The following is a 135,891-nucleotide window of genomic DNA, read 5'->3' on the forward strand; positions in this document are numbered from 1 at the left end:
TTTCCCATAGGCAAGGACAGATAACAAGGCCTACCCGGCGGTAGGCCCAGGAGAAGGAGTCAACATAAAATAATACAGATGGAAGCAAATAGCATGATGTCTAGCAGGAAGTAGGCCCCCCCTCCTGTATACTTAGAGCTTCAGGGTTCTTGCAATCCATGGAAACACATTTATTTTATATCCTTATACAGTATTTATAACTTAAAAGTTTCATGAAAAACTATTTTGCCTTGCCACACGTGACATACTCTGATTTTCTTTTGTTTCATTTTAATGCCAGTCGGGACCCACTAAATGGATTTTATAACCCGCTGCAACCATTATACCCATCATTGGAACCAGCCTGTTTGATACCATGTGTAGGTCTCATTTATCCCCATTGTATGTACGTTCTTCCTTTCCTTCCAGTCCTTCCTTCCTGCCCTTGCTGTCTGTAACTGGCACGGGGGCCAGAACTAGCTGGGGACAGCATGGCAGGGCCCCAGGCTTGGTGCAGAGGGGAAGAGCCCTGCTGAACAGGTGCCGCTCCCGGCCCTCTGTGGTGCCTCAGTGGGACTGAGAGGACCCATAACGCCCTCCGCCTGCCAGAGTTCTGCCTCCCGCCGGCCTGCTGGAGAACTTCGCTACTCTCCCAGCCCAGCATAGCCCACCTGAAGTTTCTGCCGAGGCCACTGCAGCCCAGCAGGGAGGGTAGGCCTCAGGCATCCTCTCCCATTGAATAATTTCTTCTTTTGGAATCGCTGCTCTTCCATCTTTAAGCCCCAAGAGCCAGATGTCTGGGGATAGTATTTCAGCTGCCAGGTGGGGGAGATGAGAATGGAAAGAAGAGGGCCCATGGCCATCCTTGCTGCCCCTCCCCCTGTATGCAAGGGGGATCTTTCTGTGAACACCCAGCTGTGGGGGTGAATACCCAGGGAGCAGGCAGGGGCCCAAGCTGCCAGGGAAGACATGAACTGCAGCCTCCAGATGCTGAGAGTCTAAGTGGGAGAAGCCAAATTTAGGCAGATACTACTTTAAAGTCCCAGGGAGATTCTCTAGGGAGGACAGGGTTGTTTTACGCCCCAAAGAGTTGATTTCCTAAGCGTTTTCCCAGTCCTTTGGGGGTCTGGCCCTCTTCTGCGGAGGCTGATGCCTGGCTGAGCAGGAGCCTTGGGCAATGCCCACTGGAGTGTGACTTGGGGCCTGGGACCTGCACTCGGCACGGCCAGCTCAGCTGGGACCCTAAGCACTTCCTCTTTGAGGTCTATCCTTTGGTTTTTCCCGTTTCGCTGACTAAGAGGGGAGGGTATTCTGTGACCTTGGCAGTGACTCACGGCCATCAGACAGGCGATCAGCTTCTCCCCAGCGCAGGTGAGCGCAGGAGTAGCCCTTGCCCTGGCCGGGCCCGTGGAGGGATCTTGGCCCCTCCACCGGCATCCGCTCAGCCATCTGCAGGAGCCAGGGCTCGGCCCCTGTTCGTGCAGCCCGGGGCAGAGCAAGCAGAAGACTGGCGGTGCCCACTGCCGAGGCATCTGCCAGCTGAGGCGCGGTGGGCAGGTGCAGATCGGGAGACAAGACGAGCCCAGAGCTGTGGCTCTGCTCTGGGGTCCCAGGCAGCGCCACACTCCTTAGCACCTCACACCCACTGTCTGCCTTCCGCCTAGCCAGGTATACCCCATCATCTCAGCCCACCCCCCCACCAGGGGGCCCAGCCTTTCTCAGTAGCCACATGGGCACCCTCTCCTCCCAGCCTCTCATCAAGTAGGTTCAGGACGGAGATAGCATCAGGCTGAGAGGAATGAGATAGGGAGGACTGGCCCAGACTCTGCCCCTAGCTCCAGGGCCTCTGGTCAGCCTTGGGGCCGGCCTGCCTGCCTGCCTTCCTTTTTCCTTCCTTCCTGCACCAAGTTGGCATTCGTTTACCATGAGGCCCAAAGGAAGGTGAGCCCCACTGGGCACTAAGGATGAACCATCCCCAAATTCTGCCCTTGATTTGCAGAGACGATCTATGCTAACAGCTGTAATTATCTATCGTATGCTGTGTTAGAAAAACCACTAACTTCTCTGGCCCTCAGTTTTCCCTTGCCTGTAATGACTGAACTATATGACCTCTGAGATTTCCTTTTGTTCCAAAATTTTATAATTCTAAAGTACATCTTTGAGCCAAATGTCTACATCCGTTTGAGAAATATCTATCGAGTCGCTGTGTGTTGAGCCCTAGACGCAAAGCTGGGACGCAAAGATGGATGAGTGTGACCATGGGTCTGCCGTCAGGGAGTGTGTGGTGGCTGTGATTGGGATATGACAGAGATGGAGCCCGGTGGAAGGCGGGGGCCCTGCAGCTGGGGGAGGCTCAGGAGCCCGTAAGGACTCCCCGTCCCTCCCTGTCACTTGGCCAGCTGACCTCTCCTGTTCTCCCCTGCCTTCTCATTACACTGCCCCCGGGGATGCCAAGGGGGCAGAGACACCTGCAGCCCCTGGGAGCAAGGCCTCGCCCCTGCAGTTGCAGAAGCTGGCTGCAAGCTGCCGTAGCCCAAAGGAACTGGCCAGGCTCCAGAGGGCCTCCTTGGAGAGCCCAGGAGAGAGAACCACTAGGTAATTTTGATCATTTTAGTAAGCATTTCAAAATACCCTATGATTTAGAAGGAGCCAGATTTCATCCCAATACTTTGATGTCTAGAAATGGTTCCCGGTTGGTTGCTTGTTGAAGTCCTTCTAAAACAGCATTTGATTTAATTCAACACATACTAGGACGACGGTCCCAGCCATTGGCGGTCTTACAGGCAAGGAGCCCGAGCTGTACAAGACAGTGTCTAGACACCAATCTAAACATTCCAGACTCAAGGCAGACCGTGGCTGGGCCTGAGGTCGGAGGCCTGGTGTGCCCCGGAATCCAGCAGAGGGGCGATTGATTCCAGCTGAGGGTGAGGGCCGCTGCTTGAGGCTGTGAGCATGTGAGGCAACGTGCCCGGTCAGCTATCGGGCTTTTGCATCTCAGGCGTGCTGATTTTCTTGTTTGGCAAGTTAGGACCCCCTAAAAATGAACCAGGCATGCTCAGGGGTTGGCACATTTAGGGCAGACTACGGGAACCAGTTACAGCCACTTATTTGTTCCTGAAGCCCACACCAGGAGCCAGGCTGACGTCGCCTGGGGCCCAGCCACAAAATTAACCTCCATTGTGCCAGTCACTTGCACACCAAGGCACCCAGAGTGGGATGGGCAGTCTTCACAGGGGCCTTTGCAGGGTTTGGGGTGAAGGGCATTGGAGTAGAACCAGGTCTCTTGGTAGAGAAGAGGGGTGACTAAAATAGGGATGACCCCTGTGACATGAGTAACCCCAAATGAGTCTGTATTGACAGCGGCCGCCCGGGACAACGAGGACAAGGCAAGACCCAGAGAAATGATTAGCAGGACTTGTCTCACACTATTTACAGGACGGCTTTGATTTTCAGACCACAGTCGGTTTTCTTATGACTGATTAAAAGCATGTGCCAATGGAAGGCACAGCTGCAGAAGAAAAGGGGAAAAAGAAATGAGCCTTAGATGTTTTGGAACTTGCCTCTATTTGCAAAAATGAATTCTGACTTGATTTATATTTCCTTGATTTACTGACAATGAGGGTCGTGGCCCTGAACTGCTTCTCCCGCCCCACCCCCACTCCACCACCGCTTTGGCCTGACCCCGGCAAACAGCACAGAGCCCATCTCATGATTGCCCAGAGAAAAGGATGTTTGAATTCCAGAAAGACTACTGCGTTCTGTTTCAGAAGAAGTTGATTGTTTAGGCTTTTGTAAAATAAAAAGTCCCAAGTGAGAGAGGCTAAAGGCAGCTAGGCCACAGGGGCTCCCTCCTCTGTGGCCGTGGGGGGAAGACGCACTGCAGGGGCACTGAGATCAGGGTACCACTGGGCGGGTGCCTTCCCTGAATTCACAAAGCTTCTGCTTTCTTGCCTGCGAATGGAGAGCCTGGCTTCCTGCCACACCCGACGTGCTGGGAGTGCCAGCCATGCTTAACCAGCTTCGCGTCGCTCCTTCCCTTTCTCCAGAGTCCCCAGCCTCTTTGGGCTTTATTTTCTGTTTTTGCTTTTATTTTCTTAAAGTTGTACCCATTCAGATGTTCAGATGTTGATCTCGTGGATTTCTCTTCTTCTGTAAAGATCCATTGAATAAATCCGGAACTACAGTTCCAGGGGGGAAAGCCCCTGTGGATGAGCCTTTTTGGGCAAAGTTCCTAACTGCCTCCCCCTGAAGTCCTCTGAGGATTTCCCTGATGGTCCCTGTCTTAACTCTTCAGGGTCTCCAAGCCCCTTCTGCAGAACACACTGATTGTTAACAACGTGTGATCGCGCCTCCCCGCGGTGGCAGGACAGAGGGACGGCTGAGGAGCCAACCTTCCGTCCCTGTCGTGAGCGGCCCGAGGTGCCACTAAACATCTTCTCAGAGCCCTGCAGGGTTCGTCGCTGACCCCGTCTTGCTGCTGAAAGAGCATCGAGGATGGTCAGAGCCGCCACCACCGCCTTCCCACGCTGCCGCCGCCTGGGCTTGCCCTCACTTAATACAGGAAGAGCCGAGACACAGAGAAGTTAAGTGGCTTGCTCAAGGTCACATGGATATCTTGGAAGCATAAGAGATTGTCGGTATAAATCTTCCTGTTACAGGTGAGGAAACTGAGTCCCAGTTCCAGAGGCCACAACAAGCCAAAGCCTGGACTAGAGCCCATGTCTTCTGTTCATGCTTCAGGACTCTTTCCACTTGACCCACTGACTCCCCCTTACGGTACATACTGCCCTGAACAGAAGATCTCTTGGGGGACCCAGCCCACTTTGATACCCCCACCCTGGGCACCCGGAGCCCCGGGATTCTTACACGTCCCTCTAGTTCCCAGCCGCCGCCCCCTCCCCGACCAAGCCTTTGACTGGAGCCTGGCCCAGGGGCACGGCTTGGGCAGAAGACAGCAGAGGCTGCAGGTGCCCTTCAGCACACGGTGCAGCCCTCGATGACCCAGCCGTGCGACTAGCAGCTCTGGCCCGGATTTCAGGAGACGCACGGCCTCCTGACAAGTTACCCAAGAAGCCACGGCGGAAAGGATGAGCTGAGGGCGGGACCCAAGGCCCGCTTCTTCCACACAGGGGCTCCCTCTTCTGCAGCCACACATGCTGTAGCTGTTCCCACAGACTCACAGCCTCTGCCCTCGGACCCAGCTTGGTCTCCATGGGAACAGTTGACCTCTATTGATCATCTCTTAAGCCAGGCACCAGGCCAAGGCTGACTTGGACCATCTCATTTAATCCTCGTGAGGATTACCCTTTGAGGCAATTTAAGGTTATTTTTCCCCTTTGATAGTTGAAGAAATTAAAGCTAAAGGGGTGAGTCACTTGCCCAAGTGATACAACCAATAAGGAGCAGGGCCGGGCCCGGAGCCCAGGTGTGGCAGGCTCCGGCGAGCACACCACACTCACCACCTTGTCCTTCACGGCCCACAGCCGACAGGGCCTGCAAGGTCACCAGGCTCAGCTCCCTGCTTGGTACATGAGGAATCTGATGCCTGGAGAGAGGAGAGATTTCCTGCTGAGCACCCCGTTCCCTGACTCCTGGTCGGAGGGGTCTGTCTACCTCGCTCCCTGCCGTGCCTGGGAGCCAACGCCTGGCCGAGAGCCACTCCGGCTCTGAATTCGTGGAAAACCTACCCAGCTTCGCTTTCGGCCTGGGGTCAGTTCTTGAAGTTTCATTCTTCTCACCTGAGACTCTGGGATTGGCCTGAGCTCTGATTTTATAACACCCAGAGCAGAGGGACTACAACCAGTGAAGACGGTCAGAACCTTATTTTGTCCTGAGGCATATTTAGCTCGAATTTGGTCTAAAAATAAATTCCCTTCCAGCGTGAGTAGATAGAATGATGAGTTTGACTGACTCAGGGCCTCTCTCCCCTTGGCTCGTCTTGGCCGTGGGCGGGAGGTGAGGAGACCGGCCCTCCCCGACCTGCCGCCCACCACACTTTAAAGCTCGCCATACGTTCTGTCTTTGGGTCAAAGTTTTTTAAAAGGTGACCGATAACTAGTGCCTTTGGCAAGCTATACCCTGGGCAGGTCTCCGTTTTCTCTGATAAAGAGTGAAATAAATGACAACAGTACATAAAGAAAAAATTAAAAAATCTGTAAATGGGTGGGAGCCCAGTGTCATTTTCCCCTTCGCCCTCCTCCCTCTCCCTGAAGTGACTTCGTGAGGAGCCCAGGGGAGAGCACTCCCGGACAACAGCTGGGAGCCTCATGCCTCTCAGCAGCCCTTCTCCGCGCTGCTTCCCCTTGGCGGCACGCGGCTCGCCGTGGCAGGGAAAGCCCAGGGCAGAACGGGAAACTTCAGAACTTTCTGAAGAAGGAGAGCGCTTACTCTAAAGCAGGTTCCCTCTTGCCAAGACCTTGTGGTCTGAGGAGCTGGTACTGTTGCAGCCCCCACCCCAGAACTTTGTAAGGAAAAACCGAGCTGATCAGAGATTTGCTTCAGGAGCCGCGCAACCCTGGGCCTGAGCGCGGAGAGCGCGGAGGTGGGGCGGGTGCTCCCCGCCCTGGTGCGCACCTGCTCAGGTGCATGTTTCGGGCCAACTCGTACCTTGGGGGGGGACACCGCCCTGCCCAGGGGTGCCGGGGTCGGCCACACTGCACAGGATACTTAAAGCAGCAGAGCAAATGCAGTGGACGTTGGCAGCCGCCTGTCCGTCACTGACCCTCGAGGACGGGCCACCAGGCTCCCCTCCGGCGAACGCGTGCGTGTCACTGGGCGAACAGCCGCAGATGGAACATGGGGGAGGAATGAGTGGCCCACACTTGTGGGCGGTGGCATGCAGCTGGCAGGGTCCCTTCCCACACGGTCCCGTGCAGGCGTCCCGTCCGGGTGGGCTCATCACCCCTGCTCACGGGGGAAACACAGCTCGGGGCTTCCCTTGCCCGGCCAGCCTCGCTCCAGGGCTGTGGCGCTTCCAGCCTCGTCGAGGTCCCTCCGGGCCGTAAGGACCGGCAGAAAAGGGCTTTGAGCTCAGAGACGGCCACGGTTCGGCTGGCTCAGGACCACGTCAAACAGGATGTAGATGGGAGAGGGTGCTTTATCTTCCTTTCTCACTGTTGGCATAATTTGAAGTTTGAGACTAGACTGTTTCTTCTTTTTCAGTACCTAAATACCACATTTGTTCACTCTCTGAGGCCACTCTCTCTCACTTTAAGCAGCATGTCATGAACATGCCTTAACTCTTCTTGCAAACCGGCAGCCATCAGTAGGTACGTTAATGATAGCCACTTAGGTCTCGCTGAGTGCTGTCCGTGGGCTGGCCCGTGGGGTCCCTGCTTCCTAGGGCCCACCGTGCAGCCTGGCAAGTACCACATACATGCATGTGACAGACGCTCCGGGAGAAGCACAGAGATTGTCTGTAGGCAGGGAGAGAACCTCTTGGTCACCAGGGAAGACTTGATAGGAGCCAGAGCATTTGGCCTGAGCATGAGATGGAAAACGGCATGTGTGAAGAAGAGTGGGTGGCCAGATTGGAGTGGGGAGCTTGCATCCTGGACCATGCATGGGCATCGGGGGTTCTGTGACATCCCCTCATTGCTGTGGGGGGAACTTACCTGCAGTTTTTCTGGGAGAGGATCCTTAGCTCTCTTAGCTTTTCAAGGGAGGGGTGCATGAGCCTAAAAATGTAATGGAAGGGCAAAAACAATTTTTTTGACATGTTGGAACCAGACACTGAAAATCATTGAGTGCCAGGCTGCACGTCTCGGGAGCATGCAGGGTCTTGGTCGGGGTAGTGACAGAGGCCCACGCGTGAAGAAAATGTATTTAGTTGCAACAGACAGGCGAAGTCGGCCTGCGTCCAGAGGAGAACCAGCATTCTGCAGCAGTTCTGTTGAAGGGTAATAAGGCCAGGAGCCAGGGGGTGTCACAAAGGGTAGAGGGACATTGTGGGGGAAGAGAAAGAACCTTCAGGATGAATTCGCCACAGGGCTTTAGGGAGAGGTGGAAACAGGGTTCTGGTACAGAAACACAAACGGGCCGAAGCACATTCAAAGACAGTATTGAGGAGCCCTTCATTTGGACTACACTGGTTTAAACTACAGAGACATCCAGGTCACAGAGTCCCACAGGTGACTGGAATGTGGGACGGAAGTTCAGGGGAGAAATGAGGGCCAGAGGCCCAGATGGGGCGGTTCTGTGCTGAGGGGGCTGAGCCTGAGAACAGCGCCACGCATGAGGGGCATGGAGGGCAAGACAGGAGGGTTCCAGAGAGAGAGTTCATCGGGGGCACAGCAAGGAGAAGGGAGGTAGACCCAGGATGTGGAATGTCACCCGGGGAGGACGGCTCCCTGAGAGAGGAGTCAGCATGTAAATGTTGCCCAGAGCCCGTGGAGGCCAGGGCTGTGAAAGCCAGAAGAAGGGGTGACATGTGGAAGAGGTTTCGGTTGACTTGGTGTTGGGGCAGCGGGCAGGCAGTCAGGTACCATGTAACTGCACAGTGGGACCCCAGGGCCTATGGGGTACTCACCCCGGCACTGAAGGAGCCCTGTTTGGGGCCTTTGTGGTACTGGTGGTGACCGGGCCTCTTGGTGGCCCTTCCTGGTTCATGTCACAGTCCTGAGTGAGCCACTCTAGATAAGTGAGGTGTGACTACTCTGGCCTCGTGTGAGTCCAGTGCAGGGGAGAGAGAAGTAAGTGACAAGCCGGGGTGACCAGGGGCAAGGGGTGCCCACCCTGCCCCTCCACTTTCTACCTCACCTGCTGTCTTCCCGCAGAGCTTCGAGTTCCCAGCTCACGACAAGCCGCCCGCTGCCCCCAGTCCCCCCTGCCGTGTTTTTTTGCCTAGAACACCTATAATGTCTACTCCTCCTCCACCTTCCTTGGTCTCGCCAGCCCAGCACCTCGAGGTTCCTCCATACGTGTCCTTACCGCCTCGATTGGTGTTACTGATGTGTTTGCCTCCTCCTCTGAACTGGGATCTCCCGCCTGGCAGGGGCCCCATCCAGGTCCCCTGGCAGCCCCTGGCACCTCATACCATGCCTGGCAGAGCAGGCCCGTGTAGAATGTGGAGCCCATCTCCACAGAATCAAATCTGGGTGCCAGAAAGGCCCGATGGTCTGCCCCAGATCACGTCACCCATCCGTGACTGGCCAAGGAAGCTTCTCTTGATACCCAGCCTGGCTTTCTATCCAGTAGCCCAAGCTACACGTATGTTTGGAAATAAATGGAGACCGTGGAACACTTAGAAATACTTTTTATTAGACCCTCTTTGTCTGTATGAAGTCGAGGATCCAACTGAGTGGAGAGTACAACTCTCTTTATATTTCAGGTCAAGAAACGACGAGGTGGCTGGCTTGGCCACTCTCTGGCTTGTCTTGGGGGTCAGGCCCTTGTCTTTGGCCTGGGAGAGGCAGAGGGAGCCCGAGTACTGACATCTAAGAGGACCTGGCAGCCTGGAAGGTCTACATACAGGCCCCTGAAAGATCCGTGCACAATAGCACAGAAGTGAACTGCTTGTACCTCCCTTGGAAAAATCCAGAGGGTTTTGCATCAGCAGGGAAGGGGAATCCAACCCAAGATGCATGAACAATAAATAACAACTGTTCTGAGTTAGGTTGAAAGCTCTGAGTTGCACTTTTTTTCAAGTTGTTTGTGCTAACCGCAATTTTTTTCTCCCCCTCTTTCCCACCAGGGCTTATTTCAAAACCTTTGTCCCTCAGTTCCAGGAGGCAGCGTTTGCCAATGGAAAGCTCTAGGAAACACCAGTCTTGAGAGGTGGCCAGCCAGACTGCTGTGTCCACATGCGGGTCAGCACATATGGCCGCTTCCTGGAAGCCGCTTGGAACGCCTTCATGGTAGCATTCTGCACACACAGCAGCTTTGCACGCCCCGCCTGGAGCCTAGACTGAAGCGGGCTGGCGCTAACCTGGATCCTCGAGCCCCCACGGCTGGTCGCTCCCTCTTTGTTTCCTTCGGTATACTTCTTAGTTGGAAGAAATAAAATCAAATTCTGACACAGTATTTTTCCAGGGAAAGTAAGACATCACAGATGCACACACCCTTATTCCAGGAAAGCCTTTGTCTCTGAGACCGGGTTTAAGTCTTAAGATGAAACCACGCTTTGCTTTTATTTTTCCCTGAAACTCGTGTCGTGTGTGTGTGTGTGTGTGTGTGTGTTTTACTCCCCAGCATTTCCCACTTGGGGCGGCTCTCCATTGGAAAAGGCGCTGCCTGAACAAACCTGACCATCCTGCATGGTTTCAGCCACCCAGCCTGCCGGCCCCCGGCCAGTGCTCAGGAGCACGTGGGATCCAGCACCCCCCGCAGCTCCCCGTGTGTGTGCCGTATGCACGGAGGCAGTCATTAAGTTTGCTGAATGGGCCAGTGAATCCGTCCTTCCCTCCCTCACGTCACTCAGCCCTCGCTAGGCTGGTGGGAGCGCTCTTTGGGCTTCTGCAGCCCTGAGCGCATCATACCTGGAAGACAGAGGTTGGGTCTTGTGGGCCGTCACTGGCGTATCTGTGACATCTGGGCTCAGGCCTCTCTGCCACCATCCAGGAACAGAGCAGGGGCAGATACCCTGAGGAAGTTCCGCTTGTCCTGTATTTACGGATTGTCAGAGCCAGACGGAGTCTGAGAACTCCCCTCATTTTCACCCCCGGCCCTCTCCCCTGCTGCTCCCTTACGTGTATAGAGAGAAGTAAGGCCCCAGAGCTACAGAAACCCTCCAGGCAAATTGGGAGCAGACCTGGAGGTGGTGGCCAGGCCTCTCCTTACCATCACACGACTTCCCTTAGCTTACAAGCTGAGGATAACCAAGCTGACCCCTTGACAAGACTTACGGTTTTGCTTAGCGCTGTTGCATCCTGATGGCTTTCCACGTAGGGAAGTGGGACGTGCGCGCAGAGGGGAGAGAAGCGATCAGCTGGCCTGCCTGGCCTGTGCGCTTCCCTAGCCCTCCTGCCTTCCCAGGCAGAGGTGAAGCCCCAGTGCACCTGTCGGGTTTACCAGGCCTCTCACCTTTCTCTTGGTTCCCCTTGTGGTTCGTGGCACCCGGTTTTACCGTGTGAGCCTGAAAGGGAGCCAGCTCAGGGCCCTTGGCGGGACCACGGAGGGCTCTCTCTCCTTCCTGTGTCCTCCAGCACCCAGGAATATTCCCGGGAGGCAGAAGAGCTTGGACAGACCACCCCTGCTGGCTACCAGCTGGACGACTGCCCAGCTCTGGGTTCTTACTCGGTGTGGGTACTTTGCCCCCTGCCCCGGAACCCTGGGAACTCTCATGACAGAGGAAAGTCCAGTGCCCTGGGTCCACACCCCAGCTGTGCCCTTAGCCAGCTGTGTGACCTAGAGGGAGCCCCTTCTCTGTGTCGTACAAGGACTCAGCTCCTCGGGAGCCCCCCGGGGAGCTGTCTCGAGCACTGCTGCTCAGGCCGCCCCTGCAGTTCTGCTGAACCAGTTCTTCACCAGTTGGGGCTGGGACATCGGGACTTTGATAACCCTCCCCAGGTGATTCCTCTGAGCCCTAAGCCAGCTGACCACCCTGGAGCCTCTGCTGCCCCTGGCTAGCCGACCGCCCACTCAACCTCAGCGCAGCTGTGTGCCAAGCGTCCCTCCCTCCGCCCCATGACACTGTCACTTAGGACTGCTGTGGCCATCTGCCCCCATGGAGGGGCACGGATGGGGCTCGCGGCCCCCAGAGCCAAGAGTTGCCTGCATCAGGGTGTGGTTCAGACCCAGCAGGGGAGTCCAGCACCAGTTCCAGCCGAGGGCGGTTGGCAGATGTGGGGACGGGGTGAGGTAGCGTGGCTGGCCTGGACCCTTGGCATTTCAGATAGCCCGGCAGACGTGATGGCCACCAGTAGTGGGTAGTGTGACCCGGGGCGGGGGGCGCACACACACTCAGGCCGGCCGGCCCGTCGGAGACACACCCACACATCTGCCAAGCAGGCACACTGACCGGGAAGGGCTGTCACCCGCCTGACCTCAGAGCACCTCACAGCCGACCTGTGAAGTAAGCAAGCGGGCGTGCGGCCCCCGTCCCACCCATGAGGAGACGCGATCAGAGAGGTGAAGCGAGTCACCCACGGCCACCAGCCAGTCAGCGCCAGAGCTGGGACTCAGCCCAGGCTCCTGGCTCTGGACCCGGCGCTACTGCTCAGTACGTCCACGTCCTGGCCGTAAAACACACTGACGCTTCGGTGTTCTTTCCCAGCGCAGGATGACCTGCTCTGTATAGGTTTGTGAGCGTGAGGATTCTCTGCCTTTTAAACGGACTTTCATCCCCCTTACCGCAGGACGAGGGTTGGGGCTGATTTTCTTAGGAGGCAACCAAACAACAGAAGGTGACAATGGCCGCCTCGTGTGTCCAGTGTCATGGATTCAAAACCCGCACCTGTGAGCTTTAGCGCCACCCCCACCAGCCACAGAAGCCAGGGGTGCTTGTAAAGGGTGACAGTCCCCTGTGTGGTTTTAAACACTTCTCGCTAGTTCAGCCCATCGTCGAGCATCGTACCCGCATAGAGTGCAGCACAGGACTAATTAGTAAATGAGTATAAAATGCTTTGAAGAAGAAAAGTGCCATATAGGAGAGCACATTATTATTACCTCGTAAATCCTGTCGCCAGCTTAGCCAGCCCGTGTAATTTCAGCTGAATCTTTGGCTCAGCACAGACGAGGAGAAGGACTCCGATGTGTTGACTAATAATACCTGGGCACCTCCTGGGGGGACCTGGGCAGCCAGCGCTGAGCCCTCTCCCAGCCGCTCGGTTGCCTGAGGACCCAGCTCCACGCGCGAGAGCCGCTTTGCTCCTGGGAATGAACTGGAAAGAGCATGAACTTGAGGACAGAGACTTATATTTGAATCCGAGCTCTGCCCACTTAGTGGCTGGCGAATATTTAACAAACAGTTCTTCAGCGGTTTAAAAAAGGACAAGAAAAACAGGAGGGCCCAATTCATACTGTTGGCCGGTTTCCACGGTACCGTGGAAAATATTCCCACTGTGACCGATTTCCAGCTACCAGCGTGAGATCACTGGGTGCAGACCTGGAAAGAGCAGGGAGGGTGGTTGTGGGAGCCCCCGCTGGGGTGAGTAGACCCCAGGGCGGGTCTTCACTCAATGTCTGTCAGTTTTATTTTCCTCATCTGTAAAATGGCAGTAAATACCTGCCTCCTAGGGTTGTTGAGAATAAAATCAAAATTGTACGTAAAGCCCCAAGTAGGGTGCTTGGCACACGGGAAAGTTTGACCAATAGTGGCTATTATTACTGCGGACCAGAAAAATGATTTTCCGATGTTGACTTTGGCCTTTTTCTGAAAAGTCGGAATGCCCCTGTTAAGAAGTCTTGCCAATGAATGTGGCCTTTGGAAGAGTGACCCTTTCTGGATGACTAGGAAGACAAGCGACGAGTCACCTGGATTTTAGTGAATGAGAGATGAGAAATCTCTGTGGGAGTTCCCACCCCGCACCCCTCCCCACCCCCCCAGGCTGGGGCGGTGGGACTTCAGGCTCCGCGGAGCGCTGGAGAGCAAACGCCGCAGTGACCTGCTTGTTCACCCCGCACCTACTCTCTCAGGGAAAACTGAGCGGCACAGGTGACTTGTGCTTCTGACTCAGTTTTGGTTCCTGACGACCACAGGCTCTTGTTTTGGAGGCCCAGCCTTGGTAGAGAAATAACCACACTCGGTTTGCCTCTTGTCTGGGCCTATAAATAGCGCAGTCCCAGAACCTGCCCTAGTTCCTGGGGACTGGCCCGTCCCACGGTTCTCCTTAGCGCCAATGTTAGAAACATCACCTCGTGGTCAGATGACGTCTAGTGCTGTTCACGGCATCATCAATGCATCGGTGCTTTTTAAAATGAAAGTGGAAAGAGACCTCAGCTTTTTGTTTATGTGTCTATAGTGCTTACGTGCAGCGTCAGTAGAGTAAACGTTAGGGGGTAGACCAGATGCCAAAGAGAAACAGGTGCTGGGTGGCTGGTCAAGACAGTAGCCACCCTTATCAAGCTATAAATGACATTCCATGCTGGCTATTTTTTATACACTGTCTTTTTCAATCCTCAAAACGACTAAATGAGGTAGCTTATTATCCCCATTTTATAGATAAAGAAACTGAGCCTCAAAGAGGTTAAATAACTTACATAAGGCCCTGCTACTTTCTCTCCTTCCTTCCCTCCCTTCCTCCTCTTCTCCCTGTCTGTCCCCCTTCCTTAGGACATAAAGGCAATGAGCCCGGGACGCTCCGTTTCTTTCCACTTCCCTTATCCAGCTTCTCCAAATGGAGGGAGATTTACTGAGCATCTACTGTGTATAAGACATTCATATCCTGGTTTTTGCCATTTTCCACAGGAGAGGGGCTTGGGGTGGTTGGGTGGGGCCGAGATCAGGTGGAAGTAGGAGTCAGGCCTAGGTCTGCTGGTTCCAAGACTAGACTTCAGCACAGAGGGTTCTGCATGTCTGTGTGTGCTCAACTAAAGGATGCTCTGAAGCAGTCTGTATAGGCAGGCCTGTGTGGCTACATAAATATACATAAATACCCACTGATTTTCAGATGAGTGAGCCAGGGCCAGCCCCACAGTTGGAAAAACTCTGACTTTGTGCCATATTCTCAGGTTAAAGTCCAAAACACACTTGGTTGGAATAATGGCCTAGTATCTGGGGGAAATGAGATGAACACAGTTGTGGCAATTATTAAGGAAGATCACCAGGGTACTTCCAAAGGCACAGGATCCATGAACTGATTCCAGAGCAAATACAAAAGCACTCCAAGGGTTATTTCATAACATAAATCATGCTCTCCTTCTTCAGGGCTCCACATTTCTCCTCCATTCATCTCTGACCCCTTTGGAAGAGCCACACTTTACATGCTTGGGGTCATGATGAGTTCTGACTAATAGGAGCAATAAAAGTAACCCCACAGGCAACCCAGAAATGGACCAGAATGAGCCTCCCGGTTCTGGGCCAGCTGCCTTTGCGCCACTTTGGGAGGAGCCGCACGGCGTGTGGAAGGTGTGACAGATTCGCATTCCTCCAGAACAGAGCCCACCACCCGCGTCTTCCACGACACCAAGGAGCAGTCCCTCTACAGAAAGTCTCTTCGTTCCAGAGATTCTCTTTGGAACGTGCACTTTGAGCCCGTTTAGGGGCCAGCCAAGAAAATCCATCCCTTTCACTCCGTGATCACGCTTTGGCCGGGACTCCCCAGCTCCCGATGACCTTTGGCTGTCTGGGCAGGTGCTGATAGAGTAAGAAGCTAGGAAGGCAGCAGGCTCCCTCTAGAAATCAGGTGGTGGTGTGGGTGTTAATAGTGACGGAAGCCCTCTTGGGCACCACCTGAGATCCCAGGCCCTGTTCTGGGTCCTGTGCATCCATCGCCTTCTTGGTCCTCTGGCCCTTTCAGAGAGCTGACGGGCCACCACTGCAGAGAGCCAAAGGCAGGCGGCAGGGCTCGGAGGGCAATTCCTGGGTAGGCCAAAACTCATTTGAGCATAACAATGCCCTCAGAACAAGAGGACCACCTCCCCAGGGTACATAAGTGCAAGTAGGTTTATGGAGGGACTTTACCGTGGGCTCACTTTATAGCCCAGCTGGGGGCTGGTGTTGTGCCTGGGGACACGAGGTCTGGGGCAAGGGTGGGCCTCCCGTGGCCAGATGGCCCCGGGGGAAGGCTCCTCGGGGGCTTCTACCTTCACTCACACACACAGCCCGGCTTCAGATGACTGCGACACCCCTTATCCCCGCTCAGTGCCCACTCCTGACTGTCAAGCACAGGCCCAGGTGGGGTGAGGAGTCCCCTCCGCAGCCGGAACGTCGGCCTGCGTGGGCTGGCGGCTTGCACAACCCAGACGGCCACCTCCACTTGTCTCCCCCACCTTCCTGCGCGCACTGCACGGGCCGGCACCGCGGGCTGCCCCCTGGGGCACCTCCTCTGCTTTGCCTATTGTCACCCCAGCCCCCCAGAACCAGCAGCCCCCCGACCTTGCCCGCTCCAAGTGCCGGCAATGGCAGAACTCTCCAGACTGGAGCCCGCTTCAGGGAAACCAAGCCCTTGGCTAATTGGCTTGTTGTGGGAGATGAGGCCCGTGGGCCCTGGAGGCAGCTGGCCTGAGTCAAACGCTGCCCCCACCACTTACTAGAGGCGTGAACCTGAGCAAGCCACATGACCTCAGTTTCTTTCGCTGCAAAATGGGGCTCCTGCCTACGTCACGGGCCTGGCAGAAGGGCTTCGTGCTTTGGGACACATGAGATGCTTGGACCAGCACCGGCATGCAGTGAGTGCCCAGAAAAGTCTGCCTTAAGTCTGTCTGTCTTGCTGTTTAGATTTTGCCCACGTTAAGCCTGGCCTCTTCTTTTTTTTTTTTTTTTTTAAGATTTTATTTATTTATTTGAGACAGAGAGAATGAGAGACAGAGAGCAGGAGAGGGGGGAGGGTCAGAGGGAGAAGCAGGCTCCCTGCCGAGCAGGGAGCCCGACGCGGGACTCGATCCTGTGACTCCAGGATCATGACCTGAGCCGAAGGCAGTCGCTTAAACAACTGAGCCACCCAGGCGCCCAAGCCTGGCCTCTTCTTTAGTCCATCTTTCCCTTCCAGATCCCGGCTCTGAAGCGTCAGCTGACCACAAAAACACGTCCTTTTCTGCCCCTGACAGGCATGTAGACACCGCCCCCTCCTCCGTGTCTGCAACACTCCTACCAGCTGTCGCCCCCACCCCCGGGCTCCTCCGTGAGCCTGTGCCCAGCGGCTTGGCCTGCCGCCCCCCAGCTCCTCACTTCCGTCAAGACCCCTGCTTTCCAAAGGTTTTGTTTATTAAACGGCACTTATTAAGTAATCATTTCCCCCCTTTTAACCAATGACATGTACTGGTTTGCTAGGGATTCCAAAGAACGCCAGGGACTGGAAATTACCTCACTGGATGGGCATGTCTCCAGACAAAACTAGAACACTTTATTAGCCAGGGGTTCCTTCTCTCTGGGAAACATGCAATAAACATTAGCCTTCCTTAAAAATCTTGACTGTCGGTCATGGACCCCCTTTCGTGCCTTCTGGGCCTCCGGTTGGAAAGCCTGGGCTGAGGGCCATGGGGTGTTCACGGTTTATCTGGAGAAGCAGGATGGACGCCCGGCGTTAACCGTCCACAGCTGTGGACAGACGCGGGGCCCCCTCTCCAGTGCCCTTCTCTCCCACGTGCTCCCATGTGCGCTACCCCGGGCTTGACGGGCAGCCCGGAGAGTGAGAAGCAGGTCACCAGGGCTGGACAGGGTAGCGGCATCCAGAAGCCTTCGTGTCCCACACCCGTGGAAGGGCGGCCAGGCCTGCAGAGGCTGTAGGAGGACACCTCGGAGGTATCCTAAGCCAGAAGGCCTTGACCGAGATGGGCCTAGAGCAAACAGGACCCAGGTGAGCCCACGAGTCGGGACTCAGGTTAGGACAGACCAAACAGGTGTAGACGTGTGTGCCTGGAGGTGGGAACTGCTTCTAGGGAGAAGCAGAGATCGAATCCCTTGTATGCATTCGACAGACATCTGTGGAGCACCCCCTCTGTCCCTGGCACTGGGACTGTACAGATGATAAGACCAACCCTGCCCCCCAAGAGCCAGAAAGATAGGGCAAGTACACACTCCCACTGCTCATGGGGGTGTCGGGGGGGGGTCAGTGATAAGCCATGTGGCAGAGCAGCAGATCTGCACTACTTACTTCCAGCCCGGGTAAATCAGGGAGGGCTTCCTAGAGGAGGGGTCAGCTGGGCACAGATTCAGCTTCTTGGTTCCCAAAGTATTTCACCCCTTTGCCTCGTGGCAGTGGTTGGGCCTCCTGGTGGGTTCTCCAGCTGGGCTGAGGAGAACATGATGCCTAGTTTGCATACATTCAGTTACTTTTTTAAAAAAGATTTTATTTATGGGTGCCTGGGTGGCTCAGTCGTTAAGCGTCTGCCTGGGGTCGCAGCAGGTCCTGGGAGGGGAAGGATCCCAGGTTCCTGGGATCGAGCCCCCTTGTTATTAAACAAACAAACAAACAAACAAACAAACAAATAAAAGACTTTATTTGAGAGAGAGAGAGAGCACAAGCAGGGGGGGAGGTGTAAAGGGAGAGGAAGAAGCAGACTCCCCGCTGAGCAGGGAGCCCAACGTGGGAACCCTGGGGTCATGGCCTGAGCTGAAGGCAGACACTTAACCGACTGAGCCACCTTGGTGCCTTCATGCGTTCAGTTATTTATTGAGCATCTACTTGGTGCCAGGCACTGTTCTAGGCACTGGAGTGAATAAAGCATCAGGATGCTTGCCTGTGTGGAGCTTCCGTTCCCAGCGGGGAGAGAGAGCACGAACGAGATGCGCCCCACGCTGTGGAGCGTAAGGTACGCTGAGTGTAAGGCAGGGGGCTGGGGGTGCACTTTCACCAGGGTGCTCAGGGAAGAGCTGAAGGAGGCAAGTAAAAGGGGCAAGGCACGGTCGACCTCCTTCCCCTCCCAGGACCTGCTGCGTCCCCAGGCCCCGGGATGGGCTTGCCTTGGGCCGGCCCCCGGGGAACGCACCCAGTGGAGTGGGTCCCCGACTCCAGAGCATCCAGACGTGGCAGGCGAAGAGCAGTGAAGCAAGGAGGCCCGGCTGAGTCCCGGCCGGCCGCCCTGGGATCGCACGGGACACCCGTTCTCCCTCCTCTGTGCCATAAGGAGCCCTCTTCACGGGCTGGTGATGAGAATAAGGCAGAGAGGGCCTGGGGATGCTCTGGGAATGGCAACGTGTCACTGCCACCATTTACTGCGGAGTCCCTGTCGCTGCCAGGCAGGGCCCCGGGGCAGGTACCCTGAGGACGCGGTGGAAACACCACAAGCTGCGCAGGAAATGGGTGCTGATGCCCGTCCCGCTTACGCCCCGCAGCCCTCCGCCCGCCCCCGGAGCCGCCTGGCCCTGACCTGCGAGCGGGAGGGAGAACGGCGCTGGCCACCTTCTCCCCCCATGTGGTGCCGCAGGACCCACGGTGGGCGAGCGGGGTCCCCTGCTGAGTCCTGCCCCGGAGCTCTGCTGTCCGGATCCTGGGCCCTCCCGAGGTGGCATGAGCTGCACAGGAGCCATAACCAGCAGCGAGCTTCCAGACCCCCTGTCATTCCCGTCAAAACTGTTTCCCACCGAGAAAGAAGCAAAGAACAGAAACCACCCCCAACCCATCCTCCTAACACAACCACATTTAATGTGTGTTTAACAGCGGGCAACAAATATTTTGTACCTACTATGTGATAGGAGATGATACGCCAGCTATTCATTTTCAACATGTTCAGAAACAATATAAAACACTTTTGTATCCTGTTTGGCTTTTTAACACTCTTTCCTAAGTAGTTGCCGTCTTGCTACGGTCTTCACAACCATCTTTGGAATATCTACCTCATGTTCCTCCCTAGTTCACATACCGTCTCCCTTCTTTTTGGCCATTTGAACTATTTCATGAGTTTCCCTACTATAAATATATTTTGTGAATAATTACTTAAACCTACTCTAGGAAAGGCATTTGGGCAAGCCGAATGCAGGGCAGCCAGTCAGCGAGCCATGGGGTAAAAATGAGTATGGTGATGGGCCATTTCACGCCTCAAAAACTTCAGAGCAGTGGAAAATGGGAGAATGTTCTAGAATGATCTGGCAGGGGCAGAGGAAGCACTGAGGTAGGTGCCTTTGGTAAGACAACGAGGAGGGCGTTGGGCCTCCAGAATGAGGGGAGATGGGGCGTGAGGAGATGTGAGGGGGTCAGAGAAACGGTCAGCCCAGGAAGGCCGAGGTATCTAGCTGCTGCTGGAAGAAGAGGGAGCCCCTGCAGGCTAGTGGGCGGGGGGAGGGATAGGATCGAAGCGGCATTTCAGGAAGGCTCATCAGCGTGGTGGCTGGAGGTCAAAGGGCAGGGGCAGCCTAAGCTGGAACCTGTGACAGCATCTCAGCTCCAGGTGCGGCGGGGGAGGGCACCGGAGCCGGAGGCGGTTCTGGGAAGTTGGGAACTGGAAGAGATGGAAAATGGGAAAAGCTCTGATGACAGCCCCTCAGGCTCTGACACCAGCAGGCACACAGCAGGAGAAGCCGGGCCGCTGGTGCCCAGGCCGCAGCGGGGAGCCGCCAGGAGCCGGAGTCCTTCTGCCCTCACCTCCTGGCTTCCAGCCCTGGGAACGGAAGCAGCCTGGGCAGGTAGCATTGGGGCAGGCCTGGGTGGGGGCCCCACGGAGAGCCCTGAAACCCGCGTCCGTCCAGACGTGGGGGCGCAGGGGTAGGAGGAGCTCCGAGACCAAAGGGAAGGTGTCAGGGCCTCAGAGGATGGGGTGATGCCCTCCTCTGCCAACCTCTACCAGCCAGGGCCGATGGGAGACCCAGGGGGCTTGGCGGGAACACAGTCCAGAACCGCTCCCCCCCCCACCGTTGGGGTTATGAGCCCACATCTGGAGCCTGAAATAAAAATGCTCACTAAGCTCCACTCTGGCTGCCTGACCTTCACCTCTGTGAACCTCGGTTACTTTGTCTGTAAAATGGGATGATAATAGCACGTACTTAACAGGCTGGTTGTGCTGATTGGACGAGTAATGGACATAACATGCCTGCCATATAATAAGCAGCCGTGGATGGGAGCTGCTCTTGCGATTATTACTGTCATTAAGGAGCCCTCAGCCCACCCCATGTCTAGACCTGGCCAGCGTGGGTGGCCGCAGGGGCCTGCTTACGACCTCACTGCCGGTCAGCTCACTCACAGCCGGGGCACCAGCCCCAGCCCCTTGGCCAGGACTCCCTGCACTTCCCCTGGGAAGGGCCCGGCCTCAGTGTTGGGGTCTCTCTTCTAGAACACCTACTGTGTGCCAGGCTCTGTGCTGGGCACTGAGAAATCAGTCACCTCCAAGAGGCCTGTTCTCCAACACCCACACAGAGAATAGAGAACAACTCTGCTCCAAGGATGTTCTCAAAGACAGAGGGTCTGTGGTGGAGGTAAAAGGGGCTCTTGAGACAGATTCCAGCTAGGACATCAGAAAAAGTAACAGGGGAGAGGTGGTACTTGTCTGCCCCACGGCTTCTGACTCGGAGGAGCCAGGAAAGAGCCTCCCAGGTGGGCAGAACGGCAGGGGAGTCAGCTGAGGCCTGGCACCTGGCCCAGCGGCGGGCTGATGATGCTGACCCCCGGCTGGTGAGCGTCCTCCTCCATGCCAGCCAACCCCGGGGTCAGACCCCTGCCCACACCATCCCTTGCCCTCACATCGACCCTAAGAAGTAAAAATTGGCATCCCTATTGTACAGACAAGAAAATGGAAGCCCCAAAGAGCGACCCCCAGGCTCCTAATAGGCACTACTGGGACTAGAATTCGGGTCTGCAGCCCCCAGACTGTAGGATGCTAGGCTCCCTCTCCGAGGCCACAGGTTAGGGGTGAGTGAGGGGGACGGGGCCTGAGTGCAAGAGGAGAGGAGCCACACCCACAGGATCCAGGGCTGTTGTCCACTTTGGGAAGGGTCATGGTGTCCCCCCCAGCATGAGCTCTGAGCATCTACCTGTGACACAGGAGACCCAGGCAGTGGGTCTGGCGGGCAGCCCAGCCCTTCCTGCACTCCCCACACCCACATCCCCCCCCCCCCCCCCCCCCGCCTGCCTCTCCCCTGGCCAGCGCTCAGACCCCTGGGCCTCTGCTCCCGTCCTCTATGGGAAAGGCAGGTGGCAGACAGCCTTACCCGGGGCCATGAGCAGCTTTTACCCTGGCACTTGTCAGCGGGTCACCCAATGTCCAGGCTTCTAAGGGTCACCAAGACCACATGGTCCAAGGCTAACAGGTGGGCAAAGGGAGGCCCAGAGAGGGACAGGGATCCAGGATGAGGCTAACACCCGATCTGATTCCCAAATCACTGTTTTTTCATGGGCCTCTGACTCAGCCGCGGCAGGGACCAAGCAGGAGGGCCCATCACCATCAGGACCAGGGTAGGGGTGAGATGGGGATGAAAACCTCAGAGGCCCCATGACAGCAGAAGGGTCCTGGATCTGCAGGGCACCGTCCGGGTCAGGATCACCCTGTACAGTAAGGAAGGGGGGGATGGGGTTAAAGCGTCGCCCCAGACCCCATGTCCTCAGCAAGCCTGTGCTTAGGGCTACAGCTGCCCAGATGGGGGCACCTTTCTGCAGTTTGCTCACAGGCCCTGTGGGGACCACCTGCAGACTTGATGCAGTTCTGGAAAGGATCACTGGCCAGATGGGGTAGTGGCTGTAGCTCAGACTACTGGAGAGCCCCTCTGCCTGGGGCAGGGCAGGAGGGGGCTTGGGCACCCAGGGTGCTGGCCCTGCTCTGCCTGGCCTGGGAGCTGACATTCTGCTTTTGTTTCCAGGGGCTGGTGTGGGACCCGGAAGTGTTTCCTCGTAATTGCTCTCATTCCCGAGGGGCCCCTGGCACCTGCTTTGGGCTCCCACCTCTTCCCACCTGGTCCTTGGCCCTGGCCCATGCAGAGCCCCCCACTGGGGCTGCCCTTACCCTTGTGTGGGATTGCCGCACGTGTTCAGCCACAGTGGGCCAGGGCTCACCTCCCAGAGCTCTGGCCTGGCTCTGAGCCCCCGTGGACGGGCTAGCCTCCCCACCATGCTGTTTGTACATCATGTGCCAGCTCTGGCCCAAGCTGGTGGGGCCTTGCTGGCCTCCCTCTGCTTTTCCGGCTGTGTGACCTTGGGCAAGACCATTCACTTGTGCTGGGTCCACCCCTCTTCCTCGCAGGATGCCATGAGCTGTGGACGTGACAGGTGATTGTCTTTGGCCCGGAAGGCCTGGACACCCCCTCCATCTCCTCCTTTCTCTTGCTTCTCCTCTTGCCCTTCCCCTCCCTCCTCCACCGTGAGGCTCAGAGCTGCCCTCGACACCTGACAGTGACCAGTGACCGAAGGCTGGGGAATGAAGCTTTGTGTTTGGTGTCTCCTTTCTTCCAGGGGCTCAAAGCACTTTTATAAGCATTAATCTCCTTTATCCACCCCTGCTGTTGTCTTGTTTGCTCTTTATATTTTATTATTAGCTGAGGTGTTGTGTTTAACCCTCGGGCACCCAGAGAGGGGGACTTCCCCAGCCAGAGGTGGAGCAGACAGAGGAGGCCTCCCCCACCAGCGTGGCTGGGACCTGGAGGCCGGCTCCCACCCGGGCTGGGGCCCAGCTTTTGCCGGCACCTGCCTTTGGCCGGGAATTTTCCCCCAGCACCCACAACAGCCAGCCGGGGAGGTGTCCCTGGAAGGCCACTGATAGCTGTGAGGTGGGGACCCAGAGGCAGTGAGGTGTGGCCCAGAGAACACTAAACACAGAGGCAGGAAATCTGGGCTCTGCCCACTGCTGCCGTGTGACCTTGGGCCAGTCACTCTGCCTCCAAGCCTGGTTTTATTGAGACACGAGACGGGGAATGAGACTCCCATGAATATCAGATCAGGGTCTGTGGCGTGGATCTGTAGGTGCTGAGGTTCTATGCAAATGTCCAGGGCAGCGCTCCTGCCCACAGGACAGGGGCAGGGTGACCCCATGGGGATGTCAGCCCAGGATTCTCACCTGGATTCTGAGATGAAAGGAATTTATTCCCCCTCCCCACACAAGAGCCTGTGTCCCTTGGCCCACGTGGCCAAAACTGGGAGAGGGGAGGGGCAGATGGGCTCACAAATCAGCGTCCGGTGCCTCCAGATAGACCGCCTGACCTGAGGTGTTCCTTCTGCTGTTGCTGAATGCCCTGGGCAGCTTATGTTACCCATGAGCTCTCAGACCCAGGCAGGCCTTTAGAGCACATCCAGATGGGGTCGGGGGGAGGTCGACCCTGCGGCGGCCCATCAGCTGCAGGGCCACCCGGCCAGGCTGGTGCTTGCTGGTGTTCCCTGCCCAGAGGAAGAGATGCCTTTTCTGCGTGCAGAGTTGCTCTCTCTTTGCCAAGCCTTATCTCTGGGTGCTGAGCCTGCAAGGAGGCATGCCTTACTCGAATTTGTGCAAAGGTGCCAGGTGCCTAGTGGAGGCCCTGCCTGCCTGGAACGCTTTCCAGGGCAGGTGGTAATGAGCAGCCCGGCTGGGCAGGAGGAGAGCAGTGCCCAGCCACCCCCCCTCCCCTGCCGCCCCCACAGTGGGCTGGCCTTGGTATCAGAGCTGCCCCAGGGCAAGGGGACACATTTCTGCACTTCCTCCTCGACAAATCCTGGTCATCACAATACAGGTCCCCCAATTCCTTGTCCCCGATCCCAAACTCCCCAAAGGACTAAAAACCCCCAGTTTTTAAAATAACTTATTTGGCAGCAAAACCTGGCCCCATCAAACATCAGGCTACCTGTAGTCTTTCTTTTTCCCACTTAGGGTGAATATTCATAGTTGTTGATGAGGAAATACCCATGTGTTTGATCACAGGGTGCTGCCAAGGCCTCCCCGGATTAGATGTGATATTGGAATATGCGTGATATTACCTTTCTAAACACTCAGACACATGTAACCATAATCTCTGATACAGAAATGGCCGAAAGTTTCAGATAAGAAATCATGGCTGTGTAGTAACCAACACTTAGCGTAGGCCTCGCAGTATCCCCCAGACATGGCGCTAAGCACTTCACCCGTGTTGACTTATGTCCTCCCGGCAACTCAACTTATTTCCATTTTATAGATGAAGGAACCAAAGCCTGGGAGGTTCGGTCACATTGCCAAAGTCCCATAGTTAACTACGGGTGGTGTCAGGATCTGCAGGCAGGCAGTCTGGCTGCTTGACATTAATCCTGCTTTGCCTAGACGAGGAGAGTCAGGCCCAGAAGGAGAAAGGAACTGGCTCAGGGTCCCCAGCGAGTGTGAGGTGGGGCTGGGCCTAAATCCTGAAGCGCCCCCAGCAAGGCCTGCTCCTGCTGGTGGGGCCCCCGGAGGCAGCGACTCCCCCAGAGGCTGCTCGGGAGCTCACAGCCTGCTCCGGGTTAGTCTGTCCAGCCCATCCGGGAGGAGTTCAAAATAGAAGAAGTTCCCGTGGAAAGTTTTAAGATTTCACTGGATTGAAACCAGATGACCATGTGCAAACAGACCCCACCAGCAGGCGCAGGGTTCTGGGCATGCGCTGAGCTCCCCAGGCCTGTTCCCAGCCTGCCCCGGGGAGGGAAAAGGCCCCGGGGGTTCAGAGAGCCAGCGACACAGGGACACTAGACAGTACAGGCCTCACTGATGGGAAGGGGCAGGAGACCTCTTCTCTACTGGGAGCCAAGCTGCTCCAGCGCTCTCTGGCTCCCACCGTTCTCCGGTTTCGGAAGATGGACGGAGCGGCTCTGGGGGAGCACCCCTCCTTCCCACATGTTCCCGGGTGTTCCTCTCTTCTTCCACTGACTCGTTCTCCTTCGAACTCACCCTTTCACTTGCACACCTAGGTCATACAGCAAACATACAGAGCATCCACTGTGGAGGGCTGGCTGCGTATGAAACACTAGGGACACAGTCCTGCCCTTTGGAAAACCCCAGACACACTGAATAGTCATCTCAGCAGGAACGGGGGTTTATGCTGGGAACACACCAGCGACCCCGGGCTGGTCACAGAAGAGGCAATGAGCAGGAGGAGCCTGGAGGATGGGAGAAAAAGGAGCATTCTGGCCAAGGGACAGGCTCGATCCCTCCAGCAGGCTGGTGCACAGGGTGCTTAGAGAGGGCGAGTGGTGAGAAAGGGCCCAGGGGTTGACGTGGGCCCTGCTAAAGGGCCTCCGAGCCCCATGACTTGATTCTGAGGATGCTGGGAGGCAGGAGAAGATGTCACGTCTTCCTGGATCCAGCGTGGTCTAGGAAGACTCCTCTTCTGGCAGTGGCCACGTCGCGCTCCTCGGGGGCAGGGGCTGGCTCTGTCACCGATGTAGCCCAGCCCCTGACATGGGGCTGAGAGCTTTAGGAAGATACTGCTGAGCCAGGCTGAGCTGAAGGCTGTGATGTGACCTGCTATGACAGTCTCCCCTGTCCTAGAAATCAGTGTGCCACTTCTACGAGGATGAGACCACCAGAGAAAGCTAAGCCTGAGCTGTGTTTTAGGTCATGTGAAGAAATCATCATTAACGTTACCAACAATTGCTAAGGCTCGGCATCGTGGTTATGTAAAACAGACAAACAAGCACAATCTGTTGGAGATAAAAACTGAAGTATTTATGGGTAAAATTATCTGATGTCTGGTACTGCTTTAAAAAAAAAAAAGTGGGATGGGAAGTAGGAAAGATGAGAACATGCTGCTGAGTGTTGAGGCTGAGTGGTGGGCTCATGGGGGATCGGGATTCTCTTGAGTTAGCCCTTTCGGGTGTTTGGATTTTTTCATGATTTTCATTCCAAGCAGAGCAAGTGTGAGTTTCTAGAGCTCCAACCCTGCAGAGCGATTGCACCAGGCAGACATGACCCCACTCCTCCCACCTTGGAAGTGGACGGGGGGCGGGGATCCTCTGCAGCTGGGAGGTGAGAGCGCAGGCCCAGGCTGAGGGCACCCCTAAATGGCCTGAGAGACAGCTCCACACTGTCTCTCGTCCCCAGATCCCCCCCAGTCACTGGTCCGGTTTATTCCCCTTCCCAAATCTGCCTCCTGGCCCCACGCTCTCTGCCACCCCCATTCCTGCCCCTGCCTGGCCCGGCAGTCCCTGGCACTGCCCGCTCCACCCTCACCCACCCCGGGCCCACCCTTAGCGAACACAGCACATGGACCCCTAGCCGGGTTGCAGGCTCGGCGCCTCGGAGGCTGATGAGCCGAACAGACGAGGCCCCGCGCCCAGGGCTCCCGGGCTGAGAGCTGGGACGGGGAAGCAGGGAGCAGTGCCCAGGGGACGGGGCTGCACGTGGGCGTCGTGCTCTTTGAGAGCAGACGTCGGGCAGCATCCAGCCAGGATGCAGAGTGCTGGGATGGGTGGCTTTCGGAGCGGTCAGGGGTGCTGGTCAGGGGTGGCCGTCCTGGCCACCTAGGGGTGTCGTGACAGCGACAGCAGCCCCAGCACACAGGGCTGCCCTCATCTCTGGCCCCTGTGTTACTCATGCTTGGCTGTGAGCTGGTCCAGAGCAGGGACGGCAACCATGTCCTGGGGATCTTGCTCATCCCAGGTTCCAGAGCCAGGGGCAGCAGCTGGGCAGGTGCATGGCAAGGCAGGATGGAAAACGCCCCCCCCGCCTCCCCCCCGCCCCAGCAGCCCCAATCAATTACCACACCAGGAGGAAGAGCAGGGGGCATTCTAAAGGACTGAGGGAGGCAAACCTGCTTCCCTTGGGGCCCGGCCACCAGCCCGAGTCTGGATAATTGGAAAAGCATTCCTGCTGATTCCTGCAATCTCCACCCAGATGCTTAATGAAGAAAATGGCTTTCCCGTGCCTCCTGAGTCGCCACACACAGCCTGGGCAGGCCCCACAGGGCCACGAAGGCCCAACAACTTGGTTTTCCCAGGCCCCTCCCACCCAGAGCAGGGCCCAGGAGGCAGTTTCTCAGTCACGAATCAGCCTGTGAGGCCGGCTCTGAGCCTGGGCCTCCTGCCAGGAGCGTGAGCAAGGGGGAGCTGGGCTCAGAACCCGTCCCCAGCGCCTTTGCTCAAGGCTCGCTGCCCTTGGCCCAGCCCCTTCTCCACCCCGGAGCCAGCCTCGGGCCTGGCGGTCCAGCTGAGGCTCCCGCCTGCCTCCACTCTGGGCTCCCAGAGAGCCACTTCGCTGAGGCCCACGTCGTGACGGTGGCGGAGCAGAAGATGGGCTGATGAGGGAAGAGGGGGGCCGGGGCCAGAGGCAGAGGGGAGCTGCCAGAGCTCTGGCTGTGGAGTGAAACCCAGGGGTGCAGGGAAGGCCTCGCCACCCCCACAGGGAGCACCGACACAAAGGGCCAGCCGCAGCCGTGGCCACCTAGGAATGTCTCATGCTGACCAGCAATGGCTTTGGGGACAGTGTCTGGGGCCTCTGGAGGCTCTGCAGCCAGCCCCGCCTGCAACATGAACTCCAAGCCTACTGGGGACTGAGCTCTAGGAGTCCAGGCCAGGGACAGAGTGGGCCCTGTTGGCTCCCTCCGACTTGGTGGGGGGGCGGGGGGAGACCACCCACACGGGCTCTATCAGATCAGATTACTCTCCAGGTCTCAGGCTCCACCCACAAACCCCACAGCCTCTGAGCCGAATGGGCCTTCCTCTCTGGAAGGCTTAGTCCCAACAGCTGACCGGGGAGGCCTCTGGACCTCAGGGAGGGACGCGAGGTGGATGGAGAGCAGAGGAGGGTGACACAGGGCTGGAGAAGCTCCCGCCTGCACTGACCTTTGACCTCAAGGACACAGGCTTCTGCGAGGAGGCCGAGCTTGACCTAGGGTATAGCAGTTATCACCCAGCACCCAGTCTGCTCTGCTCTGGCCTTGGTCTCTGTCTCCAAAAGCACCCCTTCCCTGGGTTCTGTCCCAAAGGAACTGTTTGCTGCTCCTCATGAGTCTACACGAACCACGAGCCCCACGCTGAACGTGCCCTTGTCTTGTACCTGCCGGTCTAAGTCCTGCCTGCCTTTCCCAGGGCCCTGGCTCCCCTGAATCCTCAGCCACTCAGTACGCAGTTTGGGAATGTGGTCCTTCTGCTTTGGGTCTGAGTTATTGGTGTTCTGTGGGCAGGACCATGGTCCTGTCATCTGACAGTCCCAGATGCGAATCCCAGCTCTGCCGCTTCCTACCTCGCTACCTTGGGCAAGAGACCAAAGCTCAGTGGCCTCATCTATAAAATGGGAATAATGGCCACTTTACAGTTTGTTTTGAACAGGCATTAAAGGAGACATGTGTGTGACAGGCTTGGTACAAAGGAATACATCATAGGGCAAATACAGTGATTAAGAACACTATGGGGCTGGCGGTGGTGGCCATTGTTCTTGCCATTATTCCTGAAAAGAGTGCAAGTTCCCTGAGGATGGGAACCCTATCTTTTTGCCTCTGTTTTCTCTCCCCTCTGGCCAGCCTCTCTGTTCCCCAAACATCCCTGCATGGTGAGCATGATTGGCGCAGGGCAGAGGCGCAATAAGAATTTGGATCAAGTAGAAGGAAATGGGGCCCCACTGGATCCGTTCCCCAGGAGTGGAGAGGGATCTGGATCCGTTCCCCAGGAGTGGAGAGGGATCTAGATCCGTTCCTCAGGAGTGGAGAGGGATCTGGATCCGTTCCCCAGGAGTGGAGAGGGATCTGGACCCGTTCCCCAGGAGTGGAGAGGGATCTGCATGGCAATGCTGCTGTGTGTCTCTGGCCATCAGCAGTCCCAGCCTGACGGCCTGACGGCCAAATTCCTGAGGAGGCCCTGGCTCAGTCTGAGCCCCTTCACTGTGGATGCCAGTGCATGTGGAAGGGAAACAGTCTTGTCCTTGCGCCCCAGAGACATCTGCTTCTCTGAGAAAAGGTAGCATCTTGGCTCCTTTCTACGTAGCAAACATTCCTGAACACCAGTGTCATGCCAGACCCATTGCTAAATGGGGCCTCAGGCAAATCCCAAACGTCTCTGAGCCTTGGGTCTGTCATCAGTCAACTGAGCACTCTATGCATTACCTACTTCAAAGACTTGTTGGAACATTAAATGAGATAATAAAAGCACAGAGCCTGGGACAAGGCAGGTATTCAACAGACGTAAGCTGCCCCTTCCTGGCATCCCCCAGCCCTGGCATACCTCACCCCTTGTCCGGTCAGCAGCAAAGGAGATTGGGGAGGGGGCATTGCCCTGATCTGAGGAAAGGGGACTGTCTCCCCAGGTTCAGGCTGCTACTGTCCTTCTGCCCTGTGTGGATGGTGGATTGGAGTTGAGTGCTCTGTCACGTGGGGCCCGTGCGGTCCAGCTCCTGACCTGTGCCGGATTCCCACGTTTAGAGAGCCCTGCCCGAGCCTACGCTAACCAAAGGCCTGCTAGAGGTACCGGAAGATGCCCTGCAGCCATCAGAGGTCACCCTGCCCCTGGGCCAGGCCTGTGGGTGCCTTCCCTGGTGGAGCCACCGCCCATCTGCTCTCTGTGAACCTTCAGACGAGGAGTCCGTGAAGGCCCCATTTCCTCCAGGACCAGTGACATTGGAGCAGTGAAGTCTCTTCTGGTTTATCTGGAGGAAGGAAGATGACGTCATGAGGTAAACCGCACAGCCTGAAACCACGGGCCGGGTGCCCCAGTGATGTTTGCTTTTTAGCAAAAGTCACTCTTGTGCACAGAGGGGCAGGGAGCCTGGGCCTTTCTGGTCAGAAGGTGGCTGGGAAGACAGAGGGATTTTCAAACACGGAACCACAAGAAAGGAGAGGGCTCTCAGAGAGAACGAGCATCAGAGCCCAGGCAGGACAGCTTCCCGGGTACTGGGGGATGGTCACCTGCTAGGTGGGGCCACTCTGGGGGCCTCTCATGAGGTCCTGGGCTGGGCACCTGAGGTTCTGAGGATCGTGTTTACCGTGGGCATCGTAATAAGTGACAACAATGACAACCATATTGACAATAAGTACCTTTTATGTGGATCCATGACCCTGTGAGCTCCTCTACAGCACCCCATGAGATCAGACCCCGGAAGGATGGCGTGATCCCCATGTACAGATGAGGGGGAGGGGACTGGGGGGGGCCTCCGCTCTGGCCTTTCAACCTCAAAACTATACAGCTTATTTGCCAACAGGCTGGGTGTTCACTCTGAGGCCCCAGTTTAAGCCCCAACCCCACTTCCGTGACCTGGAGGAAGCCCCTTGCCCTCGGCAAGCCTCTGTTTCTTCATCTGCCCAAGGTCCTGACTCACAGGTGAGGGCTTTCCTAAGGTGAAGCCCATTCTTCAGTCTTGTGCCATTATTTTGTCAATGTTTGAGCAGTTTTCTCTGAGGAAAACTGGCTCCGGAGAAGGCCCAGGCCCTGGTTCCGGTGGAGGGTGGGACTGGAGAGGGGACCCTCTGTACAGTAGGGGCCGGTGACCAGCTTGAATGAGGACAGCTGTCTGGAGAGAGTAGGAGGAGCCTCACTTCCCTCAGGAACCAAGGGCTGCATGAGTTGGGGTGGGGTGGGGTGAGGGGTGCCTGGAGGAAGTTCTCTGTGTGTCTGGGTGGGAGTGGAAGGGTAGGCGTGATGCCCACTGGGGTGATCGAGATCCTTGATCCTACAGCTGAGATGGCCCATGTGCGCTGGTCTGGCCCAGGCCCTGGCCCCTCAGCTCACCTCAGCGTGGGGCCACAGGTCAGGCTTGGACCTGCTCAGAGGGCCTGCGGAGGCTGCATCTCATGCTGTGGGCCCAGCTCCTCCCCACACAGCGCTCCCGATGCCTGACCCTGACGTTTCTTCACAGGGGCCCCAACGGTTTGGGCTAAGGCTTACCCTTTTTAGTGCTTTTCTTTATGATGCAAGCACCCCATGGTTGAAGCAGTACCTCCTAATCCTCTCGGGGTGCAGAGAAACCTAGAGACACCCAGCACAAGCCTCTCATCGTACAGGGCAGAACACGGAGACCGGAGAGGGGGAGGATTTGTTGATGGCCATACAACTAGCTGATGGCCGTGCGGGAGCAAAAAGCCAGGCCGCCCTCGCTCTGCTGTGGGGTTTCCCCTCCCTGGCACTGCTGTTACCCTCCTACTCTGAATTTCCCAGCAAATGCTCCCCCAGATGCCACCAGCTGCAAGCAAAGGGCAAGCTTGGGGTTGAGGAGCGCTGGTGTGCGGGTACGGAGCGGAGGGAGTATCCCCGGGGGGGCCAGGGGAGGTTTCCAAAGAGACTTGGCCTCTTTCGCCACTTTCCCAGAGCCGACTCGGCACCTTGTGTGTGAGGATTAGTCATAGCAATTGCTTGACCCCAAAAGTTGTAGTTCACTGGGTTGGGATCACAATGAAGCTTTTCTGACTCATGGCCTGGGACGACACAAAGCCCTGAGGGACCAGCTAGAGAGCCTGCTGGCTCCACCAGCTGCTCTGGGGTCTCTCTTGCTTGGCGGCTGGGCCTCTAAGAAGGGGGAACAGTAGGCAGTGAGAAGGGTGGGCAGAGGGGCAGGCAGGCAGCCGGGGTCCAGCCTTGCATATGCCCTGGGCTTCTCGCCCCTTCCCAGCATCAATCAGTTTCCTTGTCCATAAGATGGAAAGTCCGATCAGATGATCTCTGAGTTTCTTCCCAGCTGAGTTCGGCCTCAGCTGCTCTTGGGGAGGACAGGTGGGTTGGACTGGGCCTGTACCCCACTCCTAGCCCCAAGGACTTCCAGAGTCTGGAGCCCTCCCACCCTGACTTCTCCTGCCCTCCGAGGCTCTCTGGGGCCAGGCTGCCTGACCTTCGGAGCTCACTCTGCTTCTGCTCCATCAGCAGCAGAGCCTCCCAAATCCCCGAATCCCACTGACCAGTTCCCAAATGAGCAGAGCGAGGCCAGGGGAGGGCAAGGAACTTATCCAAGACCACAAGCAAGCCAAGGACGAGGACCTTCTGCTCGCCCCAGCTGCCTCAGCTAGCGCCTGAAGGAACCCCTCAGAGGAGAGCTGGAAGCAGTCAGGTGAGGGAGGACTCCTCAACGTCCCCTCCCTGGCACCCCCCACTCCCACGGGCACCAGCATCAGTTCTCCCATCACCCCCAAGCCTCCAGCACCAGCGCCACCAGCTGGCAGCCTCCTCTTCCTTGGTGCTTGTGGGCTTTTCTCACTCATTCCTAGAGGCAGCCGGTAGGGACGATGCTGGAGGCCATCAGCCTGCGGGACCGGTGAGCGGGGCTAAACTTTTATTCTTGCTGTGCTTTTGTTCCCTGGCAGTGGCAATGGGGATGCTAATAAATCTTCTCCCAGGGTTGCTGGGGGCTTAAATATGTCGTCGATACTCTAAAGTGCTGGGAACAGAGCCTGACACATGAGTACTCAGTAAATGCTATCATTCATTCATTTACTCACCCATTCACTTACTCTGTCCTGTCTGTCTCTAAAGATTTGAGATGACTCACAATGGCAAAGACAGATCTAAGAGGCCTTTAAAGTAGGGTTTGAGGAGGAGAGAGTTGTCCCAGAACCCTGGGCTGAGGTGCTGTTACATCTCAACATGACTTCCTGGAAGTCTCGTTCACAAGGTGATGCTGTTGAGATCAAGCTGTCCTCTTCTGATCAAAGGGAGCCTATCCGCTTTTCAGGAGAATAGGTTTTTCTGGTTCAAACTTTATAAGCACATGAAACACGCTTTGGTCAGAGTTTCCTCCTCCCTCCATGTTCTTGAATTAACCCCTGAGGAACTCAGGATCTCCTCTTCATCAATTCCATTCCCACCTCTAGAACATGAGGAGCTGGGCACGGGCGAAGCAGAGCCTCTGCCCCAAAGCTAAGCCCTCAGCTGTCCCAGGAGAAAGGGGGCCGGAGGTGGCAGTTTCTGGCACCAGTGGGAACGCTGGGAAAAAGTGGGTCACTGAGACACTAGGGCCTTCCCTCTGATGCAAGTGAGCCCCCTCCCAGGGGCCACTTCCCAGCAGCCAGAGCAGGAAGCGCCCCGGGGAGGGGGGGGGGGAGTTGGGAATGGTAACTGAGAAATCCCAGGGTTGCCCACATACTTCCCCTTCTCTCAAATGCCAGGAGGATTTCTTCCGCAGGCGAGGGGAAAGGTGAGCAAGGTTCACCCCATACTGAGTCACTGGGAAGATTAGGGGACGCAGTGAAGTAGGGTCTCCTTCCATCTCCTCCAGAACCCCTGAGGGGGAGCATATTTCCGGGCGTGGCCTGAGACCATCTCCACAGACTTAGCACCAGAGAATGGAGCCCTGAAGGCTCCCCCTCGCCTGCCTCCCGAGTCCCCAGAGTGCCTGCCAGGGCACTGCTGTTTGCCTCCCTGAACAGGGAGAATCTCCCTCCTGTCCTGTCCCGTCAGGCTCTGCCTCCCTGGCGAGACTCGTGGAGCCCCAACTCTCACCCACCTCTTCGCCCTGGGATTCCACCTGAGGGACCCCCACATGCCCCTTCCCAGTTACACCGTGGGGTGTTTTCCCAGTAGCCTGTAAGCTTCTATCCTTAGCTGTGGGCCTTTGTGCCGTGGGAGGAATCTCCCTGCTTAGGTTCCTCACTGCAGAGAGCCAGCTGAGGAGCTCTCTGCAAAGTGCACCCGTCCTGGGACCATCATCCACTGGAGCTCTGGGATGCAGCTGCCCCCAGCCCCCGAGCCCTGTTCCCCAAGTCGGCTGGAGGAAGCAGAGAAGCTGGCCCAGCGCTGGCCTGGTAGCTCTCCATCTTGGTTGTGGAAATGCCTTTGGCGACAGATTCGTAACCAGCCAGGACATAATGATTCGCCCACGAGGAGGTCTGCCCATACACTAGTCATGAAACAGTTTGCCCAGAGGGGTTTTTGAAGGCAGAGGCCAGACATGAGTGTGAGGGAAGTCCCAGCTGGTCCTTGGACCCATCTTTTAAAGCTGGTATCACCAGGCAGGGTGGTAATGGGGCAGGGCCGGGGTCCAGGTTGGGACAGGGTTGGGTTTCGGCTTGGGGCTAGTTAGGGGGGTCGTGGGTGGAGTTACCAGTTCCTCCTCTCCAGTCCTAGTTGGTCCTCATCACCTCTTACCTAGACTGTGGCTATAGCCTCCTCTGGGCCTCCCTGCCCAAGTCTTGCACCTCTAATCCCGCCTCCCACCTTTGCTGCGCTGCTTCCTGGAGGACCCTTAGACATGCCCTGTGAGGTGAGCAAGGGCCAAGTCTCTCCCTGGCTTATGAATCTTCAATGGCTCCCCATTGTCCGTGGAAAACAGAAGACCTTGTGGTCAACCTCAACCATACTTCCCCACCACCCTTCTCACCATGCCCTAAGAGAACCTTGTGCCTCAACCAAAGAGAGAACCATGCCTCTTCGGGCTCCAGGCCTCACCTTCCCCTGGACAGTGCTCCCATCCCTCTCCTCAAGGCGTAGCCCAAGTCCTACCTCCTCCATGAGGCTCTGCCTGACCATCCCATTGTGACAGAGACCATTCTCTGAACTCTTGACATTCATTTGTTGGGTAAAGAGCTCAATTTTGGAGCCAAAAAGGCCTGCGTGAGCTATAGAGTGCTAGCTCAGTACTAATCCCACTAACTAACTGCAAGCCACGTAACTTTTCGGAGTTTCCATCCTCTGCTCAGTAAATGGTAATAAAACCCACCCTGCAGGACACCCGGGAGTACACGAGGTGGAGGACCACCTGTTATTTTGGCCTTCTCAGTGTCCATTCCTCTTTCTTTGGGTGATATTACTTGGATTTGCTGTTGGATATGTGGTCCAGATGGGGATGGCCTTATGTTCTGGTTCCAGTGTGAGCACATGACCCAGGCCTGGCCACTGAGACTATTCCATTGCCCTGGCCACAGAAACAGGTTCCTAGGAATGGACATGTGACTCAAACCAGGCCAGGGAGAATCATACTTGGGATTTTAGCTAGAGTTACTAAGACTTTCTTTCCATCAGAGTTACTAGCTAGAGCTGATATATTCTCAATTTTACGTAGGCCATTTCGGCTGAGTGTCTGTCTGGTTCGATAGAGAGGCCTGGCTAATACAGAGGTAAGGAATGTAGAATGCGTACTATGGCACCTGACGGCTAGGAAGCTCTGTGTAGTGTTTATTGCTGGTGTCTCTATCCCGAACTGGACCGAGCACTCTCCAGCGCAAGGCCCACTCTCTCGTCTGCATCGCAGGCTGGGCTCCCCGGAGGCGGACTCTGAGATGACAGCTAGTGCTCAGGTGTTTCTCAGGAAGTGGCCTTGGGATCAAGCCCCCTGGACAAGGAGACAAAGAAGCAGGACTGGGCAGAGGGAAGCTGAATAGGGATGCCCAATAGCAGCCTCAGCCAGCACCATGGAAGTTCTGGACCTAGATGGGCTCTCAGAGTCATCCACTCGGGCCTTTAAGCTCTGGGATCCATCCGTCACTGAATCTGCACTGCCCTGGGAAAGAGTGAACCCAAGGGAGAGGTGGGTCTCTGCGGCGGAGGCCATCCCTGGAGGGGCAGGTGGCTGACCGGCACTGCCAGCAGCTGGGCCAACACGTCCTTCACCAGAGGGGACTGGGTGGCCATCATGGTGCCCACCACACTATTCATTGTTGAAAACATCCCTTCACTCACTCACTCGTTGATTCATTCATTCACTCAAAACCCAAGGTTGATGTGGGGCAGTCAGGTGGCCTGGTGGCCTGAGTTGATGGAGTCCTTCAGGAGGACGGTCCTGGTGGTGGTTGGGGGTGGGCTCAGAGCATGTTGGAAACACCATGATGGCGCTGGAGGGGCTGTAGTCAGGTTGGGTACGAGCAGATAGGTGGTGTGGCCTTGCCCAGTGCCTGGCATTGAGCAGGTCTAAGACAGCGAGGAATGAACTAGTGGCTGATTAGGGTGCTGTGAGCAACCATTTCAATAGCTTGTCCTAAGCACTTTAAGCTCCTGAGGCCATAACATTTCTTTCTTCTGTTGATTTCTTTGTGTGTAGGGCAGTTTGGAGGCTGGCTAAGCCTTTGAAGCTTCCTTTCTGGAGTCTCCCCTGCCTCCCCAGGCAGCTCTTCCTACAGCCGTCGTGTCCCCCATGTCCCAGCCCCAAATATGGGTTCCTTTGCCCCAGACCCTGGGCCCAGTGATCTGAGCTGGCTGGAACCCTGACTGGGCCAGCGCCCAGCCCAGCCCCACCGGAGAGGTCAGGCCCTCCCTCTTCAAGGATGAGAAACCAAGACTCAGAGAGGAAGCTCGTTGTTCAAAGTAACAGTCAGTGGTTGAGCCAGGAAGCGGGACCCACTTCTCTCTCCGCGGCCTTCCTCATGTGCAGTGCAAACCACAGCTCAGAGCACGCTCCTCCGAGGAAGCAGTGTCCAGCCCCTCTGCCCACAGCCGCCTCATGCACATGGCTGCCCCCCCGGGCACCGCGTCCTGAGAGCGGGGACAGCAGGTGCCACAGGGCCCAGTGCAGTCGCCCCTCCCAGGGCTTCTCCAGGAAGGGCCTTCTGAGGCCACTTTATCTGGCCCCACCCCTTCCCCTCTCAAAGGTGAGCGGTGAGAGGCCACACAGTGAGTTGCCCGTGGGGGTGGAGCCCAGTGGTTGTCCTGTGTTCTCTAAATTGCTCCCCTCCCTGAGTTTACATAAAGCCCTTAGCTATATTTTATTTTATCTTATTTCCAAATGGTCTTAACAAAGAACAACCCAAGGATCGGTTTTATTACACCGCTTGACCATAAACGTCTTAAGGGCAGGTTGCCAGCAAGGAAGGGTGCCGGCTAAGGGAAAGGCAAATCACTTCACCTGGACCCACCCCTCACCTTTTAAAATAACCCAGACTGCTGTTTAAGAACGTGGTTCCATTAGAAGAAGGGCATTTTGTCCTGGGAGCACCTGGCTGACTTGGATGTACAGAGAAAGGTCTAGAAGAAGTCAGGCAGGAGGAGAGGGGGGAGCTGAATGGACTGCCTAACAGAAGACTGGAGAGGGAGGAGACCCAGGGAAGGGGGAGGGGAGAGGGCACTCAGGGAAGGGGATGGGTGGAGGAAGGCAGGGAAGAGGGGAGCCAGGGCTGGAGGAGCCTTGTGAAGCTGAGGCCTGGGACTCTGGGGCCGGCAGAGGGGAGGGCAGGTGCAAGTCTCCCCACAACCCAAGCAACCGACGGGAAGGGCATTTGAAGAAGCTCAGGGTGCTACCGGCAGGTGGCAGCTTTTTGCTCCTGCGTCCTCCCGGCCACTCAGCAGTAAGAACCCGCACCTGCTGCCCCCTGACCTCTGGGAATGGGAGAGGGATTTGGATGGCAAGAGAGGAAGGGGCAGGCACCAGGCCTGGGTCATGACAGGAGACAGAAAGGCCAGGCAGGGCCAGAGGCTGGAGGGCCCCGTCCCACCTCACTGCTCTGGGTGCTCTGCAGAAATCCCGGGAGGGCCCTGCATTCCTCAGAGCCTGGGCTTTCACACCGGTCCTGCGTGGACCTGGGGTGGGGGGGTGGGGGGTGCGGGCTGCAGGACCCAGCTGACTCGGGTCACATCTACGTTTTCCGGTTTGCTCTTTTTTTTCATATCTCCCTATTGTCCCCATTCACCACCAGAAGCCCCTGGGGCCCGGAGAGGTTAAGTAACTCACATCAGACCCCAAACAGTTCGTGGCCAAACTGGGGTGGAGTCCGGTCTGCTCCCTCCCGGAGTCTGGCCTCTGCGCTCAGCTGCCTGACATCACCCCTGGCCGAGTGCTGGGCTCGCCCTGGGCGTCCTGTGTGTAGAGGGGGCCGAAGCACCGACATTGCGGCACCACAGATCTGGGTTCAAATCCTGCTCTGACACTGACCAACTCTGTCCCTTTCGGTAAGTCAAACTCTCCGAGCTTGTTTACTCATCATTAAAATGGGGGTTGGATGCAGGGACATGCTAGATGCTGAAGGAGTATTAATTCATCATCACTGTCACTGGCCAGTCAGAGCCCCCCATGGAAGCCCTCCCCCAGGAGAGGCTCCTCGTGCTGGGGAGGCCCACCCCTCCTGCCCTCTGTTCCTTCCCCCCTCCCCCGGCTCCGTGGTAAGGTGCTTTTAGAACAAGGCTCCAAGTTCACCCTGGCTTTCCCTGCGTGCCCTGTCCCTTGAGGAGTGAGGGTCCTTCCCAAGGGGAGAGGCAGTCCTGGTGGGGACCCTGGGAAGGACCTGTGACCACACAGCCTCCAGGAGGGGCCTTTGGGAGGAGGACCAGGGCCGGAAATGGGCCGGATGAAGGCCTGTGGTAGTGGCTGGTTGCTTGGTTCCCAACTTAAATGGGGAACTGCAGAGACCACCCACTTAACCACAGGCTCAGGAGCTCTGCCTTTCCATGTTCTTCTGCCACAAAGTTCCCAGTGTCTAGATGATGTTTCTGGATCTTGGATGATGGATTACAGCCCATATGGACAGAAAATCCAGCTCTCCACTCCCCTTTCCTTCCTGCTCCTCTGCGTGGGCTGTAGGAATCCAGACCCAGACTGGGGACCCCTTGTTCTTCGCCTTTCTGCCCTGGGATCTGCTCAGCCTCCAAGCAGCCACCAGCCCTGCTGGGCGGTTCTGGGCCAAGCGTGTTGGCAGGATTCCGACAGCCTGTGGTTTCGGCATGGATGCCCTTCTCCAACTCCGGGACATGTGGCTACCCATTTTCCAGACAAGTTTTCCCAAGTCTCTGCATCTTGACAGTGGGGGCTGGGCTCCGTGTCCAGGCACTGCCTAAAGGATCTGGAAATGAGGAAGGAGAGGGAGGAAGGGGAAAAAGTTACCCAGTTCTGCCTGTAAGCAGCAAATGTGTCAATCATGTTTCTTGGGCAGTGTCTGCAAATGCCTTGTAGCATCACTTGAAGTACATTTGGTTACTCAGTACAAGTACTAACAGCGGTGCTTCTCTTGGGCTTTCTTTGTGCCAGGTACAGCGAGGACCTCATGGAGCTCAATTGGTCCTAGGCTTGGGATTAGAAAGGCTGTCCCTCTCGCCCTCAGCCACAGTTTTGGCCCTCCCAACCCCCTGCATGCCACACCAGGCTCCATGCCATGACCCCAATGGCCTTGACACTCACTCTTTGCCCACTTCTTGGCCTCCATCTGGGGATAGTTCAACACCCAGGTGGGCGGTCCATCCAGATCCTTGCCTCACACTTTCTTGACCTCTCTAACTCCTGGGGACTGTCAGCTTTTCTTCAGTAAGCCACCCCCTGGCCCAAATCTGAGACTTGACTCTACCTGGAAGGGCTCCATTTTTTCAAGATCCCCCCTGCCAAATGGCAACATGCTGCGCATCTCCCTCTCCCATATGCCTCAAGGGGCCCTTTTCTACCTCCTGTCTCCCACTTCTCCTCCTTTCTCCCCTGGAGCTCCAGGACCCCACACTCTGCCACACACTCTCTTGCATTCTGTTTCCAGCTCACCACCACCACCAGCATCCAACCAAGATAGTAACAAAGGGGGAATGCTGGGCTCTTCTCCCTTAGGAATACTGATACACAATTTCTAAATAAAATATTAGCACACTGAATCAAGCTGATATGGTTTAATACTGTTAAATCTTATGCTGTAACTCATATCAATATACCAAAAGAGGAAAAACAACTTGGCTGTTTAGATGGATGCCCCCCCAAAATGTATTTTATAAAATTCAATATCCATACTTGCTTACAAAAAAAAAATAAACTTAGCAAAACTGAAATAGAACAATCCTTCCTTAATGTGGTTTTAAAATATCTATGTCGGGGTGCCTGGGTGGCTCAGTTGTTAAGCATCTGCCTTTGGCTCAGGTCATGATCCCAGAGTCCTGGGATCGAGCCCCGCATCGGGCTTCCTGCTCAGCGGGAAGCCTGCTTCTCCCTCTCCTGCTCCTCCCTCTCCCGCTCCCCCTGCTTGTATTCCTGATCTCGCTGTGTCTCTTTCTGTTAAATAAATAAATAAAATCTTTTAAAAAATTAAAAAAAAATAAAATAAAATATCTATGTCAAATCAATAGCCAGAACCACATGTGATGCAGAAAGTCTAGGGATATTGCTGTTAACGTAGGCACAGGAAGAGGGGGGCCAGGCTTTGCCACTGTTCTTAGCATTACTCAGGAACTGACAATCAATGCTATGGGCTAGAGGTAATTACCTCGATGCAACGATACCCCAGTAGCAATGAGGCATCAAGAGCCCAGATCTTAGTTTTAAAATACCATTCTCCACCCAAAGGAACCAGAGAAATGGCTGATCCCAGGGCTAGCACAGGGAAAATATAAGATGAGATTGAAATATCTTTTGTGTGCTAGACAAAGAATAATGGGGACAAATCAAAACAACACAGGCATCTGCCTGAAGGCTGGATCTGCGACAATGTGAGGATCAAAATAAATAATTATGGTAACAGACCATAACTCTTTGATTAAAATAGGAATCCATGAGTCCATATTGATATGAGTGAATGAGTGACAGAGAAAGGAAATCTCTACAGTAGAATGCCAACTAATAAATGTAGGATGAGTGATAGAAGTAGATGTTCACCATTTGGCAGCCATCATAGTTGTGGTTGAATAAGGGCTGGAGTCATCAAAGGATACTAAGGCTGGTAGGCAGAGATTGGATGAGGAACAGGATATTGGTGTAGTCTTGGAACGTCTCCCTGACACACACTTATCTAAGACAAAGGAAAGGATGGTGAGTTCATGGTGCAGAAACCTGACAGGCACCAACCTGACCTGGTCATCAGGGTTATAGTATCACTGTTGGTAGGACAGGTCAGGAACGCATGCCCAGATGTTTCTCCCTGAGAAGAGCACAGCATCATTTCTGGTGCATTCTTGCCGGGCACCCACACCTGAGAGCAGATGCGAGGAAGCACTGGAGAGACCCAGGGTGGGGGACACCCTGCAGAATGAATGGCCTGTGCTCTTTAAGATGGTCAAGGTCGTGAAAGACGGGAAAAGAGTGAGGCCTTGTTCCAGACTGGAGGAAACCAATGAGGCATGACAACTAATGCAACTCGGGATCCTGACTTGGACCCTGGACCAGAAAGGCACATGAGGCATTGTTGGGACAGTTGGAGAAGTCTGGATGGGGTCCATGGGTTGAATGATGGCATTACACTAATTTTGATTTCCTAACTTGGAGGATTGAATGATAGTAATGACGAGAGGGTGTTGTTTGGGGAGAATACAGACTGGGGTATTTCAGGGTCATGGGGCATCCTAGGTCTACAACTTGTTCTCAGAGGGTTCCGGGGAAAAAAGATTTATCTATACACATATAGAGTGGCACACCCACACAGAGATGGCGTGAATGTGCTAAAATATTAACAGAGAATCTGGGTGAAGGGGATATAGAAGTTCTTTGTAACTGTTCTTGAAATGTTCTATAAGTTTGAAGTTATTTCAAAATAAATGATCAGTGAATAAACCTAACACCCCAGGTTACCTTGCTGATGGCTTTCACACAGCTCTGCCAACAGGTGGCCCACATTGCTCAGGTGTTCTTGACTTTTGGTTAACTGCCCCTTTCATTCCTGAGACAGAAAGGCCAAACTTTCACCCACTGGCTCAGGCCTCCCGCTGTTTCTCCCCCCGCCCCTTTTGTCAGATGAGAGATCATAGGCCAACCCGAAGGGTCTCTTCAATTCCCCTGTCACTTCTCTTCATCACTCACCTGTTTGTTTGTTTGTTTTAAATATTTTATTTATTTATTTGAGACAGAGGGGGAGGGAGAAGCAGACTCCCCACTGAGCAGGGGGCCGGATGTGGGGCTCGATCCCAGGACCTCGAGATCGTCACCTGAGCTGAAGGCAGACGCTTAACGACTGAGCCACCCAGACGCCCCTACCACTCACCTATTTATATCCTTGGTTTCTTGGATCCCACCTTTCCCCCTTGTTTTAGGGGAAGTACATTATATAACAGCTTCCAGTGAAAGGATTGGCTGGAGGTCATCTTTTTTGAGATCTGGCATGTCTCAGATTCTGTATATATTTTTCTACACTCACACTTCATTGTTAGTTTTCCTGAGTATAGGCTGGAGATCATGTTTCTTCATAATTTTAAAAACAGCTCCATTGTCCTGCTGCTTAGCATCCCTGTTGAGAAGTTGGATTTCATTCTAATTCCTGATCCTTGGCGCAGGCCTGTTTTCTTTCCACTTGGGAAGTTTTTAGGTCCTTCTCTTTGTCTCCATTTGGAAATTTCACAGTCATGCGCTCTGGTGCAGGTCACTAGGCACTTGGTAGGGAGGTGGCTGGAGGGGGGGTGTCCCTTCATGTTGGTCACCCGCGTCATTAGTCCTGGGAAGTTTTTCTTGCATTATTTATTTTTTCAATTACCTCTCTCCTACAATTTCTCCACTTTTTCTGGAGTTATTTATAGGCAGATGTTGGAACTTTGGGATTTACTCCGTAATTTTTTAATCTTTTGATTTTTTCCTCTTTTCTAACTTTTTGCCTTTTCATTCAGTTTTCTGGGAAAGGTTCTCAACTTTACCTTCTGACTTTTCTACTGGATTTTTAAAACTTTTCCAGCACATTCATTTCAAAGAGCTCTTCTCTATTTTCCAATGGCACCTTTTGCTATCATCTTGTTCTTATTTCACAGGTACAGTAACCTCTGTCAGTTTTCTGAATATGAGCAGTCCTTGACAGAGGTTTCTCATGCTCCCTTCATAGTTTTTTTGTTTGTTTGTTTTTTGTTTGTTTGTTTGTTTTTTTTTTTTCTCCTGTTAGTCTGAGCCAGGGCAGGCTCGGAATGCCAGGCTTCAAGCCAGAGCCTCTGTCCCAAGGCCTCTCGCTTTGACAGTTCCCCATAACCCCTTATTTTCCCTTCCTTCATCAAAACCTACCTGGCTTATGCCCATTTCCTTAGCAACCTGCTGCCACCTCTCAAGGAATCCTCCAGGGAAAGACCCCTACAAATTCAATTCTTGGAGCAGGGACCTGGGCCCTCCTTCCTTCCATCCATGTCAGGGTTCTGTTGTGCACAAGGGTTTCATAGGAATTTCTGGCAACTGAGAAAAACCATTGAAGGACGTACTTGGGGAGAGAAGGACCTCCCTGCTCCCTCCCTGTGGTAGCAGATACCCCTCTCTCCTTGGAGAAACAGGTCTCAGGGGAGAGCAATGTGCAGAGTTGGACCAGCTTGAGAGAGCTATCTGTGTCAGAGCTTCAAGACTTCGGTGTGCTGGTCAATGCCGCGTGGGTAGCTTGAAGTCAGCCATGGTAAGGATTTCCAACACGAAAGTTGGCGAATGCTACCTGTCAGGTTCTTTTGGTTTTGTCTTGTTTTTTGAGAGCTTGTTATTAAACATACCACTGAATATCAGTGTCCCTCATCTGGTGCTCCAGTTCCTAGGAAGTGGGGTTGTGAAGCAGGATGAGTATCTGGCCACCTTGCTGGGGATTCAGGCTGGGAGACTGGGTTTGCTATTGAACACCTCTGCAGCTCATTACATTAATGCGTTGATTTTACTTTATGTGCTGGGAACCAGGGCTTATGCAAACAATTGCAACCCATCTTCAAATTACTAGCTCTGGGGCACTTTAAAAAAAAATAATAATAAGCAGTATCCACATAGCAGAGCACCTGGGAGCCAACCACAAGGACCGGAGGCTCCTGATTGTCCCCAGAGAGCATAATGGACCAACTCCGGAAAAGGCAGACTGTGGGCTCCCTTGTCCCGTGGAGCCCTCAATGGGTCTGACAGTCTGGCCCCAGCCACCTCATCAGTCTTGGGCTCTTGTGCTTCTTCCCTCTCTTGTCCCCATAGGGATAGCTTGGAAGGCTGGGTTGCCCTTGGAAGCCTGAATGTGATCCTGCCCCCAAGGTGACAAGAGGAGTTTGGGAAGCTCAGGGAGAAAGGAGGAGTCTGTGCCTGGCACCCCGCGGCAGTGAGCTGCTCTGGCTCTTGACTTTCCCCGTCCCTTCATGCCCTGTGCTTTCATCTCCTACTGCTGCCCTCCTTCCAGCCCTCCCCACCCCCAGTGCCAGCTTCTGGGGATGGGCTGCCCCAAGCATGCTCCCCGGGGACAGCGCAACGGGGAGGAAGAACCAGAGAAATGGGTGATGAGTAGCAGTTCTCACACTCACCAAGCCCTGTGGCCCCTGGCTGACTGGTTTCAAGGAAGATGCCCGAGTGTACCCCGGAGGGCTGGGGGTACAAGGGCCATGGTGGCAACAGATTCTAGGAATAGTGAGGTCATTCTTACCCTTTGTGCCCTGCTCTGACTTAAGTTGTGTCTTGGTTTTCCCATATGTGAAATGGGACTAATCACCCTCAAAACACCCCTGCAAGGTACTAATTACTGTCTGTAAGAGACTTTGAGATCTTTGGATAGAATATAACAGTACTAATAATGGATAATAACACTCTGTCCCTCTCCAGTGCCTTTCATCCCTGGATCTCAAAGCCTTTTACAAACCTTAATTAATTCTCACAACACCCCAGTGCGGGAGGCTGGTGGTCATTAGCCCTCTTTTACTGGTGGGGAAACTGAGAGAAGCCAGGAAATTGGCTAGAGGCCACACAAGCAGTGGGCAGCCCCACGAGGCCTGGAACTCACAGCCCCCGGCCCCTGGGAGCAGCTCAGACAACACGGGCTTCCACCCCGCCTGGTGGGGAAGCTGCGAGGGCAGCAGCAGAGCCTCCCTGTCTGCCCAGGGGAGTCTGGGCCACTGAGCTCTGGAGAGACTTGGGAAAATACAAGGAGGCCCGTAGGCATGGTTTTGCTGGCTTGGCCTAGAGACTGGGGAAGAGGCAACATTTCTAGGGCACCCAGTGCAGGCCGAGACCCTGTACAAGGCACTTTTGTCATTTAGTCTCATGCTATCTGTGAGGTAGGCCATATTGTTCCCATTTCACAGGTGAGCAAACAGGCTGGTTGAGGAAGCCGCCATTTCTTCTCACCCGCCGTGGACCAAATGACATGCTTTCGCCATCTTTGTCCCTAATTACGCCATGAGCCATCCAAGTAACAATAGGTATCACTGGCCATCATTTCAGAGCTGAGGAAGCTGAGGTACACGGAGGAAAACTGACTTACTCAAGGGTGTGACCTTGGACAAGTCATGTTCTTCAACAACTCCACCCTTCCCCCCCCGCCAAGTTCAGAGTCCCCCCGCAGCCCTGACTCCCTCCCAACCCCCCATGGGCAGGCTGAGGTTGGATGAGATCATGTCAGGAAGGGCTTTGAAGTGCTGGAGCCAGCAGCCCAAGGGAAGATGAAAAGCCTCCTGTCCTGGGCTCTGTGTCATCCCATAGGGAAGTTCTCAGAAGCATGGAAACAGCAGGGTTACCTGGGATGACTGGGTATCATCTGGTGACAGTGGCCCCACGGACTTCCCTCTGGGCTCTGGGGCAGCCTCCCATGTCCTGCCTGGGGGCCTCTCTGGAAAGGACCAGGCTTCCTGGGAGAGAAGGCTGAGTAGTGAACCTCCCCGCCGGTAAAGGACAGGAGGAGTTTGAGGCCAGGTCGTGGGACTGGGCAGCTACTATCCCTCTCCCGGGCTTAGTTCTCCAAGGGAGTTACCTTGAAGACTTCTGAGGTCCCTTCCAGTTCTGACAGTCTCCAACCCCCTGACTCAGCACCACACTCTGCAGAATCTTTTCTGTTTTTAATGATTGCCCCTGCATGAGCTCAAAGAATCGTTAGAAAGCAGATCCATCCCAGGGACAGTGGCAGGAGCTTTGGGATAAGAGCAGGGTGTCGAGAGACCTGACTCCGGCCCCTGACCCTCACAAACATGCTGGATGTTCTGGACAAGAGCCTCAGTTTCCCTGTTGGTAAAAACAGCAGGTAAGTAATGCCAATGGAGTAACTCCTAAGGAGGCTTTTGGAGCCTGAGGAAAGGGATGCAGGGAATGGGAAGCTCAGCTTCTGTCGTGGTGAGTGGGTGAGCGTGCAGAGAGCACAGCGCTCATGGAATAGAACAGGTGGGGTGCAGAGCTTGGGGAGAGGAGGGTGGAGGGATCTTTGGGGAAAAATACCAAAAGCTCCATTAGTGGTTTTGCTCACAGCCTGCTTAACCTTGACAGAAACACTAAGATGTGTGTACCCTTTTACCTGAGGTAGTGAAAAGCTTTTGCTCCCATGTGGCCTCTTTCAACCCCCTCCACACCTATGGGAGAGGTATAGCACTCCCAATTTACAGATGAGGAGACAGAGGCTCAGGAAGATGAAATCATCTGCTGGGTCGGAAGGGAGAAACCCAGGCCTCCAACCCAGGTACCTTTCTGAGACATGCTTCTCTAGAAAGTTCTGCACCACAGAGGCCCTCCTCGAATCAGTGCAAGGCAGGCCCATCCTCGGGGTTGAGGGCCCAGATCACGGAGCCCACTTGTTGGACCTCCTCCTCCCGCCGAGGCTCCTCAGGGTGGGGCCTGGCCTCTTGGGAGGAATCTCAGATGGTGAGTCCAGGGTGCGGCCAGCAGTGGGCGGAAGGTGCTGGAGGCAGCTGCTGGCTGGGCAGGGCAGGGCGGGCACCGGGAACAGCGTGACCTGGACAGTGTGACCTGTCATAATTAAGCGGCAAGCCGCGGTGCTGGCGGCCGGGAGGCCCCTCTGTGCCTGCAGGTGGCCTCACTGAGGCTGGGGGCCTCCGTGCCTCCCGCTCTGCTCGTTCCCCTCTGGCCACTGCTCTGCAGCTTCCAGGAGGCGATGTTCTTTCTCCCTCCTAGCAGATCTTCCCCCAAGAGCCTGCTCAGACCTGTCCTCCTCTCAAAGCTTGGTAGCAACTCCCTGGGGCAGAAAATGTCTCTTCTGAAAGCAAGACAAGAGTTTAATTAAGCCCTAAATGTGCACAGTTGAGCCTGAAATTAGGGTGGTGAGGGGAGGGGCGGCAAAGGCAATCGAGGACGGGGGGGTGGGGGGGCCTTCAGCCCAATCCTGCCTCAGCTGAGCAAAACAACCCTGCAAGCAAACATTTACAGAGCCCGAGGGCTTTGTTACAAAACATTTCTGACCTAGAAAGGGGAGAAGGCCATGTTCCCTCCGCCCTGAACTTGGATGTTGGCGTCTGGGGAATTTGGAAAGTAGAGAACAGGAACCAGGACGTAAAGAAGGGCCACCTCCGACACCGTCCAGGGTCTCGGGATGGGGGTGGCGGCTTGCAGGGCTTCTGCTGTGACCGGAGCTGGGCAGCTGGGAGCCCTTCCCGCCCCTGAGGGCCAGCTGGGCTCTGGGTGAGCCAGTCAGACCACATACACGGGTGTGCCAGGGTTGGGGCTCGTGCCCAGGACTCAGCTTGGCTGGCCTGGGTGGGCAAAGCTCATTGTGCTCCCCGAGGAGGAAGGTAGCCGCCCTGATGTGCATAGCTGGCTGGGCTCTTGGCCTTGAGGACAAAACGGCTGAGACTTTTGCTTTATGAAGGACCACGGGCATTTGGGCAGTCGGCAGCTTTGAGGGGGGCACTGGCTTCAGCCCCTCTCTCTCCTGTCCTCGGGTCTCCCCGGCTTGCTGCTGAGACAGTCGAACGCAGCCTCTTCCTCTGCCCTGCAACTTGGGTTTGGCCTCACTCTGCCAGGGACTGAAGGCAAGACGAGACGGGCAGATGGGAGTGTTCTTGCTTGTCTCTGGGCACCGACCATTGTGACAGAGCCCCCGCGTGCATGGAAAAGTGCATGCGTGTAGCACAGTGAGGGGGCAGGGTGTACGTGGGGCTGCCTGCCTGGCCCTCCTTTCCTGCGTGTGTGTTGTCGGGCGGGGGGGGCTGCGCAACAGGCTGCGTTCTGTCCCTGAGGCAGGGGACCCGAGGACAGAGGGCGCACCCAGCTTGGTGGACACACGGCCCTGCGTGTTAGGCCATCTGCTCACTTAGTGGCGATGGTCTGGTCCACCAGGGGTTGGACGCAGCTCACAGGTTCCTTGACGTGAAGGGACACTCTGCTTCAGAGGCCAAATGGGCACCTTCGCTGGTGGCCAGAAGAAGAACCAGCCAGGCTTCGGCCACTAAGCTGCCTCGGCTTGCTGTTCCTAACCTGGGTCTTGCACCCCGGTGGCTCCCCCTCCCCGGGGCAGATGGGAAAGCCTGACTCAGGCTTCCCAGGACGGAATCCCAGGTGTCAAGAGGGGTGATGACCAGTGCGCAGATCAGGACAGACCCGTGCAGCGGCCCTTAGCCATCTGTGCTCATGTCCCCTTGACAGCATCCCCGTCCCGATCAGTCTCCTGTGGCTGAAATAACAAATCACCACACATGCGCTGGTCTTTAACAATAGCAATTTTTTGTCTCATAGTTCTGCAGACCTAAGTCCAAAATCTAAACGTCGGCACAGACTTTTCCAGCTTCGGGTGGCTTGGGCACTCCTTAGCTTTGGTGACTTCACATCATTGCCTTCTCCCCCGTGTGTGTCTCATCTCCCTCTGCCTCACTCTAATGAGGACACTTGTTCCCCCAGATACCCTAGGATGACCTCCTTATCTTGAGGTCCTAAGCTTCATTACACCTGCAAAGACACTTTTTCCAAATAAGACCACATTCACGGGTTCCAGAGATTCAGTGGTGGACATTTCTTTTGGGTGCAGGGGGCGGGGTTGAGGGGGCACCACTCAACCCTCTGCAGTGGCCAGTCAGGGATGGCTTGGACACTTTCAGCGGTGGGAAGCTCACTACCTCATGAGTTGGCTCAATTCATGTCCAGACAGGTCTAATTATTTTAAAGTTCTTACTGGGTGGAGCTGAAATTCTACTCAGCAGGAACCTCTACTCATTGGCCCTAGTTCTGGCCTTCAGAGCACATAAAATACATCTAAATAAACAAATTTGCTATTCCTACCGCCCCCTGCCCCCAATCACAACGTAAAAACAAAAATCAGACCAAGCATGAGCCAGCTTAGTCCTGATGTCAGAGACAGTGTACAGACTCTGGGGGTCAGGAGACCTGGATTCACTGGTGGCTCTGTCCCTAGGACCTTGTGCCTCAGTTTCCTCTCCACAATGCCAGAGAGCTGGCTGAATCACTATTTCCATGGGACATCTTTGGAAAATGCATCCTAGATATTCAGAACTCACCCCAGCATATTAAAGGCTCTAAGAAGCCCTGAGTAGAGACACCCCTTTGAGCCAGTATTTTCCAAACTAATTTGAAAATTAGTTCCTTTATCGACTACCATCTTTTATCACCCTGCAGAACTTCCGGGCTGCTTTGTGGTCTCTGTGTATGCCTGGAGGTCTTTTCCAGCTTTCACAAAGGAAGGTAAGCCAAACCGTTGAGTTCAAGTTCATGGTCTTTGGTTCCCATCCCCAGAATTGTTGCTAAGCATTTTGTGGGAGGTAACAAATGATCCATTACAGGATGAGAGGCAAGAATCTGGAACATGAGAGGCCCCTCCTTCCAGCCCCAGACAGCTGGCCAAGGCTGTGGGTCATGCCCCCTGCCTGGTACCCCCGAGACCGGGGCCTATGGGAGGAAGCTGGGGAGGAAGGAGCATCTCTGTTGCTCTGCCCCGCAGGACCTGCTCACCCCCAGGATCCGGATCTCCCCTCGACCTCAGACTCCACCTGCTCAGCCCTCCCTCCCTGTTCAGGTAATGCTACCTCTGAACCTAGCTCTTCCACAGAAGCTTCTGCCGACAGTCCCAACTAAATCCCTCCTCCTAACTTTGCTTGGGGGTGGGGGGTGGTGCAAATCTCAAAGAAGTTGGATCTTATGAAATGGGAGCCAAAAGTCAATCTGGGCCTCCCCGGGGAAGGGCGCTCCTGGTCAGGGAAGAGAAGAGCCTAAAGGTGGTGTCCCAAGGGCAAGGAGAGAGCCTGAGAAGGGGAGGGGGTGGGTGGGGGCGGGGAGCTCCAACTCCAGGCCCAAGAGAAAGACAGAAATGTTGAAATGAAAGGTAAAGAAGGAGAATAGGGTGGACTGAAAAGGCCACCAGGTTTACTCCCCTGCCTCCAGGTGAGATGGGCCTCTGCCCTCTCCTGTTTTTAAAACCCCAGAAGGGGCAAGCCGGCTTGGATCCATCTTGACAGGTGGACTGTGCCCTCAGACACGGCTTTGGGACGATTAAGTGCCCGAGTATTAGCCGCTATGCTAGCAGGCCCTCACACGTCTATGACTTAATCCTCGCAACCTCTAAAATTTTACAGGTGTAAATACAGGGACCCAGGGAGGCTTAGTATGTTGCCAAAAGTCAAGAGGCAAAGCGAGGAACAGGACCAGCTCTGTCTGGCTCCCAGTCCCACCCCACAGCGTTTGAGGTTATTTAGTAATGCAGCCTCTGGATCCTGATGGTGTGGGCAGTGCTCCCTTTACTCTGACCCGAGTCTCTCCTACCCTTGCCTGAGTTGGATCTGATGGGAGGACCATGTAAGTAGGTTGGATCTGCTCCCACCCCAGCCTGGAGAGACATCCTCTGTCCTCTGGTACAGGTAGTAGCCTTCCAGTTACTGGGATGGGGAATATTTGCCTTCTGTTAATGAAAAGAAATAGATGTGATAATAAATAGATGCCCAACCCAGTGCAGTAATCAGTGTCCCTAACAATAAGGCTCTGTATTTGCTCTTGGCTGTGGGTTGTGTTCATTGGCTAGAGCCCCTTCTCAGGAGCCCCTGTGCACGTCATCCAGGGCGGGGCCCCAGGCACACTTACCAGAGGAGGGGAGGAAGCCTCCCTCTCGGAAGCTCCTAGAATTCACCCTGAGAAGTGAGGCTCCTGCAGAGGCCTTGGGGTGGGCTTGGGGGGCCCAGACTAGAGTGAGGGAAATGTACCAGGCTCCAGAGTTCATGGGCCAGTGGACATGATGTCTTGCCCTTGGCATCAAAAAACAAGTCTGGTCCCAGCTCTGCCTCTGCTGCCCTGGGTGACCTGATGGAAGCCTGTTTCCCTCTCTCAGCCTCAGTGTCTACATCTGTATAATGGCTGGTGGGGAGGAGGGGTGGGGGGCGCACACGATCTCTCATGTTCCTTCCAGCTCTGACAGTACAGGACCCTGTAGCCACGAAATTGCTTTATGCTTTAAGGGTATGGGCCCCTAGAAAATTGGACAGCCACATGCAGAAGAATGAAACTCGACCATTCTCTAATACCATTCACAAAGATAAACTCAAAGTGGATGAAAGACCTCAATGTGAGACAGGAACCCATCAAAATCCTAGAGGAGAACATAGGCAGTAACCTCTTGGACATTGCCCACAGCAACTTCTTTCAAGATACATTTCCAAAAGCTAGTGAAACAAAAGCAAAAATGAAGTTTTGGGACTTCATCAAGATAAAAAGCTTCTGCACAGCAAAGGAAACAGTCAACAAAACAAAGAGGCAACCCACAGAATGGGAGAAGATATTTGCAAATGACACTACAGATAAAGGGCTGGTATCTAAGATCTATAAAGAACTTCTCAAACTCAACACCCAAAAAACAAATAATCAAGTCAAAAAGTGGGCAGAAGATATGAAAAGACACTTCTCTGAAGAAGACATACAAATGGCTAACAGACACATGAAAAAATGTTCACCATCATTAGCCATCAGGGAAATCCAAATCAAAACCGCACTGAGATACCACCTTACACCAGTTAGAATGGCAAAAATGGACAGGGCAAGAAACAACAAATGTCGGAGAGGTTGTGGAGAAAGGGGAACCCTCTTACACTGTTGGTGGGAATGCAAGTTGGTACAGCCACTCTGGAAAACAGTGTGGAGGTGCCTCAAAAATTTAAAAATAGAGCCACTGTGTGACCCAACAATTGCACTCCTGGGTATTTACCCCAAAGACACAGATGTAGTGAAAAGAAGGGCCATATGCACCCCAATGTTCATAGCAGCCATGTCCGCAATAGCCAAACTGTGGAAAGAGCCGAGATGCCCTTCAACAGACAAAAGGATAAAGAAGATGTGGTCCATATATACAATGGAATATTACTCAGCCATCAGAAAGGATGAATACCCAACTTTGACATCAACATGGATGGGACTGGAGGAGATTATGCTAAGTGAAATAAGTCAAGCAGAGAAAGTCAATTATCATATGGTTTCACTTATTTGTGGAACATAAGGAATAGCATGGAGGACATTAGGAGAAGGAAGGGAAAAATGGGGGGCAGGGATTGGAGGGAGAGATGAACCATGAGAGACTATGGACTCTGAGGAACAAAGAGGGTTCTAGAGGGGAGGGGGAGGAGGGATTGGTTAGCCCGGTGATGGGTATTAAGGAGGGCACGTACTGCATGGAGCACTGGGTGTTATACGAAAACAATGGATCATGGATCACCACATCAAAAACTAACGATGTATTGTATGGTGACTAACATAACATAATAAAATCTTAAAAAAAAGGGTATGGGCCCCTAGCTAGTGGGCGTAAGACCTCTGGGCTCCAAGAAGTCAAGCCCTTCCTCCGTGTGGTGGCTAGATGGCCATTTCTGCCTCAGTTTCCCCAAACCCTTCCCTTCTTTCCCATGTTCTCTAGCTCCCCCCTGTATGGAAACGCCCAGTTTGTGAGACATTTTCAGAAATATTACCCCATTTGAGCCTCTCTGCTGCCCGGCGAGACTGGCAAAGGAAGGAATGCTGGGCTCCCAGGATTAGCCATGTGCCGGCCCTTCCCGTGTTGTTCACTGAACCTTCCCCAGAGCCTCAGAAACCCTTTTGGGAGTAAGGCACAGTGTAAATAAATAGATGGTGGATGGATATTTATATAAGGACATACACACATAACCCTCCCCATGGCCCTGGAGTTATTACCATTACCACATCACAAGGGAGGAAAGTGAGGCTCAGAGCGATTCAGTAACTGCCCGGGTCCCTTGGCTCTCAGAAGAAGCAGGATTCCAACCCAGGTTTCTTTGATCTAAGCCCATGGCCCCTTCTGTCACCTTGAGCTATGCACAAATTAGCAGTCTTCACCCCACTTTGCAGATGAGTGAATGAGGTGTCTAGAGATAAAGTGACTTTGTCGAGGTTTGGCAGCTCTGAGTAGCAGAGTCAGGAATCAAACCTTGTCTTTTGTCGACAGACCTAAGGCTATTTCTAGAAACATCACAGCTGCCTCAAAACAAAAACCTTAAAACAAAAAAGTGGAATCCCTCCCTCCTTCCCTCTCTCCCTTCCTTCCCTTTCTTCCTCCCTCCCTCCCTCCCTCCCTCCCTCCCTTCCTTTGTACCTTCCTCCCTCCCTCCCTTGCTTCCTTCTTTCCAGGAACATCCCCTACCCTCTCAAGCGCTTTCATGTCCCAGGCAGGAAACTGCATAATGTGCTCACTTGTGCAGATAACAGAGCCTCCACTCGGCAGGCTCTGTGTGTCTTTAGACGCACAGGTCCCACAAGGCAGCCTGTGTGCCCAGTGACTCACAGCAGCTGACCCATGGGGTGCCAGGGGGGGCACGTGCGTGCTAACACCCAGGGGGTTGCTCAGCAGGGGTTCTGGCAGCACTCAGCCCATTCTGTGTGTGTTGTACTTGGGATGTCTGGCTGAATCTGTGCAGGTCTGCCCTCTGCATCTGAGCATACCCCGGACAGCTGGAGTGAGTGGTGGGTACTGCTCAGCTGGAAGCATTGAACTTGGACTCTGCCTTCCCATCCCCTGGCCTGTTGGGCTTCCTCCCTAGCTCTCTCCCTTTGGTCTCCACCCTGGGTTCTTCCTGCTCCCTTCCATCCTCTCCCCTGCCACCAGGGTGATCAGCTTTGTTAGATTTGTCACATTCAGGGCTGCAGCCCATGAGGTGTTTCCTTCGATTCATGGGGGGGTGGGGGTGGGGTGGAAAGTGCCACCCTGAGGGTAGCATTCAAAATTGTTTGGAAACCTCATGCTTAAGGCGTACCTTAGATGATGCTGTCGATGGAGGAGTCATGGGTGTTTCAGATTGTTCTCTGTCTCATATATATCACAATTCAATCTCTTTTCCCCTCAAATGTGTGTGTATGTGTGTGTGGGGGGGGAAGTGGCATTTTGGGCAGCACCAGGGGCCCTCATGCCCCTCCAGTCTGCCTGACCCTGCAAGGGCAACCACTGTCTTGACTTCTAACATCATAGACTGATTCTGCCTTTAAAAACAGTTTCTATAATGGAACCATACAGTAAGTATCATTTTGTCTCTGGTTTCTTTTGATCAATATTGTATTTGTTAACTAGGTCTATGTGTGTATATATACACATACATATATATGTGTGTGAAAAAAATATATAATTTCCCTTTTCTTGCTGAAATATTTAGGAACTTTTTTTAAGCTCAAGTATAGTTGACATGCAAGGTTACCTTAGTTTCAGGTGCCCACCATAATGAGTGATTTGACAACTCTATACATTGTAATATATTCACCACTAGTGTGACTATATATTCATATATATATATGTGAATATATATAAAATATTTCAGCTGAAATATTTTAAGTCAAGACCCAAACATTGCCATTCATCCCTATGTTTTTCAATAGGTATCTAAAAAATATGGATATCATCTTACAGGAGCACAATGAATGCCGTGTACATTAAAAAAATTGTACAAGAATCCTAGGCCTCCTCTACTATCCATCTACTACCCTAAGTTGTGTATTTATAAAAGAAATTCACAGGTACAGGTAAAGCTCCGACCCCATCCCTGCTCCTGCCTCCTCTCCTCACTCCGCAAGCTGGTGTGTATCGGCATTGCCTTTGGAACGAAATCCAAACCCCTCCCAGACCAGCCACAGGACACTTCCAAGTCCGGCGTGGAACTCACAGAATCATCAGGGCCAGCTGATTCAGACTCCCGTCCGGTTTCTGAATCCCTCTTACAATACCCACCGAGTCCCAGCCTCTTTCCGATCATCTCCCCCAAACTTCCCGTGATATGTTCAGGAAGTGCCGCCTCCCGAGGCTAAGGGCAAGTCTGCCTCCCCGGGCACCAGCCCTGAGCCCTAGCCTCATCCTTTGGGGCCACGGGGCAGAGCAATAAGCCTGGCTCTTTTGCCACAGGGAATCCCTGCAGGTATTTGCAGCATCTTCCTGGACTGTAAACTTGAGGCCATTTCCCTAGTGTCAGTTATTCCCATCAGTTTACTCTTGCTCCGGCATACACGTACTTTCCTGAACCTGGACCCTTCTAATGCTGCCGGCTCTGCACCCTCCCCGACCTTCACCTTGGCAACATCCCGTCAGACACCTGTGGGCAGTGTCACTGCCACCACCTTCATGAGGCCTTTTCGGATGTGTTCCATCTGATACCCTCTGCATTAACGAGAGAACCCCGGGAGCTCCCTTGGGGTGCTTACTGTGTTATGACTTGCTGTAAAGCTGTTTGAGAATCTTTCTCATCCCTCACCATTTTCCAAATTCTTGGAGGACAGCCACTTCCTTGTCTGTCTTTCTTTTTCTTGAAATGTCTGGCAAACAGTAAGTGCTAACAGTAGGTGCTCTTTATGTGCTCACAGGTACGTGAGTCAACTCTTAGTTGCAAGTTACAGATCGCCAACTCCGTTGCTCTGGAACAAGCAACTAGGTCTCCAGTTCCTGGCTTTTCTCTGGGCTCCACTTATATCCCCTGTGGGCCCAGTATGTGGAGGAGCAAAGCAGGAAGCCTGGCCCATGGGAGTCAGGAGACCTGGGTACCCCCTGCTCTGCATGCAAGGTTGGTGTGACCTTGAGCCCATGATTTACCTTACCTGAACCTCAGTTTCTGTATCTGGAAGAGAGGACCGGTAATGTGGGCCCTGTCTGCTGCATAGACTTGAGAAGATCAGATAAAACCCTAGCGGGCGACATGTCTGTGTGTGTAGAGATGGTTTGTAATGGCCCAGTGCCATGCTAATGGGAAGATTCATTAACATCTTCTGTACCAAGAGTCTGGGGCCTAGATGCACACGTTCAAATCCCAGCTCTATTTCTGTATTGCTCTGGAAATTTGGGTGAGTTCACCTCTCTTGACTTCAATTGTCCTCATTTGTTGACTGGAGATAATAATTATAACTACCTCATAGAGTACATGTGAATATTAACCGAGTTAATATATATGACTCAATTAAAACCCTGTCTGGTGCAAGGTAAGCCCTATAAAAGGTTTTTATAGGTGTCACCATTGTGACTGCTTCAGGCCCCCACTACTGTGTATGTTTTTCCTGATTCTTCTCGCTAGATTGGGAGCTGACTGAGGGCAGGGCCCATCCAGGCTTCAGGCTTCCCTTATGCTCTCCTTTTCCCAGCATGCCAATGGATGGCTGTGACAGCCTGGCAGGGTCCTGGGCTCTGATCAGATTAGAAGTGGGTGGAACTTGCCTGGAGCCTCTCATCCTGGGAATGGTTGGGGCGGGGCGGGGAGAAGCTCACACTAGGGCCAAATAGCCCCTTTCTCCTGGACTTCTGGGTCCTCAGAACAGGAGGGTGGAAAGGTATGTTCCCAAGCAGGCCTTGAGGCTGCCTGGCAGGAGACACATTCTGGACAGAGGAGCGGCGGGGAAAGAGGTTCCCCCTTTAGAACCTCACTACCTCCCTTTGCCCTAAAACAGACCCTATGCTCAGTCCAGTTTCTGGGCAGCAGAGGAGGAAGCAGAAGTCTGGCGATGTCAAGAGACTTACTCCAGGTCACACAGGCAGCCAGAGCAGGGTCATCCTTGGACCTTGTTTCCCAATTGGGATCCCAACCCCGAGCAGCTCTGAGACCTGGAACGAGAAGTGAGGGAAGTTTTCCTGTTCCTCCTCTGCAGACCCCACAAACAGTGGCTCTGTTCTAACTCCTAAAGGTAATTTCTGAGTAATAGCACTGGGCGCTTTATCTCTGGAATGTACCAAGCTTAAAAAAAAAAAAAAAAAATCCAAACAACTGGGAAGTACCCTCTTCCTGCCTGAGTCTTTCTGGGGCACTGACTGCTCAGGGTCTCCCCGGGACGTAAGCAGGTGACCAAAAAGGCTTCCTTTGCATATGCTTTCTGGAAAGTCTTGCACAAACTTCAGTGTAACTCCACACATGGTCTAAGGCAACAAAATGGTTGTGTTGTTGTTTGCTTTTGCCTGTTACTGAAGGTAAAAATACAGTGAATAAAGTGCCCTCATCTTAGGGTAGAGCCTGATGAATCTTTCAACATGGGACCGTCAGCCCAATGCAGCACATTGCAGTTTTAATATTACTATTATGGTGGCCTCTAGAGTGAGGGTTTCTGGATGTCCTTGTTTCCATTTCTTCTCATTAGCGTATGTCCTGTACATGAAATGGGAATCAGGGTGGGTGGAGGTACGTGCCACATCTCAGAACACTTAAGCGGGGAGGGTCCTCCTTGGAATTTAAAGGAGGCCACAGGGGAGGGAGCCAACATTGCTTATTCACTGGGCTCTTTCCCCCAGATGCTGATATCTTTTGATCCATGGTTCCCAACTTGTCTTCTGCCCCCACACCTGAGGGAGAGCATACATTCCCTTAGGATTAGTGGCTCAGTGTAGCTGTAAAGTTTAAAGGGAGGGGAGGTGCAGTTTGGAAAAGCCGTGCAGGCTATCCTGACGCTCACCCCCACTCAGGGAGAGGTGTGGGACCCACTGATTGCTTTGTGTTCGCCCCCCCATCCTGAAATGCCACCCACGAGAAGATACACCTAGGTTTAACAGCATCTTAATACTGATTACTCCCCAATTTGCTGCGTGTGCCTCCCCCACCCCACCCCCACCGGACCCACTGTTCACCCTCTTTGCCCTTCTGTATGTCCTGGGAGACTGACCTTAGTGGACTGACTACCTTTGGCTAGACATGGGGTGAGGGGATGAGAGAGAGGGGTCTGGCCTCCCTCCCTAGCTGCCATCCCCCAGCACTCTTTGCCAGTGTCTGCTTCTCTCGGTCCTGCTTGATGGCCCGCTTCCTTGGCACCAGGGCCCACCAGGCTCTAATAACACTGTTTCCTCTCCTTCTCCATCTTAGGGGTGGTCACAGTTTCCAGCCCTTACTAGGCTCTGGGTGCCAAGGTCCCTTGCTCGCTTAGCCCTGCCCCCCATCTCTATTCGGAGATTCTCCATAAAAGCCTCTTCCTTTGAGCCAGCTGGGCTGAAGTCTGTTTCCCGATAGATTCCTGATTGATCCAGAGATCTTTGGACAAACACAAATGCTTCCATATTAAACAGTCATTGATTATAAGAGACACCGGCTTTCGGAAATGTTCAAAGATCATCAAAATATATTGCTTACTACAGAGAAATAATGGCAGATTTGCTTAGGCATGATGCAGAGAGGACCATTTATCATTAAGACATGGAGTTTGCTTCTGGCCCATCAAGGCTGGGAGCATAGGTGACGTGCAGAGCACTGGGTGTCAAGTCAGGTGGGATGACTCTGAGCTCAGGCTCTGACACCCACAGGCTGGGACATCTTGAGTAGGCTGCCTTGCCATTCTGTTCCTTGGCCTCCTCTTTGGCCATCCAGAGTCAACCCCTCTGCTGTCACGTCCCTGGCAGGGATGTTGTGTGAGGACAAGGGAGGCCATGTATGTGAAAGGTTTCACGGACTGTCCAGCACTCAAATGTGTGGGCCAGTGCAGCCCAGAGCAGGCAGCCATTCTGGGATTCAGGTCAGGGACCAAATATTGGGCTGGAGGGACAAAGGAGGAGAAGCAACAGCCATGCCCGGCAGGGAGCAGAGACCCAGAGAGACAGTGAGAAGACAGCCCCCAGCAATCCTCTTCCCCCATCCCTCTTCTCTCTCCTCTGCTTCTCATACCTGACGTGACCTTTCCCTAAGCTGAGCCATGATGCTAGGCTGTTTATTCAGCTGAGAATTAAGGAGCACCTGTGAGTGTAGGACAAAGTCATGTGCCAAGTGAAGTCCATGCTTTCCAGAGACCATTAAGAGAGAAACAAAGACATGCCAGGAGGAGGCAGGTCATGCAGTGTCCTGGGTAAGAAGAGGAAGAAGCTGGTGTCATACAGGCCCAGCTGCATTTCCAACTGGATCCCTAGTCCACTAACCAAACCTCCTGGACAAGTTACTTAATCTCACTCTCTTAATCTGCAACCAGGGAATAATACCCACCTCGCACCAGACAATCCCTTAAAGTAATGGGCCTGGTGCCTGACTCTTGGTCAGGAACATGGCCTCTATTCTTAGTATGTTATTCCAGGGAGCCAGAGGACCCTTTCTAACCGGGTGATCAAAAATGATTCCCCAAGAAGGAGGCAATAAACTGGGCTTGGGGGTTGAATTCTCGGTTTGGCAGTCACCGTTTGGCTGCGGCATCAGCCAGACCATACGGCCAGTCCCCGCCGCAGCACCAGGGCGCAGCTCTGTGTGTCTGGCGCTTCGGCGGGGACCGAAGGGTGAGGGCAGGCCGCAGAACGCAGGCCTCCCGGCGGGCAGAACCAACCAGCCCAAGTTCTGGAGCTGGGGAAGACCGGGATCAAAGCGCCCCGAGGCGGGCCAGGCGCACCAAAGGGAGGCTAGCGACTTGCATCAGCACAGATTCCGTGATGCTCTGCAGACGTCTCGGTGCTGCTGGGCTTTACGGGAACCCACAAGAAAGGAAAGGGCCGGGGAGCAGGCAGGGCGGGGGCGGGCGAGGGCGCGCGGGTGCGCTCGCCCGCCCGCGCGCTCCCGGCGGCGCCGGCCGGGGCCTGGGCGCGCCCGGGACCGCGGAAGCCGCGGAGGAAGCTCCCGCTCCTTTTCCCCCTCCTCCCCCCCCCCCACCCCGCATTACTGGAAGGACTGTGTGGGAGAGACCCAGAAGCACCCGGATTTTCGAGCGCGGGGTGGGGGAGGGCCGGGCAGCCGCTGGTGCTCAAAGGAAAACCAAAAGTGCATCTGTTCGGGCCGCTCCTTTACGCGGCTGCCCCCGGGAGGGTCCTGGCCACGCCTCGCTTTGCAGCCCCCCCAAGATCTCGCTAAGACACCTGGGGAGGGGGGAGGCGTGTGGCGCAGGAGGGGACGGAGAGGCGAGTGAGAAAGTGTCACGATTTCTTTTCCTGCGCTCTCCCCGACACCGTCCCCACCCCCAGTTTTCTGGTTTTGCCACTGCCGCTGGGGAAAGGACTGATCGGTTTTGCGTCAAAGAACTGCATTTACTCAGTCCTGCTGGGAGAGGCGCGTAAACACCCAGGCAGGCGGGACTCAGGGATGAAACGACAATAACAACAAACAAAACAATCCCCCCCCCCCCCCCCGCGTCCCCGCGGCCGGTGTGCACATCCGCCGGCCGCACACCTTTCCCCGGCCCGCGGAGTTGGGGACTCTGTCCGGAGCGCGGCGAGCGGAGGTGCGAGGGGTCTGGCCAGCCTCGCCTCGCCGCGCGCGTCCTTGGGGATGGAGCTCAGGACAAAATGTGTTTTATAGCTGTAAACAATGACCCCGAGTATTGTTTGGGATTACCGTATCTTGGGGCCATTGGGGCGGCCAGATGCCGCCAGCCGTCCCGGAAACGCCAGCGCTTTATATAGAGCCCCGGGAAAGCTTTGAGTTCCCGGCTCTATTTTTCTTTCCTAGCAACTCCCCCACTTTACAGATAAGGAAACTGAGGACCGGATCTGTGACGTGTTACAACGCACAGCGCTTCACAGGGTTCACAGTCTTCATACATCTTCCCGTCGGGTCCTCACAAGGACCTTGTGGGGTACAGATGGCGCCACTTAAGGGCCGGGGAAACCGAGACTAAAGCAGTGTCTGGACCAGAACCCAAGTTCCTTGACTCCTAGTACAGTGCTCCTCCGGATCGTCTCTGCAGAAGAATTGAAGTTCCAGAGCTGGCAAGGCCCCTAGAGGGTCATCTTTTCCAACCCCTTCATTTTATAGGAAGAAACCGAAGCCCAGAATGGTTAAGGGACTCGCCCAAAGTCTCACAGCTCATAAACAGCACAGCCTGACGTTCGTACTGCGAGGTCTGTGCTCTTTAACCCGCACCTCGCCCCGCCTCACCAGGCGAGGCGGGAAGACCCAGGAATCCACGCTCCTTGCTCCCTGAACTTCCCTCCAAAACAGCTGAGGACAACGTTGGGGCACACCCTCTGCCGGGCCTGCCTCCCTCCCTCTCTTTTATTTTTTTTAAATTCTTAACAGTCGAGTTTGCCCGATTACTATTAGATGCGTCCTAATTGTCCCGCACAGAGGGAGGCCGGAATGTCTCGACTGGTTCATTTCTTCTTCAGGGCTACTCCTAACAGATTAATTGTAGGGCCGGGCAAAAAAAAAAGTGCGTATGTTCGGGGTTGGGGGGGGCAGCAGTGGGCAGCCAGCCATGCCGGGAAAAATAGGCAGGTCGGCCCCGCCCGGCGGCGCCGCGCCCCGCCAAGGGCCGGCCGCAGGGCGGTGCGGGTACCCTGCGCGCCCAGGGCGCCCGCTGCACCGGGCGGCGCCGCCGAGGGCGCCGACGACCGCGCTTGGCCGCGCCCTCCCTGAGAGCGGCTCTGCGCGCCCGGCTCCCGGCCTCGCGGTGGCGCCGCACTGAACCGCCCGTCTCGCTCTTCAGGCTGTGATTTTTTTGTAAAACCCGGCGCCGAGGCCCGCGCGGCCGCACTCGGGGGCCCCGCCCGGCGCCCCTTCCCAGGGCGGTGGAGGGGGAGGCCGCGGCGCGCTCGGGAGCCGGCAAGGGAATCCCTCTCCCTCCACGTCACCCGAAAGCGAGGGAACCCGCACTCGCGTCCTCTAACGCAAATGACCATCTTTGGCAACGTGCGCCAATGGAACGGACCAAGGGCGCTGGGCTCGGGGGTGCGCGGGGGTGGGGAAGGGCCAGGGCCCGGGCCGCCTCGGCGCCCCCAAGCCGCGCCGGCGGTCCGCTCGGGCCCCGCCACCGCCTTTCTTCGCCGCGCCGGGTGTGCGGCTGGCGTCAGCGCGGCCGGGAGCCGGGGCACCGAGGGGAGCGCTGCGCCCGCCTCCTCCCGCGCCTCTTCCTCCTCCTCCTCCTCCCCCCGCCTCCCCGCGCGCTCCTCCCTTGCAAGGTGGAGTCTGGGGTTGACGTGAGTGAATCCACATGGTACAGGGGCTGGAGAATAAAGAGTGTGGAGTTGAACTCGTGCCATTGTAGTGACTCATCTCGGGCAGAGCGCAGGGGCTCCGAGCGAAGCGACGAGCAAGTGAGCGGCGCTCGGCGGGCCGGGGAGCGAGGGAGAGAGGCGCGGCCGGGCGAGGCGGCCCGTCCGGGAGCAGGCGCCGGGGAAGGGGTGCAGTCGGGCGCCGCAGCGGCGGCACGGGCAGCGGGACCGCGTCCCTCTCAGCGCCGGCTCGGCTGGAACCCCGCGGCCCGGGCGCAGGCTACCTTCTCCCCGCAAGTGTCCGAGCCGCTGCGAAACTCCGGCGGCGAGTCGGCCACAGGAAGTTTATTCTCAGCTCCTTTTCTAAAAGGAGGAAATAGAAGTTTCTCCCGGCGGGCAGCCTTTCTTTTCGCCTTTTTTTTCTTTTTGCCCTGTCTGAAATCGGGGGGCCCCCGGACCTGGCAGGCGCGATCCGCCGGGCTCTTGTTCTTTTTTCAATTTCCAGTTTTTGATCGGGCGGTCTGTCCCGGCTGGGCTCCGGCTGCGCGCGGGAGCGGGAGGGCGCGCGCAGGGGAGGGACCGAGGGACGCGCGGACTTTTAGAGGGAGGGACCGGGTGGCGGTCCCGCGGCGCTCGGAGAGCAGGAAAGAAGTGCAGCGCGAGGCGCTCGGGAGGCACGGTTCCCGGGCTGTCGCCGCCTCCCGTCCGCACCCGCCACCGTCGGGGAGAAGCCCGGGAGCGAAGACTAGAGCCCGAGGCGCGGCCGGCAGGGAGCGAGCGCGCAGCAGCCGGTGCGCGGCCGCGGCGAGGGCGGGGGAAGAAAAACACCCTGTTTCCTCTCGGGCCCCCACCGCGGATCATGTACCAGGATTATCCCGGGAACTTTGACACCTCGTCCCGGGGCAGCAGCGGCTCTCCTGCGCACGCCGAGTCCTACACCAGCGGCGGCGGCCAGCAGGTAGGTGCGGGCCCCGGGTGCACCTGGCGGCGCGGGCGGACCCCCGCCCTCCTCTCGCCGCCACTGCCTCTTTTGCTTTCTTTTCCCATTTTTGGCTTGGCGAGAAAATTCCTACAGGGTCACCACTGCAAGTTTTGGATTTTCGTGTTGTCCCGCCCACCCTTCTCCCCCCACCACTTTCTTTCTTTCTTTCTTTCTTTTTTTAATTGGACCGGGGAGTGGGCTTGAAGAGCCGGCAAACCCTTTTCCTCACACTACATCTTCCCCAGACAAGCTCCTGGAATTGCAGCCTCCCTTCTCAGGAGCCTGTTAACTCCTCTCCCAGAAATCCCTCCCTCCTCTCCCCTCACTTCTCCGTGGTGGGCAAACAAATTTTTGCACCCACTGGCCTCTCCCGACATCCAAGGACTCTGTTCCTGTGGGAGAGCCCTCTCCCCCTCTTCCCCTGCTCTCCATCAGTCTTAATTTCTGAAAGAGGTTAGGGATTCGGAAACATGGTTGGGCTCTTCCAACTAATCCAGAGTGAGGGCGAGGGTTGTCGCTCTGGGAATAGGTGCGAAGGTCAGGAAGGAGGAGGTCAGCCTTGATAGGCTCGGGGCCTGCGCCTTTGTGCCCCTGTGCCCATCCATCTCCTGTTAGGGTCAGAGAAGGAGCTTGTACTGCCACCAGAAGGGGCGCCTTGAGGTTCTGGGGGTGGGGGTACCTGGGGCAAGGACGCCTGCAGAGAGAAGTGGGGGGGGAGGAAGAGACCTTGCTTAGGCTCCTGGGTGGTTCTGGAAGCCGAAAAACAACTTGTTTCTAAAGCAGCCGGACTGGTTTGCACTGGAAGGATTGTGCATGCGTTCTGTGTCTATAAATACCAGAAAGGTGCTGGTGGGGTGTCTGCCCTCTGCAGCGGCCTCCCCACCCCCCACCCCCCCAGGCTTCAGAGGGAGCTGGCTTAACAAAGAAGGCCACTACAACCTGAAGCCCATCTCGGTCAGGATCTGCGGAGTCTCTAGCCAAGTTGGCTGCAGCAAGAGTTGCCCGGGTAAGGCGGTAGCCTTGGCCTCTAGAAGCCAGCCAGCCAGGAGGGGCTGGGGTGGGCTTCCCGGGGAGGGGTGGATCCTGCCAGAAGATAAAATGGAAACACGGCTCTCTTTGGGATCTGAAGAGGGATACCTTGTTCCAAAGTGATCACCCATACTTGGTGAGTCCCCAAAATGGCTTTTCTCTATCTCCCCTGGTGCCCCCATAAGCACCCACTGCAGAGAACCTAGTCGGGGCATCGATGGGGCATTCAGTGTACCCTTAATAATGAGCCCCAAGGTGATGAGCCTTAAATCTTGTTCAAAAAGTGATTTTGTTTGCTTTCCAGTCTCGGTGGTTTTAACTGAATCCAAATATCATTAGGCAAAGGGGGTCAGAGTCATTTATACCCTTGCCCTTACTCTCCAACGCAACAAGCTGCCAAAACGTCCTTCTCCTCCTCCCTGAATCTGAAAGAGATCTTTTGATATCTTGTCTGTCCCTTTTGCTGCCGTTTTCGTGGCAGTTATCACTGTAATATGGCAATCTTGCCGCCTGGCTTTGCTCAGACCCTGGGGCCTGAATGGGAAGTCAGACCGGACATCAGTGCCCCGATTGAATAATCTGTGTCACTAGGGCTTTGAGCCCAGGATGTGAGCAGAGGCAATTCCCTGTTTTGGAAGAAAATCAGACAGGAAACCAGTGCTAGGAAGAAGGAAGAGAACTCAGTCCAGCAGGGTGTAATGGGGCCTCATTACCGAAGCAAAAAGCAGCTGTGGGCTAATTCCTAGCATGCTGTAACACATGAGGATTTTGCAATTAGTAATAACTGGTGCACGGGCTTCTTGCATATACGCCTGCCTGTTTGGCCCTGCAGCTTGAGTGAGGTGCCTTTCAAAGCAGAGGTATTGGCAAGGTAATGCGGCTTTGGACAAGTTTCTCAGCCTGTCCACTCCTGGGGAGGGGGTGGGCGGGGGGAAGGTTTTTCCATCATCTCTCCAACTTGGAGCAAAGCTGTTCTGTGGTCCTTAGGACCGACTTGAGAGGCTTTTGTTACTTCACAAGTCTGCGCTAGGACCCCACCCGATCTCCCACCGGATCTCTTGGGCTCAAGGTAACTTTATTACATACCAGATACAACTTGTAATCACTTTATTTCTCTCAGCTTCCTTTGCGGGGAGGCTTTCCTGGCATTTAGTGCCGGGCCTTCCACCTTTGTGGCGTCTCCATGGACCAGTCGGTGTAAGAAAAGAGGGTTCTCTGGTTTTCCCTTGGGCCAGTGAATATTATATTTTCCTCATCTGTTTGTTTGTGGGGCCTGATATTCCCAATAAGTTTGTTGCTGTCTATTCAACCCAGAACTTCTCTCTAGCTTAATAAAGCTTGATTTTAACACATGGCCGTGAGTTCCAGGGACTTTGGAGGGGTGGGGGTGGGGGGGCAGATAACTCTTGGTTAAAACCACTCTTCTTGTATATGGCAGGAACTCCAAGCATGAAAAATATTTCCTGTTCCAGTTATAGTTTTAATCTAAAAGGTTGGTCATTGGTGATTTTGTTTTGTCTGTAATCATTGCACACACTTCCCCCTCCTGGCCTTTTCTGTTTATTGTTGTTGTTTTCTCTCTCTTCTAACTTTCCTAGGAAAACACCTCCCAGATATATGCCCTGCCTGGCTGCCTGACTATTACGGTTTCAGGGCCTGAGCGTTACGCAATCGGCCAGTTGCACAAACACAGGTCATTTCATAACTTGTTTTCATCAGCTGGGCCCCCTTTTAATGAAAAAACAAAACAAAAACAACACCCAGAACTTTTCCAAGGCTGCCATTTGTCTGTTCCTCCGATAACTTGTGAAAATAAACCAAGAGGGACAATTCCTTTCTGGAATCAAGGAATACCAGACTAGCTCTCTTCTTCGGCAACCGCCCTTTCCCAAGAGACAGACAGACAGACACACATATGCATGCGTGCGCGCGCGCACACACACACACACACAAAATTCCCCGGAGTGAACTTTTGCCAACTGTACCAGGCTGGGACATTCCTCACATCAAAGAACTTTTACCAGAAATGACTGTGATTCCCAAGTCAGTCCCAATCACACCTCTCTAGTGCCCCCTACGGGACATTCTTAGAAGAACTGTCTGGGGAAGGTATTTTTCCAGCCCCAGACACTGTTAACTTGGTGAGTCTTCGGAATTCTTAGGATTTTTTTCTTTTTAATTTGGGACAGATAAATGCCATATATTTAACAGCGGTTAACTAGGAACTGCTTGACTTTGAAATGCAGTTTTTAAAAAAAATTTGTTCTAAATAAAACCTGGTTGAAAAAGGAGTGCTTTTTTTTCTTTCCCTGTTTTGATGTTTGTCTGTTCTTTAGGATGCCAGGAATTCAAATTCCCAAGGCTTGTTTTCTTGATGTGTTTGTATTAGGACACTGAGGATTGTTTGCGGAGGGGGCCTTCAGAATTTGTGGGAAGGTGGGAGGTGTATATTAAGGGTTTGCTGCCCCCCTCCCCCCCCCCCGGGTTTTTTTGTCTTTGATCTTATAGATGTTGTAGATTAGGATCAAACGAAATGTTATCCCAGGAATTTGTCTGTTCTACTGATTCTTGATGGTGGAAGTCAGTGTCACTTTTTCATCAAAGTGAATGGGGTGAAGTAGCAGTCATGTATTGTTTGAGCGGAGGTTGAATTTTCCTCTCCAAACCCAAGTGCATTGCCATTGCTTTATTTCTGCCTGCCTTATTGTTCAAGGTGAATGTCAAGTTAGGAGCCTCGGGGTGTTTTTGTTTGTTTCTATCCTTTTTTTAAAAAAAGATTTATCTTTTTGAGAGAGAGAGAACACGAGCGGTGGGGGAGGGGCTGAGGGATAGGGAGAAGCAGGCTCCCCGCTGAGCAGGGAGCCCTACGTGGGGCTCAATCCCAGGACCCTGGGATCATGACCTGAGCTGAAGACAGACGCTTAACCGACTGAGCCACCTAGGCGCCCCTTTTCGTGTCTATCGTGATGCAAACACACCAGAACTTATACATCCAAATCACTGTGGTGCCTTTTGTAATCATTCCTGGAGGAGACTAACTACTTAACTGCTATTACTCAGATTCGACGTTTGACAACTCCTCTTTTGGAATCACCTTCAGCAAATTCTTTCAAAAACCCTCCCTGCTCACAAGTCTTTGTCCTTTGAGACTGAATTTTGATATTTGGAAGTTATCGAAAGATGTGACATATGAGGAATCAAGTCTGACATAGAAGGTCTGGGTGATCCAGCTGGGTCGAAAGTACAGTGTGACCCCGAGTCATCTTGGTCTCCATCTCAAGAGTCTGCTCGGGAGAGTGGTCACCAAGAGCAGGCACCTACAACAAGAGTAGGCACTTTTGCCATCCATACTTGAGATTTTTCTTTTCCTCTGTTAAACAGGAAGAAAGGTGCTGGCTTTGAGAATTCAGGAAGCTAGCTTTGTGCTCTATTTGTTGAGAGAGAGGGAAAAAAAATAGCATCATTACTTTGTGGACATGTCTCATCCATGTTGCATGCGGTGTCTTTTAATGGCCACAACATTTCAACATGACAGCAGCTGTGTGGTTGGGGTGAATAGATCTGTTCCCAACCCCACTTGGTAACTCTATCCCTCCAACTCACTGGGCCAGAGAGGGAAGCTAGGCGTTCTCTGGCCCAGCACCGTCTCTCCCTCGTGGTGACTTGGCCACATTCACCCTGCTGTGGTTAAAGGGAAGATCAGATGCCATGTCCTTCCACTGAGTGCAAAAGGGGTACACAGAATAGTGGGAATCCCACCCCCATCAACCCCACCCCTGCCGTGCTTTGGAGTGGGGTTTCTGGCCGGAAGGGCCCTGGCAGGAAAGAAACTGGGGAAACTGGATGGTAACTCCATACTGACCACTTTCTTCTTTCTGTCCCCCGTTTTTCTTTTCTTCCTTGCTTTGCTTCCACCCTGGCAGTTAGGACGAGGGGGAGAGTGTGGTTCTTTCAAGTGAACCTGGGAAAGAGAGGAGGCTGACAGGAGGCCGGTCACCTGAGAGAGTGTTTGTGGACTCTAAAATTTGGGGGAATCCTCAGTTATTAGCAGCCATTTCCATTGTGACGCAAGTGACTTTCTTCAGATAGGAAAGGCTGAAGTGATATCCAGTGCAGACTCTCTGAAGACTGGTTGAATTCCATACAGAAGGCTTTGGAGAACATCCCCAGTTTAATAGAAATAGAGAACATTGGAGTCAAGCTGGACCTCATTCGGGGTGTTCTGGGGTGTTTGAAGTGGCAATTGCCCTTTCTCCTCTCCCCCTGAGTTAGTCTCTAGAGATTTTGGAACTTTTCTTTTCCCATGCTGTGAATTTTTTAAAAAGGGGTTCTTGGGGCACCTGGGTGGCTCAGTCGGTTAAGCGTCTGCCTTCAGCTCAGGTCATGATCCCAGGGTCCTGGGCTCGAGCCCCGCATCCGGCTCCTTGCTCAGTGGGGAGTCTGCTTCTCCCTTTCCCTCTGCCTGCCGCTCCCCCTGCCTGTGCTCACTTGCTCTCTCACAAATAAATAAATTTTTTTTTTTTAAAAGGGGGGAGGTTCTTAAGAGAAGCCAGTCCATTTCCAGACTTGCATAGTCATACCTGCCTGCCTGCTGAGACAGGTCACAGGTATTCATGGGGTTCATGGCTTGAGTGCTTGGGGGCCCAGTCAGGAATCAATGTGATGGAGGAATGCCTGGCTGAGTGGATAGGCTGAGAACACTGACCCTCAGTGCATCTCAAATGCCATTTCTGCCCAGCTCAGGAATATCTGGGCCAAGCCCTGCCCCATCCATGTCTGTAGGAAATGGGAACCCAAACCCTACTTCCTAGACGCTTCTGCAAAAGACTATGGTTGTGACCCTCATTTCTGAATCCAAGGCCCAGCTGTCAAGTTCAGGAAGGTCATTTTTCCAAATCAGAAAGTGCTAGGCTGCAGGGACCTCTGTGCCCTGATGAAGCTGGGTAACTAGGGTGCTGTGTTCTGAGCTGTCTTCCTTATGGACTCTGGGAACAGGACTGAACAGCCCCACGGCACCCTTAAATACGGGTGCTTCAGGATAAAGAGGGGTCTTTATGATCCCCACAAACCCACAACAAAGCTTGTAAGGGCTTGAACTTCAGCCTCTTGGTCTGGAGATTCAAGCTGGTGAGTGAGACTCCCTGAGTTAAAGGAAGAGTGCTCTCTCCTTTGTTTTGTTTTGTTTTTTGTTTTGTTTTCTTGTTCCCTCTATTTATTATTTCCCCCCAACCTGAGCATTAGGAGAGGGAATGGTCCTCTATAAGGGGGGGGTCACCGAAGCACGGCCCAGGTATTTTTGTAAATAAGGTTTCATGGAACACAGGCACACCTATTTGTTTACATTCTGTCCGTGGCGGAGTTGAATAGTTGCGACAGAGACCACGTGACCCACAAAGCCTAAAATATTTACTATCTGGCCTTTTACAGCCAAAGTTTGTCACACTCTGCTCCAGGAGGTCGGTGGGGGCCAGTTTGTCCTTTTATAGGCATTCTTGCCCACCCAGAAGTCAACAGGATGACACAGTGAAAGAAAGCATTTGGAGGCTTTGCCAGGCTGGAATGCCACCCAGCCCTCCGGCATCTTCCATCCTGTCCCTGGAGGAGGAGCTTCCAGAGGCGCTGGAGAGCCCCAGGCAACTCAAGTGAGGTCCAGGGTTCCCTCCTCTATCCCCCCTCTCAGCACATACCTGGTGCTGTGGCAGGGCTCACACGGCCCTCGTGCCTGCAGCCCAGAAGCCCTATCTTGGCTTCTGTTCAGTATTAACCCTTCCACGGAGAACCATGACTCCTCTAAGCATGATGTTTGACCGATTCCTGGGTCTGTTGGCGAAGAAGAGTGCCCGGCTGACTCCTGGGACCACAGACTCCTCGCCTCACCTCTTCTCTCCTACTCCAGGGTAGCTTTCTGAATAATACCTTTGGAGGGGAGACGAGTCACATCTGCCAGATCTCCTTGAAACGTGTGCAAGCGTCTCAGAGAGGCTCCTGGAGGAGACAAAAGCCTTCTTGAGCACAGCCCTAGTCCCCTCTGGGGATAGGACCTTGTTTTCCATGCAGTTTAGAACCAGCGTGTTACCCAGATGGCTTTACCTCCCTCTGAAACAAGCTGTGCACGCACTTAGAGGCAGTCATTACCTAGTGCCTTGTTTTTACTGCTGTCTTGTTTTGTCTAGACCCAGCTATTGCTGCAAGGAATCTGGCTGAAGGCCGGGGAGCACATTCTGGAGACCCAGAGCGAGGGCCCTGGAGGGCCCCCGGGGGGCTGCGAGTCATCCACTTATTCCCAAGGGATCTTAGCCTCCCAGCTGTGCTTCAGGTTTCCTGCTTCCCCTAGGCTGAAATGGGAGCTCTTTTGTTTGTTGAGATGAGGAGTGAATTTCTTGGAGGCTTTCCTGAAAGAAAAGCTGACAGTTCCCACAGAGGTGGAGGGTCACATTCAGCCCTCATGCGGGATGCCTCAGGAGTTCTTCAGACCCAGAACCTGACTTGGGGAGAGAAATGGAATAAAAATGTTGGGTGCTTCCCAGGAGCGGGAAGCTGGCGGTTTTTCCTAGAGGACCCCTAGCAGAGTGCAGAGACACGGTGATGAGGCACCGTCATGGCGGTGGCGGTAGTGATTTTTGAGGACGGTGCCACCGTCCATTTGTTTGGCGCGGTGTTTCTCAACCCTGGCTGCACGTTAGAATCTCCTCAGGCTTTTTTTTTTTTTTTAAATACCTTATCAGAACCCCACCCCAGACATGTTATTTTAGAACTCTAATGGTGAGGCTGACTCCGACGTTGGTGTTTTGAAAAGGCTCCTCAGAATATCCTAATGGGCAGCCACGGTTGAGAACCATCGGTGTGCTTTTGTAGCCAGTGATTATAAGTAGCTACTTATTTAATCCTCATGACAGTGCGGTGAGTTTGATGTTCGGATTCTCCCTCCAAGATGGGGAAACAGCCCTCCCTGATTCTGCAAAGGCCTCACATCCAGGCCTCCTGCTGCCTCCCCCCCTCCCATCCAACAGCCCAAGAGAAGCGTAGCTGTCTGGGCCTTTGTGCTTCTGCACGCTCAGCCACACGCCCGAGCTTTCAATACTCAGCCTCTTCAAGGCCCAGCTCAGCTGTCCACGTTTTCTCCTTGAAGATCATTTCCCACCTGGATTCTTCCTTGTTCACTGCATCCTTCCTACCTACACACACACACACACACACACACACACACACACACCAGCTCAGTCAGCTCCTGATAAAAAGCCGAGTTGTCTTTGCCTTCCAAGATGACTCAGGATCCTTTGTACTGGGCAGCTCTTCTCATAGAATTCCAGAATCCATGGCACCGGTAACTTCACAGAATCCCAGGATTCCTCGCACTGGTGGCTGTCCTCATGGAATCCCAGAATCCCTTGTGCTGGGTTGTGCTTTCTTCTCCAAACGCCCTTGACCTGGGGCCCCGGGGCAGTCTGGGAAGTGAGGCAGAGACATCCCTCCACCCAGACTGGGGACAGGCAGCTGGTGGGAAAGAGCAAGGACGGGGCCCCAGCCCCCTCAGTTACAGTGAGGTGCTCTAAGCTCCACTTTATGTTCACAACAGGAACCCAGGTGTCGTCTGTCACCAGGGACAGAGACAAGGGTGGTGTCAGCTGGCTTTGCTGCTAATATTTCTACTCCTGGTTGGTCTGACCAGGCCAAGAGAGGGGGGAGGCTATACCCCCATGCTAGTGATAGCAAGATTTCATCTGGGGTCAGACCTATGGGGCCTCCTGGGGGAGAGGGACGGTCTGTAGGGACTCTTGGCAGGGATGAGCTGATGCTCTGAGGGCAGTAGGGGTGGGTACCAGCAGCACCTGGGTCTGGGTTTCCAGGAACGAAAAAGCAATGCACAGAAGCTTATGTAGCACCATGGTTGAGAGCCCTGTCCTCTTTGTCAGGCTGGACTGCATTTGAATCCTGACCCCCCCCCTCCCCTGCTTAGGAGCAGGGTGGCCTTGGATAAGTTACTCAATCTCTCTGCGCCTAAATTTCTGCCTCTAAAATGGAGATAATGGTAGTTCTTACCTCAGAGGGAGAATTAATCAGACAATTGAGGTGAGACTCTACCATGGTGACTGTCATTTAGTGCGTACTCAGTAAGTGACATTATTTTCATCATGTCACCCGCCAGGTTAGGGAAGAAAGAATTTGCAGAACCTTTGTGTGGAAATGGGAATCACCTGAGGATGAGGGCTCCCTTCAGGGAGCTTTCCTCCTGAAAAGCCGGAAGCCAGGGGGGGCCCTGGGGGCAGGGAGGTCCCTCCCTTCTTCCTCCTCTCACTTTCTAGTAGCCGGCCCTGAAGAAAGGCCAAGACCAACTGCTGAGGAGCACGACCCGTTTTAGTGTTTCTACTCTGTCATCATCTTATATTTTAAATAGAATGCTTCCTGCAGTATGTTCCAGAGAGTTCTGCAACACGCTCTGGGCATAAATTAAGAGTCGGGGAGAAAACTCTGAGCTAACAGCACTAAAGTTTCGCACAGACACATCTATGAACGCAGATAGATACGTAGGTGGGTAGAGACGCGGTGTGTCTGCTCCAAGCAAGATGGCGGTTAAGGGCCAGGAGGAGGACGAGGACTTAAAGGGAAGTCTGGCCACAAAGGCTACCACTTTTCAGTCCCATGAGTCGGAGGGCACCTTTTCATGGACCTGGCCTCACCCTGGATCAGGTCGTAGCCCCATCCTGCACCTATTTGGAAAGTAACAAAAGCAGGCACAATAAGCTTCCTGGTGATCTTTGTTGCCCCAGAGCTGTTGGTATGCAAATCTCCTCAAGGGCTCCCAAGCCCCAGTACCCTGGGGGCTAATTGGCAGGTGACCCAGAGGCTCGTGAGGCCAGGTGGGGAGGGCTGCCCTGCAGATGCGGGCATAGCTAGCCCCAAAGGCCGCAGGGAGGGCCTGCTGAGTGTAAGTGGCTAGGGACCACATCTGCCCTCGAAGTCATTTGCGGTATGATCACGTCTTCATGAGCCACCTGAGGACCTCAGGGGAACAGATCTGCCCTGGGGCCTCAGGAATAGTTAAGATCCCCCTGATTCTTGGATGTCCAGGGAAGCCCACCCAGTGTTCTGACCTTGGCCGCCCTCCAAGCACTGGCTCTGCTCGCCCTCTTCTGCTCCGTACTTACTGGCTCAATACGATTTTTTCTCCTCATTGCAGAAATTTCGGGTAGATATGCCTGGCTCAGGCAGTGCCTTCATCCCCACCATCAACGCCATCACAACCAGCCAGGACCTGCAGTGGATGGTGCAGCCCACGGTGATCACCTCCATGTCCAACCCGTACCCCCGCTCGCACCCCTACAGCCCCCTGCCGGGCCTGGCCTCGGTCCCTGGGCACATGGCACTCCCGAGACCTGGCGTGATCAAGACCATTGGCACCACCGTGGGCCGCAGGAGGAGAGATGAGCAGGTAGGCCTCAGATCAGGGTAAGGCAGCCACATGGGTGCCTTTCAGGGCCTGTAACACACAGTGTTTTTCTGTGGTCTGCTGGGGAGCCGGGTCGGTGTTCTGGAAGCACTGAGGAGAAGAGGCAGCTCGGGACCATGGGCACATGACCCTTCCTCATGGGAAGCAGAGCTGGAGGCCCAAGAGTCAGGCCCGGCTCTGTCATCTTGCTCATGTCCCTTAGGATCCCTGAGTCTCAGCTTCCTCAGCGCAAAATGGGGATAATGGCGCCTGCCGGATAGGAGTTGTAGCCTCGCAAATGAGACCACGTGTGGGAAAACACTCTGTGCGTGGCACGGTGGCCGCGGATGGGAAGGACCGTTAGGACCTGCCTACACCGATGTCCTTCCCTGATCCTTGGCCGAGGGACCGCAGGACACACAGCCAACGAAACCCTGGCGGGGAGTTTTTGGGATTAGCCCTTCATTGTCTCCTGGAGTCTGGTGCAGGGGAAATGCTCAGCAGACCTGAAGGGTCACCCTCCAGGCCCACAGTACTTGCCCTTCCTGCTCGGCGTCCCAGGCCTCCAGCTTGAAGCAGGAGCCCATTTTACATACCTAGAATGCCCATTCCAGAAGGGTGGTGACTCTGGGGTCTTTCGAGTCTGCTCAGCTGCTCCTGCTGACGATGTGTGGTGGGGGGCTGGTCAGATGTCGGCTTTTTTTGCCCTCCAGGGGCTCAGCTTTGAGAAGGAGTCCACCTGGCAGGGAGGGACATGAGAAAGTGTGGGCCGTTGCTCTCTAGACACCATCTACCAGTACTCAAAGGCATGTCATCTCTATCAGTAGTGAGCTAGGGTAGTGGTGGGCCCCCTGATTCCGAAAAGAGAAATCAGAATCATGCATAAAAAGGGGGGATGAAGAATGAAGCAGGGGAAATTGGAGGGGTAGACGAACCATGAGAGACGATGGACTCTGAAAAACAAACTGAGGGTTCTAGAGGGGAGGGGGGTGGGAGGATGGGTTAGCCTGGTGGTGGGTATTGAGGAGGGCACGTTCTGCATGGAGCACTGGGTGTTATGCACAAACAATGAATCATGGAACACTTCATCTAAAACTAATGATGTAATGTATGGGGATTAACATAAGAATAAAAAAAAGGGGGGGGATGAGCCTTCGAAGTGCCCCATGTATCCCCCTTCACAGGCAATACAACCAAAGCTTAGACAAACCTGCCTGAGGCTACTTGGAAAGATTGTGGGAAGTCTGGACTAGAACCCAGTTCACTGGACTCCCTGTACAGTGCTCTTTCTACAGTACCGTGTCACTATGGATCTGGGAAGGGAAAGTACTTTAGTGGTGGGATCCCTTTTTCAAATGAAATATTTGCCTGGAGAGTCATTCCTCTCCATTTCCACCACTGTCCACTCTCGTTCTGGGATCCCAGGTCCACAGTGTTCCGATACAAGGACCTTTCACCCGTGGTCCCTGTGGATAATCATGGATCCAGTGCCAACAGTCCCCAGGATACTTAGAATTACAAGGGTCCCTACTCTGAGGAACTGGGAGCATTCATAGGATCTTCGCTCCTCTGAGGATAAAGCTGGGCCTTGCATCCCCTACACGCTAGTTTGTTCTGTTAATGGCAGGACTCAGCGCAGGGTGACATGGAGCGTAATGGACACCGTAATAGTTGCTGCTTGCAGTTGTTGGTCTTCTGCTCCTGCAGCGAGTGACCAATCTCCCCCTCGCTGCTGCTTTCCAAAATTGTAGTTGTAAACATTGCAGTAGCAGCGATCGTACTGTCCTTTATTAAATAGGCTTCCTTCAGGAGCCCAAGGTGTCAAGCTTTATGGTCACCGATGAGCTGGCTCCCTTCCCCCCCCATTATGTAAGTGACCTCTAAGTGACAGCCAGTTTTGTGAGGGACTCTTGAGCTAGCAGGACAAAAAGCAAGATGTGCTGAATGCTCGCCATTCTTTTCTGGGCCTAGCTTACACCAAATATAGAAGCTTGTATCTGAAGGGACTTTGGAGACCAGCTTTTCCAGTTTTCCCTCTGTACCCATTTTACAGATGAGGAAACAGAGGTCCAGAAAGGAGAAGGGCCCCGTCTAGGGTTACGCCGCCGTGAGTTAGTGGCCAAGCTAGGACTGGAATCTACCTCCTCTGACCTTCAGCCCTGTGGTTTTCCCACCACACCACCTAGGCGTGCCTTAAGACAATCTGTCTGGAGAATTTCCTTCCTTTTCTGAGAGGGAGGGAGAGAGCCGGGAGCATTTTATCCCACATCAGTTAGGAATTCAGACAATCATCCAGCAGCTTGGAGGAAGCCTGGGCAGTAGCATCCTTGAACCTTGGCTCTTTGCGTTCCTAGCCCGAGGGTCTTCCTCTGAAGCTTACTTCCACCTTCCTGACCTCCCCCAGGAGGACGAGCCTGTTCCCCAGAGCCAGCATGGTGCCTCACTGCCCTCCTCAGAGCCTGCCCAGAGGCTCCCTCTGAGGCCAGTGGTGGCGACTGAGGAGGCGGGGAGCAGAGGGTGTGTGGCTTGTGGGTGGGTCCGCGGTGGTGCTGACACACTCAAATTGTAACCATATTGGTGTCACCACCCCTGAACACTTCCTTGCTGACAGCTCCCACAAGCTGCCCCATATCTTACAGATAGGGGAGAGACTTCTAGGCTAATCGGGAGGTCAGAAGTTGTCCAGAAGCCCCCAAAGGGGAAGGGAGGCCCAAAGGGACCGCAACCGGCTCTGCATCTTTTCTGCCCCTCGTCAGTGAGGGATGAGGGGCTTGTCTGGGCCTCAAGGGGAGCCCTGGTAGCCCTTTGAGTAGTGAGCCCTGAGTGCGGGACTGCAGCGGGCCCAGCAGGCTCTCTTGGTAACGGCTGGGCTCAGGTTGAGACAGGTTTAGGACCAGCACATATTCAGGGCCTCAGCCAAGTGGCCTCATGACCTCAGTTGGGCAGCCAGTCCCCACACAGAGCATGGTACCCAAGGTTGTGGACTCTTGCAGGGCTCTGAAAAAGCATCAGCAAGGAGACCTCTGAATTACATCTTCTTCCTTCTAGCACTTTCTAGGTTAGAAAGGGCTCTCACGCTGCATCTCATCTGATCATCCCAGAAACTTTTTGGAGGGCAGGGCAGGTCCTAATAATCCCATATTCTAAATGGGGAAATCTGAGGCTCAGAAGGTTCAGTGATTTGTCCAAGGCCACACAAAATCGCCCCATCTGTGTTCTGCTCCCAGTCGGCCTTAGACCTCTCAGAAGAGAGAATGTGGAGCCTTTGGCTCTCCAGGGGAGGCCGAGGATTTCAGAGGCTGGGACTGAAGACGGGGCTGGAGGACAGAGGTGGAGCCAGGACGAAGTGTGGGACTCGAAGAGCAGGCCTTTGGCAGGGGCCTGGGGACTCACCGGGGTGTCACCAGCTGGGTGGGCTCTGTGTGCCCCACCTGGAGGCTGCTGCAGGGGGCAAGAGACACAGGGCGGGTGGAGCTGGTGGGAGAGGGGAGCTGGGCCTGGTTCTTAATCCCAGTGAGGTGGGGTCTCAGAGGCAGTGCAGGAGCATGGGCTGATGTCCTGGGGGTGAAGGAGGCCTGCGTCTGCCTCGGCAGGAACACAGCTCCGCCCAAGCCCTGGGAGACAGGGACCTGAGGTACCAGGAGGCCGGTAGGTCTCCCTAGAGCCTGCCAGGCTTCCTGCCTCCCCGTGGGCCACACACCTAGACTATTGCAGGGGTGTGGGGTGGATTTGAAAGTTGAGAAGGTGTGATGAGCTCCTCTGTGCTCAGGGGACCTGAGGCCTCAGAGAGACTTCACGTCTGAGCGGTTGATGGGCATGTTTCCATGCCAGCGTTTGGAGAATCTGATGTGGGACTCTGCCCCTTGGTTGGAGCCATGGGGCTTCCTCAGTGTAGACAGGGGTGGAGTTGTCCTCTCCGATGCTGTGACCTGCTTTTCTGTGTTGCACATCACAGCAACAGACCTGCAGGGCTGTGGGGAGCCCTGGGGCCTCTGACCTGGGCCCAGCCGGGGCCGTGACTCCCTCCTCCCTCACGGGGCGGCTGACAGTGGGGCAGCATCTCGAAGTGAGGCAGCTTTTCTCACCTCCAGAAGTGGCTTCGGCTTTTTTCCCATGTTGTCCCTGGAGGGTGGAACCCAGATCTTATTCCCCATAGAATTTTCTAAGCCCCCAGGACTGCGTTTGGCACGTAGTAGGGATGCCGTCATTGTCTGAGAACAGCATGGGATGGCCTTTCTTTTGGAATTACTTTCCACCTTGGCCCACGGCCTCGTGTCACCTCTGCCTGCGAGGGGCCCTGGGGTCACAGGAAGGGCTACATGTAAACAGAGCGTCAGCCCTGTTTCGCGGAGCAGAGTTCTTGCCCAGGGGCATGAGTCATGGGCCCCTAACCAGCCTCATCATAAGGAGCTAGATTGTAAGCTCTGCAGGGGGATTTTTGTTCATTTGGTTCTCTGATAAATCTCAGACCCGTCAAACCATGCCTGACACCTCGAAGAAGTTTCTCGTTGGTTGAATGAATGGATGTGGTGGGCAGCAGGATTGAATGTGCCTGAGGGTTCCTTCTCCGTTTGCCTGTCCCATCCGGCCTAGCCTTGTGCCAGGCACACTAGCGAGTCCTCCAGGTTGAATGGTGAGCAGCTAGCCCTCTGGGGCTGGTAGAGGAAGTTGGGAGTGGGGTGGCATCCTTGGCCTACCCCCTGGCAATAGAACATTCCCCCCCGGGGTGGTTCTTACTCTGGGCCTGGCTACTTAACCAAACGGGGATAATGAGGCTTGCAGAGCTGGCAGAGTGGTGGGGAGGAGTAATTAGCCAGGGTTTGGAAGAAGCTGTTTAAGTGGGTGGGGCCAGGCCTGGCTGGTGTGAGGGGACTCTGGGGAAGTGGCCCCAGCTTCTTCTCTCTGGCCTTGGCACAGAATCAGGGCTGACATGACAAATGCTACCATCTCGCCTAGGCTGATGAGTCCCTGACACACTGCTGCCCTCATACATGGGATGTCACCTTCCAGGGTGGGTTCGGTTCTCAGTGCCCTCCCTGGTGGCCACAGCAGTGAGCCGCAGACTCCGGGAATGCGGGGCCCAGCCACCCTCCTCTCGCCTCTCTCCCACCCAGTCCCAGAGGGTTTCTTTCTTTCTTGCCTTTCTTTCTTTCACGAGTGGGAGGGGCAGAGGGAGAGGGAGCAAGAATCCCAAGGGGACTCCATGCTGAGCGCGGAGCCTGATGTGACCCCGAGATCATGACCTGAGCCGAAACCAAGAGTCGGATGCTCAACCGATGTGGCACCTCGGTGCCCCTCAGAAGGGTTTCTTAAAATATAGTGAGAAGGGCGCCTGGGTGGCTCAGATGGTTAAGCGTCTGCCTTTGGCTCAGGTCATGATCTCAGGGTCCTGGGATCGAGCCCCGCATCAGGCTCCCTGCTCCTTGGGAGCCTGCTTCTCCCTCTGCCTTTCTCTCTCGCTCTGTCTCTCATGAATAAAAAAAAAAAAAAAATCTTAAAAAAAAAAAAATATAGTGAGAAAACAAAGCTGGTGAATCATGTACCCAAACCTAATCATGATCCTTGACCTTGGCCTCTAGCTGTCCCCTGAAGAAGAGGAGAAACGTCGAATCCGGAGGGAGAGGAACAAGCTGGCCGCAGCCAAGTGCCGCAACCGCCGCCGGGAGCTGACAGAGAAGCTGCAGGCGGTGAGGAGCTCTGCGTGGGGTGGGAGCACTTCCGGGTGGGCGAGAGCAAGAGCCCTGGGGCTCCTGGCCTTCCACCCTCTCCTTGTCCACTAGTGGCCGATCGATGAGCCAGTGCCGACAGAAACGGGCCTTCCTTTGAGCACAGAGGGTTAGCATCGCCCTAACTGAAGAAGGGAGAGGGCGGGCGGGAGCTGGGCTTCGGCACCAGCCTGGGCCCAGACACGGCCCCGAACAGCCTGCTGGGGCCTAGCACCCTTTCTCCTTCAGCACATGCGCGTTCCCTACTCTCGAACCTTCTGGGGCCCCTGGGTGAGGGATGGCAGAGGGAGCCTGCGCAGGCCCAGACCTGCCCCCTCAGGGCTGTTTCCCAAGGTTTCAGCTGCCCCCGTGCCTACCACCAGCAGGAGTGGCCCGGGCTAGCTTAAGTGAGCTAGTTTGGGCAGGGCTGGGTCCTTTCACCTCGGCAGGGCTTTGGAAGCTCTCTGGGTCTCATGGAAATGGTCACATGCCAGCTGATTTGGACTATCTTGGGGTTTTCTCCCATCCTTCATGGGCAGAAGGCTTCCCCACCTCTGCTATGAGCCTGAAGCTTTCACCTTGGTAGCTCACTCTGCCCTTGTGAGTCACTCGCCCCTGCTGCCTAATTGCCCACACCTGGGGGCCACGGCCCTGCCCTTCCCTCTCAAAAGCCCGACCTGACCAACATCACGTAACTCCTTCCAGAGCCTAGCCCTACAGGATGGGCTGAATGGCGCGTGGAGGAAGCCTAAAGCCAGGCCTGACTGTCCCGGGTGGAATGTTTTCAAAGTGAGGAGGCCGGGGAGACTGTCGGCGGTCCTTACCGTGACCGGCCAGGGAGCGGCTTTGGAAATCACCAATTACCTTGCACATCCCATGACTTTATTTAATGCTCCCAGTGCCATCCACCTGCCCCAGCTTCCCTTCATCCATCCTGGAGCCCTCACTCTAGGGGATTGAACGTGTACGTGTGAATTCCCTGTAGGCTGCAGGAATGTCCAGTGGAAGGGTGTGTGTGTGTGTGTGTGTGTGTGTGTGTGTGTGTGCGCGCGCGCGCACGCGTGAGCAAGCATCAGGAGGACAGGTGGGCGCTCTCCATCACTAGGTGAAGAGATCCCTTAGTGACCAGCGCTCCATGGTGTGGAGTCCTCCACTAACCTGCTAAGGGGCCAGGTCCTCTGGGTCTACCCTGGGTGCTCCCCACCGCTAGCCCCAGAATAGCCCCTCCTCCGGGGCCCCCTGCTTTTCCTCCCCTCCCTCCCCCAGAAGCCTCACACCCTACTCCCCTGCCGCTCCACCCGCCCCAGCCACCCAGGCCCCTGAGCCACATCCTCCACAGGAAACCTCTCATAAGCTCATGACGTTTGTCAGACCCTTGAGACAGATGGAAACTTTTTTTCACTGTGGAATATGCCGTTCTCTGCTTCGTGAAGCTCTGGCCTGTACCATCTCATTCTCGAACGGGACTCTGATAGGGGACAAGTGGGGAGGAGGCCCATGACACCACACCTTTTCGCCTTTCGCACCCGCTCCCTCTGCGGGTGTTTGCTGCTTCTCTCTGGCTTTGTGTCAGAGGAGGAGGCCGAGCTCCTTGCCTGGGACCCTGCCAGCCTCAGGCCTGCTCGGGCCACCGGGTTCCTCCTCTGCTAAAGCGCGGGGACTGAACGGAATGTTCTCCAGGGGTTCTGTGAGTCCTGAATCACATGCTTCAGAAATTAGAGCAAAAAAGGGAAGTGGGGCAGTGCCGATTTAGCCGGGACTGCTGGAGAACTTCCTGCCGGCCCGGCACTGTCCTCAGCTTGTGCATGCAGCTGAGCGGCTGGTGTTGATGCAGCTGAAGGCAGGCTGATGGGGTTGAGGGGGTATGAGGAGGAGAGAGGGGTGGGACTGCACACTGTGCTCCCGTCCCCTCCAGACCTCACTATGACCCCCCCCAGGGGTAGCTGGGGGCAGTCCTGGCACTGAGGGCACAGGGCATGGTAGCATAGGGACCCTGGGATCGGATACACTGGGGTCAAGTCTGGTCTACCCTACCTGCTTGCTCTGTGACGTTGGGCAAATTACCAAACCTCTCTGAACTTCAGTTTCCTTATCTGCAAAATGAGTTGATTGAAAATAGCTGCTTCAGAAATCTTCTGGAGGACTGCCTGCCGTGTCGGGCACAAAGGAAGCCCTCCATCGTGCCAGCTAATTATTGATTCATCCTTCCAACAAGCCGACTTTCCTCCTTTCTCTATCCGGAGCTTTGGACAAAAAAAGGCCTCTTGAGCCTCCAGGTGTTTCAGAAGCGGTGGGGTCTGTGGCCAGGGGTGTGAGCTCGCTGCTTTCACAGCTCTGGGTTTCCCTTTCTCATCTGGATTCGAACCGCCCGCCCTCCAGCAGGCCCCTGGCAGGTTCCTGCCCCTCACACCCCTCTCTTCCCCCTGCAGGAGACAGAGGAGCTGGAGGAGGAGAAGTCAGGCCTGCAGAAAGAGATCGCCGAGCTGCAGAAGGAGAAGGAAAAGCTGGAGTTCATGCTGGTGGCCCACGGGCCTGTGTGCAAGATCAGCCCCGAGGAGCGCCGATCGCCTCCCGCCTCTGGGCTGCCGTCCCTGCGTGGTGGGGGCGGTGGAGCGGGCGCCGTGGTGGTGAAACAGGAGCCCCTGGAAGAGGACAGCCCCTCCTCCTCCTCGGCCGGGCTAGACAAGGCCCAGCGCTCTGTCATCAAGCCCATCAGCATTGCTGGGGGCTTCTACGGGGAGGAGCCCCTGCACACCCCCATCGTGGTGACCTCCACGCCGGCCATCACTCCGGGCACGTCGAACCTCGTCTTCACCTACCCCAGCGTCCTGGAGCAGGAACCGCCCGCGTCACCCTCCGAGTCCTGCTCCAAGGCTCACCGGCGGAGCAGTAGCAGCGGGGACCAGTCGTCAGACTCCTTGAACTCCCCCACTCTGCTGGCTCTGTAACCCGGCTCCCGGGGGGTCCTCGTCACTGCCTCCTTCCCAGGGACCAGCACCCCCGAGGGCTCCAGGGCCGTGAGGGCAAGAGGGGGGCCCTGCCACAGAGCTGCCCGGCTCTGGGGACACCCAGGTGGGATTTGGCCGCGAGGCGCTGAGGACTTCAGCCATCTCTTAGAAGTCATGGGACCTCCTCCGTCGTTCATCTTGCAAAGCAAATCCTGTTTCTTGAAAAGCCTTGGAGAACTTGGTTTGGTGGACTCAGGCATCTCTCTGGCTTCTGAAGAGCCTGCGGCTGGTGTGGACCGTTCCTGTCCCTTGTTATGCTACGTCTCTGGAGTGATGGTGTCCTTCCCCGCCCCACCCAGCATGCTCAGTGCCTTTTGGTTTCACCTTCCCTCTATTCGCCCCTTCCTCCCCCCAGTGTCAATTTCACTTCCTCTTGGTTTTTATCAAATTTGCCATGACATTTCATCTGGGTGGTGTGAATATTAAAGCTCTTCATTTCTGGAGATGGGCAGCAGGTGACTGACTCTTCTGCTGGGGCTGACTTGTCCGGAAGGGGACAGTCAATGTGCAATACAGAACCTTCTCTCCCTTGACACTCCCCGGTCCACCGCCATCTCCAGGACCACCAGCAGGGCTCCCTGAGCTCTCAAGGAGATGTTGCCATCACTGGGAGGCCCGGAGGACCCTTCCTCTCCATCCTCGGAGACAACTTTTTGGAGGAGCGGCTTGTCCAGAAGACAGGGTGTGAGTGAGACAGCCGGGGCACAGGTTGGGTTTGCCAAATGCCTAATTACCAGGCCAGGAATAGTGCCAACAAGCCACATAGGTGTCCTAGCCAGCTTCCCTTTACCTGGTATCTTGAGCAGGACGTCTCCTATAATTACTGCCTCGCCATCCTGCCCCTGGACCCTTCTCTCTAGACCAGGGAGGCGTCCCTCCCTAGGAACCACACATCACTCCAAGTCCCTACTGGATCTGCCCTCCCCCAGCCTGGCTCTCAGGGTGACGCCACCCACGGAGATTTAATGAGCGTGGGGCTGGCCCCTCCCCAGATTGCTGCCAGGTGGCCCCTCCCCAAGCCTCAAAAGGCGCTTCTGTTGTGGATGGAAAGGTAGGGGAGGAAAGAGGGAGGCAGAGTGGGATTCGCCTCTCAGTGAGCTGCTGGGCCCTTTCTACCTGCTGTGGTCACCGGCTACCTGATGGAGCGCTTTCTCTTTTACATACTCTTTCCCCCAGAGTGCTCCTCGGGTCCAGCCAGCCAGCTGTGGACCAGTGGCCCGGAGCTGTTGTTAATAAGGCTTGGGGCTTACCTGTCATTCCTGGGGGGCTGCTGAAATCAGACATAAGATGTGTTGCTTCCCACTGCAGGAGAGGTGCCCCCTTCCCCTGTGGGGCGGGGAGCAGGGAGGGGGTCCTCTGGCCTCCTGCAAAAGCACAGCTGAGTGGCCTCCCTGCCTCCCACCCCTCTGAGCCTTTTTCTCCCGAGGGCATAGCTCTGGCTGATCTTCTTGGATTGGCCTCTGCTGGGCTAGCTGCTCTGGGGGAGACCCTGCTATTGTGATTCAGCTCTAGAGATCATTGTATGATAATTTAAAATTAGATAGATATTATTTAAATCAAACCCAGTGGGGGTTAAATTTCAAAGTTAGACACGAGAGAGAGAGAGAGAGAGAGAGAGAGAGAGCAAGCGCAGGAGCTGTAAGGCATTCGCTCACTTGCCCCCCTCACACACCCCGGCCTCGAGCGCTGGTCCTTATTTGCTGCCCATACCCCCCTCCGAGCTCTAGAAGGGAGCGCGCAGAATGGGGCAGCCAGAGGCTTAAAGTACACAGCCCGCTCTGACTGGAAGTGACGTGTGAAAGGCTAGGCCATGCAGAGAGAGGAGATTAAAAGAAAAAGGATTTTGTCCAAAAATATTTTAAAAATGTTATTTCCCACATTCTCTGGCTATGAGGCTGCCCTCCCGGTTTCCCAGAGGTTCTGGGAGGGGCACTCCTTTTTAGACTAGGCAATTGAGTTTCTGGCTTCAGATTAATCGAAGAAACAGAAGTCAGCCAGGAACAGCAGGAGGTGGGCAAAGAAAACCGGGGTGCGCTCAGTTCTGAAAGGCTTAATCATCTCAAGTGGTATTTGTGGCCAGTTGGGAGCTCTTTGCTTCTTTTTGCATGTGTGTGTGTGTGTGTGTGTGTGTGTGTATATATGCAATATATATGTATATATTTCTTAAATGAAGCTGCTTTGGTGTTTTATTTCTAAACGTCCCTTTGTGCCCCACTTTGCACAGCACTGATCCCAAGGCAGGCCACAGTCTGTGACTCGGGGCCAGGCTGGACATTCCTGAGACAGAGTTTGGCTTTAGTTCAGATTTCAGGCTGTGTTGGCTTTGGGACCAGCAGAAGACAGAAACTCCACCACCCCGGAGGACTATAGAGGCCTCTCAGCTGTCCCATTCAGGACCCTCTGGCTTTGTTCCAGGAGGTGGTTTGGCTTTCCCAAAGCCAGAGGTTATTTGGGGAAGGCCGAATATTCACCCCAAACTCATGAGCACATCCTGCTTGACTTCTTTTGGCTTGTTCTCTGAGTTCCTGCACACACACCATTGTTCCAGAATTACCAGCCACCAGGCCTTCTGCTTTCTCCTCCATGGCTCCAGCTACAGGAAGAGCTGCAGTGGGGGTGCCTTCATGCTTGGGTTGGGAACCGCTGTGCCTCCCCTGTGTCCCCAGCCATGAGGCAGCTGGTGTGGACTCCAGCTGGGCTGCAGGCAGCTCTGGGACGGCACAGGGCAGGCACTCCTTGACAGGCTAGTGTGAACCACACCCTGTCCTCTCGGCCACCTGGCTGGCCTCTCTGGGATCAGTCCTCTTCCTGGCTGAATGGACGAGGACAGCTTTTGACACAGGAAAGAGAGGAGAGCCCAGGTGAAGCTCGGGCAATGGCCGGAGCCAGCTGTAAGCGGAGAATTCACGGGGGAAGTTTTCAGAAAGAAATCATTGTTCTGCCTGTGAGAAAGGCCAGGTGTTCCACTGTGGCCAGTCACACAAGCATCTCAGCCAAGAGCCCTCAGAGGTTACTGCTTCCTTTTCTCAGGCTTTGGGGAAGAGAGTCTCCTCTCTGCTCCCACTTGGCTCTAAGTCTAAGGGAGGACTCAGTGCTACTTTTCTCCCCTTCCCTTGATGGACCAACAGCGCTCCTGCAATCTCACCATTTACCTTTCCGGTTGGTCTCCTTCCTGATCAGATATCACACGGCCCCTTTGAGAAGGAAAGGCAGAAGCCCCTACTGTGTGCCAGGCACTGTGTTAGGCACTTTTATAAATATACCCTCTTTAGGATGAGACTAAGGGATGAGGGTATCCCCTCTTCAAGGCCCCCACGTAATGGATAAACAAAAGCACTTGGAGGTGAGAAGGTCTTCCTTCAAAGATCTGAGGCAAGATTGCCTCCAGTCGAGGTTTGTTCTCAAAGGCCCATCCCCCACAGTATCCTCCCACCTCTAAACTTCTTTTCCCTCTCCCTCGTGATGTGCTCCTTTGCACTCCTCAGATGGTTGGAGGGGTAACCTGAGTCCTTATAGAATTTGTGGACCAATAGGATATGTGATGTGTGTAACTTTCTTTTTAAAACTTAAGTAAAGGGGTCTTGCTACTTTCTGCTTGTTGAGTCTTCTTGGCATTCATCTTAAAAGCCAGCATCTCACTATTTATTGACAGGTTGGGTGTGTGTGTATGTGCGTGTGTGTGTGTGTACATTTCCAAGTGTGCCTCCTGCAACTTTTAAAAAGGAAACTCAGTCGTCCCACTACTAATTTGACATCTTCTCATGCTTCTAGTGTTTTGGCCATACGTCAACAGAGGGCTTTCATTTTCCAATGCTGATGTGTTCAGGAAAGGCTGGGTCAAATTTTGAGCAGGGGATGGGAAGGGGAGGGGGAGAAGAAATCGACATTTATTTTATTATTTATTTAAAATGTTTACATCTTTGTGTTGTACCAAGCCTGAAGAGAAACAGCATTAAAATACTCAGTTCCTCTCTCCCTCTCTTTCTTCATTTTTTTTTTTAATTTAGGCTAATGATGCTTTTTTGTTTCTGAAATGATTTGTGACATGTGTTGTATAAACTGTATAAAAAAGGTTCTGTTTTTAAAGATGGATGGTCATTCCTCTGGGGACAGTGGTCACCGAGAAAGTCTACATTGTAAGAAAATACAATGGAAGATCCTGCCCTGTTCCTCAAAAATTATTTTCTCTGTATGATTAAAAGTTTATTCCATTTATTTTAGTTTGTGGTTACTTGATGTCGAGGAAGAAAATATTCGCCTTTGTATAAAGAATAGGTATCAGGGTGTCTTTTCTGCAGTGAGAGATGTATATATCGTATTTTGGTATATAGTGGAAAAGCATAAGCTTTGTGCATCTGTATTTGAGATATGTCAATGATGTGGAGTAAAGTCTGCAATAAGATCCTGGAGGCAAACAAGTTGTACAAGATTCCTATAGCTCTACGGGGGAATTGAATTACCTTTGTGAGCAGCTGCTGCTTCTGCTTCTTCTTCTTCTTCTTCTTCTTCTTCTTCTCTTCTCTCTCTCTCTCTTTTTTTTTTTAAGTATTGGTGAAATGGTCCCATTGGAAAGGCTTCTAAATAGGCCTCTCCAGGCAGGACCACGAGCTCAAAAATCTTTGTAGAGCTTTGAAAATTGAGGAGTAGCTCTGCTCTGAAGCATTTCTGGTGGTGTTTTCTGTTGTTTTGTTGTTTTACTGTAATATAGGCCTACAGTATTTGCACTAAAGAAAGCTTGTTAGAAAAAGCTTGCTGCTATGGAAGAAAGAACATATTAAAACTTTTTTTTTTTTTGGTTAGCTTTTCCACTTTCAATTGAGTAGTTTTTGTAGAATAAAATGAATTAAGATTGAAGAGGCTCTGATGGTTGGTTTATTCCATCTTTTTCTTCCCACCTCTGCTGTCGTTTCTCTTTTTCTTCTAGACTTTTCTGCCTTTGGCCTTGGGGGTGGAGTTGGTCTCTCTGGTGGGTGGGCGAAGCGGGGAATGGCCTCTTTCTGCAAAACGGTGAGGTGGGCCACTGGCTGGGGCATAGAGCTGTCCCCCCCCCTCCTTCGCCTCCTTTCTCCTGCTTGTCCTCCTGACCCCCCCTTAACTCCTCCCAGTCCTGTTCCCTCTTTCTCAGGGCCTGACTCTCAGCTAGCTGCCAACTACTGTCAAGCTGTGAGCCAATAAAAGTTCAAGGTCCTGTCCCTTCCTGGGGGTATTTTGTTTGAATAGTTTGGCTCTGGAAACCCAAGAATCTTCAAAGAACCAATGAAATGTATCGCTAAGATTGTCCAGGTGAGCAAATGAGATCACGGGCAGGAAAGGCCTCCAAAAAAACAAAAAAAAAACCCCGAGGCATGCATCTAAGTGGACGATCACATCTTCAGATTTTCTTTCTGAAAAGACACAGGCTGTTAGGTGTGGAACTGAGAGGTGTCAGCCCAGACCCCATTGCTGCGGGTAAAGGGGGCACATCTGTTCGGGGCTGATCCTCCCTTGCAGCGTAAATGGAATGGGGGGCAGAGCCTTCAGGAGTGCAGCTGGCTGAGAATTAGCCCCTGAAATTGCACCGGGCACTGCAAATCTGCTTCGGACCAGCTTGGTGTGCAGGCCTCATTCTCTGGAGGATCCAAGAGCACTGGACTGAATCAGAAGGGCCCTAAATCCCCAGCCTGCCCCCACTACGCAGTGGCTGTTGAGTTCGGGAGAAAGCCATTTAACTGCTCTGAGGCTTCGTCTCCTCCTCGTCTGGAAAGGGGAGGGCAACGACCGTCCAACGAGAGCGCCCACACCAGCAGGATTAGGGGAGCTCCTCCTTTCCCTTTTGAGAGGGTCTGGGGCATTAGGGGACAGGGCACTCAGAAGTCTCCACATGGGGCCTCCTAGGAATCTCTTCTGCCTGAGCAGACACCACAGAATGAGATGTCTGATTTCCAGGGTGGCGGATGTGTCCCCTTGTTGTGTAAGGGTCAAGGATCTCTGGGAATGTTCACGTGGGCTTCTGTCGGCTTCGGGGACTATGCCGCCCACGGACAAGCCTGTGCTCATGTCTCTCCACGTGCCTCTCATGCCTGGGCACTTCTAGAACACCTTTCATCTTCCACTAACACTTCGAAATCTGCTTCGTTTTAATTTCCACCTCTTCGTCCACGTGGCAGTTAGAGAGGTCGACGATTGCCAGGCACTTAGGAGGTAGAGTCACAAGCCTCTTTGGGCAGCTGTAAATGCCTTAAAAACATCTGGACAGATTTTCCGTCTTTTTATTTTTTTTAAAAGATTTATTTATTTGAGAGACAGAAAGAAAAAGAGCAGGAGGAGGGGCAGAGGGACAGAGAGTCTCAAGCCGACTCTGTGCTGAGCCGGAGCCCGATATGGGGCTTGATCTCATGACCCTAAGATCATGACCTGAGCCGAAACCAAGAGTCAGATGCTTAACTGACTGTGCCACCCAGGTGCCCCTTCTTTTGAGAAAAACAGTAAGGGGCCACCATCATTGGGTCCCTAGACCTACCAGGGTCTGTGAGGGAATTTTGCAGTCACTGCTAAATCTAGGCTGTCCTGGTCCAAACCCCGTTGAGTGAGCCAGGTTGACGGTAAACTCTATTGGTGACATGTCCAGCAAAGTTGGAGTTTTGAGGATTAGGTAGAGTGTTCTCCCCTGGGAAGGATGTGTTGGTGACAGATTCCTGGGGCTCGCCTCTGCTGCTGGACCTAGATAGAGTCCCCAGGTGCATAGAACTTTGTCACCAGGCTTTCTCTGCTCATGGCACTGCCACTACATGAAGGAAAGGAATTTTTCCTGGAGCCAGTATTTTCCAAGACGTTCAGCAGCATTTGCGTCTTGAGATACTGAATGGCGCCTTGTATGTGAAGGCATGTGAGAAGGTACGAAGTGCTAAAATCAGGAGGAAACCTAAGTGGTTAAAACCCATAGACCTTGGTTAGAGAGTTGACTGATGCACCCTGCCTATGACAGCCATTGGGCTCTGGGCTCCAGTGCCATGTTTGAAGTGGAAGGGTGCAATTTCCCTTTGGGCCCCATGTGTTTAAAGGATGGAGGAGATATTTGTGCACGAGCAGCCCAGCCCCTGCTGGCCCAGGGCCCCCCCTCCAGGCCCCAGCAAGGAGGAGGGCCGATGGCTTCCCCTCCTGGTCAGCCTCGCTCCTGATCCATGATGCTGCTCTTGCATTCTGGTGGAGAGTCTGTTCCTCCCTGGACAAGACAACGAAGGACTGCTTCCTGAGAAGTTATGAGCTATTAGGACAAGTCCACCCACCCTTTTTACAGTCAGCCCTTGCCTTTGTAGAACCTGCCACAAGTGGAGACAAACTGCTGGCCCATGACTCTGCCCTGTGGGCAGGCTCCTCCTGCTTCCTGTCCACTGGGCCCTGGTGGACAGATGGCCCAGTGAAGTGTCCAGGGATTCTATCCAGCCACTGGAAAATTCCACTCATTTAAAGGAAAAAATAAAATCCACCACAGGCTCCATCTCTGGAACTAGAAAAGTCCTTAATCAAACAAAACACACCTTACCAAGTCCTGGTGTCAGCCAAAGGAGAAACAAAGGAAAACACAGACACTCAGCAGCGTGTGGCTTGGTTTGTAATGGTGTTCAGCTGGGTGTCTCCAAGGACACTTTGAGGACATGGCCCTGCTTAGACATGGGGGGACCCCGTTCCTTACCCAAAGGCAAGGCAAGGTGCAGGGTGCTGTGGGGCCTTTGATCTAGGGCTGTTCTAGAATACAGCACTGCCTTGCCTTGTAGGACATTCAGTGAAGTATTCAGTATTATTTAAATCATATGCGACTTTTTAAATTAAGGGGAAGTTCACATAACCTAATAGCAACCCTTTCAGAGTGAACAATTCAGCGAGATTTAGTACCTTCACAGTGTCATGCAAGACACACACTCCTGCCTAGTTCCAAAACATTTCCTCACCCCAAAAGGAAACCCGACCCATCAAGTAATTGCTCCCCATTTCCCCCTGCCCCCCCGTTCCTGGCAACCATCGATCTGCTTTCTGTTTCCATGGATTTATAGTTAGGCAGTATTTTTCAGAATCCCAGTGAGTCTATTTTCTCAACTAGAAAGCAATCAGGAAACAGCACAGAAAATAAACTAGTAAGTATGAATGGCAATATAGTCGGTCCCTTGTTGTAGGGTCTCATAGGTTTCAGATGGCTCCACATTCATGGTCTTGTTCAGAAGCCCAAGAGACAAATGTTACTGAACGTGTTGAAATTATCAGCTGCAGGAGAAATTCCTTTGCCCTTACACAGTGTCGTGTCTGGTACGCTGGCAAATATAGTCACTACCTTGATCCGCTGCATAAGGCATGCGTTTGTTTCTCAAGTAAAGATGGAATAAACCTGAAAAGACCGACTCTGTTCGCTGGTGAAAACAGACATCTTTTTCATGTTGTAAACACAGGACAATGGCATTTATAAATTAATTTTCCAAATTGATGTGTAGACAGAGACTGTTGCCACCACATTCCTACGGATATAAGGGAGAAAATATCTTACTCGTTGAAAAATATTTTTGTGTCCCTACTAAGTGCGTGGCAACCATGAAAGTCGCTACTGGGGATACGGTTGTATAGGACACTATTTATACAAGTGTTAACAGAAAGCGGTTCTTTGCTCCACGATCAAACATTTTCATTTGCTGTATCGATTGACTACAAACTGGAAGCTTCCCTCAAGGTTCTAGTCTGATGGGAGTGAAAGGATGGGGATGGCAGGCATTCTGGAAGCAGATGCTCTGGGGTTTGGCCTGTGGCCGGTGGAGGTTTCAGAGAAGAGTCCGCAGCAGAAGGGCCCTGGGCTAGATGGGCGGGGGGCGGGGAGGGGGGGGCGGGCGGGGGCGGGGAGGGGGGGCCGTGCACGTCTGCACAAGAGGAACTGGAGCACGAGCACCTGAGCAGAGGGAGCCGTCGGAGCAAACACCCTGGTGCGGGAGGAGGTGGGGGGGGGCAGCTTTGGGGCCTGGGAAGGAGTCCCCAGTATCTGAAGCATGGGCTGATTTAGGGGGTGATGGAAATTTAACCTGAGATCCCAAGGGCCCGACAGGCTTGGCTTTGTCATTAGTTGGTCAGGCAGGTAACATCCTTGCGCTGGGGAGATGCGCGCGGTAAGGAAGCGTGTGCCTGTGCGCATGCGCGCGCGCACTCCCCGCCGTTGTTAATGACGCGGGATCGAGTAATTACTGAGAGTCTCAGAGAAGACTTAAAAGGTGTCACGGGTGCAGGTACCACTGGGACTTCCCCTACTCTAGGGAAGCTTCCCAGAACTCGTGGCATTTAAGCCAAGATCCCAAAAGTAAGCAGAAATGAGAGCTTTTATTTTGAGGTCTTAGGAGCTGCAGAGCGGTTTTGAATGGGGAGTGACACGGTGACGGTCTCATTCGAGGAAGCTGAAGGCACCAGATGTGCAAGACAGGGGTGGGTGGTGAAAAGAAGGAAGGAGGCCTGGACGAGCAGGGAGGAAGCCCTGCCTAGAGCCCGGGGGACAGCCAGAGTTTGCGTGGGCTCAGAATGGCAAGAAGGTGCTCCTGCGGAGTCCAAGATAACTGGTTCCAGGAATCAAACCCAGAGGAGCAAGAGGGCAAGAGGAGGAGTTGGGTGGGGGTGGGGAGGCATGTTAATTCGAGGAGTGGACAGGATTTGCAGGTGCACACGTCCTGCTGAGCGCAAAGGGGGCCTGCAGGCCGGGAAAGCCAGAGGAGGAATTTCCTTCTGGAGAAAACCACACAGCCTTGCAGACGGGTGCTGCCACCAGCGCAAGCTTCCAGCCCGGCCTGAGCCTCACCCTTTGTGCTTTCCTGGCCAGTTCTCTCTCGTGTTCCTCAGAAGGGGGGTGCTCCAACTGCCTCCTCTCCCAAATCTTCTCCAACCCCCTCACTTACCACAGATGACATCACGGCCAGTTCGCAGAAATCGGAGGCCATCAGAAGGGGATCTCCTCACCCTATCATCTACAGCCTTATCAGCTTGTCTGCCGCTTTCCCTCCTTCAGCTGCCTTAGCAGAGAAGCAACCTGCCCCCCCTCCCCCAGGCTCGCTGCACCGCCCAGCTCTGGGTGCCACGGGGTCCTTGTTCTCAGGGAGCCTCGGGAGCCTGTGTCCTCTTCTTCCTTTGCTGTCGTGGACCTTTACCTCTCCAAGGCCCCCTTGCTTTCCCACCAGCATGAAACGAGGTGAAGTCTCACCCATCTTAAAAATGCCAAGAACCTCCCTGGACCCCTCCTCCTGGGGCAGCTTCCCAGCCGAGGAGGGCCGGGGTGGGGGGAGGGGGAGATATCTTCCCTTGCTGGGCCACTTGCTAACCCCCCTCACCCCCTCTTCCCTTGCCCCCCCTGTGGGTGGCTGCCACCCCCACGGCCCCAACCCTGCTTCCCTGTGACCAAATCCCACCCAGCGCAGCCTGCATGCCCTTGACCACTGCACAGCAGCGGGCCCTGCTCCCCGCTCCTTCTTGGGTCTGCCGTTTCCTTTGCCTCCCTCTTCCTACGCATGAGCGTCGACTCTTCCTCACCACCTGCCTCAGGGCAGCACACCGCCCCGTCCTTCTCACCTCCTAGGCAGGTTTCAAATCGGAATGTTCTAGCCAGCCCCGATGCCACCATCCTCGTCCAGAGCCACTTCCACTGCACATGCTGCCGCCCAAACTGATGTTGTGTGTCCACAGTCTGCTTCCTGCCGCTGCAGGATCTGGGGTCCTACCACCCAACTGATATGTAAGTCTCCCGCTCCAAGCCTAGACTAGAGATCTATCAGTTAGGATTCCTTTCAGCTGCCTGGGACTGAAAACCCAAACAGAACCTTGAACACGCAGGGTTTTATTCTTGCCTACAACAGTCTGGAGCCAGAGGTGAAGGGCTGGGCTGATGGTTTCATGAAGTCATCAGGGGCCAGGGTCCTCCAGCTGTTCTTTCTTGTCTATTCCCATGGGCGACCCTAATTCCCCATGACCCAATTTCCAGCAAACTCTGGCCATTATATTTATTTTCCAAGAAGCAGTATGGAGGAATGGGAGAGGGGCATCCTCTACCCCCTTTATTTTTTTCTCCCCGCCCCCTTTTTTTGAGAGAATTCGCGCACGCAGGGGTAGGGGGCAGAGGGAGAGGGAGAGAGAAAATCCCAAGCAGGCTCCATGCCCAGCTGAGATCATTACCTGGACCAAAATCAAGAGTCAGACGTTTATTTATTTATTTTTTTTAATTAATTAATTAATTTATTTATTTGACAGAGAGAGAGAGAGATAGCGAGAGCAGGAACACAAGCAGGGGGAGTGGGAGAGTGAGAAGCAGGCTTCCTGCCGAGCAGGGAGCCCGATGTGGGACTCGATCCCAGGACCCTGGGATCATGACCTGAGCCGAAGGCAGACGCTTAATCAACTGAGCCACCCAGGCGCCCTCCCCCACTACCACACACACACTTTTATTTTGACTCCTTCCCTGGGAAACCTTATGACACTTCTGTTCATATTTTATTAGCTAGAACTTACTCCTAAGGCCAGAGCTAGCTGCAAGGGAGTCTGAGAAGTACAACCTTAAATACAATCTTAGTAATAAAACTGGGGGTTATGTTGGTAAGGAAGAAGGGGAGAATGGATGCTGGAGGAAGCAACTAGCAGTCTCTGCCATAGGCGGCCCTTTGGCCACCCGAACATTCATGTGCCCCCCTCTTCCCATGTATTGAATTATCCCCTTCCCTCTCCAGGGGAGACAACCCCAAAACCTCATGCTAATCAAGGCCCAGGATTATCAGGCGATGTGTAATCCTCTCCATGGGCTTCAGGTGTAGCTATACCAGGTGGAATGAGTATGTGGTAACTGAGGTAAAGACCCCTATTCAGAAAAGGGAGCACATTGGCCACTGGTTCTTAAAAATGATCCATTGCTAATAGGCTGGAGGAGTAAAGATCTCCCTCCTGCGCAGTGGAGTAAAACGCTTGGTTAGCCCCTCTGGCAGCCGCTGTTCTGTTGTCTGGGAAGAATTCTTCTGTCCGTTGTCTGTGTCTCCGGGCTTTTCCTTCTGGAAAGTTCTTCCTGGTCCATCATCCACCACAGCTATGCTTGATTGCAATGGGCATTGGGAGCTTCAGAGAGTTCGCAGTCTACTTGCTGCTGCTACAGGTTCTGAGGCCCAGGGATTGTACTAGAACTAGCTGTTGAATGACAGGCCATAGTCAATACTTGTTCAATGCATTTTTTTTTTTTAAAAGCTTAGGCTTTCAAACTATCTGCTTCTGGTTAGTTTCTTATACAAAACCCACAGCTAAAGATCTAGTGTAGCCATCATTGTAACATGGGAGCCCAGGGCGGTTTGAGAAGGTTAAATGCACCCTACATGGGGCTTGAACTCACAACCACAATAGATAAGGTTAAATTCAAACCTTCCCTGTGCCTAACCACACGGAAGTTTACTTTGGTGTGAAGACCTCTAGAGAGATACGTACAGAAATCACACTCCCCCCTCCCCCACTGCCCCCAATCTAACACACCTCTGCTTGGGACTTCAGATGGAAGATGGGTGATTAGGACACACACCTGACTTCCCTCCACACTTGCTTCCTGTCTAGCCTCCTCCCCAGTATCCTCCAGACCTAAGAGCAGGGCTTTCTCCTCTGTTTGCTTCCTGAAGTGAAGCTCTACCATCAATTCTGTCAGGTTTGCTTCTTGATATCTTAAAGAGGCAGTTAAAGACATCCAGAATACCCTATTTCTTAACCAATGACTGTCTTTCAAGACTACTGTCTGGCTGAAAAAAATTCTATTTTGGATGTCAGAAGCTAAACAGTACTTATCTCCTTCGCATTTTTTTTTTCTTTGCTAATCTTAACTTCACTTCCAAAGCAAGCAGATGATTGCAGTGACCAGGAAGAAGGTCACATGCACAGCAACACGGAAGAGAAATGCAGTTGTTCCATTTTTCAAAACTGGATCCTGCTTACATCATTCAAGACTTCCTATTTGACTTAGGGTAAGTCCAAAATGTGTAAGAGTGTTCTTTGGGGTCTGAGCCCCACGTATCTCCCAGCCCCATCTGGTCAAACTCCCAGCCTCACACTGAGCACAGCCGTCATACTAGACTTTTCTCACTTCCTTTAGCACATTTTGCTCAGGACCTTCCTAAAAGCTTCTGTGTAGTCTGGAAAGCTCTTTGCCTCTCTTTAATTAACCAAATCTTGTTTATTTCTCGGGTTTCGATCCAAAAGTCACTGTCTTCAGGACATCCCTCAGAACACCTTGTGCCCTTGTGACTATTGAATTAATTATTTTAAGGATATATTAAGTACCTCTGTTTCCCATTGAAACATCAGCCGGAGGAGGACAAGAATGATGTCTGTTCTGTCCTCCTGGCACATCATCAGATCATCATAATCTCTAATCCGGATTAGAAAAATGAGTTTCTAGAATGCGTATCTGCTTAAAACCCTTCCTCTTCCCACTCAGGGGAAAGTCAAGCTCCTTCAGGTAGTTCCCAAGGCCCTGCCTGCTCTGGCCTCATCTCCTCCCACCTGCCTCCCCCTTCCCTTCCACATTCATCTAGACTTGAGCTGTCTTTCTGTGTGCTAAAGCAGGGGAACCTTTGCCTGTGAGGCTTCAGATACCCTATGCAGATTTGTATTCATCCTTCAGCTCTTAGCTGAGAGCTGCATTAATTGGTTGATTGACTTGTTCGTTCATCCTCTTCTATGTGCCAGGAAGTATACTAAGTCCCGAGGAAACAGGTGAACAAGACAGATGGGGGCCCCAGCCCCATTGTTCCCTTCCCTGACCACCCTCACCCTGAGGCTGGGGTACGTACGGGCTCCACGCCTCTCTGAAGAATCCATAGCATTGCCTGATCACACTGCTGTAATGACTATTTCCCTGTCTCCCCTGCTAGCTCATGAACTATTTGTTGAATGAATTTAGGAACCATCAAAATCCTTTGCTCATGACAAATTAAAAAAAAAAAAACAGAATGGATGAACTGGATCACAGACACTGTGGGCAGGGGGAGCAGGGTCAGAGACAAAGGCAGCAAGAGGAGTCTCTGCTCCTCCTCCTTCCCCAGGAAGTTACAGAAAGTGTGGTCTGAGAAATGTGTGTGGAACTGGACACAGATTCTGTTTATTCCATGACCAGAGTAGGTAAACCCAAAGAGGCAAATGGTTGGTGGTTGCCAGGGGTGGGGAGAAGGAAGAAGAGGGAGTGACAACTTAGTGGGTGTGGGGTTTTCTTTGAAAAATAGGTGGAATTGGGTGAAAATGTTTTAAAACTAGGTAGAGGTAGTGGTTGCACAACATTGTGAATATACTGAACGCCACTGAATTGTACACTTTTAAAATGACTTCGTTATGTGAATTTTGCCTCAGGAAGGAAGGAAGAACAGGCAGACTTGGAGTTGGACTGAGGGGTGGGTGTGGGGGTCATTTCTTTTCCTCTGCCAGTCCCTGATGAGGGCACGGTGACTCCTAGGACTCTGGGGCTGGCTGGGTTGGCTCTGAAAGGAGGAGGGGCTTCCCAGAGCCACCTGGTTCTCCTCCAGGGACAGGTAAGCTTGGAACACCTGGACACTGGCCTCTGTACACACCTGGGCACCGTGCAAGAGCATCACAAGCCTTTCAGATACAGGATCCAGACAGACAGATGGTGGGCTTTCCTGGACAGGGCAGAAGAGGAATCCTTTGGGATACATCTGCACCAAGAATTAGGTTTCAAAAGCAATGGTGAGTAAGTGTGAACGTGTTTGTGAGGGCAGGAGATTGGCTTGTCTAGCTGATGGGCAACGTGGTCAAAGGGAAACTGCCCACAGTGTGGAACCAGAAGGATTGCTTTTTGGTCCCTGTTCTGCCAACTAATGGCTGTGTAATCTTAAGCAAGGCACTTTTTATTTCTAAATAAAAATAAAAGCCACAGTCATTGCTGGTGGGAATGTAAAATGGCATGGCTCCTTTGGAAGACAGTTTGACAGTCTCTCACAAAACTAAACATACTCTTTATGAACCCGCAATGGGGCTCATAGGTATTTTTACCCAAATGAGTTGAAACCCCCGCACACAGATGTTTATAGCTGCTTTATTCATAATTGCCAACCAAGATATCCTTCAGTTGGTGGATGGAAAAATAAACTGTGGTCCATCCAGACAATGGAATATCATTCGGCACTAAAGAAATGAGCTACCAAGCCATGAAGAGACAAGGAAGAACCTTAAATGCCTCTTACTATGTGAAAAAAGCCAAACCAAAAAGGCTACGATACTGTATGATTCCAACTACATGACTTTCTGGAAAAGGCAAAACTACGGAGACCATAGAAAGATCAGCGGTTGCCCAGGGTTAGAGGGGAGGGAGGGCTGACTAGGTGGAGCACAGAGGCTTTCTAGGCAGTGAAGCTACTCTGTGTGATGCCATAATGATGGAGAGAGATGGCATTATACCTGCATCCAAACCCACAGATCGTACAACAAACAGCAAGAGTGAACCCTAATGTAAACTATGGGCTTTGGGTGACAATGACGTGTCGTTCGTGGGCTGACCTGACTGACGCAGGTTCGTGGTCAGCTATGCTGCTCTGGTCGGGGATGTGGATGGTCGAGGAGGCTGCGCCTGTGTGGGACCATGGGCTATGTGGGAAATCTCTGCATGTTCCTCTCAGTTTTGCTGTGAGCCTTTAAAAAAAATAGTTTATTTTAAAAAAAGGACCTGGAAAAAAAAAAAAGCTCTCATTGTTGAGTGCTCGCTCTGCCTGTCCACTCTGCATTTAGTCCTTCTAACCGTCCCCGGGCTCTAGATGGGGAAGCTCACGCTGACAGACGGTGACTTGTCCAAGGCCACCCAGCTGGTCTTTGCAGAGCTATGAGTGACACTGCAGCCCCGGCACTTGGCCACCTCTCTGCCTCGGTGGACCGTGAAGATGACGATGATGGTGGTGATGATATCCCCTGCCTGAGGTGGTCCTGAGCCCTGGCTGGAAAGGTCCTTCGGAGAGGTTTCCATGGAGATTATTATTATCTTAAGTGGAAGAGTGAGAAGCTGCCCATGTAAAGGATATGTGTGAGCTCTTGGAAAGAGGAGCTCAGGGTAAACTCAAGGCAGTCCCCTTTCTCAGGCCTGTGAGGACAGAACAGAGTGTGCGTCTTGTGAAGGTGCTGGGGCTCTCGTCTCTGCCCCTCACACTCCGGGGGGGCAGGTTGCTGGTGGCAGGCCGGGGCCATCCCCGCCCGGTCCCTGCCCTCCTGGCGCAGAGCCTGGCCCTCGTGGCCTCTCTGGCCGGCGCTGAGGTGGAGCACAACGACACCCAGGTGGCTTCCCCTGATTTTTCATGCAGAGGATGGAGTGCAGAGCTGACCCGGAGGGATCCAGCATGGCCTTAGCGGCCTTTCAAGGCTTTCCACCCGCGCTGGGTCTCTCATTAGCTGAATGGCCTGGGGCAAGTTACTTAACCTCCCTGAACTTCCATTTTTCATCTGCAAACTGAGGATTCAGATAGCTACTGCCCAGGGTTGTTGGAAGGCTTATGTGAGATAATGCACATAAGGTGACTCAGACGTAGTAAGCCCCGCATCGTGATTAATGCTATGCAGTTGTCCTTCCTTATTACAGCACGAGGGAGGGGGAGCCCAGAGAGAAGCAAGTCATTCGAGGCTACACAGCTAGTTTGTGGCAGCTTCCTCTGCAATCATTTCCACCCCTGCCTTGGTCAAGCCTTTTCTGAGAATCCCTAACCCATGGATGAACTGATAGCCTGCACTTCACACCCGAATGATGCCCCTCACTCCCGTCGGGCAATGGAATTAGAAAACCACAGGTAGCTACTGTTTCCCAGCTCTGCCACTAATTTACAAACCAGGACTGTTTTGTTGAGCTCCTCTGGACTGAGGCTCTACTCTTCGCTTTGTGTGTGAGCTGGGCCCCCTGTGGGAGGTACCTGGGCTCCGAGGGATCAACACGCCTCTCCTCTCCTTGAGTGATTTTAATATTCCGAAGCCAGAGACCTCCCCAAGGGGACCCAGACTCCTCAGCGTTTCCCTGACTGGGTGACACTTATGCCCGCCTTCTCAAAAGTGCTGCCTGGCGTACAGATCTTCTGTCTGGTTAAAGTGACTTAAAAATAATTCTATTTGGAAATTTTCGCAACAGCTCCAGAGATAATAACGGACACCTCTGGCTCCCGTTAAGGCTGTCTCCGACACCCCAAAGCCAGCCGTGTGCTGACCCACAGTCTTTGCCCTGGGCAAACCTCCCTGCTGGGGTCTCTGCTACTCTGGAACCCCTGCTTCCTCCTTCTCCCCCACCCCACCCCCCCTAGGGCCCATGGCTACCGACATTCCCCACCCCCCGAGCGAGCACTCCTTTCCCTTCCCAGGGCCACCCCCTGGGCCCCAGGAGCAGGTATGAGCGAGTGGCTGGTTGAGGGTAGGGACATGGTAGCGCAGAGACCCCGAAGGGGCCCTTTGCTGCTAGGCCCAGCTGGGACATCATGGGGAGCCCACAGGAATGACCACTACCATTTAAGCAGCAGGCCTCGCTATGCTCCCGCTGTTCCAAGCACTTAATAGACAGTCATACTATCATTACTCCACTGTAGAGATGGGGAGATTGAAACCCAGAAAGGTTAAGTAACATGTTCAGGGTCACACAGCTTGAAACTGGCAGAGCAGAACTTTGAGCCCATCATCTGGGCCAGCGTGCCCCTGGCCACCACCTCATCTGATCCCACGCACCCCATCACCTCTTCCCTCTGCCGCTGATGGGTGCCTTCTGTCACGTCTGCAGTGACATCCTCAGGACATGGCTGTGTTCGCTCTGCGAGTCAGGACAAGCACACCGGGTAGAAGGCCATAGGTTGAGGCCCCTCTGTCCGCAGGCTCAGCCTCATCCCCACTTGGGAACCCTTCAGGGGTGCTGTGATCTGAATGTTGGTGCCCCCCCATTCGTATGTTGAGGTCTAAGTCCCCAGGTGTGGTATTAGGAAGTGGGGCCGTTGGGAGGTGATTAGGTCATGAATGGGATTCGTGCCTTTATAAAAGGGGCCCCAGAGATCCCCGTCGCCCCCCTTCCACATGTGAAGACACAATAAGAAGTCAGCAGTCTGCAACCCAGAGAGGGACCCTCATCCAATCATGCTGGCACCCTGATCTCAGACTTCCAGCCTCCAGAAATGTGAGAAAGAAAGTCTGTTGTTCATAAGCCACCTACCTGTGACATTTTGTTAGAGCGCCCCAAAGGACTGCAAGAAATGGTTTAGTGCGATCATCTTGCTGCCAGGATGACCGGGGCCAGGTCTGTGGCAAGCTGCCTCGGGCACCACATGGAGACCTCGAGTCAGCCCTGAGGCAGCAGGTCTGGGGTGAGGCCTGGAAGTACCCTCAGCCCTAGAGGGGCTGCCTGAGAGCTTGACCTGCAACCCACACCTGCCTGGGGGCTGAGGATGTGAATGGGGCACCCAGAAGTGGGGTGTGGGGTGAGGGCAGGTATTGCCTCCAGCGCTGGCCCTCCCTGTCCCCTTCTTCACCCCTCCTTGTCTGCATCAGCCGCTCCAGGAGCAGACCCTGCCCAGCCGCCTGCCGCCTTCTCCCATGCCCTTTCTCATCCAGTCCGGACCCTCTCTTCCATCAACACATACAGCCTTGGTTCCCTTCCACCCAATGAGGACATGCCCACAACACCACTCAGCACAGGACCCAGCAGCTAGGGGCTCAGCAGGTGCGAGCTTCCTTGCCTATTGCCCATCGCCTCTTCATGGGCCTGGACTCAGCCCTTTAGGCCCGTTGTCGTGGGCGACACTCCCCTCCCTCCTCTCTACCTGGGAAACTCCTTCTCTTTCTTCAGAACTCAGCAAAGGTGTCACTTCAGGCAGTGAGGGGCCCCCACCCCAGCTGCCACCGTGCTCTGCTCACACTTCTCAGAAAACTTACTGAGAGGTTTTGATGCTGTTGATTTGTCTGATGTCTCTAGACTCAGCTCCACAAGGATGAGGACACATCTCTTCCTTTTTTCTTTGAATTGTTTAAAATTTCTAAAAATTCCACAAGTAATTCATGAATATGTGCATACTGTAAAAAAAAGAAAACAATACCCAAAATGTCAAAGCCCCAAGTCCCTCCCCAGAAAATCTCACAGTTAATAGTTTTTTGAGTTTCTCTCTGTCTAAATTGATTTAGTATCTTCTTACATAAATGAAATTAACCTATTATGCATTGTTCTGTGGCTTCCTTTGTCACTTAATAATAGATTGTATGTGTGGTAGGCAGAATAATGCCCCTTCTCCCAAAGATATACATGTTCGAATCCCCCAAATCTGTGAATATGTGACCTTTTATGGTAAAAGGGACTTTGCAGAAGTGATTAAGTTAGGACCTTGAGACAAGAAGGTTATCCTGGGCCATCTGGGTGGTCCCTATGTAATCATAAGGGTCTTTATAAGAGGGAGGCAGGAGGGTCAAAAGAAAGATAGATTTGAAGATGCTACACTGTTGGCTTTAAAGTGGAGGAAAAGGACCTAGACAAAGAAGGCAGGTGTCTTCTAGAAGCTGGAGAAGGCAAGGAAATGGATTCTTCTCTGGAGCCTCCAGAAGGAACGCAGCTCTGCAGAACCCTTGATTTTAGCCCAGTGGGATTTTTGACCTACAGAACTATAAGATAATACATGTGTGCTATCGTGAGCCAAAAAGTTTGTGGTCATTTGTTACAGCAGCAATAGGAAATTAAAGTGGTGTGTATACAGCTAAGATAAACAATAATATTTATGGGAGTAATTAGTACTTACTGAGTGTGTACTACATGCCAGATGCTGTTCTAGTGCTTGAGGTGCTGAATTAGTCGGCGAGGGCTGCTGGAGGGGCGCTTACACAAAGAAATGTATTTTCTCACAGTTCCGGAGGCTGGGAGCCCAAGATCAGGGTGCTCACAGGGTTACTTTCCCCTGAAGCCTCTCTCCTTGGCCGGCAGATGGCCATCTTCCTGTTACTGCTTCACACGGTCTCTCTGTGTGCCCGTCTTTTTGTCTCCTCCTCTTTTTCTAAGGATACCAGTCAGATTGGATTAGGGTCCTACCCTAAGGGCCTCATTTTAACTTGCTCACCCCTGTAAGGCTCTATCTCCAAATAAATTGAAATTCTGAGGGACTGGGGCTTAGGCTTCAACATCTGAATTTGTGAGGGACACAATTCCACCCATAATGTGTGGATGATCTCATTCACTTTCCACAGTAACCCAGTGAATTGGAACCATTATTATCCTAATTTGACAGAGAAGGGAACAGTCACAGAATGGCTAAGTTACTTGCCCAAATTTACCCAGCAAATCAGTGGCAAGGCCAGGCCTGGGAATTGCCTGTTCATATACTTTGCCCATTTTTCTATGAGGTGGTTGTTCTTTTTGGTTTGCAGGTGCATGGGTGCTCAGTAAGCATTGACTGATTGAAGGAATGAGTGGGAGCAGCTCCCAGGACTCCTAGAAGAACATGGGCCAGGCTGGGCCAAGCCTGGGTGCCCCCATCCCTAACTTCTCTATGTTGGCCGTACATACCTCCAGGGAAAAACCAAACACCAAGCAGGAGGTTGGTGTCCATAGAGGATGGTGGGGGTGCGATGGGGACAGGATACTGCTTCTGTTCATCAACTGAGCACAATCCTGGGAGACTTTCTGGAGGAGGGGGATGGTCTGGTGTCTCCTAACCCTCAGGGCACTGTGGCAGACAATTTTGTAGCTTGGGGTATCCCATGGATGGCCTGGGATGCTAGTGCCAAGTCTCTCCACCTGCAATTCCACATTCCAGATTCCAGGTACTCAGGTGTCCCAAGCCCTTCCTCAATGTGAAAGATCCAGGCCAGCTGCTAAGAAATGGCCCATGACTCAGCCACCTATCTCCTGGACATAGATAGCTGGCCAACACTCATGGCCAAGGTGGGGCTTACCTTGACCTGGCCTGATAACTCATTTTGGTCACTGTGGCAAAGGGGACAGCTGCCATGGGCTTAAGCAAATCTGTGGCTAGCTGCCCAAATCAATGGGAATGCCCCAGTTTCCTCTAGGGAGGGCAAATAACAATGGCCTCAACACACTCAGCCCTCAGAGCATGGAGCTCCAGAAGAACCTTCCCATGTCAGACCTTGCTATGGTTTGGGGGCTACCATACTCACCCCCATCCCTACTTCTTGACCCCTTCCCTCCATTCCATCCCAGTCTGTCACAGCAGGCAACAGAGACACTCAGCAAAAACTCTGTCTTGATCCAATATGGTGCTCATAGGTGAGAGTCTGAGGTGCAAATAGAATCTGAAATAATTCCCACTTTGTCACAAGCTCTTGGTATGAAGAAGTGTCAATATCATGTAGTTCATTCTTCCCACTTAGCATTCTAGGGGTTGAGTTTCCTATATAACATTTTCAGGGCAGAATGGTTACTTAGTCTTCGTGTGAACTCCTCCAGTGACGGGGACCTTACCACCTTACAAAGCAGCCAGTCACATCCCCAGGCAGTTCTCATGGCCTGAGAGTTCATCTTTATGTGGTCCTTCCTTACACTGTGTTCCATCTGTTTCCTGATCCTTCTGTCCACGGTCCCCACAGAAGATGGCCATTCCCTGTTTCTTGTGGCTTTTCAGAGATTTGAAGGCAGCTACTGGGTCACTTCCTCTAAGAAAGAACATCACGGGGTTTAGCAGGAGGAAAATCCAATCCTTTCAAGCCTCAGGGAAGGTTTTCCCCGAGTTTCAGACCTGCTAGAGAGAAACTGCGTCACTGTCCTTCTCTAGGGACCCGGCATGGGCCCAGGTCAACAGTAGGGTCGTTCTCTAGGCCCTTTGGACTGCAGACACATAGCAGACACATACCCTTGCTAGCTGGGAGATCCTCAGCCTATTGTCTGAGTCCCAGTGGAGTGTTTCTGCATCCCTAGGGCCTGGAGAGAAGGACATGGTATCCTAGAAAGAGCACTGTTCTTGGAACTTGACCACCAGGCTCCCGGTCCTGATTCTTCCACTTCCTGGTTGGGATCCTTTAAGCAAGTTGCTTAAACTCTGAGCTTTTGTTTTGTCTTCTGTAGAATCGGAAAATATCTCATTGTGTTGCTCTGAGGATCAAATGACATCACATCTAGAAAAATGCTTTGTCAACCAAAACACACTCTACAAACGATTAGCCAATTCAAGTGGAAGGTAAAAGGGCTTCCAGAACCTGGAGGTTCTTCGGTCTGGGCCTTCCTAGTGGAGGAATGTCCAGAGCAGAGTTGGTTTTAAGAGGACTTCTGACTCCTCCTCAATCCCTGTGGCTGGCCCTTGGCACCTTGAGGGGCTCTCTACTGAGGGCTCATGGCCCCCACCCGGCATGACTCCTGCGGAGCCTCTGTGCTCACATCTCCAGGGAGGACTCTGGCCCAAGTGCCTTAGCCCAGGCTTTGGAGACCTGGGGAGAGTGGGTAAGCCTCACAAAGTCAAGGTTTGGGGTCGGGACTGGGCAGGAGGCGCAAGGCAGGGTCCCGTGGCTTGCAGTTGGCTCTCAACTCTTCTCAGAAGGCCCCAGGGCTGCCTGCCCAGAGCTGCACCTGCCCAGCCTCTGCCATCACTCCCTGCCTGGCCTTTAATTTAGACAGAGGTTAATTCTAATTCCCCAACTTGAATGGGTTTTATTGAGAGAAGCACTGGAGGGCCCGAGAGTCAGGGAACACAGCCTAATGACAGTGGAGGGATTATGAAGTGAGAGGATCTCATTTAATCCAACCCCTTCATTGGACAGAGGAAGCCCAAGGAGGGGAAGGCTGCCCCAGGCGGGTAGTGGCTGGGTTGAGTTTTCTGTGTTTGTTGTGTTGGGGTTTCCTGTGTCCCAGGCCAGGGCTCTCTCCTGGCAGCTTCCGAGGCTCCATGCAGACTCTGTGCCTCCAGCCTGTGGCCTGTGACTCCATCCGGGCTCCCCTGCAGGCCCGAGTGCGTGACTGGGCAGAGATGGCTGCCGCCCTCCCTGTTCCCGCTGTCATGGGAGGGAGCATGAAGTCCAGGAGCCTCCACAAATAGCAGCATGTTGCCACTTGCCTAACCCCAATCCGGTTTATCCTGAGTTAGCAGAAGCACCCGGGAGATGTACTTCCCAGGCGGGGCCGGGCTGGGCAGCCCCGTCCTTCCTCATGCCACGTTGTGCCCTGAGGGTGGCCAGGCTGCAAACAAGCGGGAGCGGGGGGCACCCTGGAGGAAGGGGAGCCAGGTCTTGGTTATCTGGGGGGTGCAAGCTGAGATGAGCCTGGGGGGGCAGGTAGTCAGCCTGTTTCGGGGGCACATCCCTACCTCTGGGGGACAGCACCTATCTCAGGGGGCAGGAAGATGGACCGGCAGGGACACCTGCCCAGCTGGGGCCACATCCCGCGCGGGCTGGGCTGCACCGATGAGACCACCTCTCTCTGCCTGCCCATTCTCTCTGCTTGGGTGCCTCAGCTATAAAGCAGGAACAAGTCCCATCCCTTACCTGCCTGGGGGGACATTGAGCAGGAGTGAGATAATGTCTGCAGGCTCAGCCCGCCACTGAGGAGGCAGCCTCTAAACACATGTCTATTTTTCCTGCCTAGAGCTCTGCTGGCTCCCTCTGGGGGCTCCCCTGCTGCTCCCTGGCCCCAAGGGAGACAGGAGCCTGGCCAGCGTGGAGGCCCCATGGGCCGGTCCTAGGCATAGCTGAGCGAGCCCCTGAGCTCCAGCACCCAGCTCTGGGGCTGTGGGCCTGGTTAACTCCTCACAGCCCATTGTTCTGCTCAGGGTTCAAGGAGGCACCGCCCGCTCCTGGCAGTCCGGTTCAGCCGGGAGTCTGGGCGGCTGGGCGTGGCTGGGGCCTAATGAGCAGGGTGTGCCCCGAGGAGTTGTTAGGAGCCGGGTGACAGCTGTAGGCAGGTCCCCACCCACGGCTGGTGGGCGGGCTGGCTTGCACAACACTCACCTGTGTGAGGGACACCACATGACATCTTGGCCAAGTGTTTATTTTTTTTAAAAACAAATACTCATCTTTGGTGGCAGGGGTGGGGAATATTTCTAAATATTTAAAAGACATCACGCTAACACTTTTTAACCCCCAAGTCTATTGTATTAGGAAAGGTGATGCAAGTTTGTAGGGTTTCCAGCCCATTACAGAGAGGGTAGAGTGCCAAACCCGTAGCTGGGTTCTTGTCTCCCCCAGCTTACCGCTTCCCCGGGGTTTTCAAAAGCAAGGGGCTTCCGCGGTCCCCGGGGAATCGTGGGCAGGCGGGCCTCACGCCTCGGCCATCCCCCACACCTCTGGCTCTCCGCGTGCAAACACAACCGTGGCTCAGCCGCCCTGTGCGGAGCGAGGGCTGCCTGGGGCTGCCGGGTTCCCCCGCGCAGTGCTGTCACCTAAGCTCTCCCGCAGTGCATGGACTTCTGGACCAAATCAGGCCTCCAAGGAACAGCCAGGTGGACTCAAGGCGCTGTCCATTTGCCATTGAGCATCTTCAGGGGACACTTGGCTGCTTTCAAGATGCCAGTCTCCTGCACAGTTTGGTGGGCGTGTGGGAGTGGGTGCGTGGAGAACCGCGGCTGAACTACCTCTGTGTGCACCTGCCGTCTTGCCTTCCGGCTCCTGCTGTTCCCTGGGAGGCCTCCAGTTTTGAAATGGGCCTGGGGAATCAGAGGCCTCGGTGGGAAGGCTGTGAGGAAGACAAGGGCAGGCCGGCCTGCAGAGCTGCGGTGGTCAAAACGAGCTCCGGCATCTCAGGTGGATGCCGCTGGGTCTGGCAGCCCAGGGTGAGAATCTGGAACCCCCAGACTTCTGTGGGGCGCGGGGCGCGGCCCAGAAGCGAGGTTGTTCCCCTGGACTCTCCCGTATCACAAGCGCCCAGGCCCCAGCGAGCGCACCTGCTAAGATTTCCTTCATCAAACAGATTTGCAGCTCGCTGTGGCGGGCTCTGAGGTGCCGAGATCAAACCTTCCTTGGGGGAGCTCTTGTCAGCACGACTTCCCAGCTGGCTCCAGCCCACTCTCTTCGGAGCCCCAGACCCTGCTGAGCTGCCCCCCTGACACCGGACAACAGCTGGACACCCTCGCCCCGGCTGAAAATGTCTGTGGCATAAAATGCTACCTCTCCCCTGTCCCCCACCACCCTCTTCCTCGGTCCCTGTTCTCCAGACCTAATGGCCCCCGCAGGCTCTAGGACGTGTTAAGCTCATCCTTCCATCTATCTCTGCAACACACTGTAGTTGCCGTTCTTGCCTCTGTTTTTCACATTTATTTCAAAAAGATGAAAATCCCACCTTCCCTCTTCTGGGGAGCACTCTTCAGCCAAGCCATGGGAATCTGTCTCCGTGGAGGGAGTTTCCATCTCCAGCAAGGAAAGGGGGTTGTCTGAAGGACCTGGAGGGTAATTGTTAGGGCAGGTGACAGCCATAACTGGAGGGGTCAGAATAGAAAATCTAGAAGTATCTTCAGTCTTACTTCTAAGACTGCCTTCAGTGCAGTGAGGAGGGCAGAGGCTATGTCTAATTTAGTTGGAGAACTTGGGCAAGTCCGCTTCCTATTCTGAGCCTCAATTTCCCCATCTCCAAAATGGGAATGATGAGTCCCCCCTCCCAGGGTATTGAGGACCAAATGATATAACCGTTGCGAAAGCTTTAACACACACCTGGCGTGTGGCATGCCAACCCTCTTTCCCTCTCCCACCAGGCAGCTGTCCACTCCAAGTGCCCCCAAAGCGTGTACTCACCCCCGGGCACTCAGGACCGAGGAGGAGGTGGGGGCCCCGTAAGCAGGGGTGGTGGGGACTATAAAAACGGGAATTTAACAAATTGCCCAGCGCCGTGGCCCTCATACTTGCCTCCTAATTAGCTCAAGTTAATGAACAGCGTGATTCATGACTCGCTGCTTCTCAAGGGTGCCCTTGCTGTTTGCCTTCCTCCCATCTGGGCCCCACAGCTGCTCCACCCCCATTCCACCGACTGCATCACTCCTCAGCCACACAGCGGGCCTGGACATCAGCCATGTGTGGGGGAGCGGCTCTCCTCAGCCCCCTGGGCCCTCAGCCCTGCCTCAGGCTGGTTCCTGAGCAGGCAGAGCCAGAGGGGAGTCCCAGTCAGTGCTGAGGAACTCCGTGTAGAAAGCCCTGAGCTAGTTCCTGCACTACACACTTTTTTTTTTTCCCCAAACAGATGATAGACTTGGCATAGACCACGTAGGGTATTATCTGTGGAGTCCAGGCTAGTGGGCTGAGGCCTCCCAGTGCAGGGGCTCATCATGCCCCCTCACCTTCTTCCTTCCTTGGACCCCTCCACACCTGACACATCCCTGAGGTAGGGCCTTCTCTTGGTATGAGCAAACCTCTAGGGTTCTGGCTAGGCTTGCAGGGCCCCATTCTCAGAAAATGGGTTCATGGGAGACACCTCCTGAACCTCCCAGCTCCGTCTCTCTCTGTCCCCAAGGTGGGCAGAGACTGAAATTAAAAGGATCCATGATGTGCCTTAGCCCCAGAGCCAGGCCGCCCTACAGAGAGCCTTCCTGTCCACAGTGGTGCTCACTCACTTCTCCACTCCACCGCCACCACCTTCCATGCCTGCCACCATGACACCGGGCTGGGGCGGGAGGAGAAGATTCACGCTGAGTGCACAGGTATAGCTATGATGGAAGTAGAGAGGAGGGTTACAACCTCTGGAAAATTCAAGACCCCCTCCCCCAATCCCACGTTCTCCTGAATGTCTGCAAAGTGAGCAGGATGCTGGGCATTGTGGCCAGACTTGCAGAACGACCTCATCCTCTGCCTGGGACAGAAGGGAGGATGGGCTGGGCCCAGTATCCTTGTCGGGGACGATGGCAGGTATGTCACATGGCAAGCATGGATCCCAGTGCTTCAGGGTTCCCCATCACTGAGCAGGCCTGCAGGCCCCAGAGGGTGGAATGTGGGAGGAGCCCAGGCACCTTGACCAACACTCCTTGACTGTGTGAGGTGGTGTCTGGGCCCAGGGAGTGGGGTGGGACTGGGGTGGAAGTGGGGGAGAGCAAGGGTGGAAAAGAGCCAATACAGAGGTACACAAGAAACCAGGCTCTTCAGGGTGAAATTCATCAGGAAGTCCTTCTGGAACTTCTCTCCCCCAGTAGTACAAGCTGTGCTAACATCTGAAAACTTCCCTTCAAAACCCGTCATGGTGCAACCTAGAAAGCCAGCACACTGCTGAGGGACACTACCCGCCAACGCTCAGCCAGCCAGGGAGTGGGGGCCCCGAGAGTAGGATCACAGCAATAATTGTGTGTTTTATTTTATTTACTGTTGTATTGTATTGGGGCCAAATATAACCTACAATTCACCTTGCCTCTTCTGTTTCAAGAGACCACATAAATGTTACATTAAGAAATTAGGCTGTTTGTGTTCGAATCTTCATGAATAAAGTTTGTTAGGTTGTTTGCGGTAGCATATATCGTTTGTTTTTATTGTAAAATACACATAACATAAAATTTGCCTTATTAACCATTTTTAAATGTACAGTTCAGCAGTGTAAATATATCCACATTGTTGTACAGCCGATCGCCATCATTTTTCATTTTGCAAAACTCAAACTCCATACCCATTAAACACAACTCCTCACTTCCACTCCCCCAGCCCATGGCAACTGGCTTTTGTTTTTTATTGAGGTATATTCTATATACAGTAAGATGCATAGATCTTAAGTGTCACATCTGATGAGTTTTGACAGACGCATACACCTGTGTAACCATATCTCCAATCAAGATACAGCATATTCCTGTCACCCACAAAGTTGCCATATTTCCCTTTTTTTATTCTTCAGTCTTAACTATAATCATAGTCACCATGTGATGACGATTTCCAGAACATTAGATCCCCAGAACTTTTCTGTCAGTCTCCCCACCCCCATCCCAAGGCAACCAATGTTCTGATTTCTATCATCATGAATTGGTTTTGCCTGTTCAAGATCTTCATAAAAATGGAATCATCCCATATGTACTCCTTTGTGCTTCTCTTTCTTTCAACATATTGAGATTCAGCCATGTAGCATCTAGTAATAGTTTATTCATTTCCATTGCTGAATATTATTCCATTATATGAAGATAACATAATTTGTTTATGTACCCACCTACAGATGGACATTTGGGTTGTTTCTAGTTTTTCGGCTATTATGAATAAACCAGCTGGGAACATTTTTGGACGATTTTTCTTGTGAATATGTGTTTTCATGTTTCTTGGATACTTAGGAAAGGAATTGGTAAATAATAAGGTAGGTGTAGACTTCACTTTATAAGAAACTGCTAAACAGTTTTCCAAAATGGCTGTATCATTTTATGCTCCCACCAAAAATGATTGAGTTCCAGTTGCTCCATGTCCTCACCAGCATTTGGTATTGTTGCTCTTTTTAAGTTTAGTCATTCCAGTGGGTGTGAAATGTTATTGCACATTTCCTAACACAAAGATGTTGAGCAATTTTCATTTGGTTATTGGCCACTTGTAATCTTTTGTGACATGTCTGGTCAAGTCTTTTGCTCTCTTTCAATTTTTTTTTGTCTTTTTGTTATTGATTTATTGGTATTCTTTATATATTCTGGATACCAGAACTTTGTCAGATATATATTCTGTGAATATTTCTTTGCAGACTGGCTTGTCTGGTTTTTTTTTGTTTTTTTGTTTTTTTTGGTGAAAACATTTATATTTAGATTTAGCCAGCTGGACTCAGTTTAGATGATTCCAATTTTGTTGGCAATATCCAAAGCCTCATAGTCAGGAGCCAGTCAAACATATGCCTTCTTCTCTCCATCAGGCCTGATCAAGGTGTTGATTTTAGCCACGTCAATGTCATAGAGCTTCTTCACAGCCTGTTTGATCTGGTGCTTATTGGCCTTGACATCCACAATGCACACAAGTGTGTTGTTATCTTCTATTTTCTTCATAGCTGACTCAGTAGTCAGGGGGAACTTGATGATGGCACAGTGATCAATCTTGTTTCTCCTGGGGACGCTCTTTCGAGGATATTTGGGCTGCCTCCACAGGCGCAGTGTCTTGGGTCATCGGAATATAGGTGACGTGCAGATCTTCTTTTATTTGTGACTGTGGATGCCTTTCAGCACCACTTTCTTGGCCTTCAAAGCCTTTGCTTTTGTTTTGGCTTTGGCTTTGGGAGGGGCAGGGGCTTCCTTCTTAGCCTTCAGCGCCGTCTTCATAAAAGGCTGGCTTGTCTGTTTTTTTAACAGTGTCTTTTGATCTAAAAAAAATTTTGATGAAGTTCAATGTATCAATTTTTTTTAATAGTTTGTGATTTTGTGACCTGTTCAAGAAAACTTTGCCTTCTGCAAGGTCATGAAAAATTTATCCTCTGTTCCCTTTTAGAAGCTATATAGTTTTAGGTTGTGTGTTTAGGTCTGTAATCTACTTCAAAATAATTTTTGAGTATGATGAGAGGTAAGGGTCAATGCTCATTTTTTAATATATGAATATTCAGTTGTTTGGGCATCACGTAAAATTAAAGACTTTCTTTTCCCCATCAAAGACACCTTGATGTCTTTGTTGATAATCAGTTGACCAAATGTGTGTGAGTCTACTCCTGGACTCTTCCCTGGATCCCATTGTCCATTCTTAGGCCAATACGGCACGATCTTGCTTACTGTAGCTTTACTGCAAGCCCTAAATCAGGTAGTGAAAATCCTCTATGAGGTAGCAAGTATTTGAAATACCAACCCAGGGCGCCTGGGTGGCTTAGTCAGTTAAGCATCTGCCTTCGGCTCAGGTCATGATCCCAGGGTCCTGGGATCAAGTCCCACATTGGGCTCCCTGCTCGGCGGGAAGCCTGCTTCTCCCTCTCCCACTCCCCCTGCTTGTGTTCCTGCTCTCTCTCTCTCTCTGTCAAATAAATAAATAAAATCTTAAAAAAAAAAAAAGAAATACCAGCCCCTTCCCTCCAGTATTTATCCTTTGTCCTTTACACCACTCAAGCAATCATTTGCTGATTGCCAAAGGCACGTGAGTGCAATCCCAAGATGCAGGGCAGAAAAAAAAAGGGGGGGATGCCTTTCTGGCTTTGGTTTTGAAAACCTAAGTCCTTAGGGGAATAGAGACATAAAGTTTGGGGAAAACAGCATGCTAGAGAGCACTACCCATTCCTTCCCGCCCTCTACTTCCAGTTAACAGCACTTCTAAAACTAGAGAAAAATCCCCTAGGCAGTGTAGAAGGAATTAGAGCAAATACGCACTCCTAAATCTGGGGTCAGGATCTCGGGAGCCATGGAGACCTCAGGGAGGCATGGGGCAGCAGAGCCCCCCCTCCAATCTCTGATGGCCCTGGAGCAGCAGAATGAATGCTGGGCCCTCCCTGTGGCCTAAAGCTGTGGGCGAAACAATGGCCGTCCCAGCAAAGGCTTGGCCAAGTGGCCTTGAGGAAAGTCACCCGAGTGCCTTGGCTCTCTGTAAACCTCCAGAAAATCAGTCAGGATGCTAAGGAGGAGGGATCATGAATCGACTGTGATTAATATTCTGCCGCTCTGGCGGCAAAGGTGTCTCAGCTGAGTTATGGGAAAAGAAAGAAATCTCTTAAACATCTCTGAGTTTACTGCTAAAGATGTATTTTGGCTTTATGTATGGATCTTTTAACAAACTACATTTAAATGACTAAGTCTAATGATGGGGCGCCTGGGTGGCTCAGTGGGTGAAGCGTCCAGACTCTTGATTTTGGCTCAGGTCATGATTTCAGGGTCGTGAGATGGAGCCCTGCCCCACCCCGAGGCCGGCTCGATCTCTGCACTCAGCACGGAGTCTGCTTGAGATTCTCTCTCCCTCCCCCTCTGCCCCTCCACTCAGCTCTCTCTCTAAATAAATAAAATCTTTTAAAAAATAAATAAATGACTAAGTCTAATGTTAATAAAGAGTGGGGGTGTGTTGGGTAGAGGACCCATCCTTCCTAATGGAGAAGGCTGCCTGGGAGGGATCGGGGTGGGGTGTGGCCAGTTGGGCTGCCAGCCTCACTTGTGTTCCAGCCCCAGCATTTAGGATCTCAGACTTCATCAAACAAGTCATCCTCACCATATGTTCTCCGGAGTTCTCCACCAAGGCCACCATATGTCCTGAAACACCTTAATGAAGTCCTTACATTTAAGGCATGGCTCTTGTCTTGAGCATTTCGAAGGACATCACGGTGGGTCCCCAGCAACACCTCAGTATCCTCATGGAGCAAAGCCCGGGGGTGAGGACTGTTCCCCACACAGGAGTGATTGTCTGGGGAGCGGCGGCTCAGAGTGAGGACACCGTCTTGTCCTGGCTGCAGAGGACACTGAGGTGGGGCTGCCTCAGGCTTCTGCGTCCCCGTGTTTCTCTCCATGCCATCGTGTCCTGACCACACCCACGTGGGGTATGGGGAACTGGGTGCTTCGGCCCTATTTATTAAGTGCCAGGACAGTCCAGTTTACGTGCTGTCGTGCTTATATTAGCATGTTCAGCCTGCACCTGAACTCCAAGAATGTAAAAATAGGCATTTCAAAACGCACTGAATTCATACACGCCTTTGCTGTGATCCCATTTCTGCCAAATGCTCAGAAATGGGACACATGGGAAATGGAAAACAGACCGAAAATATTTGCTTGTCTGGCACCACGGATTAGGGTGTACAAGAGAATGTAAACACACACACCCTCCACACACACGCACCCTGTAGGTCGGGCCCTGGATTGGGGCCCTTTCAAAGCTGTTGAGGCTGGGCTGCCAAGTTCAGGGTTGCCCTGGGCCACGCTGTGCTGGGGCGAGGCCAGGGGTGCTCAGGTGAGAGAAACACAGTGTCCTGGAGCTCCGTGAGAGCCCCTGCCCCCACTGTCCAGGCCCCCCAAAGAGGCGCTGGGACAGTTCCCGTCACCCCCTCACCCTGAGCTGACAAGGCCATCATCACTCGGGGGTTGGGAAAGGGGGGAATGGTCAGAGGACTTCTAGCTCATTGCTAAATAAAGCCTAGCTCCTCTCTAGGGTCCCCTGCCCCTCTTCCCCCAGAGCGGACTCCCAGCACATGTCCGAGCAGCCTGGCTCCAGGGAGCATTGAACTCACTCACCCTGCCAACAGTTGGGCCATGACGTGCGCTGCCTCTTACTCATCCCGAAGTCATCAGTCATGTTTCCAGGAGTGTGAGTAATTTGGGGGGGGAAGGGGGGGGAGGGCTCCCAGGTGGGGGCAGGAGATGTCTGAGAGGCAATGGGGCCCAGACGAGCCCTCATCACTCTTACTCCAAATCTGGGAAGGCTCCTCTTTTTGAGGAGGGATGCATTCTTAATCTGCTTTCATATGGGGGCTGTGTGTGTAAATGCTGGAGGTTTAAGGAAACTGGAAACCAGAGCGACAGGGACTTCCCCCTTCAGCCCCAAGCAGCTGAGAAAGTGTGGTAGCCCAGAGGAGGGGTGCTGGTACAGCGGCTCTGGGACTTACTAATCATCTACGAACTCACATTTGTCTGACATGGTTTCATGTGTCCCTCTGAGCGCCTTGAAGCGCAGAGAGGTCAGGTGAGTGCTAATGTCCCAGCCCTGGGAAATATCAGGGATGGGAGTAGAACCCAAATGCCTTGACTAGTCCAGAACCTACACCTCTGGACAGGGAGGGCTTCCTGTGACCAGAGGGCTTTGCCAGCCTTTGGACTTGGTTTTTTCTGCAAGATCTGCTTTTCACAGCTGCACTTAGCCTGGCCCGGACAGTTGTCCCCGGCTTTCTCACAGCACGCTCTCACAGAGGTGCCGGCAGTGGGTGTTCCTGGGGAGGTTCAATGCCAGACCATTTTTCCCTCCTCCAGCTCTGAGGCTTGGCTGCCTTGGGTGGGCGATGTATTCCAAGGGAGGGATGGGGGGAAGGCACCCCAGGCCTGAGTTTCTTCCATCTCCTGGTACACTCCCCCTGCCAGAGAATGCTTGTAATACGGCCTTCATGCCCTGGAAGAAGAAACCCTGCAGAGAACACATCTGGAAAAGAAACTTCCATTTCGTGAGCACCTACTATGCTCCTGGACATGGTGCTCTGTTTCACATGAATGACCTTTTCGGCTCTTCACAAAAATTCCTCCTGAGGCAGGTAGTATTATCCTCACTACACAGACAAGGAAACGGAGATCTCAGAGGTTGTATAACTTGGGCAACAGCACCCAACTTGTGAGTGAAGGAGGCAAACTTTGAATCCAGATCCGACAGCTCAGCGCTCAGTGAGCTGAATCATCCTGCCTTCGGTAAGCCTACAACAGCCTGGGGATTCCATCCTAAACCACCTCACCTCGGATGCTAACCTCAGATAGAGATCAAAGGGACATTGTCATGGGAGGATGACTTTTTGAGATCAGAACCTCTTATCAGCTGAATTGTGTTCCCCTTCCCCCAATTCATATGCTGAAGTCCTAATGTGACTGAATTTGGAGATAGGGTCTTTAAAGCGGTAATTAAGTTAAAGCGGGTCATAGGGGCCCCAATCCAATGGGACTGGTGTCCTTACAAGAAAAGATGAGGACACAGACACACACATAGGGAAGACCACGAGAAGACACAGGGAGAAGGCAGCCACCTACAAGCCTTCAAAAAACAAACCAAAAAACCCAACCCTGCAGACCCCTTGATCTTGGACGTCTCTCTCCAGAACTGTGAGAAAATAAATATCCGTGTTTAAGCCATCCAGCCTGTTATGGAAGCCCTTCAAATGAATTCAGAGTCCCCTTCTAAAAAATCACCGTCGGGGTCCTAGCTGCTGCACAAAGTAGGCACCGAATCCATGATCGTCGATGGGCTGAAGGAAGGAAATGCCACGAACACCGAGCCTCTCCAATGGGCAGAGCGAATTCAAATTTTGATTTTCGTAACCAGCCTCTGTCCTCCTGTCGAAACTTCCTGTTTCTGAGGAACAGAGATTTTTTACAGATCCCAGAGGACATCCAGTAAACCCAACAGCTATTACAAAATAATTCTGGTTTTGATGAGCTCAGCGGGTATGAATCAGAAGCAGGCAGAGTGGCGTTTCCTTTGAAATATACCCAAGATTAAACGTTAGAGGGGGAAGCAAAAATATATTTGGGGATTTATTGCCGGCGAGGAAATAATTGGCAATGTTGGCACCTTGGGCCACGTGGAAATGGTCTTTCCTTCCTTCTGTGTGAGCAGGAACCGCCGTGGGTCCGAACGAGGGGGACACTGCTATTGCTCACACAGAAGCCATCTCCTGGCATCCAGGGGCCCATCCTCATGGTTCTCACCTGGGGCTCCTATTTGTACAAGAGAATTCCAGGGGGGAGGGTCATCTTGGTGGGCTGTGGCCTACAGGAGGACCTGGCTTCAATTCCCTCCGGAGGGAGCCCCGGGAGCTTCGCCCAGATTATGGGGATTGGAGGCAGGGAGACAGCACACAGCTAGGAGTTGCCCAGCCCTTGACTCAGGGAGCCGGGGCTGCGGGACCTGCAGTGGGATCAGAGAGGGCATGGCTGAACGGACCAGGCTGGGTGGGCCCCACTTCACAGTGAAGCCTGCCCGTTTTTAGGGGCACCCTGTGCCACTGGCTGTGGCCGAGGAGGAGCTGCTAAATACCGTGGAAGGTGAGTTCGAGCGGGAGGCCCTTAGGAGGCCTCGTGCTGGCTGGCTTTGGCAGCTCGGACGGCCCTGGCTTCTGCTTCTGGCTCTGCCGCGTTCCCTCCGTCCGTTGGGGGCCGTCGGGTCGACCTCTGCGGGTCGCTGGAGGGTGGCGTGGGTGATGTGTGCGCCTCCAGCCCCGGCCGGACCCCTCTAGAGCTCCATCACTGAACCCTGTCCTGTCTCTTGAGCAAACCCGGCGTTGGTCTATCAGCCACTTGCTTAACCCCATGAAGAGTCTCCTCTTCCAAGGGGGGATCTGACCACACTGTCCCGGGCTTTCCCCTCCAGGGGGCCTCACTGCCTATAAGTAGCCTCTGAACTCCTTTAGGACCTGCCTCCCTTACCTCCTCAAGCTCCTTTCTCCCCGCCTCTCCCTTCACCCTCTCAGGAACTACTGACAGTTCCCCAAACCTCCCCTCCCACCCTCCGTGCCTTGAAGCATGGATCTCCTTCCTCTGCCTAAAACTCCCTACCCCTCCCTCCTTCCCCTCCCTCTGTCTGGCTCCTGCCTACTCTCCTCCCACGGGGACTTATCCCAGACGTCCCTTCCCCACCCTCCCCTTCCCTCACCAGGCATCTTCCCTGGCAGCTCCCTCTGAAAGGAGGCTTGTCCCTCCCCCCAACCCCTGCACACCTACACTCTGCAGGGGAACTTCCCTCCCTGCCGGCTCTCTCCCTCCCTGCTGCCTAGTCCAGGGTCTGGAACATAGTAACAGCTCAATAAACATGTGTTGACGGAATTAATGACTTATTCAATGAACGACTTGTGGATATAGGGGCCAGGCTCATAACTGAGTCACAGGGCCCCAGTCACCATGCTTTGCCCCCACCCACTGACCTGGGTGAAACCCTCCCCGTGATGACATCCCTAGCTACCCTCAATTCTCAGAATCACCCATGCCTTCTTCTTCTCCTTTCGCTCCTGTCAGCTTTGCAGCTCCTCCCCCTCCTTCCTTTTCTTCCTTCTCCGGGGGTGGCACATCTAAATAAGGCAACACTCCCCCAGGACCCGTGTATTGTCATGATTTTCACCCAGTTATGACTCTTGGGCAATGGTGAGGTAGAATCCTGAGCTCTGTCCCCAGATGAAAGGTGGGACAGATGCAATTCCTGTGGGACACCTAGGGTTGGACAGACACAGAGACCGTTGTAGACGAGGGACTGTCATGCTCTCCAGCTAACGGAGGGGGGACCTGGGAGGACACAGGTGGGGGAAGGAGGAGGATTTTTGGCATGGGGTGTGGAATCTGGCAGAAGGTTTTGGCCACATACCAAGGCATCTCTGGTCCTGGCATGGGTGTGAAGGAGACACCACCCTCGCCCACACGCTCATGCCTGGTTGCCTACCATCCCTTGGGGAGGGCAATCACCCTCCCCCAACCCAATGCAGATGATCAGGCAGGAGCCCAAAGGTGACTGCTCCAGCCATGAGCCCTGGCCAACCCCAGAGACATCACTGCCTCTTCCATTTCTTTTTGTCTCCTTTTGCCCCTCCTTTCCTTTTTCCTAAGACTCCCCGCATTTCCTGAACTGTTGGGTTGTGTTTTGGCATGAGTAAGGAGGGGCTGGCCGTTCAGAGTATGCCTTTGTATATCACTCCTATTCTCCCGTCACGTACTTTTCCATGAGAATGAAAAAATAAATTAGGACCCTGTTTCTGGAAAATTGATGTTTATAGGATCAGAGAACAGATGGGATATTTGTAACTCTTTTTTAAAAAATACCACAAATATTTGAATAGAAGGCAGCTTCTGAGGCTGGAGAAAAATAATATCATGATGAATAAAAAGACCACGACCTCATGTATCGGGTGGAAAATGTATGGCAAGAATTGGCCCCAAGAAGTTGGTTTATAAATAAGTAAAACTAAATAAACCCAAAAAGGGTAGATAAATCAAAGTATGTTTCTTTGTAGGTTCTTTTTTAAAAAAAAGATTTTGTTTATTTGTTTATTTATTGAGAGAGAGAAAGAGAGAGCACACGCACCACTGGGGGGAGGGGCAGAGGGAGAGGGAGAGAAAGAATCTCAAGCAGACTCCCCACTGAGCACAGAGCCCAATACGGGGCTCAATCCCAAAACCCTGAGATCATGACCTGAGCCGAAACCAAGAGTTGGACACGCAACCAACTGAGCCACCCAGGTGCCCCGTTTCTTGCTAGGTTCTTAAGGGGCAGGGGGACACTGGTTGGCCACACAGCAGCAGCCCCAGCCCCTCCTTCTCACACTGCATCCCTGTGCCTCCTTGGAGGGAAGCCCTGGAGGGGAGGAGCTGGATACCTTATCTTCTCCTGGTCCCCAGTGCCTGGCACAGGATCTGCCACAGTAAGTTGGGTGATCATATAATTTATCATCCAAACTGGGACACTTCAAGAGTGAAAGGGGGACAGTAATAATTATGTCAGGACAACAGTTGTAATTTGGGACTAACGAATACATGAATGAATGAATGAATCTTTAAAAGGTTGAAACTGTTAGCACTGAGGCATCCACGGCTGCCTACATCCATGGATGTCACTGTCTCATAGAAGATTCCACTGTGTGGACCGTGTGGACCACAGTGCATTTTCAAGCCCGTCTCTGTCTTTCTCCTGCAGGCAAGAACTCCCACGACAGCGGAGGCTGAGCTGGGGCTGCAGGGCCATGCTCGTGCTGCTTGGAGACTCCTCCACTGGGAGCATAGCTTGCCTGGGCGCCGGGCGCGGAGCTGTGCTCTTTCTGTTCTTTATTGCCTTGAATCGTCACACCGGCCTTAAGAAATGGATACTCTTACTACCTTTTGCAGGTGAGTCACCTGAGGCTTAGAGAAGTTAAATGATGTGCCCAGCATCACACAGCTACCAATGTCAGGGCTGCAACCGGGCCCAAGTCTGTTGGACACCCAAGCACTTTTAATAGTCCACGGCTGGAGGGGAGTCATCCATGCCAGGGCCAGGGTTTTGTCTAAATGGGAAGAGTGTGCCCCCCCCGCCCCCGGAGGCCAATCCTGTGTCCGATTGCGATCGCAGGGCCGAGTGCTGCATGGGGGCAGTGGCCAGGCCAGAATGGTGAGAAGTAGGCTCTTTGTGGGTCGCAAGCCTTCCGGCCCCTCTGGGAACACTGAGGCCTGAGCGTTGTGCCTGAGTTCTCAAGGCCAGTGTGGGTAGGTCAAGGAGGAGAAGGCAGGCCCCCACCCCTAACCAAGTACTCTTATCAGCCCTTCCACCTTCTGCCTCCTGCCCTCCCCATTCCCACCCCCAGCTCTTGTTGGGCTGTGGAGTTTCCTTGACACCTGATCGTTCTTTCCAGAACAGCCACCTCCATACAGCCCAGTCCCAGCCCATCAGGAGAGCTGGCCCCGTGGTCTGAGAGGTCTCCAGCACAGGGTGAACCACACTGTGCCCGAGATCCTGGGGGAGAGACTGGCAGGGGCCTGGCCAAGCCAAAATGGGGGAGAAGGCAAACAGTGCCAGCACCCCTCTTCCCTCATAGGATTCCCAGGTCCCCCTGGGGAGGGGGCTCTGCCTGCTCAGGAGCTCTGCTGGGTGGATGGGGGGCATGAGAGGAATTGGGCCAGGCTGGGTCTAGGCCAGGAAAGGCCTCAGCCAGGGCTCTGTCGGGCACCCTCCCCCCTCTCCCCCTCTCCTTCCCCCCACCCCACCTACCACCTCTGTTCCCCTAGAGTGGCCTTGCCCAGGGCTGCCAGGCACTCTGGAGACTCGGGGGCCAGGCACTACTGACTGGCGCCCTCTAGTGTCTGCCTCTCAAGGCCCAGGTGCCCCTCTGGGGAGCCTGATGCATCACACCCCACTCCCCTGTGACAGACTGGGGAGAATCCCCTGGACCCATCATTTATCTTCCACGCCAGGTCACTTCTGAGAGCGAGAGGGGGCTCTGTGGATGGTGCTGCTGGGACGACAGACATATAATGGGACGGTCTGGGGCAAGTCGGGGCATTTGGTCAGAATTGCCCCTTCCCTACAGTAGCCACCAGAATCATCTCTGGGAGCCACCCAAGAAGTAAATGAGAACATGTGTGAAGTCCTTAGCCCAAGGCCTGGGAGAGTAGGCAATCAATGAATACGTGATCAATAAGTAACTATGAGCCACACTTGGTGGTAATAACCATCTGATTGGTGAGCTCTGGGACCCATTTCCAGAAGGGTAGACAGAGAAAGTTGCATCGGAATCTCCTTCTGAAGCAGGAAGGTAGAATCCAAGTTCTAGAGTCTTGCACAGAGCAGGAGGGCAGGTCGTGGGGCTCAGCACGCATTGATGAATGGCGCAAACCCAGATTATCAGCCTGCGCTTGATCAGGACCTCCCTCCTCTCGCTATTTCAGGTCTTGCCGAGGAGCCCAGAAGGAAAACCGCCCCTCCAGCAAGAGAGGGACATTTTGACCCAGTGCCTCTTCCCACTGGTTTTGCAGATGAGCCCTCCCTCTTCCCACCTGTCCCGCTTGCGCCAGCTTTAGAGATGACTTCTGCTCTGCTGGGCGCCCTCCGTGACTAACACAGGCAAGTGCGTGGGCCGCCACATGTCCTGGCCTCTACCCCACCTCCCTGCCCCATGTCCTCATCGCTGCCTCGTGGCTTCTGGGGGCAAGGCCTCGGGGAGGTGTGAGGCTGTTCCCCCCACCCCCACCCCGAGCTCCCTGGCGTGGGCGTGGGCTGATGCAAGCTGGCAGCTTCTGTGACCCCTGCACCAGGTCAGGCCCAGCACCGGGCTTGAGTTTTACCCTCAGGGAGTTGGCAGCTGGGGTGGGGGTAAGCTGTCACATATGCATAAACAGGACGGAAGTCTCCGGTGGTCAGAGCCAGGGCAGAGGACCTGCAGTGGGCTTTGGAGTGCGGGAGAGGGAAGGCACCTTAGGCCCAGAAAGCGGAGAAGATTCTGCAGGATGGGTACAAAAGGTTTCTACAGGTGGAGGTGGGTGAGGGCAGGACAGGGCTCTGCTTGGGGGCTCCCATGGGGAGGAATCTGGGTGGCACTCTGGTGTGTGTGTGTATGTGCGTGTGTGTAGGTATGATTTGGGGTGACATATAAGTGATTTTGGTGAAGTCAGTGAGATTTGGAGCTGGGCAATGAAGAGCTCTCCTTGGTGTAGGGGTGAGGGGCAGGTACGCGCCTTGTGCGGGAAAGGGAAGAAGACTTGAGCTGGCTTTTGTGTTCCTCAAACCAGTTCGCCCACATCCTTGGTTTCTGTGCCCTCTGAAGGCCCTGTCTGGAGCCCTGCGTGTCTGGGCCTGCGGGGCAGCGTGCCTACATGAGGCTAGCAGTCTCCCCAGGAGCTCCCTGCACGGGGTCCCTGGCCACTGATGGAGTGGAGGGGCGTCTCTGCCCCGTCCCCCTGCTGCTCTCGTAGCCCCCACCCTCAGCCAGCAGGCACGGGCTCAGCCCCAAGCAGCCCCCCAGTGTAAGCAGCGCTCCTCTCTCTTGCCCCTTTTCTCTCTTCAGGGCCTGGCTCTTACACAAGTCTTCCTTCTCCTGCTCACACTCAGAGCTTTGCACAACCGGCAACATATACAAGCACTGGGTCTGGAACAAAAGAAAACCTGGCTCTGAGATCAGCCTCTGCCGTCCACCAGCTATGTGGCCTTGAGCAGGTCAAATGCCTTGAGCCTCAGCTCATCTGTAAATTGGGGATAATAACACTTAATGGGACTTATCTCATGGGGTTGTCATGAGGAGCATGTGAGATGATGCACATATAAATGCTTTGCGGAGGGCTCCATCAATGGAAGGGATGATTATTGCTGTTTTCATGCCACACATGACCCAAGCAACACTCACCCAAGAAGGGAAACACAGGCGCTGAGTGTGTTCGCTTCACTCCCTCAGTAACTATGAAGCCTACTGTGTGCCGGGCACTGTTCCCAGCACATGGGATATGCAAACAAATAAAACCCAAGATCCTTGCTGTCTTGGAGTTTGCATTCTAGGGGAGGGGTTCCCCCACACCTCAATCCATCCAGCACACATTTGGACCTCTGCCCATATCCACAAACCCAGCCGAGGAGGTCAGGTGACGTTGGGCCACTAGGAATTCTCTTCCTGAGTACCTCGCAGCCACCCAGTGGCCTGGGCAGAAGCACTCTAGTGGACTAACAAGGTCCTTCTGACGCTTGCTGGAGCATTCAGAGCACTGCAGCAAGAAGAGAGCGCCATCATGAAGTCTAAGTGCCCATTTTACAGTTGGGGAAACTGGGGCCCAGGGAAGTTTAACTGCCTTTTGCCCCTGGTTCTGCAACTGGCCAGTAACATAATTATTCAGTCCGTCAACGAACATTTGTTGAGCTCCTGCCCTGGGCCACCCACTGTTGTGAGCACTAGGGACAGTCTCAGCCTTGGTGGGGCTTACATGCCATTGGGTGGCAGTGTAAAAGAAATAAGTAAGCAAGTAGCTATATGTTCAGGTAGTGACGAGTGCTGGGCAGAAAGCCAGATGGGATGATGGGTGGGGCAGAGGCTGGGGGTTAGGGTGGTCAGGGAAGACCTCATGAGGAGGTGACATTTAAGCTGGGGTGGAAGTGAGGACCTGTAGGACTCCAGAGAGCTTCTCCCTACTTCACTAAAAGGCAAAGGAATGCCTGTTGTTCCTGCCCACGGGGGAAAAGAAGCATCAGAAGAGAAAAAGGGGCTGTGAGCTCTCCTGAGGGGAGAGCTGGACTTTCTGAGCCTGGAACTGTGTTGCTGGTGTGAAGAGCCAGGTGGCAAATCTGGGGATGCTATTGTTTTGTTTTGTTTTTTAGTAGACTTTACATTTTAGAGTGGTTTTAAGTTCACAGCAAAATTGAACAGCGAGTACAGAGAGTTCCCATATACCCCCTGGCCCCATATATTCCCCTCCTTCCCCCCTCCACGCACAGCCTCCCCCACCATCAACACCCCCCCCCACCAGAATGGTGCATCTGTCCCAGTGCATGAATCCGCTCTGACACATCATGATCAGCCCGCGTCCACAGTTTTCATTAAGGTTCACTCCTGGGGCTGTGCATTCCATGGGTTCTGACAGACGTATGACAACATGTATCCATTGTTATAGGATCATACAGAGTAGTCTCGTTGCTCTGAAAATGCCCTGTGCTCAACCTTTGCATCCTTCTCTCTCTCCCTGCCCCTCCCAATCCCTGGCAACAACTGATCTTTTTCCAGAATGTCCTATCCTTGGAATCATACAGTATGGAGCCTCTTCAGATTGACTGCTTTCACAGGCTAATTTGCATTTAAGTTTCCTCCATGTCTTTTTACAGCTCGATCACTCATTTCTTTGAAGCACTGAAAATAAAATTCCATCGTCCGGATGTAGGGGCTGCTTTTGGTTTGGTTTGGTTTTTTATTTGGGCTTTTATCTAGCTTCTCCTTGAAGCAATCTCAGCCTGCAAGTCCCTTCCTTCGCCCCAAGGCTGTACCACCCCCAGTGCCCAACAGGTGGCCACACCGCCCTGTTTTGGCTTTTAGCAGCCGATGGCTACGCAGGACAGCGGATTCTTGGGAGATCTTGTGAGTGAAACAAGGGAGAGACTGTGGCTGCTCCCCACGGGCCACCTCTCTCTCACTCCCCTGCCCAGGCAACTGCAACAGCTGAGCTACACTTCTGAGTTCGGGGAAAGAAGAGGACCTGGAACATTTTTGCCATTTCTGTTCCTTAAGGGAAGAGAAGTTCTAGTGCCTGGCCCTCACACAGTACTGTCTTCTAGAAGACTAGAAACGTCTAGGAAGTCAGGTCCTCACAATGGGATCTGATCCCAAGTAGGTAGTTCTCTGTGCAGACAGCCCTGTTTGTACAGGGGGAGCCTCCCTGGGTGAGGAGAAAGGATGCTGGTATATTTTGATCTTGGGGCTGGCAGCCTAAAAGGAAAAATACTTCTGATGAAGGAGGCTGGTGTCTTTTGCTAGCAAGATTGAACCGTGGCAACAATGAATAGATACACAAAGTGTAATATATGTACATATATATAATATATATGTAATATATGTAACATATGCTACAATGTATATATATTATAATACATATTACAATGTATCTATATTACTATATTACAATGTGTATATATTACAATATCTATGTAATATATATATTACAATATCATGTAATATATATATACAATGAATATTGTTCAGCCTTAGAAAGGAGTAAAATTCTGTTAAACTTTACAGTATGAATGAACCTTGAAAACATTTTGCCAAGTGAAATAATCCAGACACAAAAGGACAAATATTGTACGATTCCATTCATATGAGGCATCTGGAGTAGTTAAATTGAAGGAGACAGAAAGTAGAATGGTGGTTTTCAGGGGCCGGGGGTGGGGATGGAGAGTTATTGTTTAATGGGCACAGAGTTTCAGTTTGGGATGACAAACAAGTTTTGAAAATAGACAGTAGTCTATTTGTGATGGTTGCACAACATTGTGAATGCACTTAATGCCACTGAACTGTACACTTAAAAATGATTAAAATGTTAAATATCACTTTATACAGATCTTCCTCCATTTATGATGGGATTATGTCCTGATAAACTCATCATAAATTGAGAATACCTGAAGTCAAGGGGCTCCTGGGTGGCTCAGTTGGTTGAGCGTCCAACTCTTGGTTTTGGCTCAGGTCCTGGTCTCCGGGTTGTGAGATTGGGCCCCGCGTCAGGCCCTGCGCTCAGCGTGGAGTCTGCTTGAGACTCTCTTTCTCCGCCCCTCCCCTCACTCATGTGCTCTCACTCTCTCACTCTCTCAAATGAATAAATCAATCTTGGGGGGGAAGAAAAGAAAATATCCTGAATAGAAAATGCTGAACATCATAGCTTAGTGTAGCTGAACTTAAATGTGTTCCGAACACTTAACATCAGCCTACGGTTGGGCAAATGATTGGACACAAAGCCTATTTCATAATAAAGTCTGGAATATCTTATGTAATTTATTGAATGCTGTGCTGAAAGTAAAAAAACCCAGAACACTTGTATGGTTACAGAGGGTGGTGAGTGTGTTGATCGTGTGGCTGGTGGGTGTTAGAGCTCGCTGTTAGTGCTCTGTGTCGCAAGAGGGTATCTGCATATCACCGACCTGAGGAAAGAGCAATAGTCAAAATTTGAAGTACAGTTTCTACTGACTGTGTATCACTTTCACACCATCATAAAGTAGGAAAATCATAAATCAAACTATCATAAGTCTGGGACTGTCTATATATATTTTATCATAAAAAAACTTTTTTGTAAAACTGATTGAACCAGGATCATAAAGTCCACAGAGTTCATCTTGTTCTTTCACCATTGTTCACGCACGCACGCACGCACACACACACACACCAATCTGACATGGAGTCCTGTGTTTCCCATCACACACTTCAAGGCTGGACATCTCACTACTTGAAGGAGTGCTGATCCTCAAGTGGAAAGACCTGTGCTGGTGTCTAATAATGTCTTCCTCATGCCTAATAACCTCCTCAATATGCTTCCTCATATACAAATGGGGAAAATAATACTTGCCCTATCCTAGTTATAGACTGTCACAGGATCAGTGAAGCCCTTCACGCTGATAAAGGATCATTAGGTTATCATCCTGTTGACCTTACAACAGTCAGGTTTTCTTCCCAGCAAAATGAGTTTATTCAGGAATTGAAGAGGAATTGCAATTTGGGACAAGCAAGCTACAGCAAAAGCCCTAAGCAAGTGGGAGAGCAAAGGAGAGGAACCCTCTTTTATGGAGTAAAAGGGGGAAATTGGGAGGGGCTTGTTATAAATGAAAAATCCATTGGAGTAAACTGGGAGTTTGAAATGTAGTGCCTTTTCAATGGCTGAGATGTGAGTCTCTCATTGGCTGGGTTGTTGCCAGTCGAGAAGAAAATCTTCCTTCCTCTTGCTAAAGTAGGCTTCTTTTGGTTTGGAATTTAAGGTACATCTCTTCCTGTTGGGTCTGCAAAGGGGTATGAGTAGTACAGCCTGAGAGCTCCCCCTTCTGGTCTCCCAACTCCATTTTAAATGAGATTCCCTTGACTCAGTTTCACAATCCTTATCGTCCAGGTCATGGGCTCCAGCTGGGGACAACTCAACTCTAATTGTTGGGAAGTTCAGGCAGAATTGTGAAACAGAAAAGGTTGCTCTTGGTATCACTTCACCTCTTACATAATGTGTCTTATAATGTCCCTTTCCTTTTAGCAACTTCATACTGCCTCCAACCCCTTGTAATTGTGTGCTAACCTCCTGCCTATATCTTATCTCTTGGAACTATGTTAGGAAAAACTCTGTGTGTCTCCTTTACTCATGCTACTATCACACTTGGAATACTTCTGACACCAGATGTGTGGGGTTTTCCCCACACAGAGCAATTCTAGGACACCAGCTGGGTGTCCTAGAATTTAACTCAATTCTGACATTGTCTACCTGGAGGTAGCATCAGGTCCCATAGGTTAAGGTGTCAGTCCTACGAGATTGCTCCCACCCTCTCACTTCTCACTTCAGATGCCACTTGAAAATCCAGGTTGTCTCCATGCTTCTAACTGATCGGCTATAATTTGGAGGTTCCCACAACCCCCTCTTCTGGTTTGATTAATTTGCTAGAGCAGACCACAGAGCTCAGGAAAACAGTTTACTTACTGTTCGCTGGTTTATTGTGAAAGGATATGATAAAGGATACAGATGAACAACCAGATGGGAGAGATGCATAGGGCAAGACACGTGGGAAAGGGCGAGGAGCTTCCATGCCCTCTCTGAGCACTCCACTCTCCCAGCACCTCCCCGTGTTCACCAACCTGGAAGCTCTCTGAACCCCACACCAGTGGGATTTTATGTAGGCTTCATCACGTAGGTGTGATCAATTATTAACATCATTTCCAGCCCCTCTCTCCTCTCTGGAGAATGGGGTATAGGGTTGAAAATTCCAAGCTTCTCCATAATGGTTTGGTCTTTCTAGTGACTAGACCCCATCCAGGAGCCCACCAAGAGTCACCTCAATAGAACAAAAGACACTGCTGTCACCCAGGAAATTCCAAGGGATTTAGGAACCTTGTGTCAGGAACCGGGGTCAGAGACCCAATATTAGAACAAAAGATGCTCCTAATGCTCTTATCACTTAGGAAATTATAAGGGTTTTAGGAGTTCTGTCCCAGGAACCAAGGGTAGAGACTAATATACACATTTTTAAATTATTTTACAGGAACCAAGGCGCTACCTCCTCCAGAAAGCCTTTCCAGATACTCCCTCCCTCTTCCTTCACCTGAGCCAGGTGGAGTTTGGGGAGCTGTGTGATGAAAAGAATATATAACTGTAATTGTAAAGACCTAGGTTTGAATTCTGCCACCATTTACTATGCATGTAACCTTGGCAATCACTTAACCTCTCTGAGCCTCAACATCTATCTGTAAATTAATGGCAGCAAATTATTTAAGAGGATGGTCATGAGAGTTAAATGATAAAGCATAGCCAACAGTGCTAGAAATGTGTGATGCTCAGTAAATACTGGTTTCCTTCTTTGAGCTCTCATAGCCCTTTATCTGAGCTTTCAGCCTTGTATTATAGATATTTGTGTCATTCATTCATTCAACAAACATTTAAATATGAAGGCAATAAGTGTTATGAAGAAAACTAACATAAGATGAGGGAGGAAGAGAATGTGTATTGTGTTGTTAGTTTATTTAGGATGGTTAGGAAAGACCTCACAGATAAGGCATCATGTAGACAGAGTGAGTGAGCCCTGTGGAGATCAGATTATTGAGGTGAGAGGTAAGTCCCTGAGGCAGGGACATGCTGATGTGTTTGAGGAACAGCAAGGAAGCCAAGGTGGCCAGATCAGAGTGAGCAGAAGAGAGAGGGAGGAAGGGCAGAGAAGTAGCATGGGCCACACCACACAGTACCTTTGTAGACTGTGACAAGGACTCTGGGTGCGGTGGGAAGCCAATGGAGAGTGTTGACCAGCAGAGTGGAAGAACTGACATAGGTTGTAGAGGGTCCCTTGGCTGCTGAGTGGTATGCCATTGACTATATGGTAGAAAGGGTTAAAATAGGGAGGACTGATTGGCAGCCTATTGCGGTAATCCAGGTGAGAGATAGTGGCTTGGACCAGGAAAGCAAATAGAGGTAGAAAGAATGGTCAGATTCTGAACATATATTGATTTTGAAAGTAGAGCCAAGAGTACTTGCTGGAGTGTGAGAGAAAGAGCTAATGCCCAGGTGTTTTTGTTTTTGGGTTTTTTGTTGTTGTTGTTCTTTTTTTTTTTTTTTTAAAGATTTCATTTATTTGACAGAGAGAGACACAGTGAGAGAGGGAACACACGCAGGGGGAGTGGGAGAGGGAGAAGCAGGCTTCCCGCGGAGCAGGGAGCCTGATGTGGGGCTTGATCCCAGGACCCCAGGATCATGACCCAAGCCGAAGGCAGACGCTTAAGGACTAAGCCACCCAGGCGCCCCCTTGTTCTTGTTTCTTGTTTTTTTTTGCCTGGGAAACTGTGAAAATGGAGTTTCTTTCACTGCAATAAGCCAATCTACTGGAAAAGCAGGCTTGGGTGGGACAGAGTGGGGATGAGAAATTTGGTTTTGTATTCACCTAGTTGTTTACCATTTCCTATGCTCTTCATTTGTTTCTTTCTTTTTTTTTTTTAAGATTTTATTTATTTATTTGAAAGAGAGAGAATGAGAGAGAGCACATGAGAGGGGGGAGGGTCAGAGGGAGAAGCAGACTCCCCGCCGAGCAGGGAGCCTGACGACGCGGGACTAGATCCCGGGACTCCAGGATCATGACCTGAGCCGAAGGCAGTCGCCCAACCAACTTAGCCACCCAGGCGCCCTCTTCATTTGTTTCTAATGATCCGAATTTCCCTCTTATATTATTTGCCTTCAGCCTGGGAACTTTCTTTAGCATCTTTTGCGTGATATTTGCTAATGGTGATTTTTTTTAGTTTCTCGCTGTATCTGGAAATATCTTTATTTTACCTTCATTTTTGAAGGATATTTTTGCTGGATATAGAATTCTGGTTTGAAAGTTTTTACTTTCAGTTCTTTAGAGATGGTGGTCCACAGTTTCTGGCCTCAATTGTTACTTTTCTTTTTTTCAGCTTTATTGAGATATAATTGACAAAATTGTAAGATATTTAAAGTGCACAACATGTTGATCTGATATCTGTATACATTCTGAAAGGATTCCCCTATGGAGTTAATTAACACATCCATCACCTCACCTATTTACCTTTCTGGGAGTGTGGTGATGAGAACATTTAAATTCTACTGTCTTAGAAAAATTCAATTATACAATACAGTATTATCCACTAGTCACCATGCTATACATTAGATCCTCAGACCTTAATCATCTCATAGCTGAAGTTTGTAGTCCTTTACCAACCTCTTTCCCCTATCCTCCAGTCCCCTAGCAACCACTTTTCTCCTCTGTTTCTATGAGTTTGATTTTTTTTTTTAAAGATTCCACATATAAGTGATATCATGCAGTATTTGTCTTTCTCTGTCTGGTTTACTTCACTCAGCATAATGCCCTCCAGTTTCATCCATGTTGTTGCAAGTGACAGGATTTCCTTTTTAAGACTGAATGGTATCTCACTGTACAAATATATCACATTTTTGTGATTCATCTGTTGTCAAGCACTTAGGTTTTTTTCCATGCCTTGGTTATCGTGAATAGTGTTACAACGAACATGGGAGTACAGATATCTCTTTGAGATAATGGTTTCACTTCCTTTGGATATACACCCAGAAGTGGAACTGACAGATCATATGGTAGTTCTAGTTTTAATTTCTTGAGAAAGCTTCATACTGTTTCCCATAGTGGTTGTACCAGTTTACATTTCCACCAACAGTGTGTGAGCGTTCCCTTTTCTCCACATCCTCACTAGCATTTTTCTCTTGTCTTTAGATTGTAGCCACTCTAACAAGTATGAGGTGATATCTCATTGTGGTCTTGATTTGCATTTCCTTGATGATCAGTTATGTTGAATACCTTTTCATGTACCTGATGGCTATTTGTATGTCTTTTTCGGAAAAATGTCTATTTATGTCCTTCGCCCATTTTTTTAATTGGGTTGTTTTTCTGCTATTGAGTTGTAGGAGTTCCTTGTATAGTTTGAATATCACTCCTTTACCAGATATTGGTCTCCATTGTTTGATGAGAAGTCAGGGTTATTTGAGTTGTTCCCCCTGCCCACATATGAAATGTAATTTTTTGCTGGCTACCTTCAAGATTTTCCCTTTATCTTCAGTTTACAGCAATTTGACTAGTGTGCCTAAGGAAAGTTTTCTTTGTATTTATCCTACTTGGGATATACTGGTCTTCTTGAATCTATAAATGCATGCATGTCTTTCATAAAATTTGAGCTATTATTTCTTCAAAAATTTTTTTCTGTTTGGTAGCCTCTCCCCTTCCAGAGAGGAGTCAGTTACATGTATTAGACATTTTGGGATTGTTTCTTAGGCTTCTGAGTCTCTGTTCATTATTTTTTCCCAAGCTTTTTTTCTCCTTCTTCTTCAGACTGGATGCTTCCTTCTGATCTAACTTAAAGGTCTTTGACTCTTTTCTCTGGTGTCTTTATTCTATTGTTAAACTTATCCACTGAATTTTTTATTTCAAATATTGTTTTTTTCAGTTCTAGAATTTTCATGTAATTTTTTAAAATAGAGTTTATTTCTCTATTGAAGTTCTCTGTCATTTCATTTGTTATAAACATGTAATCCCTTACCTCATGAAACATAGTTATAACAGCTACATTAAAATTATGATCTGCTAATTCTAACATCTGGGTCATCTCAGGGTCAGTCTCTCTTGATTGTCTTTTTTCTTGAGAATGGGTCACAAATCCCATTTTCTTCATATGTTTGAGTAGGTTGGGGGTATTCTTGACATTGTGATTGTGAAGTTGTAGAGACTCTGAATTTTCTTATATAGTTTTCCCCCAAATGCTGACTTTTGGGTTGTTTGAGTTGGCAACTAACTTGATTGGCTCAAACTGTAAATTGTCTCTTGGGCCACAGCTCAAATCTCAATTCAGTACTTTTATTTTTATCTGGGCCACTTAAGCCTGATTCATGCATGCATGGTTCAGAAATTGGCCAGAGATTTGCACAGAGTTTATATTACAGAATGTGTGGTTCTTCCTTTCTGGCTCTCTTTTGCTGGGTTCCTCCCCTCGCTTTCCAAAGGCTGAGGTTGCCTCAAACTCTATCCTTGGATTCTTCAGGCCAGAAGTACTGGCCTTTTCATTTTAGCTTTCATTGTATCTGTCCTGTGTGAATCTACTGTGGCCTGCCTTTAGGTTAAAAGCCATAAAAAAATAGAAAGTCATCCCATGCATTCATTTTTCCAAGTGTTGACTCCTCTCCAGAAACTCCATGTTTCTGTTCCCTGTCCAGAGCCTTCAGGTAGTTGGGTTTTTTGTGTGTTTTGTTCAGAGTTCATCATTGTTATTTGCAGGAATTTGTCTACTAGGAGCTTACTGAGCTACCCTGGAACCAGAACTGTCAGTATTTTTGTTTTGGACACATCAAGTTTGAGATGTCCATTAGACATCCAAGTGGAAATATTCACTAGCCAGATGGATATGCACCTGGAGTTCCAGAGAGAAATAATTTAACATTTGGAAGGATATAAATGGTGTATAGTCATGGAAGTGGATAAAGCCAATCAAGATATGAGTATACATGTAGAAGAGAAACAAGCCCAGAACCAAACCCAGGTACATTCCAGGATGCATGATGAGGAAGAATTAGCAAAGCAGATCAAGAAAGAGTGGACAGTGAGGGGCAAAACTCCCAAGAGTGTTGTCTTGAAGTCCAACTAAAGAAAGTATTTCAAAAAAAGGCAAAGTAGTCAATTGTATTAAAGCTGCTAATAGGTTAAGATAACGATTGAAAACTGACTACTGGATTTAGCAATATGACGGTCACTGGTAAGCCTGAGAATAGATGTTTTGTTCAAGTGGTAGAGTGAGAACTCACTGAAATGAACTGAAGAGTTGGAGTCCAGGAGCATGGAGAATTCTTTCAAGGAATTTTACCATCAAAGAAAGAAGAAAAATGGGATTGAAGCTGGAGGGGGATATGAAGTCTAGAGAAGTTTTGTTTTAAAATTTTTTAAGATTTTATTTATTTGAGAGTGAGACAGAGAGAACACAAGCAGGGGGAGGAGCAGAGGCAGAGGAAGAGGGACAAGCAGTTTCCCCACTGAGCAGGGAGCCTGACGTGGGGCTTGGTCCCAGGACCCTGAGATCATGACCTTGGCCAAAGTCAGACGCCCAACCGACTGAGCCACCCAGGTGCCCTTTAATTTTTGACATTGGGAAAAATCAGACCGTGTTTGTATGCTAAAATAGGTTCATAGTTGAGAGAGAATAACTGGAGTGTGGAGAGAGAGGAACTAGGATCCTGTGCACAAGCAGAGAATTGTCCTTAGATAGAATTATGAGCAGCTCATCCATAGCAGTTGGAAGCATGTAGAGATGCTGTTGCATGTTGGATGTGATGAGGGTGAGGAGGAGACCATGAGGGGACCTAGCCTAGGGGGCACTCAAAAGAGGCAGCAGGCTAAAAAGAAATCTCTTTTATTTCTTTTCTTTTCTGAGAGAGAGTGTGTGCTTGGAGGGAGGGCAGTTTGGGGGTAGGGGATGAGCAGAGGAAGAGGGACAGAGAGAATCTTAAGCAGGCTCCATGCCCAGCACAGAGCCCAAAACCAGCCTTGATCTCTTGATCTCACAAGCCTGAGATCATGACCTGAGCTGAAATCTAGAGTCAGATGCTTAACCAGCTGAGCCACCCAGGCGCCCTTCCTTTATTTCTTAAACCAATTTGTACTGGATTTTGTGTGGCTTAGAACCAAAATCTTCCTAAATGATAAATGTGGGTTTTATACCTGTTTCAAAAATGAATTATCATAGAACTGAGTGCTATTATTTATAAGAAATGACTACAAAGTAATGAACCTTCATTCTAATAGACCAGAAATTCTGAGTCCAAATGGGTATTTGCCATTCTTTCAGTTAGTTCTGGGGAACTGTGCCAAAGAATATTGCCACAACTCAAAATATTTTTGGATACTGTTTTGCTTTGAATTGCTTTTAAAATCTGAGTTACATGTTTTGAATACCCTCAAAGACAACAAATCATGGTTTTTTGTTGGTGGATTTGGTGTTGGATATAGACAAAACTAGCTGGAGTTGAGTCTAGCAAATACCCATTTTAGGTGAAAACCTGTTCCACAGAAAGTCCAATGTACTCCAGAGCCTGAGCATAGAAGAGAAAATAGCACTCATCCTTTGGAGTAAAAAGTCACCTCTTGGATTCATCTTGGTAAGCCTGACTGTTCAACCTTGTGGAATATTTTCAGCAGAAACCATACTGCTGATGTCAAGGAAAATAGTCAATGTAAACTTCAATTCTGATGTGCAGGAAGTAGAAATTTTCTACTTTGAGGATGTATGTCAAAGTCTCAGTAGAGACACTGATAATCACTCAACTGTGTGTGAGGCAAGAGAGCCGTGGAAGGGCCTCACTTCACTGATCTTCCACAGTGAGTCTGCATCTTTAACTAAATTAAAGCCACAGCAGGCATTTGTACTGCTAATTTCCCCCCAAACTTTGCATGCATCTGAAGAAGCTACTCAGGCAGCATTTGGAAGTGTGGAATGAGAATCAGACTAGGGTCAGAAAAATACAGACTGAGTTTCAGTTCTTCTGTTCATTGGCCATGCAACCTTGCATTTGAACTTCAATTTCCTCATCTGTAGACAGTAGTAACTCATTCTACCCAACAAGATTAAAAGGGGAAAAGTTCACAAAAGTACCTCACCAGGGCGCCTGGGTGGCTCAGTCGTTAAGCATCTGCCTTTGGCTCAGGTCATGATCCCAAGGTCCTGGGATCGAGTCCTACATCAGGCTCCCTGCTCAGTGGGGAGTCTGCTTCTCCCTCTCCCTCTGCCTCTGCTTGTGTGCTCTCTCTCTCCTTCTCTGTCAAATAAATAAATAAAATCTTAAAAAAAAAAAAAGTACCTCATCAAGGGGTTGTAGTAGTAGTCAAGGGGTTGGTTGGGTGGGAAAGGGGAGGGAGAGAGACTTGGTGTTTCACTTACAGTGAGAAGGGTGTCCATCCTTTTGTTCTCTGAATTTTGTAATGTGTCCATATATTACCTATTCCAAAAACTTATAGAAAGATGTAAGAGTTTTTGAAGCATTTGCTGATTTATTATTGGCATTTGACTATCAGACAAACCCATGCTAGGGTCAAGCTACATGAGCTATCCAGCATCCTGCTTTTTAACGCCCATTCAGGGAACTCACTACAAATCAGAGTGGGTAGAAACGGGCTTTTGAGAGAACAAATTCCAAAGTGAAAGACAAAAGCCATTGCCCAGCTCATTTTTGTAAAATGGTACCTACACGACCTGCTCCAGCACTTAGGTGAACCACAACAGGGTACCGCTGCCATACAAATACTGATGGTCAGGGTGTCTTCCAGAAGGGTCCTTGAGGGGCAGCTACTCCTGGTAAGGCAGCTACTGCAGGGAGAACAGCTTAGCACAGCTCCGCCACAGATCACACCATTGTTCTTTTTTTGGCCAGTTCCTTCTGTCCGTAGATAATAGACAAAAAATAAGCCTATTCAACAGGTTAAGTAATTGCAAAAGCTGGAGGGAGGGGTATGAATTATGCAGCTAATTCATTGACATAACTCAGGCACTTAGGCAATCTTGGGCAAAAGGCATTAAGGGACTGAGATGGAAGGATCAATGAGACAAGATCTGGTAATGGGGCAGACTCTATAGACACAATGGGCATAGAAGCTTCTGGCTTAATCCTGGGGTGAGGTGAGGAGCGTGGTCAATACAAAAGCACCAAGATGGTGGCTGTCATCATGACACCATATGTCTACAAAGTGGCAAGACTCTCAGGGAAATAATCTCATTCAAGAAGATTGGCAGCTTCTTCCTGAGGAAAGTCGGGGATCTTCCCCGCATGTTCTGCCACTGCCTCCTTGATTGGGAACATAACCCATCAGAGGCTGGTCCGGGACCTGGCTGTCGCCTTGCTCCAATCAGGACTGCACTTGGTGGCCATCTTGCTCTGAGCCTGACCCGATAAAATTAATCTGAGATAGGATTTGGCCCACAGAACAGGGTTGCTCCCATTCTGTTTCTAACATAG

At 52.6% G+C, this 135,891-nt stretch overlaps 2 protein-coding genes, 2 long non-coding RNA genes and 1 pseudogene across 14 annotated transcripts in view; 4 read left to right on the forward strand and 1 right to left on the reverse strand.

Annotated features, from left to right (window-relative positions):
• The window catches only part of BABAM2 (BRISC and BRCA1 A complex member 2), a 400,157-nt gene extending 390,158 nt beyond the window's left edge, over positions 1 to 9,999 (forward strand). For 4 of the 6 annotated variants that reach the window (XM_064572014.1, XM_064572013.1, XM_045884328.3 and 1 more), the window contains one exon: positions 9,671 to 9,999. In XM_064572014.1, the coding sequence (XP_064428084.1) occupies positions 9,671 to 9,750 (80 nt within the window). In that variant the 3' untranslated portion in view covers positions 9,751 to 9,999. Of the gene's footprint in view, positions 1 to 4,273; positions 6,390 to 9,670 lie in introns of those variants that run through there. The other 2 variants (XM_064572016.1, XM_064572018.1) reach the window with 2 other exon arrangements.
• A 6,410-nt stretch (positions 10,000 to 16,409) lies between these two features.
• Positions 16,410 to 19,246, forward strand: LOC135361839 (uncharacterized). Its single transcript, XR_010405980.1, has 3 exons — positions 16,410 to 17,372; positions 18,211 to 18,327; positions 18,851 to 19,246. It is a non-coding gene; the product is annotated as an uncharacterized LOC135361839 (long non-coding RNA).
• A 42,242-nt stretch (positions 19,247 to 61,488) lies between these two features.
• FOSL2 (FOS like 2, AP-1 transcription factor subunit) lies at positions 61,489 to 86,470 on the forward strand. 6 transcript variants are annotated; one of them, XR_010405480.1, is made up of 5 exons: positions 61,490 to 63,062; positions 63,985 to 64,092; positions 65,103 to 65,184; positions 65,554 to 65,607; positions 65,714 to 66,874. XR_010405480.1 is itself a non-coding variant. In XM_064572038.1 (5 exons), the coding sequence occupies exons 3-5, from the start codon at positions 73,309 to 73,311 to the stop codon at positions 82,193 to 82,195; spliced, it is 864 nt and encodes a 287-aa protein (XP_064428108.1). In that variant the 5' UTR covers positions 62,093 to 63,062; positions 63,985 to 64,092; positions 73,294 to 73,308; the 3' UTR covers positions 82,196 to 86,470. The 6 variants fall into 6 exon arrangements, 3 of the variants coding, with proteins under 3 accessions (XP_064428108.1, XP_045740285.1, XP_054365649.1); XM_064572038.1 differs by lacking the exons at positions 65,103 to 65,184; positions 65,554 to 65,607; positions 65,714 to 66,874 and adding exons at positions 73,294 to 73,545; positions 79,122 to 79,229; positions 81,677 to 86,470 and having other exon boundaries at positions 62,093 to 63,062; XR_010405479.1 differs by lacking the exon at positions 65,103 to 65,184.
• Positions 86,471 to 109,243: 22,773 nt separating this feature from the next.
• Positions 109,244 to 111,953, reverse strand: LOC135361722 (large ribosomal subunit protein uL23-like; annotated as a pseudogene).
• A 4,026-nt stretch (positions 111,954 to 115,979) lies between these two features.
• LOC123850440 (uncharacterized) lies at positions 115,980 to 121,569 on the forward strand. The gene is made up of 3 exons (XR_006792345.2): positions 115,980 to 116,757; positions 119,390 to 119,577; positions 121,114 to 121,569. It is a non-coding gene; the product is annotated as an uncharacterized LOC123850440 (long non-coding RNA).
• Positions 121,570 to 135,891: the final 14,322 nt, after the last annotated feature.

Source organism: Mirounga angustirostris, unplaced genomic scaffold (assembly GCF_029215605.1).
Source record: "Mirounga angustirostris isolate CCGP_5_RB_7025 unplaced genomic scaffold, mMirAng1.0.hap1 SCAF_10, whole genome shotgun sequence".
NCBI lineage: Eukaryota > Metazoa > Chordata > Mammalia > Carnivora > Phocidae > Mirounga > Mirounga angustirostris.

What these genes read in the sequence shown, in the direction of transcription:
- FOSL2 (XM_045884329.3), top strand. Translation starts at nt 62,964, where the DNA reads ATGTACCAGGATTATCCCGGGAACTTTGACACCTCGTCCCGGGGCAGC. An exon ending in CCAGCGGCGGCGGCCAGCAG is followed by an intron (nt 63,063 to 73,293) that starts GTAGGTGCGGGC and finishes TCCTCATTGCAG; the next exon opens with AAATTTCGGGTAGATATGCC. An exon ending in TGACAGAGAAGCTGCAGGCG is followed by an intron (nt 79,230 to 81,676) that starts GTGAGGAGCTCT and finishes TTCCCCCTGCAG; the next exon opens with GAGACAGAGGAGCTGGAGGA.